This window comes from Cyclopterus lumpus, chromosome 9, assembly GCF_009769545.1.
Source record: "Cyclopterus lumpus isolate fCycLum1 chromosome 9, fCycLum1.pri, whole genome shotgun sequence".
NCBI lineage: Eukaryota > Metazoa > Chordata > Actinopteri > Perciformes > Cyclopteridae > Cyclopterus > Cyclopterus lumpus.
The window spans coordinates 10,712,499-10,856,677 of NC_046974.1; the positions used below are offsets into that span (position 1 = coordinate 10,712,499).

A 144,179-nucleotide genomic window follows, 5' to 3' on the forward strand; every position below is an offset into this window, starting at 1 on the left:
GGCAAGTCAATGGCTCACTGCCAACACTGAGAATGAACTCAGTCACCTCACTCTAGTTGGCTTTTCTTCTCCCCTTACTTTTGCACAGAATAGAGTGGGCCTCTAAGCCAATATTTCATCCTCTTACCCCCCCACCCTCCTTCTCCATTTTAGGAATGGCTGTGGAAATACTAGCACGAAGCACACAGACTGCTTCCAGCATGGCAACGAGAGCAGGAGGCTGAGTTCAAACAGTTTAATTCTGCTGACAAATCTCTACGTAGTCTGATTAGCAGATGACAGTCAAGCACTAAAAGTAGTAGTACAAGGAAGTAAACAGCTTCTAACACATTATTTGAGCCTTGAAAGCATGGCTTGGACCCTGACAACTGAGGGAGTGATCAGCCCTTCACCGTAACAGCAATAATATCATTTTAATCATATGCCCATGAAATATTATGCTGGTATTTTCAGGCAGAAAAAAAGAATTAGGGCATGTAGCCGTCAGCCAGGGCTTCTGCAATTATTATGACAGCCAGAAGATATGACGGCTTCAGTCAAAAGCATGGAAATGTTGTGAAAGGGGAGATGAGTGAACTGTAATAGGCACACAGCTTGGTCTGGGAACAACATCAGAAGTCTATAAAGCAGTGCCCTAGAGAGCCAAGCTTTGGGGAGGGGGGCTGCTAGGACTCTCAGCCTAGGAATGTGGCACCCTGTCAGGTCTCATAAGGATTTATCTCCCTGGAGCCTCATTACTAAAAGGTCCTGGACAAGGAGGCTCTCGCTCCATTTTACTCAGGGAATGATGGTCGGATCGTAGCCATAATCTGCTGCAAAATACCGCTAGTATTTAGCCTAGCTTAGAATGTAAACAAGACACACATGTTTTATGTCTGTTGTGTTCGGGGGCAGCGGTAAGGAACGGACATCCCGGGGTCACAAAATTGTTACAGGTGATCATAACGTTGAGAATTGAGTTTGAAATGTCACATTGTGTTTTCTGCATCGAGTCCCAATTGTTCAAGAGAGAATCGCGATGAATCTAAGAATCAATTTTCCCCTCCCCCTTTCCAGTTCACATTTAAAGGTGACACTAGGTATTGACCCCCAAACATAATTTGGGAAAAACATTTGATGAATGAAAAAAACTTTAACATCGTCTTTTCCAACCTTACCGTACCCATTTCATCCGTTATCAAAATGATCTATGTCGTTTTCTATAAGTGACCCAGTGTTTACCAGTGGGTACCATAAACTCAAAAATAGTTTTCCATATTGCTTTGTGTAATAAAAGCTTACATTTTAAACAGTTGTACCTTAAAGGCCTATTCCTCTTGTCCCATATGTTGCGGCGACAGAAAAACTAGGCTAATCAAAACCGAACGTAAAAGAGGAAGGAACAGTAGGACAATAAATGAGACGTGATTCCCAACACCTTCAAATTAACGGTTGGATAACAGCAAGAAGAGCATAGATGAATGCCCTTTACACTGCCAAGCCATAACATTCAAGACCATGCTGAAAAGGCAGAATCTCCATTGACAACACATGATCAATGTACTGCAGAGGCCATAACGCAAGATATTTTACCTTGGGAACATAAAGATTTTCAAAAATAAATCTCATAAATCCAAACTCCAAAGTGCTCCAAACATTAGTGGAAAAACAGGCAAGCTAATGAAGGTGTTAAACAGGAAAGTAAAATCAAATGTTAGGTGACAGAGAGGCTTTCAAAAGGCAGCCGGTTATGCAATTATTGCCTGTGTGGGCCAGCTTGATATTTAGTGCCGTTCCTTGCAGGCAGGTGGCTAAAGCAATGCTATTAGTAACACACAGAGAAAGAACACCTCAAGCTAATCTTGCCTTACCCCTGCTCAACTTTCAGACAGGATATCAGCAGTCACAACACACAGACAGCAACTGAAGACAATGGATGTGAACACCCGCAGACAACTTTGACACAGCTGTAATTTGTGTGACAGAAAGCGATACAATCATCTCCCTAAACCACAACCTGTCATACCTTTAATTTTGAATCTCACTGAACAGCACACTTCCCATCACGTTGGCGACAGTATAATGAGCTAAGAAACACCTACCACACTGAGCGAGGAGTGATAAACAATACAAGTGATTGTGAAACCAAAAATGGAAGTAGTATCAAGATATAAACAATGTTAAATTGCAGTGCATACACCCTTAATTTGGAATAGCTTTAACATCGTCAGACACACTACCACTGAATCAGAAGACTGAAAAAAAGAAAAAGAAATGCTGAGAATTCACAGGGCTGTCCGAAAGATACCGATAGCTTATCGCAATACGTTTTTCCAATGATAATATATCGATATGTTTCTTTAAAATCCTGTTTAAATGGATTATAAATGTCCTTAAAATTGCCTCAAATATGCTGTGTCAAACAACCTCCTCATCCACTCCCATAGCTCTAGATGCCGTTGCCTATTGCCCTCTAAGCTACATCTCCGACATCTCGCAAGCAAGCAGGTGCTTACTGTCGAGTCCTGCTCTGTGATCCAGACTCCCCAACACATGATGGATGTAGCAGTGTAGTACCCCAGATTTACAAAGGAGTTGAAGACGTTTCAAAACCTTGCTCGCTGCTGCAGAGAGTAGCCTCGACGTAGGGCTGCACAATTAATCGAATTTTAAATCGCGATCAAAATTTTGGCTGCCACAATTAAATGAGCATGATCGTCAGCGATATTGACGTTTAAAATACTGCTCTGCTACATATCAAATCAAGCGCAATGGGAGGTGTCATGCGCGCGCACCCTGCAGCGGCAGCCTAAAAAAAAAAAAAATGTATGTCTGCAATCGACTCCGGTATTAGTAGAAAAGGAGCGAGACAGACAACAGAACAGACGGTCACGGGTGTCGCGTGAATGGTAAATGAAATGTCAGGAGCAGAAGGCGAAGAGCTAGTCGGATGTAGGGCAAGTGATGTTAACCAAGAACAAATAATGTGCACAGAGTGCATTAGAGTTGTGTCTGCGCCGCATAGCACCACAACAAACTTGTTCAACCACCTGAAACATCACCACAAACCACAGTACGACGAATGCATGAAGGCTAAAGCTAACGGTACCTCACTGAACCACCGTCCATGTCCAACGTCAATCCAGAAAACCATAACAGCGACCCTGCATAGCGCGACAGCATATGTGCCACCTCCCAAAGATAAGCCCTTTATTTTGGGTAAACATTTGATTTATATTTTTGCTTCAGGTGAATAAGAACCGTATAAGTTTTATTTTGATGCAAAGATGTGTACATTAGCTGGAAAGTAGCACAACACGGAAGTGAAAGCAGTGCTCTGTTGATTTAATTTTGGGTAAAAAGTGTCGATACTATTTTATTTATATTTTCCTTCTACGAGATGCACTCTGATAAGGACCAGTCTGATGCAAATATTTGTATATTAGCCAGAATATAGCACAACAATGGAAGTGGAAGCAGAGTTATTGTTCATTTAAACGTGAAAGAGCAATAAAAAGATGTTTTAACTAAAATTAATGAATAATCGTGATCTCAATATTGATCAAAATAATTGTGATTATGATTTTGGCCATAATCGTGCAGCCCTACCTCGACGTGCGACGACTCAGTCGTATGTTATGATTGCGTCTCACCAAATCCGAGAAGTGGGAACAATGAATGTTACCGTGTTTTGCAGACATGGCCAATGCAAGAGCCGTACAGGCAGTATAATCGTGGAGTTACTGAAAACTGAACCTGGAGGAATGGGACATATCCATCCATTTTTATTACAAACGGGTGAGTTTACGAAGAATATAGGGAGCCTATTTTTTGCAGGTTCAGATGATTATCACAGACTATGGACAAAGTCTTAAAACTTAAGTTACATCATGAAACTGGAAATATAAGCCACTATAGTAGTTTTGTGAGGGCCGGCTGCTCTGCAGTTGCGCTGGACTGTAGTGTAACTGGATGGAGGAAGTGAATGCGATTTATCTAATTGTAAATCAGGTGAAAAAAGCAACAAACATGACAATTCTAAAAGGGAAGCATTAACCATGAATTTTGTCCAACATTATACCGCTAAAAACAACAAAAAGAAAATATTCCGGCCTTGAATCATCAACTAATACTTTATATATACGTTATATCTAAAAATAAATGTTGGTCAGGCAAAAATCACATGGGATATTTCTATTTTGCAACAGATCATATCTATCATTAGCATTTTCTCAACACTGTAAAAGTGCGTGTCTGACCGCGATGGGAGGAAACAGAGCAGAGATGAACAGGGCCAGTGATTGGCTGGCCTGTACCTCCAGATGTGATCGTCCAGCTGTATCCAGGCTGGACAGCAAAGCAGCTATTGGATTTCCTGCCTGTTCCCCTGCTGCCGGCCGTCTCAGCGACACTGTAAAATTACATAAGGCTCTCCCCTCCCCCACGCTGTTGGCCAACGTAGAACAGAGGCCTTCACTGACTGCACATCACACAGTACTTGTTCTTGATTCCCAGTACATATTTGATCAAAATAGGATGAAAGATTTCAACGGACTTAGTCTAAAGAGTTAGACAGTTTTCTTCCAAATCTTTTTTTTTTTTTTTAAATAGTCCATTGTTATTGCGGATTAAAATTTTCAAACAATTATTTGCAGCCCAACATATATAATCATGTGTGTGTGTTATAAAAAATAAGAAATGACAACCACCCAGATTGACATTTTTTTTAACTTAGAATCCTAAACTACCTAATAGGGCCCTTTAACGCCCCACAGACGTAGGCTAACAGCTCAAATGCACTGCGTGGCCCAATGTGTTAACTATTTGCAATTGAATGCACTACCAAGATTATAGCCAACGGCGAGGTGACAACTGAGATACATGCATGTTCTGTGCTTCCAAGAGGAAGAAGAAAAAAATGTGAAACTGCACTAAATTAGGGAGAATAATTAATAACTACGCTGAAAAGCAAGTCAGGGGGCTTTCTGTAACAAAACGCCACCGCCACTAACTAAATATGCTCTATTAAACCATTCACGAGTTTGCTGATGGTCTGGACTACATCTGACCAGGCTGAGTCAAACCTCAAGCAGATATTTTCCAAACTTAAATCACATCATAATCAGTTTGCAAGGATTAGCCTGGATATACAAAGCTAACATTCTTTAGTCAGGCCAAGAACATCACAAGCTGGACTACAATATTTAGATTGTGCTTTTGTATGTTGTTGAATGTGATTCACAAGGCAAGGAATTGTGTCTGTTGCAATTTACTTACGCAAAAGTTATTTTATGTCTGTTACTATTCAAACTATTAAATTGCATATTAAATTATGCTTAATTGATTAACCTACAAAGCAAAACTAATTACATGAATGTCAAACATTGTCACCGTGACTTATTTGTTCATTTGTAATCCCCAAAATTACTATCTACACAGTCTTGAATGGCACTACACCAGCACACAATGTGACAGCATCTCTCTGATGCATGGGGTCTCTACTCACAAATCCCTCTATTCTATGTTGGCTCCGTTCTTAAAGCCCACCTGACATTCAGCTCACCATGCTGAGGAGCAGGAAATAAAACTGAGTGCACTTGTCTGCTGGGCTGACCTACTTCATCCTCACTGCTACTTAATTATTCAAGAACTTTGAAATGTTCTTCTGTATGGCAGCATGCAACCCGAGTGCCTCTATTTGGCCCTCATGACAGCAGACTCAGAGCTTCTATTTATGCATGAAAAGGTTCAAGAGTATGTGTGTAGTTTGAGGGTGTCCATGTGTGTGCAATGCCGAACACTAATGGCTATAAATGCTGCGGTTATTTAGACAAACACATCCAAACTAGATTTGATACACACGGTTTTTAATTATGGACAGAGGAAGAATGTAATGTAAAATACCCATTTTACATTACAAACAGACTAGACGTCACACCAGCAACTTGATGTTATGATGCACTCGGGGGACTTATTTGCTCAAAACTGCACTGTCATGGATCCAGTGACATGTCAAGACAGGAGTCTAGACATGTCACATCAATTCCCCACAAGCACACCATATCCTGTAATTACACTCTACTGGGCATGCACCAATACTACTTTTCTGTATTACAAGTACTTACATTTTAGTATTTGTAGATCCAGAGTGAAAACATTTTATTTATTTTCATGAGATGTTCCTCACTTTCTGAATGTAACAAATACAACATGATGCTGTTACATGCATTTTTTATATAACATTTTTAATCTTCCCGATATAAACATATCATAGCTAGCATTAGCGATGTTAACCTTAAGGGCATCCAAATTAGCGTGGCTAACTTCCTCGCCAACCCCCTTCACTTTAAAATTGGCAGCTGGCTGTCAAGTAAGACATGGGAACTCAGCTTGTGTCTCCTTGAGGGTCTTGAGGAGCTGTTGGATTTAATAAACTCCCCACACACCTGTTGACCGGACAATAGTTCACTTTTCACCGGGCTTACACTACACTGGCAGAAACAGAGTATGCCTGGAAGACACGCAGCTGACACGATAATGTAGCCAACTGTTAGCGCATAATTATGCTTTTGAACCAGTTTGTGTTTGTTTAGCATTGCCACTGAGTCATTAGGGCTCAACTGACAAGAGGTTAACATCACGTTGCCGTAATAGTATCGGGTGCGGTTGTATCAGAGTAGTTTTACAAGTACATGAGCACAGTATCTGACCAATACCTACTTCATACCTGTCAGTCACATGACACTCATATTTCTACTGTAAGATCATCAACCCTGAAGTGTGTGCCCTTGGCTATCCTTACTTATGTGGTTTCCAGAAAACAAACTATGCTGTAACACATTGCTAGAAGAAAAAGTGCTAATCTAAGATAAATATAACGCTATCCACAGCTGTAGCCTACACAAAAACAAGAGTCATGTCCTGTAACGTGCTGTCGTCTGTGTTGCGTAACAGAGTCAAGTGAATCACTTACCACAGAGCCATTTCTAATCTCTGCTAATCCACTGCCTGCCTCTTTCTTTTTTAGTGTGTTTAAATACGGGTAACTGGTTTTAATAAGAACTCCATTTCATAGCAATGGAAATCAAAATATGAATGGCTTATGAATTATAAATAGATTTAACTTAATTTCTAATAACACACAAAACAACAACATGCAATAAAAAGAGATATTACATAAGGCTTTTTAATAATGGTCTTTTGGAGTGAACCCAATAAAGGATGCAAGTAAAAAAATATGTCACTTGTGTTACTTATGTGGTCCATTTGTTTAGTGAGGTTTACCTTTACTAATCAATTATTTTCTAGGTGTCAATGAAAAAGTAAATTAAGCAGCTTAAAAGTATGGATCATGCATTAAAAGATGCAGTTGAAAAAGATGATCTCCAAAACCTCAGACTAACTGAGAAACTCCATCACCTTAAAAGGGTCAACAGGAAGAAAGACTTTCGCAGTCGACCAGTATTTTATCATTATTTTTGATAGACAACTATAACATACAAATTTAAAGAGGGTAGTTAAGTAACTGACGGTAGTTAAAGCACATCAATACAAATTGAAAGGATGAAATACATCAGGCTTCAAGAACATGTTATAACACACATTCAAAAGGAGTAGAAACATCCAACGTTACCACAATATGCGAGCACAGAACAGTTTTTATATAAACTGTTTAGACAAAGAAAAGGCTTTAAAATGATCTGTTGTCTCTTAAGGCGGAAAGGTCACAGAATGTCACGGGTGCAACTGTTAACTTGTGCAGATTAAAATGTTCTATTGGAATCGTACTTGTCGTACTATAGTCTGACAGCTAACATTAACTAATGAATTTAGGTGGCATTCAAGCTCTGAGAAAAAAACAGTATTGGACAAAGCTAAATTATAACACTATCATGATGTGTTCAATCTTGTAAAATTTAATTTTTTGTGAGAAACGAATATTAACAGAGAGAGGGGATTATGACCCGTTTAACTTATACAAACAATGTAAAAATGGTGTATAATATACAAATAAAACTTCTAATTGCCAAGTTGTATTAGAGATATTTAAATAAAAATACAATACGTTATTTCCCAATCATTTGAAGTGTGTTTTGTGCAAATAACCAGATTCAAAGAAAGTAAGATTTTTTGACAATTTATACAAACTTTGGAAGTTGAAATTGTTTTTTTGAAGCAGTTCCAAAATGGTGGTGATACAAGTTAGTCTGAAGTCCTGCTGTAAATTATAGTTCTTAAAAATAAAATGGGCAAAAATCGTAATCGGCAGGTCAGACTTTGAATCTGAATGAAATGCCTGTTTCGGTTACTGCCTGACATAACCGAAAAATAAATAAAAATATATAAACTAAAAATGAAACTAACTTGACTCCTTTTCAGTTATCACGGCTTTGGCTAAAAACAAAACAAAACTGTGCAGGGAGCATGTTCAGACAGTTAATGCTATTGCAATTGATACAGCACCAGGTATCAATTTAGTCTCTCTCCCAAACACAAGTATACTGCAACTGCAGCTTGACAACAAGACTGGCAAGTATTTCACACAGGAGGCAAATACAAGGCCATAAGAAAAGACTGTTTAGAGAACAGAGACAATGATAATATAAAATACTTTTATGTGTGTTTAGGAGCAGCTAGTAATCTTCAGATAATCATAAAATACAACAAACTATGAGAAAAACAAATGAGGGATGCTCGTTTCATTTCTTTACTCAAAGAAAAAATGAAATGAGATTAAAAACATGTTCATGAATATCCATATGTGCTCTACTGTTTCAGTACCATCTCACCTTGCTTTTATGTTTTCCTACCACTGAGGCATGTGCAACTTTCCAATTTTCAATATTCAGTAGTATGTAAAGTAACAAATCAAACCAGCCTTAGTTAAACAGTGTAATTACAAGAGAGCTGTATTGATTTGGAGAGATCGAGTTGGTGGTACTTGTTTGGAGCGATTACCCACAATTTAGTGATTTTATGCAATCTATAAAACTAGGATAATTATGGTCATGCTGAAAATTTGCATCAACGATATTGCTAGCGCTTACAGATATTGCAGGGATACATTGCATTTGATTATCGTATGCATCAAACATTCCTGGGGGGACATAAATCATCTTGTGGCCCTTTTGAGCTCTGTAGAGTGACAGACGCTGAATCCGTCTGACCTATAGACCTCATTAACCCTTCGACTAGCAGCCCCAACTCCCTCTCTTTTGATGAATGCATCCTGAATATGAAAGTGGGAAAGTATAAAAAGTGAGGACAAAGTCATGAGGCTAATGGCCACTTGCAGGATCTGTATGGGGCCGTATGAGAAAGGCCCGTTCCTTGAAATAACATGCCACAACCCAGATTTTTTTTCCATTTGGCAATCCCAGGAAAAAAAAAAAAAAATGTACACCTTCTCAACCTCAGCCCCAGAGCAGCCACTGGAACCAAGGTGGTGCTAGTTCATTGGCACTTTGACTACGAGTAATTTAAGGCACTGCAACAGACCAACTGTGCCTGATCTTAATACCACAGAGAGTCAAGCATAACATTACCAACACAAAAAACCTACTAGATGCAGTCCACTAGTAAGCAAGAAGTGCTAGACAGCTGTTACTCATTCTGCAAGAAGGGAAAGGGTTAGGAAGAGGGAATGCGCCTGGCAGGCAGTTTCAAGGCGACTGCCTCATATTTCCCTCTTTGGTTTCCGCGTGTTAACTTAAGGGTATATAAAATCACCTGCAGCATTCCAAAGTTATTTACGTAAGATGTGCTGTGATTTCAGTAGGCTAAATATAAATTCCAGTTCAAAATGCAGTGAGAAATGCTCATTGGTGGAACAGTGTTTATTTGAATGGATTTGCCTAAATTAAAGAAAATCAACTTTGAACACTCATATGCAGAATATTAGTCTATGCCAATTACAAGACTAAAGAGGATGTTGATTTAATGTAAAGTCCTACCTAAAGATAAACATAAAAAAATGCAGGTTAAGATTTCAACAAAAGCTGTATCCGAAACAAAATAATGTCTACCGACTAAATGGAGACCCAAAGCCAACCAGAGTTGGATTAAAGGCGTTCAGCCGATTCGACTACAGGCATGGTGAAACTTTTTTTCAATTTCAATTTTTAACGTTGAACCATTTCTAATATCTGTAGTATCTAGTATCTGTCAGGAGTCATAACACACTTTTCTCTCCATGGTCTGTTCATTACTTGCAGACAATTGTAAGTAATTAATAATAAACATTATACGTTTTGTCCAATGAAAACAGTTCTCTCATTTACGATTGCGCTTTAAAAACACTTAAAATACTCGTCTGATTGTGGGATTAATAGTTAGAGGGAGAACTTGGTTAAGTTGCAGACCTACTTGTGTGAAAATTAATGACATTTTAGCCTTTTTGACAGACACGCATTGTGAATTGTAATGGATGTAATGCTTTTCTTGAGGATGCTTCTTACACAGACCATAAATGAGCAAGGACTCTCCCCTTTCCAGTTTTGTAACCGTGTTGTGTTTCATAATATGAGCAGAAATTGAACTAGCACTGACGCGGTCTCCCTAAGGCACCACACTGAGCACAGGATTATCTTTGCCCCCATTACCCCTTTGAATAAGGGAGAGATATCTCCTCACTCTCCTTTAACACTTTACAATCCAAACAGCTAAGTTGATATTGTACTATGAGTGCACAGAACCTATGTCAGCAAAGTCACACCATTATGAATTATTGGCAGACTTGGTTCTGTCCATTTGCCTTGTCAGACACACAAACCATCTCCAGGTACTATGATTGGTTAGAACACCAGAATACAGTAAATACAGATGCATTAAATCTACTTCAGTTTTAACACCACCCCAATGAGTGCACACACACTCTTAAATGTTGTTTCTGATGTAAACAGCTACCATTACCAGTTGAGTGGAGGCCCAACATGTCCCTATTCTTTCTCTGTGTGTTTATTTTAATATTTTCATAATAACTGTATGAAATCATGATCTTTAAAAAGTGGTCGCTCATCGTGATCAATCTAAAAGAGAAACATCACCGAAATCTGCAGATCCCCTCGGCTTTAAGGACCTTTATAGCAAGTATCTATTGGTTAATATATATTATAATATAGTCAGTTATGGTTCACTCTCACCGCTGTATTAAAGTTGTTTTGGACTGACGTTCACCAGGTGTCCTGGATCACGACTCCAAAGTAATGATAATGTTGCCACTTGATGGGTTTGATTGCTAACAAGTTTGCCATATCAACTTAAAAGGGTCTGCTGTCCCCAAGTGCCCAAAACATCAGTTATTGAAGGTTTGTTCCAAAAAAGCTCTTTACTCAACACAGGGCTATTGTCAATGTTAAATAAACACCTATATTATTTTGCGTAATGCCCAACCTTTATATTACAAAATACAACAAAGTAAGGGTACTTGTGCCATGGCCAACCATATTTTGAACCTGTAATGTGGGCACAATACAAGTGCACGTCGCTGTGGAAATTTCCTTCTCTGCCAATATAACAAAATGTCGATATTTATGCATGTCACACATGGGAGTGGCAATTGCTAATGTTGTTAACTATGGCTTCAGGAATGTGAAACCAATTCTCAATAAGAACCCTTATAGTAGTTGGAGGAAGACTTTATTTGTGTTGCAACAGCAAACATTATGGTTTCCCACAGTGTTTTATCCTGTAGCAGAAGCGGGCACCATCGCCTGTAACAAAAGACCACCTCCACTAACCTGATCAAATTGAATACACTTCTGTGAAATTAAACATTTGAAGGTTCTCTATTGACATTCAGAGCATAATCAAACAGCCATTTGCTATGTAAAGAAATAGTGGAGCAATGTCTACCTAAGCAGAGAATAAAGTTGCTCTCCCTGTCTGCGTGTTGTAATTTGAGTTGCTGTGGCTTGTTTACATAGGCTGCCATCCCATGCTTTTTGGAGCAAGCTTCCACAGACGTCGCACAAGGCCCAATTATGAACGGAGGTGTCTCCAAAACGCCGTACAAACAAAATTAACTGTGAAGAATCATAAAGACACCGAGTTTAACTCATAGATATGACCATAGATAATCGTAAGCGACCAAAAGCCATACATTCAGGAAAGTTATGAGTCAGCGCCAAGTTACACAAATTCAAAAAGGTGCACAGCATAGCACTGCGACGACTTGTAGCGCCGCCGTGATTACTTCATGTGCTGGTGCGCTTGCCTCTCATCGGAGTTACTATGGCAAGTATAAATTACACTATAGCGTGCCTCCTAGCTGGAGGAATGCAACATAAATGGGAAGGGCCCAGCCATAGTGACAGACAACTTTACTCAATGAGCTTTATTTCATATGATGTTTATGGCATCTAACACATTGTGTTGTGATACGCATCGTGACATTTAGCACCTGTAAACTTGAGGGGAAACGAGTATGGCTGTCAATTTAAATAGCATATGCTAGGCTATATTTTTATGAGCGTGGCTAGGTTTATATGTCATCAACTAAGTAAGATGAATTAAGATCATGTTTTCCCTTTTGGCTGAAGTATTTCAAACATTTTCGTCTTAAACGTGCCATCCCCCCTAACCCAAAATATGCGTCTTTTGTTTTGGGTTAACAAACTAATTGGTCAGTGGTTCAGTAGAAAGTGCCCTTGTTTTATTGTCAACAAAAGGTCAATGAATGCTTGGTCAAGATAAGAAAAAGTAGCTTAACCCCGATGCGGGTGTCACCTCAAGTGTCCCAGTCACATATTGATAATATCTTAACCTTGTAAAAATTCCAACACAAAAAAAAACGTTTAACACTGAAAAAAAAATATTGATCAAACACACCACCTAAAGATTATTCATACATAGTCTGAATATCTGTAACGTGTGTGTTTGATATCAATACTATATACAAATAAATCTCCACAGTGCTGTGCTTAACTATTATAAAACACACTATTCTTTCTCAATAGCAGATCAAATGCAGCAACACAACAATCAAATATGCGTATTACGGTACAATGCCAGATTTAGTCCCATGCAATACAAGTGTATATTCATTTATAGGCCCCGAAGACCACATTTGGTTGTCACAATTTAAATCGAGTCACCTAAATTTCCAACGGCAGTGATAATGATACTGTTAAGTGACAGCTAAAACGTAGAATGTATGTGAATACTAATCATGAAGGAGGTTGTGGAGATTGGGCAGCTAAAAAAAAAACAGACGTCAGCTTCTTTACACAACACATGGTTACTTTGTTTATCTCAACGATCACCTCACTTAGGGTAGTTCGGCATTTCACAAGGTTTGGTTGTATAACAATGTAACTGTAAAGCTGTTCACTAAAAGTTTGACAACAGTATGGTCGGTCAGCAAATGAGACTGAACCTCACAACAACGCATGCTTACCCGTAGATGACTATCATTAGCGAAAATATGTAACTCTAAACACAGTCCACCTTAAAAATAGTATTTGAAAATTAAACCTGAAAACCACGGTTTTCCAAAGGAGCATTACCGTTACCGTCACAAAAGCAATGCATCTCTGAGACACCATTTAACGTTACACTAACTCAGATTGCGTTTCTTTTAACCCGACATCAGTTTTATCTCCCACCTGACAACAAAGCAAGGCGTTACCAGCTAACGTGAGATTAGCCATCTACCGAAGTCAACTTTTTTAAAGCCAATATATACAAACATCTGTGTTAAAATATGTGTGTTAGCAGGCTAACTCGGTTAGCATGATACACCGATATATAATACGAGTATTGACACTTACTGGGCCATTGGCATTATGCATTAATTTGGGGTATTGTTAGCGTGGTGTGTGAACAGTGTGTTTAACTCAATATGTATAACACGATACATTAGGTTAAATAAAACTGACGTTGACTATTCTATAGTTCTGACAGCTAGCTTGCGAAGCTAGCGCCGTTAGCTACCAGCTAGCTTAGCCTAGCCATGTAGCACGTGTTCATGATTTATAAAATAATTAACCAACAGACGACAGCCAGCCGACTATGAATACAGATGGTGTGCGGGGAACGGGTTGGTCGAACGGTTCTTTGAATAACTATGTTTCCCAAATGTTCGACGAACAACGTATTGTTCGTTACCTTCAATGCAACGTATAGCCTCGAAAAAGGTCAATTATGCTATGTAGGTTCCTTCTCCAAAGAATAGCCGGACCCCGTCGTCCAACAACACAGACCCGTCGTCCAACCAACGGACAACCAGCAATTGAAGCTAACCAACCTTAGCGGCGGGGCAGGAGATACCATCCGGCGGTGTTATCGTACAGTAGCTGATGTTCCGATCCTCGTCAGTCGATCCAAATTCACTTAAAGAGCCTCTCGCTTCGATTGACTGGCTCGCCCTTGAATTAATCCACACGAAAGAGTACTTTTCGTTTTCATTTGTTCCGCTGGCGGTTTTCAGATATGTCGTGCCTGTTCCTGCACAACACACAGTGGTGTAGCACTATTCTCTCTAAGCCGCTGCTGCTGCTGAGACCACAACGGGGCTGAACCGCCTCTCTCTCTCAATAGGTCCGCATGCTCTCTCGCCCCTCCTCTTTACTCGAGGGCTATGCTTTTCCCATGCCCGCAACACATTCAGTGATATATATCTGTGGTGTTGAAATCAGTGATCGTCATAAGGAACCAAAACAAAATATATATAAACAACAAGTAGTTTTTGTTCCCATCGTTCTCGTTGGCTCTGCACCAGCCTACTTGCCCCACATACTAATGTAGCATGTCTGATATGTACTGTATATCTGCACACGACCTGTAAATATCATCCCATATGTCCACGTTTCTTTATGAATTTACGTAAGTGTATGTATGCCATATACATGATTTGATATCGTGAACATTTTACACTACTATTAATTGCTTATCTAAACACATTTATTTACAAATATAGCTACATATAGCATTCATCACCATCAAGGTGTAGGCCTGTTTATAGCGATCCACAAAACATGTAGATACATGTAACAAATAAAAGTTGCATCTATCTATATATCTATCTATCTATCTTTATTATAAATCACATCTGGCCAGATCCTAAATCCAATTTAATCAACCCTAACCCTAACCCCTAAACCTAGCACCGCTTTCACTGTATATACTTTATATACACTTTTCATTTTCTTTATTATTTTTTCTAAATTTAATGTCCTGCTCTGCTATTTTATTGTATTGTATATATTGAGCATAAAGTATCTATCTATCTATCTATCTATCTATCTTTCTATCTATATATCTATCTATCTATTTTTTTATCTCTCTATATGTCTGTATGTCTGTCTGTCTATTTCTCTCTCTCTATCTATTGTTATAGCGCTCTCTCTCTCTCTCTCTCTCTCTCTCTCTCTCTCTCTCTCTCTCTCTCTCTCTCTCTCTCTGTCTTGGTTTACCATCACCTGGATATATCACTACATCCTTGCTGTTCAAACATATTGTTGGCACATATTGTCATTTTATCAACAGCTTTTATTGTCCCTCTCACAGTACATCTTTGAGGACAAAACCCTCTGTATTTTCTCTCCCTTAAAGCTCCAGTCAGAACTCAGAGGTTTTAAGAGGGGTCAGTTCAAGCGTTGACACTCCAGGAAGTCTACATCTGTGCTGCTTGATGCCCGTGGAGAAGTACAAGCTGTGAATACAGCAACTTAACATTGAAGGATAGTATTTAGGAGTTCACAACATCCCATGCTGTGTACATAGTTGATGACTCCGCTGAAGCCAATGCCCTCTAAATGGTCTGTAACATCTTTTGTCTGCGTCACAGCTATACTGACGTCTAAAACCACCACCCACACTGCAGCTATTTCAGTCACACAAAAGATTTAGCTTTAAAGTATTTAATTCAATCATTTCAGAAAGAAACCTGCTGCTACGTAATCTTGGTTTTGGCAAGCTCAGGTAATTAGTTTCACTCAATTTTACATGATGTACTTTTTATTTTGTATCGTGTCATTCCATTTGGATAAGGTGTTGGCAATCTGGCACATTTCAGGCAGGCACCTAACTTTCAGCGGCAGCCTTCCCTATGATGTCAGATGGGATTGTTTTTCTTCCCTGTGTTTTTCTTTCTGCTCTGTGGTTTGGGAGACCCCCTCTAACCATCAGTATACAGATCATCTCTTCATTCAGCCACCACAGAGCAGGAAAGAGAGCTGTTTATTTCAGCTGGGCTTTCTGGACCAAGGCACATGCCGAAATAATCTATCCCCCATCTCCGCAATGCCAGATTTGTCAACTCACTGATAAAGCACAAATGTTTCTCACTTGCCAGTTTTGATGTCAACAGCTGTGTTTCATCTGCAGCCAGAACCCCTGTAGAGTTAAATGGAGCATCAGACAAAGCACAAATGGCCAAGTGAACTTTCTTGAGATCCTAAAATACATGATATCTGAACAAGGGACTTTTCATGATTACAAAAATAAATTTGGAGCCCACCTGAGGTACCTCCTCTACAAGTTATTCAACAATAACTGGAGAGGATTGTTTCAATAGATCCAGAGTCCACATGAAAGGCAACACTAAGAGTGACGGCACCAGCTAAGCAAACATCTGAGATTTCAAAGACTGTCAGTTGATAGATGTACTGCAGATAGTCATTAATCATAATGTGTAATAAAAGATGAACAACATAAGGAGGAGGCTGAAGGGGAAATCCTCATCAAAATAGCAATCTTAAAAGACGCAGTCTACCAGATTAATGGAACTACCCTTTGTGAATGATCTGCTTTGATTACAAATTAAAATACTCCTTTGCTGCCCAAACACATATTACACTCATTCTTAGTCCTATCTTCTTCAGGGTTAGTACTTAAGGTGTGTTCAGTTCAACTTAAACTAGTTGGATTCAAGTACAATTAAATCAAAAATATACAATCGTGAACATGAAATATCTCTAACTGAAATCATTTTTAATATGATTTTTAGATGAAGGTGATGGATACTATTTGGGAAAGGCTGCTATTTATAACGCTGGTATAATTACATGTCAAGTTCTTCCTTTGGCTGTGATGTACATTTTTAGCTGAGACATAATTCATCTTGCCACATTGCTGGCCTTCATTATTGTCAAGACTGGGCTTGAGTCAAACAGCCTGGGAAAATTATCTGTCTCTAGATATCAGAGAAAGGGAAAGACAGCAAGCAAGAGAGGATTTTTTTTAAATCTGTTCAACCTTGACAGTATTTTCCTTGTCTCATTCAAAAATCAGTCTAGGTATACAATGCAAAGTCATGGCTGAACTCTATTCACTGCCACAAGACTTCACTTAACTACCTCCTCCTCGCCACAACAAGGTCGGCACTGAGAGCAGAAATGGCAGCATCTCACAGAAGAGTCTAACTCCTGCCTGCATTGTTGGAATTCCAGCTTAACTTCCTGAGTCTGTCCACACCTGGCTGACTGCCAGCACATACGTTTCTCTCCCCCCCCCTCTCCTTCCCTTTATCAAGATCATATGTAGAGTGAATGTTACTGTTGAGACATAATGTCAGTCTTTTCCAACCTAATCTATCTATCTATCTATCTATCTATCTATCTATCTATCTATCTATCTATCTATCTATCTATCTATCTATCTATCTATCTATCTATATATCTATCTATCTATCTATCTCTATCTACATATATCTATCTAACTATATCTCTTTCTATCTATCCATCTATCTCTATATCTCTATCAATCTATCTTTATATACATCTATCTATCTATCATCTATCTATCTCTATATCTATATCTCTACATCTCTATCTATATATCTCTACATCTCTATCTATCTCTCTCTCTCTATATATATATATCTATCTCTCTATATATCTCTATCTCTATCTCTATATATATATCCATCATCTATCTATCATCTATCTCTATCTCTATCTCTATCTCTATCAATATCTCTATCTATCTATCTCTATTTCTATCTATCTATCTATCTATCTATCTATATATATAACTATATATCTCTATATCTCCATACATATATTTATCTACCTATCTATCTATCTATCTATCTATCTATCTATCTATCTATCTATCTATCTATCTATCTATCTATCTATCTATCTATCTATCTATCTATCTATCTATCTATCTATCTATCTATCTATCTATCTATCTATCTATCTATCTATCTATCTATCTATCTCTCTCTCTTTCTCTCTCTATCGAGCTATCTATCTATCGACTGTGCGACAATGGTAAGCAGGGTCGTCCTTCAATCAGAGGATTGGCGGTTCAATCCCCGGCTCTGCTAGCCCATGTCGATGTGTCCTTGAGCAAGACACTTAACCCTAAAATTGCTCCCATAGCTGTGCCTACTGTGTATGAATGTTAATAGTCCCTCCCATCAGGGTATGAATGGGTGTGAATGGATGAATGATGACATGTAGTGTTAAAGCGCTTTGAGTGGTCGGAAGACTAGAAAAGCGCTGTACAGGTCCATTTACCATATATCTCTCTCTATCAAGGTAACTATCTCCCTATCTCTCTCTACTTGCAGTTAACATGACGTAAAATAAGGCATCTTATGATGTAATGTATTCTCTGTTTTCGTGGGGCACATTGTGCCTGAAGTTCGTCGGTATCACTGGCTGCCGTGGGCGTGACAGACATATTCACACTTGTTCGCATGTCCAAGTGAACCCCTGTAATGAAACTGGCAGTAGCACAGCATCTGTGCTTAGCTCAGGCAACCATCTGTTAGGTTGCATGGATTCATGCAGAGTCAACTAGAGTGAACCTTGTATGGACATGTTCTTGCATGACTGTCATGGCATCAATGTTCATCATGAAATTAACAAAAAAAAACATTCCTGTCTCTTTCTAATGGAAAAAGCATGCAAGGAGAGTATGAATCACTGCCTTCCATGTCTAATCCAGGTTTCAGTACATCAAATAAATTAGATACAGAGACATCATACAGCATATATTATGCATAAACAATTGCCTTCACACATGAAACTCATTTTGGCATTGATAAAGTTATCAGTGATATGATATAGCACGTCTGACTTGATTTGGTCTCTGATAGCGTGTCACAGCATCTATAGACAGCACTACCAGTGATACTACTGATGCATTTTACGGATGAAATGACATAGTGAAGAAAGATCTAATAAGGTATCAAAGTGGTATTCTGTTGGCTTGGATGTGGGAGTGACGTGATAGATTGTTTACCTTTTTAAAGCAGGAGTCTGCTTCCTAATAATAGACACAATAGAACCCATGTTTAAGATAAGAGTTCAACTTCTTTCCAGCAAGGACACATAAGGCATTCTTTTCTCTTCCTTCAAGGACGAGGCCAGTTTCAGCTGCATTTTTCTGGTTAAGTGGCAGAACCATAAGCCCAGAGGTGAATTGCAGCTGCTCAGCCAACATAAATACCACTCTGCAGGAAGTGCTGAGCTGGATGGACTTTCACTGCTGCGTCTAATGTTAAAAGAGGACAACATTATCTATCCAACCCTTTGTCCATCGCATCATAACGGTTCCCAGACTGCTCACATCTTCCATTCCCCATAAACTGGGAATAAGATGTGTGGGAGAATCGTAGGTTTTCCAAGAAAACCGGAGGAAAGAAGGAAAGGGATGCATGTGGGTTGCCATAGCACTATATAAGGGAGGAAGGAGAAGAATAGTGGCATTTTTACTGGGAGGACTGAAAGGGGAGGGGTTCAGAAGAGTGCAGAACCCCCATAAATAAAGCTAATGAAATGGAAGTTGAGTCTGGAAAGAGGTGGAATGGCTGGTCGGGTCTTACCCAGTGTCTGATTTATCCTCAGTGTCCCTGTGAGCACAGCGGGGAGATCCATTACCTCACCTCATCAATAACATCCCATGGACAGGGAAAAAGGCCTGCTTTCCACACTGACACCCACCCCAGGGACCAGCTCAGAAGGCTTACTCAGTTGGGGAGAGGAAGCTGGCCTAATGTAGTCACACATAGAGAGCTAAAATGTCTCTGTTGGGGGATGGGTTGCTTTAGGCGGAGATATAGGGGGTAGCTCAACATACAGCACAGCACATACTCAACATATTGTCGCAACTCACAATCACACGCACACGCATCTTACAAGCAACTGAAATTGATGCCTTTGCCATTTCCGACATGGACACAATGTCTTCTTATTCTGTGAGTGGATGGTGAAAAGATAAACATGCATTCTCAGAGTCAGTTGATGCAGGGCCCTATCATAAATGAGAGTGTCAACACACAGAGATAAGTGTCACCTGATTCATGAGAAATGTTGCCAATAAACTATAGAACAGTCGAGGTGTACGCATGCCTGAGCTTATGATACACGATAAACAGAGCAATGATTTAAATGATCCCGGAGAGACTGCAATAATAAAGGTGCAGGAAATAGTTCTCTGATGTAACAGAGAGTAGTAGAATTAAAACGAGGCATGTGATGAAGATAATATGGCCTTGGTATTATACACCAGAAATGAGGTGAAATGGCAACAGAGCTTCTGGTGTACAGGGAGTTGATAACAGTACAGAGATAAGAACAGAGTGCAATAGCATATACTGTGATTGGAGTAATCTCTGTCACACACTCCCTTTTTTTGTATGTGTGTGTGTGTGTGTGTGTGTGTGTTTGAGAATTATCTTTCATGTGCTTTTTCTAGTGAGATCACAGGGTAGCAGTGTCTGTGTCAGGGTTAAGTAAGAGACACCCTGAGGGAAAGGCTTTTCAGCAGGAGGAAGCTCAACACTCAAACATGCATCAGAAAGACACAGAATACAACCCTTGTCAATCACTCCTCATTTCTGAGTCCCAGTTTCACCCCAAAAACTACTGTCAGATCCTCAAATGTTAAACTATGATCATGTAGTTGAGGATTTCACTGCTTCTATCAGGAATCCAGATATGCCCTTGGGGAAATGTTGGTGTTTGGACTGAGTCATGTCATTTTAGGTTTATAGAGAGTGATATTAAGTCAATTGAGTCTCTCTCTTCAAAGCTAAGCCTCTAAACTGTGCTCTGTCATATATACAGCTATCTTCTCTGTGTTATGAGGCAGCATAGTGAGCCTTAGCGGGGGCATTCAGAGTTTAGTTTCCTACTCAGTGCTCAGCTGTGCCTTTCAACAAACAGACAATCTGATTACATCTAATACATATAATAGTTCCACTCCCAGCTGTAGGTTAAGCACGTATAATGTATTTAGGTCACATAGCCCACGAGAGACAAAGAAGCAAAAATACGATAAATACATTTCTAGACATACACTCAGATGTTACTGGGCTGTTCAAAGACGTCAAATAACCCTATTGTCATATGGATCTAAAAGAAGAAGGTGGTTTTATAACTAACATTAATTTCACCTTAATTAATCAAAACAAAAGCTAGTCCAGAAAATCTCTATATAGGAATATATCTTGGTTATAAAGCCTACAATAACTGAGCTTTTGGTCACTTTGCGGCAGCAGAAACAAGCCGTAAACACAATAGTGATATGTTGTCACTTTGTTCTGTAAATGGATGGTGAACTTGTGAGTATTGTCGCTATTCAACAGATATGGAGCAACATAAACATTCATTTGGAGTCCTGTTTCTGGCCTCCAGGAGGATGTAAGTCCAGTATTCACTCTCATTTTAGCTCTATTCTTGGTCTCTAGTCTTTACTCTAAACACTCAAGGCAAAAATAAAGGAGCATGTTGCTGTATACGTCATTGAGGAAGAGGAATATATCCTATTCAGCAGCTTCTGTCTGGCTCTGCTGACACCAAGGTCAAAATGTACACAACCCTTCTCAGACGGGAAGGAGGGAAAATAGTCCATCAAACAAGCAGTGGACCAAGCGCCTGCATCCTGGAAAGCATTGACGCAGGGAAACAGGGTCCTCTGAGAATAGAGGCCGCACTGTAAGCATCGACAACGCTCCCTGAGCAATCACAGTGTATGCTACTTTCCCCCCCTGACCTGGCCTTCTGTCCTCTTGCACAGAACCAACAACACTTGAATTGTGTTTTCAGAAACGACTTCTGGCATGCTCTTGTGAATGCTCAGAAAATCCGAAGATGGTGTGCCACAGATTTGTGTGAAATAAACTACCACAGCTGTCAGATGGCATTCATGTGAGTTTGATCAAAAACTTATTTGGACAGTATCTAAATTCCTGTGAATCAGTGTGGTCTTCCATGACAACAACACACATCAGAAGAGTCTATTGTGTTTGACTACGAGAGAACAAATACATAAAGGCAGTGGAAAGAGCTGAGTGGTCATTGTGAGAGAGTAACATAAAAAGAATTTAGCCTTCGACTGCCAAAGCTAGTGAGTCACATCCGATCTGGGAGATTCTTGTCAGATGTGGGAGAGTGGGAGTTATGTGTGGGCTGCAGAAATATGATATATAATAGCTGCGATCCAGCCTGCAAGTGTTTTTTCTTGAACATCCAGAAATGAATCCATCCACCTTGGAAAGTCCTCAAGGCTTTTCGCACTAAGAATGTAATGTTAGTAACAGATTTGTAACGGGCCCTTGTCTTTGTTTATGTCCGTAAGAGACAGAGAGGAGACTTTAAAGAAGGGAAACAATACAGTGTATATGCTGAAAAGCGTGTGCTTGTTGACTTTTGTTTGAAATAGCTCAATGACAATGATATCCTCTGCTTGTGCTCCTGTCTCTCTACCGGTGTGTAACTTGGCAACAACTCCACGGGTAGCTTTGCACTCAGTGACCATTTTCAAGTGCCTTACATTAATTATCTTGATCTCTATCTGCTTTTTGACATTTCATCTTTTTCTTGCCATTATTTTTGCTAAAAACGTGCTCTCTATCCCACCCGCTCACTATCTGTGTTGGCTGGAAGGAACGGTCCTCATTTTGATCCCGGTAATGATTGGTGCCCAGCCAGGTGGCAATAATGTGCCCATTCTACTGTGTTTCCTTCCAGGGGTCAGGGGTGCTGGGTGATTAACACACAGGATGTGACCTTTAATCCACTAGCAGCTCCTCGCAGCATTAATCTCCCCCTGCCAGCATTCAGCTCTGATAATGGCATGTTAATTAATGACGCTCTTTTGAGGTGGCGTCAGCCGGCACTGGAAGCTCCAAGAGCTGGTTAAGGCCTCGCACATGTTCTCAAGCATGCAAGCCACCTCCAGAATTTCATATATAGACATGCATACTCAAAGCCTATGATGTGACAACTGAATATTTTTTCCCAGGAGCTTTTTGCAAATGTCTTTCACAATGGTAGTCTGTGGGCATATGATTAAATGTCTCATTGTTAAAATCTTTATTCTTTGTGTCAGTGCTGTGGAGCGAGATGTATACATTATCTTGTAAATACCAACATAGCCACGAATGCACGCTTTTGCAAATAAAATGTCAAACCATTCTCTCTTTCTGTCTCCTCGTATCTCTTTGATGAAGCACATGCATTCACAAACATACATGCATGATCCACTCAAAGGATTCTCGCGGTCTCAGCTTATACATATTTAATCATATATTTACATTTGCTTGTTCACTAATTCAAGGTTCATTCGTAGTCGTTCTAACAAAGTGCAAGTTGCGCTCCCCTTTATGCTATGCAACAAAAATAAAAATGAAAAAACTAAACTATTTTTTTACAGTGGAGGATGAGTTGAGGAGTCTCAAAGCCTGAGCTGCTCTAAAGTATTGTCGTATGGCAGCTGATGCTTTTTGCAAAATATGATTCACTCCTTGTTTAAAGCCTCTTCTTTTCACCTCCCCCCAATTGGCTCCACTTCTCCCCCGAGGCGTTCCACTCAGTGGTTTTGGAGGAGCCGGCCTATTGGGTGGTAGCTTAGTCGCCCCGACCTCCCTGTGTAACTTCATGGCCGGGTAGCTGCTTTCCTCTGATCCAGGCCTGGCCCCCAGCTGGTGTCTGGGTCTGTGGCCTCTTACTGCAGTGGACCAGAGACAGTCTGAAGAGGCTGTCTGGACACACAGGTACATGATAACTATTGCATTGTAAATGTTTGTGGACATGTCAAAGACTTTTGGAAGAAAGTGGTAACTTCATTGTTTTTCACTTCTTGTTTATTATAGGCTTACTTTGTGCCCTAGGTTATTGTGTTTTCTCATTTTTAATTAGCGACTGTCTGTTTGAATTTGAAATGTCAACTCTTGCTAACATATTTTATCGGATTTAGCTATAAATAATGCTAACGTTTGCTCTTCCAGGTACACAAAGTTAAACAAATAAATATTTATAATTACATATAATTACATTTATATATAAATAATTACATACATTTATTTTATTTAAAAACACAATTTCCCAGATGCACAAAGTGATGTCTTGAAATTCCTGATTTTGTACATCAACAGTTCAAAACCCAAACCCCTGTGAGAGGAAAGGGAGTACCAGCAATAAACCAACACAGACAGGGACAAAAAGCAAACCCCAAAAATAATAAAGATATAGAAGAGTTCAAAAGTGTGCATTGCTGAATGTAGGTACACTAAAGAGTCACCCCTCCCTTTTCTTTTCTGTTCCCCCAGACCTCCCTCTTCTTTGCTTTTAGCCCCTTGCAACCTTTAATGCGAGAGAAGAGGCCCCTGACCCTGACCCAGACACTAGACCCCATCGCTTCCTGACATAGCAGTACTTGTGTGTGTGTGTGTGTCCGTGCGTGCGTGTGTGCGTGTGTGATTTATGTGTCTTGTCCAGACTCAGTGGGAGCTGGGAGTACCGACCCCCTATTCCTCCTGACAAAGCTCTCTAAAAATGTGTGAGAGAGGTTTGGGGGAGGTTCCTCTGAGCGGCAAATAGAATTAGGGAGCCAACTTGAGTCACTGAAACTATGCTATAGCTCCTCAGGTGACAGCAGGAGCCCACACCCAAGACTTCCCTCTCACCGAAACCTGCATGCTTTTCTTCATAATTGTACACTGCAATTAAAATGAAGAAGAATCGATTTGGATCCTCATTTTGACCAATATTTTAGACTAACACAATGTATAATTTGCATACATGCCTCTAATCACACATTCTCGCATAAGCAATGAATAAAGCAAACACACAGTAACACCATCAGTGGGCTACTTCCGCAAGCATTATTCTCACACATTCATTCTGGTCAGTCTACTTGCAGGCAGGAATCGATCAGGAAAACTCATGTTGCATATCAACACTTGCATCTGTGCAGCATGAGGTTTAAGTAGGTTAGAGGCAGGCATGCACACTGCACCTTCGTCTCCAAGCCCCCCAGGCAGTAAACGATTCTGTCAGAGAGGCTGCTGCTCGTTATCGACATGCTCGCAGGCTGGAAGTTGTGGGCAACGCAGCAGCGCCTGCACAAAGCATTGCCACACAGCAGCCATGGGTGATCCAGCACATTATGGATCAGCTATAATACCATTCAAAGAGGCATAGTCCAACTCAAAAAGGCCTCTGCTGTGAAGTGAATGTGTATTGATTTGAATGTAGCACACATGAGTTTACAGTAGTAATTACATGAGTATGAGCTGCACATGATAGAATATAGTGGTCATCATTGCTTGCAATTTATATTAATTGCTATGCTGGCTACCGGCCTGTAGCAGCTCTGTGAGGCTGCAGTTTATAACAGCAGCACTTTAAGCAAAATCTCATGATATAATGTATAATGTTAGCAATGTATGGTAACATGTTAACATGCTAACATTTGATGATTAGCACATACACAAAGCAGGTATTTGGTCATAGATTAAAAGTATTGGACAAATTCAAAAGGAAGCTGAACATTTGAGTGATCACCAAAGTTATTACAATTTACCCTGAAGGCGATAAATGTGTGCACCAAAGTTCGTGATAATCCAATCAATATTTGTCAAGACATAACAAAAAAAGTCAACCTCACAGTGGTGCTAGGAAAATAAATCAGGGGTTCCCCAAAGTTATTTGGATTCATCATCTGGGGACCACAAATGTTTGGAAATAATTGATGGTTCTTAATCTGCTTCCTCAGGCCAGTAGCTGTAGCTGCAGAATAACAGGGAGAACAACACTGTTGTTAGCCCTGTTCTTCTGCATTGCTCAGACTCAGTGTTGGTATTTCATGAGTATTTGTGGCTGCAATGTGTGTATTTGGTCCATATATGTATATATACCTAATGTTGGGGTAGGTGTACTTTATTGACATAGCACACCCCCTGTTACATTTTCACAGACGAGCGCACACTGCGAGGGGTTTTAAGTGGATTATGGAGCAAAGTTAGCTGAATTGTCCATGTGTTGCACCTGAGATGGCTGCCTGGAGCCCCCCAAGGCATACATATATGTGACAGTGAGGTCCATTATCTCCCACCAACCAACCTTCTCATCTAACACACATGTTTCCCATCATGGTCGGGACATTCCAGGCGCTGCCCAGCATTCCACAAGAGTGATCTATCATGTACTAAGCACGTTCAGATAGAACAAAGATAAACCACACGGAGGAAACCTGCTTGGATTTCTATGTTTGTGTGCAGGATATAGTACAATAAAGGTATTGGCATTAAGTGCACTCTGTACTGAACACCTAATTCCCATGGAAGCCTTGTTCAATGTCACAATGGAGAGGGGAACGTTCCTGGTAAAGCTGTACAGCCCAGCTTCATCCTACTCTTTCCTAACAAGATGCACATGAAACAAAATGTCTGTACAATAAGTTGTGATTTCACTTGTTCATCTGTATATGTATTTAAAATTAAATGGAAATCGAGAACCGTGTAGGATGTGGAGAGGTGTAAAGCCCAACGTTCCCCTGGTTTGTTGGTTGTATTCAAACTATACCGTGAGTGCTCACCATGTAAGTCCAAACTGAAATGTCTCAACAATTGTTTTGCCATTCTACCAATAACCATTCATTGTTCCCAGAGGATGAATCCGATCAACTTTGGTGGTTCCCTGACTTTTGTCTTGCACGTATCCATCATTTGGCCTGTAAAATATCTCTACATACAATTACTGGATTGCTACAAACTCCACAAGGATATACATCCCGAGTTCTCTAATCAGCAAATGTTAGCATGCTAATATAATCTAAGGACGAAATCTAAATGGTGAACATCGTAAACATTACAGTAGAATGTAAGATGGCGATGTTAGGATGTAGCTCGATGCACCATTACATCGATCGGTGAAGACGCAAACAAATTGCTTGACACATTTTTCTCTGCTGTGGGAATATTATATTATTCCTCTTTTGTATGTCCCTTGCCTTCGAGATTATATTGGTGTGAAAAATGTGTTGTGTTGCACAAAGTCACATACATTGTTGGACAAAAGTGGTAGGTTGCTTATTTACATAATGTTTACAAAGAGATGCATGAGGTGCCCTGCTGGACTGTAAATGCTTTCCACTTTTCTGGCCACAATGTTAAATACCACTATTGCTGTTATGGTTATGCCTTCTGCATCCTACACTCACAATTGTACTTAACACACACTGTGTGTGCAGAGCAACTGCAGCTTATCCCATGGCAAAGCAGGATGCAATGCATGCTATGTAAATAATGACTTTACCTTTAATGACCCTAAACATACACATTTCTACGCCTGTAGTCAAATAATCTAAAGTGAGTGCGAAAGCACTTTCTCAGTTTCCTCTGGACATCACACCAGGAGCAGAAAGCTTTTTACACAATGTACATCATGAGAGGAAGAGAGGAGGAGGAGGAGGAGGAGGAGGAGGGGGAGAGTCTGCAGAGCCATCCAGGGGGGCGGATCAGGACAAGATCAATGGGAGTGACAGGGAGTGCAGGAGAGTCAAAGTAGGCCAATAAATAACATCCTAGTGAGACAGCAACTGCCTCCTCCTCAGCCGCCACTGCCTCGTTCCACCCCCCGGGCCCTGCCGACTGGGCCCCCTTGATTACTGGCCTCCAAGGGGGGGATGGAGGCTACGGCTGCACAATACACCTCTCACATGGGGCCCTCACTCGCCTCTTGCCTCCATTTGTTGGACATTCATCTTTCAGCATGTGTGTGAGTTTGTTTAGGGGGTGGGGGGCTTAGTGGAAAGATGGAAGTGTGTGTGTGTGTGTGTGTGGTGGAGTGGGGGGTCTTCCATGTTTTTTACATCTTCTCCCCTCTAACCCATCCCCCTAAACTTCATTCTATATTCTATTCTACTCGGATCTGTGATTTTACTTTGCAGTTTGGGGGTTTGAACCTTTGCCACTTTGTTCTTTTGCTCCTTAGCATCCAAGACGAAGAACAAGAGCTCGCCTGCTCTTCAGTCTGGCTTCCACGCAGCAGCAACCGTTCTGCCTGACACCTTTAAGCCAGTTTCGTCTCCACTACACATCCTGTACAAATAGCCCGATAATGTCTTTTACAACAAAGCTGGTCAGTTTGCCCACCACTTTCGTCTCAACTGAGATATGTTAAAAATCATCAGATGGATTGCTATGAAATGATGTGCCGACATTCAGGGTGAATCCTTCAGACTTTTGTTATCCCCAGATTTAACATCTAAAGGCACCAACAGGTAACATTGTTTTTTTTTGTGTGAAAGACTTGACTCAGCCGGACCTTATCTTGTGTTGATTAGCAAATATTAGCATGTTAACTGAGATGGTTAACGTGTTAAAAACACTGTACCTATAAAACATCAGCATGTCAGCATTCTCATTGTGAGCCTGTTAGCATGCTGATTTTTGCATTTAGCCCAAAGCTCCTCTGTGTGGCCTCACAGAGCCGATTGCAGGGCTGTTTACTCAGGCTGCAGTCTTATGCTCTTTCCAAACCACTTGAGGGAAATCATCATAGGTCAAGGAAAGGTGACACAAAGAATTCATAGAAATAATCCAAAGACAAGACAATCTGACTGTACATAATTATGCAACAGCAATGTTAATAACATGGGTCTGCAGCAAGGAATTGTGGGACGGCATTATCTAATTTCCCTTCATAAAGGATGGCCCTGTGTACCCTATGGTAATAGGAGATAAGAAAGGAAGCATTGAAGCACCTTTCCTTAGCCATTAGATAATGTGACCAGCTCTCATCATGGTTGCCACTTAAATACATTTGGGTCCTTTCACTCAACAAAAACTGGGGACTATGAGTATTAGTGGCCAAATGCAGGTCATTGTTCATAAAAATCTAAACATACATCATAATATATTACAAGAATTGACAGCCTAATAACCCGTCATGAGTGCTGAAGAGGAGATCATGATTTATGCTCCATCACAGGATAGTGGATACACTTAATTACAGTGGATTACTAAATTTGCCATGCACCTATAAAGGAGACTCTATAACTCAGGAGTGCAATTCAGGTTCGGAGACTATCTTCCCTCGCTTCAGTGAGGAGTATCTAAATATTTCACAAAGCACATACAGGACACATAAGGTTGTCGCCGAGACTCAGATTGAAGACAGAGATTCCCTTTGTGATTCACAGCCACTCGCTTAAATGACTGTCATACCACAAGATGTGTGCATGGAAGATGAGAGCAGCTGAGCGTAGTGAGCTGACAGGAGCAAACAGAGAGGAAGAGGCAAGCTGGGAAGAAAGTGAAGCCCAGGGAGAGAGAGAGAGAGAGAGAGAGAGAGAGAGACTCGTGGAAAAAGAGTGGGAGGTGGGAGCACAGCGTGGCAGACTTATACTGCAGATCTTGGTGGTATGTTTTCAAAGTGCCAAATGACACTTCCTATCACTATGTCGAGGGAAGTGGAGCGAGTCAGCTCCGGTGCTCTCTCACCCCATCTTGCACATAACTCCCCCCTCACCACCACCAACGCCCGCCCCCCCCCCCCCCTGCCTGCAATTCAGTGAAGTCCGCGGCAGACCCGTGACTCATCATTTAGAGTATTAGGCCTGTCCTGTATTGGCCTCGGGAGTCTCAACGCTTGCAGTCGGCTGAGGAGCACGGCGAGATGACTAAACTGAGCGAAAGCGTCTCAATAGGCCTACAGGGGGGAGGACATCATAGAAATCATCTCACCTGTTATCCTTATTTGTATGGATCAGAATATCAGCATATTAACATAATAGGAAAGCTGCTGTAGCCGTTTTATGAACTGGAAGATACCTATGCTCCATTGTCAAACACCTTCCGTGCGAGCCAAAATATGAAATCCACATTTTGATCCGAAAGCTAAACAACCGATTATTTAGTATGATTGATTTATTTAATTAAAGAGAAACGGAACTGAGACACGACCGAGAAACTGTATTGCCAGTGTGTGCTACATAATCCATTGTTCCTCCAGCTCTGGGATTTGCACTAAAGTGGTCGCAGTGGGTTACCATGGCAACCATTCAATATAGATGGCCTGTTTCTTTTTCCAATGGCGGTGATCATCAGCATCATTGGAGGAGCATCATTAGCAGAGAGCCCCCGGGGCTGTGTGATCAGTTCCTGTCCAGGACATTAGAGAGTGTGGAGAGAATGATAGACAGAGGATTTGGCCTTTATCATCGGCAGGGTGCAGCAGGGCTGAGCCCTGACAAGACAAACCTCCCTGGGCTCCTTTGTACCTGGATGCTTTTTTTCACCCGTGGCGTTCTGAGCTTGCCTCTGCATCTGTTGCCTCCAGCTCTGCTCTACAACAAAGCCCTCGCCATGTTGATCCCTTCACTGTTGTCGCGTCAACACACGTAATTATTGTATCATCCTGTCATTCACATGGTTACTCTACTTTCCATCATGCTTAGGGGGCTCTTGTTCACAGCTCAGTGCAAATGGAGAAAAACACACAGCAGTGAAACAGCAGCCCTCATCTCTAGCTCACACATTTGACATTGTTCAGAGGCTTTCAAGAGCCTCCTGAGGTAAACACTCTCATGGTGAGAAGGCTGGTGTCTGAGCAACAAGATTGACTCTGACAACCTCGGCAGCCGTTACCTCACTCTGCTTACCCTGCATCCCTCCTAATGCATGATGTTTTGAATGGAGATAAAAATATAAAAATACAAGCACTCCAAAGCGCAGCCATGAGGGTTCCCTACACACTAAACTTCACTCTCAGTTCCTGGATCACAGAGCTTGCGTTGTTCCTCTGGTTTGAAATCAAAGCAGGAACACTGTTTGCATGTTTACAGATGTGTGCACCTCCACTCATCCCGCTGTTAGAAATTGACATTTGACTAAAAGGTGGGTTGAAGGAGAAGTGGAGAATGGTTACACAAGTGTTTACTTTTCCTGTTTCTCTGCAGCTTGTTGCATCAAATGCACATTCACAGAGATGTGAAGCTTGTGAGATGAATAACTCAAGGTGTGATTCATCTACACTCCTTAAGCACACCATGACAGCTCCTCTGCTCTGAAGTCTGCTAGCTGTTTCTTCCTCCAGTTCTAATGCATTAATATCAGTATTGATCATGTTTCCAACCTTCACAGTATGCAATGAAAAAAAGACTCCCGTTTACATGTACAGTTCTTCTAAATAGACATGAGAGGTCGAGCACAAGGATGGAGTCATGCTCAGGCCAAAGGAACCAGCTTGGCCCATCTGTTCATCTCTTGGTCCTCTCTTCCACCTCACCTCCCTTGTCTCACTCATTTATTGGTGAATGTGGACCGGCCACCAAGTGCCAGTGGAGAAAGTAGATGCAGGGTAAGCACCAAGGAGCAGATGGGACATTTCAATGAGCTGGAAAACCCAGTGTAGTGGGCCTTCAAGCCTGCAAGGTGATACTGATACAAAAGTGCCCCCTTGTGGAACTTTACACATCTGCATCATTTTCTTAATGCAAGCATGTACAACTTCTTTGGTAGGTTTGTTTTTAAGAGGTGTTTTTTTTTTTAATTTACAAAGCTTTTGCAATGAGCAGACTAAAATTTGAATGGTCAGAATATGCTGGGTCAGCTCCTTCGCCCTTTGTCCGACTTACTCAGCTGACGTATCTGCAAGTCAGCATCCAGCCAGGCCAAGCAGACACTGCTGAGGGCCTTTTGGTCCCTACTGCCTACCTCACTGTGTAAAGGCAAGATGCTTAAGGGAAGATCAACTGCATGCCAAATCACAACGTTTACTTTACAACAGTGGCAGACGCTATAACAAACCAGAGAATGTGTTATAAGAATTCACAAGATTTCCAAGTAGTTACAACGGATTTAATGAAAAAAACAAAAAGGAAAAAAGATGAATCTGTGTATAAAAACAAAACACTTTATTACAATTAGGCTGAAAAAACCCAATGAAAACACGACTACTTTACAAGTACAAATGTTTTTCATTGATATTTACAGTTGTTTTTTTCCTTGACATCAATAAAAAAAAGACAATTTATGAGAAAACACAAAATACTAAAGTACATGTTTACAGTGTATTGGCTGCAATAAAAAACAAATGACTAAAGGAACGTGCATTACTCTCCATTCAGTATCTATAGACAACAAAGGAATTAGACATAAAAGGGACTATTTATGAATACACTTATTCTAGAGGAAAGCTCATTTCCCAATGCAGAATTACCCATAAGCCTCAGATATCTCAAGTTATAATATAATGATCATTTGAAGGCATGACTGTTGTGTCTGTCGTTTGATGTTTTGGGCAGTAGTCAAGGGGAAAGTTGTGGTAATGTCAAGAAATGTCCACATTTCATGACAGACAAAGAATAGAAGTAACAATGTTGACTCAGTACAGCAACATTATGGATCCCACAGGAATTATGGAAAGCAGTGCTGTGGTTGAAATGCCAGACTATTTTAGGTATGAGCACTGTAATAATTATGTTGAACGCAGGTTTAATCAGTTAGAGGTTGGGGTTAGAGATGTTTGGGGTAACGGTTTAATGCGATTAACAATGCGATGCAAAATCTGTCTCTGGCATTAGCTGCTGCGGGATCCATAAGAACGCCTCAGCACAACTTCAGTACTGTCACATCTGTGCTGCAGGAGAACACCTGGTCTTTTCACTTTCATTAGTGTGCTTCTCCTAGTTGCTTCCCCCGCTGGGCTTGGCAGGAGTTTTGGCCCTGATGCCACCCTGGCGAGCCTGACCCTTCGTGGGCTGTTGGGTCTGAGCGGCCTGCTGCACTGGGGACTCTGCAGAAGAGGGTGCAGCAGGCTGTTGGGCGGGGCTGTGGGGGGGAGGCGTCTGGATCTGGGGGGAGGTGGCTGCAGTCACCACCTGCTGCTGGATGATCTTCTGCTGGACTACCTGGGCCGTCGTCGTCCCAGCAGAAATCATCTGCATCTGAGAAGGAGCAGACGTGGCTGCCTGGGTCAGAGTCACAGTCTGAGCCTGGATCTGAAGAGAAACCACACAAACAAAACATGCATCTATCCTGTTTCCGAGGTTTGCTGTGATCCATTTTACAAAGAGCTGACAAAGCTCATATTGAATAAAAAAACGTACAAACGTATGTACAAAATAAACAATATACAAACAGTGTATCTGTCATAGTTTAAGCTTTTAGATCAAACTATAAAAACATAAAAGCATGTACAATTTGACAAAAAGGCAGCATATAGTACAAAAGGTTATTGAAATAAATATTCTGATGCCAATTCCATGAGGCCCTAGTTGAAGATGTGAAGCTTATGAAGAGGTAAAAAGTCTACGATGCAGTTTTGACCATGCTGTATAATGATCAGCCATACAGAGGTTACCTTTGGGACCAATGCTAAGCCAAAAGAAAAACATTTACCTGCTGAGGAGAAGACACAATTTGTGGAATATTGGCCACGGTGGTTTGCTGCTGCACTATTTGTGGGAGCTTAGCCACCTGATAAGAGAAGTCAACAAGAAAATCTCATATCAACCAACAAACAAACCCACTGTTAATCAGCAAATATTTATTTTGCGGTAGTGACTTCCACTGATAATGTACCTGAATTTGTTGGGCTCCAGTGGGTTTCTGAGCCTGGGAGATGGAAGTAGTAAAGAACTGGGTCTTGATTCCTGGTTGGAGTTGTGTGGTGGTAGCATAGGTCACCTTCTGCTGTTGCTGGGCTGGCTGGGCTGCCTGCACTGTAACCTGCTGGGTACCGATCTAAGGGAAATAACAGAACTTTTGTTCTTTATCTTTGCAATAGATTATTATTTACTAACTAATATACTTAACAACATGTTTACTACAGTAGTAAGCACACCCAGCTAAATATGTATGCACATGTATAGAACTCTGTTTATAAACTGTATTTGTTGCTTCGGAAAAAAAGACTCATTACAAATGCTAATTTGTTACCAATGTGAAAGTCCAGTCTATTGGTGTGGTGTCTTTACCTTCTGCTGCACAGTGGCCTGTCCTTGCTGCGTCTGCACTGCTTTCTGCTGAGCTGCGGCTGCCGCCGCCTGCTGCTGCTTCTTCATCTGAAGCAGCTGCTGGACCTGCATCTGTGGGAATGACTGCGTCAGTACAGGCCCACCTGACAGAGAGGAGAGAGAATAACGCATTGGAACGTTAGGATTTAGACATTTGTGATAATGATAACAACAGCATGGATGTCACAAAAAGGATGTCCAACACAATGTTCTCAATCACTTCATATGTTTTGATTTGGATTATAATCAGTGGTGTTTCATTGATTGAGCAAGAACAGGCATATTATTATAATAACAGCAAAACATAATACAAAAATGAAAGCCCACATGGATGTGGGGAGCAACAACAGAGTCAAAGTCATACTGTCAAAAGAGATTCAATAACACACCTGCTTTCTGGGGCTGACCAATAGCCACACTAATGCCTGCTACTGTGACTGGCAGAGTGGTGACCCCAGCTGATGAGACAACAGCAGGCACAGAGACCACAGGAGGCTTGGTGAGGGTCACCTGGGCTGTCTGTCCTGCCTGGGCCTGAATCTGACCCTGAGTTGGCACTCGAGTCTGTGAAAAGAAACCACAACTTCAACCACTGACATGAACAGAGGAACGAAAAGGACTTAAATGACTGAAATCACTTTCCCAGACATATTGTTGACAAATAGTTTTGATTGCATTCTTTCAGTATTATTAAATAAGGTTTATATATTTTTCAGTTCTGACATCTTTTTCAAGTCACTCCTAACAATATTCATAAATAACCCAATAATGGTAATTCTCCACAATTAAATTAGTGTTTGTGTTTGTAGATTGTGAGACAAACACTCCTCAATTACTTCCACAACTTATTCCGAGTGTTACAAATTATGAATTTATGTAAAATCAAATAATCTTTTTAACAATCTTACCAGTCTGGCCACCTGCAGGTTGGCAACCGTTGTGCCGGTCAGCACGGCTCCAGGTCTGGGTGCTGCCACAGCTGCTAGCTGGGGATTGGCTTGGGCAGCCTGTGCAGGCTGCACCTGGGTGGCCTGGGCCCCTGCAGCCTGTTGGCCCTGGGCTGCTGCCACTGCTGCAGCTACCTGCTGCTGCTGCTGCAGCTGCAACTTATGCTTGTGCATCTTCAACAACTCCTGAAAACACACATACTACCAGTTAAAAGGTAAGGTAAGGTAATTGTAATAACCCATACAATGTTTCATTGTATTGTTTTTTGGGTAAATCTGAAGTACTGCCATCACTGTGCTGATTCTATGAAAGTTCAGTCACAGCTGCTAGTATGTTTGATTTATCCAACAGAGATTCACATTTCTTAAAGTGACCCGTACAATTGCATTTTGTAAAGCTTTTGTGTTAATATGCTGGTTGTGTACCTGCGGTTTGCCTACAGTTTTGATCTGTGGGGAAGCAGCCTGCTGTTGCTGCTGTTGGTGCTGCTGCAGCTGTTGCTGTCGAAGCATCTGCAGGTGGGCTGGGGTGAGAGTCTTTCCTTGTGGCAACTGCATACCTGTGGCTGGATGGAGGACAGCAGATACGTCAGATCTGTCAAGCAGTAATGGGTACTCGAGGGATGTCTTGTTAGAGAAAAGCCGGTGTTCAGTTAAGTACCTGCTGGGACCTGAGTGACCAGTGGGCGAGTCTGCGACTGCACCGGGCTCAGAGTGGTAGAAACTACTGCAGACGCCGTCACTTGGGTAACGGCTCGAACGCCCTGACCCGTAGCTATGGTAACCACCTCGGCAGGGGCAGCTGCAGCCGTAACGGCCCTCTGTTGTGCATGGACCACCTGGGCTCCAGCTGCACCAGCAGGCTTGACCAACAACACAAAAGCAACACAATGAGTAATGCCTTTCACACTTGTAATGATCATTCTCTCTACAGGATGTAGTGGGTGTGCATTCTGCTTCATGACAATACAACGGCTATTTGTGTTTTTTATTGAGTTAAGCCAAAGCAGCAGTGATAAATGAACATGACTCACAGACAGGGTGCCTGGTATGCCTGGAGATGCCTGGCGTTTGTTGGCCTGGAAGGTACTTGGAGGAACTCCAGCTACTGTGTTCACAATCACATTCCCCCCTACAGTCGCTGGAAGAAACAAAAGAGAAATTAGTTAACTATTCGAACATCAACAGCTCTGTAATGTGACCGAACCATATGTGTGTCAGCCTACCAGCCTGGAGGGTTGTGCCCACAGTGGCATTTTTTATGGCTCCAGCCTGAAAAACACAAAGTGTAAGTGTATTAGCTTTCACTAGGTTAAGTTTAGGCTTTCTCTATAATATTGGTTAGATATTGAGTTTTTTTGTTTTTGTTTTAGACTTTGTATACTCACCAGAACGGCTGCATTAGGCACCACAGCGGCCCCGGCCACTGTGGCAGCCTGAGGGACCTGGGCCTGAGCCAGGCCAGCAGCAGGAGCCTGCGCCAGGCCAGGGGCAGCCTGGGCCTGGGGAGCTCCAGCCTGCTGCTGCTGGACCAACTGCTGAGCCTTCTGCTGCTCTGCTAGGGCCTGAAAACATACACAATGCACAAAATCAAACACATCAGTAAAAATGAAAACAAGCACTACTTAGATCTGACAGTGACGAAACACAATGCAGGCGCTCCTAATTGTCGACAGTCACCTTTTTCTCCTTGGCAATCCTTTCAGCACGTTGAGATGCCACCTGAATGGGAGGTAGGGGCTTGTCATAGCTTATCCCACTGAAGAAAAGAAAAACAATGTTATACTTTGTTCAATTGAGATTCAAGGTTTGGATGTCAAAAGTAGAAAAATTGTGATATTAAAACACACCTTTCTGCTAAAACCGAGGCATGTTTGGGATTCTTCTGGAATGGATTCATGCCGAGCCTGTAAGTAGTGTCAATTTAATTAATACAATTGAAAATGAAATATCTCATCTGAACTTGATTTCACTATTTTCATCAGATTGAAAATATATAATTCATTGCATGTCATGAACGTCTTTTGTTCAGTGTTGTAAATCTTCTGCTTTAGAGTCACTCCTTAATGAAACTTAAGCATTCAGTGTCGACAGAAAACCATCAGTACTTACAGTGGTTTGATTGGTGGGCTCCTCTTGCTTGCAATAATCTTCATGAGTTCAAAGCGGCTGTTGTAGAGCTGGATGTGAGTGGCATTGTCATCCTGTGTGTAGATCTGACAGGTCCTTAGAGGACGGCTGTTCTTAGACTGGGCATGTACACAAACACATGACACAAAGACATGAAAAAGAAAAGTTATGCCATGAATTCAAGAACAAAGAAACATTTGTCAAATACAAGGCCAGGATAGGGTACCTTGTATATGCTCTTGGTTTTCTTCTTGGGGTTTGCCTCATACACCAACTGAAGAAAAATTAAACAACGTGGTTTAAACCAACAGAAACGTAGGGTGACACAGCATTTACTGCTCACTCTCCATTACCTTGCCCTCTTCTCTGGGAATGATGACATTCTCGTAGCGATTGCGACACTGTTTGGGCGAGCGGTAGATGCGGCTGCAGGAGTTCACCACATCGCTCACCAGATCCCAATTAGGGGTGTGAGCAGGAGAGACGATTGTCAGGTTCAAAGGCAACTCGAGCAGCTGCTTTACAGCCTGTGAGACACACAACAATGATATTTGAACATTGAATGTACTAATAGTATAACTTGTTGTATTAAGTAAAGTGCAATTGAAGATATATTTATTTCCATCACAGTTGTGAAAAAGCTCCTCATGTAAACAATCAGTGGAGCCGTACCTGAAGCAGAGCCCAGTCCTCACTGATGAGCCACTCTGGGTTGTCCTGGCTAGCCTCCATGACCGGTTTAACCAGCGAGGGTAGGGGCTTGGCAAAGGGCGCCTGTTGCTTGAGGGAAAAGTTCTTTTTCTGGTCCTTTCCCTCTCGGCGAACTTTCAGCATGCTGGCCTTTTCGAAAAGGGAGCGTGGAGGAATGACTGTCTCCCCATGGCCCTTCTTCTTCTTTCTGGCTGCTGCTGGATAGACACTCGAGTAAGGACTAAAAAGGCTATATATATATATATATATATATATATATATATATATATATATAGCGCCTTATATATATATATATATATATATATATATATATATATCTACACACATACATACACACATACATACATACATACATACATACAGTGTTTCCCCTACCATTGTATCAGGGTGGCGGCCCTCCCCCCTGAAATCTCCCTCCGCCCCCCTGTAATTTTCTCTATAGCGCCAGATTACAACAGAAGTAATTTAAGGTTCCCTTTCCTAAAGAACAGGTCTTTGTTCTTTTATAAAACAAACTAAACGGACATGTTATTGATCGTATCTACACAACGGCATGTCATTTGTCTACATGGTCGCGTTAACACTTCTCCTCGGCTCTCGGTATCGCGCCGTGGAGTTCCGCCCCGATGCGCACAGACATGTGCGCGCACACACAGGTGAGCACACTCCCACCAGCCGGCAGAGAGCATCGAAAATGTTGCGTGGAAAGCAAACCGATATATCTGCCGATATCTCAATAAATGGGCCAGACGTTTCTGACTTCCCATATTGAGAGGCCCCAAAATATCAATATATAATATAATATAATATAATAACACTGCAGTGACAAACCGTGCACACTTTGTGGTTGTTATTATAGAAATGAACACCATGTTTCCTTTAAGTGTTTGTGGTTGGGTTGGGTTTGGTTGGTCGCCCCCCCCCCGAAGCTGTAAACCTAGGGGAAACACTGATATATGTCTATTCCTAAAAAGCAACACAAAACTATTTTCCTTAAAATACATTCAGGATTTGCTAAAGAAATACTGTTAAGAGCAAAACCAAAGAGCGTGCAGGACTGACATGTTGTTGTACAACAGAGATGATGAAAGCCTTGTTGACAAATCTCAGTTTACCTGAGGGATCCATCTTGAGTCTTTTGTGCTCCTTGCGGATGTAGATAGGAGGCAGCTTGGACTCTGGCATGGGTGTTGTGTCATACATCAGCATCATCACAGAGTCAATGTAAATGTCATTGTCATCCTGTGGTGGCGTCGGTGGAGTCCAAAGCTGTGTCAGAATATCACAAGTCAGAACAGTGCAGGACTTCATGATGTGCCTCAATACAAATGAATACAATATGAGTGAGAAAAGTGAAGATCCAAATCAACATAATACAAGGATTTGAATAAAAATGGGCACATGTGGTAACAAATGTAAGACTTTTTAGACACCATTTAAAATATTAGGCATCAGAATTTGTTTAAATTACATCACATTTGGTGTCTTACCGGCATGATTTCCGAATGGCCATCCTCTGCATCAAATACATACTCCTGTTGAAACGTAGAGAAAAGGTTAATGTCAACAACAGTGCAGCACAATCCACACACCACTTCATGTTTGATTAGCAGAGATTGCAATGGCCACCCACCATGTTGTAGGCATCCTCTCTGGTGTAGGTGAAAAGATCTTCATCTCCCTCCGTAATCTGTCGCTCCTCCTCCTCCTTCAGCTTCTGCAGCTGCTGCAGCTCCCATCCTCTCTTAGAGCACTTCAACCGCTCCTGAGGAATATAAACATGTATCAGTCACAGGAAGAATAGTACACTGAAATACCAACAGTAGAGCAGAAATCAGAGATGATTAATTGATTAATGGACTGATTTCTACATCTATACCACATTACATCTGTAAATATATACCTCAAATCTATATAATAATAATAAATAAATGATTTAGTTAAAGTTACCTTGATAGCAGTTTCATCGTCACTGATGTGGAGGTACTCCAAGTAATGCAGGGCATACCTTTCAATTGGTGTGAGCTGTTTAAGAGAAGGTAAGCAAATGAACATTTAAAGTCCTGAAATAAAAAATATGTATCATGATACATGTATTTGTATTTCTTGATTTACACTAGACTACAAACATTATATATAAAAAAGTAAAGCTACCTGTTCCATGACTGCGTTCAGCTCATCTTTCTGAGCAGGCTCTTCCTTAGCTTGGTTCTCTGACTCTTGGTTGTCCTCTGTCGAGTCCTTGCCTGCTAATTCCTCATCCTGCTGCTGCTCTTCCTCCTCAGGCAGGGCATCCAGGTTTATGCTGTGGAGAGCCTGGATGTAGGGTCTAGCCACTCTGGGAGAGATGGCCTCAGAGGCCGATGGCTCTTGGTGAAGAACTACAAACTCCTCCACCTTTTCTCCTGAGCCAGCCTCCACTTCAAACAGATCCTGTATTGTGCGCTGAGAACACAAAATATCAGGTCAGCATTTATATGTCCCCAGTTGAATTAAAGTAGTCATGGCTCTCGGTTCCACAGGTGAAGAACATGACAGCTTTACTGATTCACGCACAAAAGCCATTCATAGTTTGAATTAATGTAGCTTTATGTAATTAAAAATAAAACAAGTGTGTAGAGTTTCTGAAACTCCAGGACAAGAAGACCACAGTGAATTCATCTTACTTGTGTGAGGAAAGCCAAGGTGTAGTCAGTACCCTGGGCAGCCACCTCCCTGATCAGGTCCTTGGTGCCGTTCTTCAACAGCTTCTCTTCAATGGAGTTCCCACTCTCCAGCCTGGAAACAAAAAGTAACATTGAAGACCGTCAATATGAATGTGGGTAAGTTACATTTACAGTTTTACTAGTGTGTTGTTGCATTACAATTAACAAATACCTTGAACAGATTTCACAAAGTTGATAATATTACCTGTATATGTGTATATCCTTGGAACGTCCTATTTTGTCACACCACTCTTGGGTGCGGGCATCCATGCTGGGATTGAGGTCTGTGTCGTAGAAGATGATGGTGTCTGCATCAAACAAAGTCCCAACTGCAGAGCAGCAGCGGTTGGTCAGGATGCTGCAGAACACTTTCCTGTTCCTGTTAAACTTCTTCATATTCTCCTGCAGGGACAAAACACCAACCAAGTGAACAGACTGGTAAACAGTAATAAGACCTTTATTGTATCATGAGGAGGAAAGACATAGAACCTACATATACTCTTGCCCTTCATGGCACATGAAGCATGACCACATGATCACATGAAGCTTGCCCAATACTGGTCAACTGTTATACCTGGCCCCATCGCTCTCTATGACAATAGTTATTGCTCTAATTATACATTTCCTTCCCAGTGGCACATGATTTATGTAGGTTAACGCTGACATAATAAACACTAAGAAGGTTGTTATATGGATCGCTTGTCAGAACCAATGTTAGTGGTGGGGATTTTACCTGTCGTTCGTCAGGAGAGAAGCTTTCATCGACCCGCACATAAGTAAGCTGTCTGTAATCTAGGAAGGCCTCCAGGATGTCGAGCATCTTCACCATCTGAGTAAAGATGAGGACACGCCGGTTGTCTGACCTAAGCTTCTGCAGCAGAATGGCAAGAGCTTCCAGTTTACCTTTGGAAAAGAAAAATATTAATAAGTGTAATTCTTTGTAGTTGAAACACCAGAGAGAATATTTTTGTTATATAGTTACTGGAACTATAAAGAGCATTATGTGTGCAAATTAGCATGTGCATTTTTGTCTGTAATAGCAGCAGTTTAAACAATATCTACATTGATTGAAAATACTAGATGGGAGCATGGAAAAAAAGGCACATTTACTACACTTTGTCATTGTCTTTTACATTGTATTCTTCCTTTAAACTGTTCTATAGGGCAGACAGATGACAACAGCACCGTTTCTTTTTAATTATATTAAAATATTGTGTTTAATGTGTACAAGTAAATGGTTATGTATGAAGAGCCTATTCTTCTCTGTATACTAAGCAACACTTGAGATAAGATCACCCTGTGTAAACACAAGGATTACAGTGGTGTTTTCACAAAAACATTTGTTATTAGTTATATTGCGGTTATCCATACATCTTATTAAGTCATTATTTTTGCAGTCTGAGCTTGCTGCATGTAAGAAATTATCAAAAAATGTGCTATGTTTACCTGAGTCCATCTGCATTAGCTGCAGGTCAGAAAAACGAAGGAGTGGCCTGGATGCCAAGTGGTGGATTTCAGCACTGTGGGGAGTACAGGCCTCCTGTAGACGACGGTGAAGGGATTTCTGCTCAAGGCTGTAGGGCACCGGGGGATTGGCTGCATACAGGTGAGCAGGTGTGGCTTCAGCTGGAGGCACCACGCATACTAACCTATAAGATGACAACAGTCAATAGGATAGTCATTATTGGATTAATAAATAATACATATGGAATTGCATTTTGATAAAACCCTCTTAGTAAATTGTTAATTTTTTTTAGTGTTAATTTGTGATTATTTTTTTTATATTGCTATAAAACATCTTAGTTTTTAAATCAACAAATTCAATTCTAACAACAGGGGTAGTAAGCTACACATAACCACCACGCATGGATTTACAAGGTACTTTATGATGTTTCAATTATTATGTGCCGTACAGATGAAAAGTGACTTCAACACTAGGCTGAAGTACCTCTCAATAAGGCTGTTGGCAGCCTGTAGACGGTCCTCCACAGAGAGCAGAGTGGACTGCAGTGTAGAGGTGGTAGCCACGCAGTTTCTCTGGGCCCTGAGGCAGCTTTCTCTGCCCACCCACCTCCATCCTCCAGCAGTCATGGCAGAGTGAGCAGGTTCTGTGCTCAAAGTGCAAGCCTGCAGCAGGTCTGACCCATACAACACTCTGCGGCTACAACGTCGCTCGTTTGCTGCAAACAGGCGGCACAAACGCTCCTTCAGCTGCCGAGTCTTTTCTTCTGAAGACTCCTGAAAATGACAATGAGAGACGGTACACACAACCACAATTAGTAATGTTTATCCAAAAATGTCTGCAAAATGCTTTGTCTTTAGATTATAAAACAAGTTAAATCAGGGATCATAAACATTTGCTTGAAAGTGATGAACTGACCTGAGAACCAGCATGAGTTGCAGTCGTGAGCTTGGTGGGGGCTGATGTGGCATTTGTTGTTACACCCAATGCTTAAAAGGAAATACACAATGTTAACAATAAGAATACATTATATCAATATACAAAAGCAGAACTTTTGCGAATGCCAGTGTAAAACCTATTGTACAGGAACAGATGTGTAGTTGTGGAAGGAAGCAAAAATCTATTAACTCTCAGCATTAAAATAATATATTGGTACAGATGATGTGACTATATAAGTGATTGAGACTTGATTAATCGAAGATAACAATGCAATATCTTAACTGTGAATGAGTCACCTTGTTGGGCTGTTGACAGGGTAGGATGAGGTGTGCCAGGTGTAGCTGAGGTATTGGAGGCAGGGACAGCTTGTGGCATTGTTTGCATTACCATGGATCCCTGTGGTCTGATGATCTGCTGCCCTGGAGCCGACACAATTTGCAGGATGTTGCCTAAATCCATGACACAAATGAAGCAGCAAATATAAGACGTGCCTTCTAAAAAGTTAAGATCCAGCTGGCCATTAAATGAATGTGAAAAATAACAGTCATGCAATCAGCATTGAGGTTTGCATAACAAGGCAGAAACAATAGTACATCAAGGAAATATGGCAACAGCGGCGCATGTACATGTATATGTACATGCTGCGACCGGTAGCTCCGATTCATTTTGCTACATTTTTGTTTATCAATAATGACAGAATACATTAATCAACATCTGAAAAGGAAGTGTGGGGATTGAATTAAGTGCAGCCGACTTTGAGACGATCACCGCCCACGGTGGACCAATCGGCCAAACCAAAAGTCACCAAACTGTCCCAGGGAGGAGAGCCGAGATGGGAGAGAGGCTGCTGTCTGGCTGACCGCCAGCTCTGCCTATGATGGAACTTAGATTGATACCTAATGGTATTCTGTTGAATTAATGCAAAGATAGAAGGTGCCATGATGAAAATAAATTAAATACAAAATGTTCCCCATATCTTTTCCTCAATGGAGAATGCTGGACAGGTGATTTACAGTGTGGATATGCATGCTGTAGCAGACAAAAGATGTCTAGAAAAGGAAGACAATATGTTTATCTTTAACCATATTCAAGACAAGCTTATTATTATTATTATTATTATTATTATACGTTTGCATATAACTCTTATTGGCAGCTGATAAAAAACAGACTCTCTCATCATGACAAGAAACAAAAGATCCCCCAACAGAATCAAACTCGTGAAATTTAAATTATATGGTACCCATCTTAAGTGCTTCCAGTGCCTTGAGGACTTGCAGACAAATAAGTGGACACAAAGGAGAGCATTATTTTGAGATAAAAGTGTGACAATGGGATGTACATTACCGAGTGTACCTTGGAGCTGCAAGGGCTGTCCGGTGGTGAGTTGGCGCAGCTGGCTGGGGGACAAAGTGAACTTGTTACCCTGAAACTGCAGAGTGACAGGAGTCTCTGGCTGGGAGATACGATTCTGACTGCCTGCTATGTTGGCCAGCTGGGCAATCTTCACCACATCTCCACCTTCAATGGAAAAGGAAGAACAAACACTTTATCAAAGACAGTATTAAAAAGTCTAGGCTGAAATGTCTGACAACAAAATACTCTGCATCAGTTAGTTTAAGGGTGAAAAAGAGACAAGACATGCTAAACCAGGGTGGATTAATCAGAGGAACGAGCACAGCCGCCCTCCACAACCGAACTATAGCGGCTCACACTTTTATAAACCCTAAAAAGGGAAAAGAATATGGCTGTAAGGACAGTCCTCAGGTGAAACAGAGAACCTGGAACATACACATACATAAAGCACTGGAATTGTTGCACTTTCAAGGAAGTATATTTAAGGATTTTTGACAAACAATAATATCCATAATAACAATAACACCCCTATTCAGTCAGTCAGTCATTATTTTAACTTTAATTTTAAATTTGTAAACACTGCTTTTAACCCTTTTTAGGCATTTCTGGAGAAGCAAAGCACTCATTTGGATAGCCTGCTTAGATCAGCAATTATATGCGAGGTGTAAATGAGAATTTTTTAATTCATAAACATTATCCCTTTATTTGTTGGAAATAAGTAAAAGTAGTTTGGAAATGGCATGATTGATCAATTTCAAATTGAAGGTCACCTGCCTCCATTGTTTTCCTTATGAGAAATACATGTATGTTTAATCAATTACTAAGAGGATTACGGTTACACAATGATATATTTCCTTTTTCTACTGTCTGGTACCACTGACTCTGTGTATACAATTCTAAAGCATTCTCCAGAGATTCAATTTGAAAAGTGGCAGACAAAATGTTTTATTGTCCAGTAGAAAACAGGACAGGTGAGGAAACAACTTGACTTCACACCCTGAGTCTACTATGAGGGGTGTTTGGAAACCTCTGACCAGCACTGTACTTCTCAGTACCATGCCAATCAAGTAATCAATGATATTAGTAAATTTGAAAATGTTTACTAAGGATATAAATTGTGGCATAAAGAAAAATCCATGCACACACATTAATGATAAATTAATTAAATTAATACAATTTACAGAGCCCAGCAGCTATTAGAGAAAATGTATTTGACAATTTGTGTGCACAAATTAGTATTAGTGATGTCAACACTTTGTGCTGTCTAAATACAGAGACAATACACCAGGTAACCGTTTCCAGGCTGTGGACTTATACTTTAGATATTCTTTGGGTTTTGGTTGTAAACTAATTATTTGTGGTATCCCTTCATAGATTGTTTCTGTTAATTAAATTATTTCCTGCACACAAGTTATTAACTGCGTGGAGTATTTACAAGGAACACATTGCTAGTTAGTGGGCACAAGAAATTAGTGTGCATGAATCATTAAGTCAAGTTTACATAACACTAAAATATGCTTGCAAATGATCACATCATGTACCTAGTGAGCAAAAATGATATGTAAAAGATATGCAAGATAATATTTAAAAAATGTTTTCCCTATTCATATATTGAAATACTGTGTGATGTTACTGATAGGATTCTCTGTTCACATTTGAGGTGGAAAGGGATGACAATTTGTGGGACTTTTTCCACATGCTTTGCAGTGATGCTCAACATCAGGGTGAAATCATAACATTAGCAAAGAAAAATTAAACAACCAAAGCTTTGGGATTTTTTTCCTGCAGCTGGGCTGATGCAAGAGACAAAAGAATATTAGTAAACTGGGAGAAAAAAATATTTTAAAAAAGGAGGGGGAGGGGGGGGGGGGGCAACATCATAATTAAGTTAAATAGTATAGTGATGTGTGGTTTAACATACGTGGGTTGTTTATAGTGTACATGCAGGTATCAAGAAAGAAATTGGAGAATGCTGAGGCTGTAGAGATGCTGCTGATATGTCTATAGATCTAATCTGATGGGGATATCTTTTTTTTTAATCACTATCGGTTGTGTAACTATTGATATGTGGCATCTCTGCCATGATCAGAATTACTGCACCACCAGTGCTGCTACCATTGCATGTTTGAGTCTATGTACAAAGCCATTTATCTGCAGGAGTGAAAACAGAACACATATCAGCAGTGTCTCAAGTAAAGGCCTCAGTGTAGAGCAGCTCATATTGTTGTGCCAGAGGTGGAGGGGAAACACTGAGGAGGGAGGGGAGGCCACTTACTAGGCAACCGTGCCTGGGCCTGAGATGTAAGAACCAGCCTCTGGGACAGTAAGCTGGGTTGGATGGCATGGCTGGAGGCTAGAGCTGGCCTGGGGACCTGTGCTAATGCAGGCTGGCTGATGGGAGCTATAGTTCCCACAACTGTGCCAGCTAAGGTCTGGCCCAAGGCCACAGAGGGAGCCCCCAACACATGCTGCCCAATGCCACTGCTCCCAGAGACAGTGTTGCTGCTGCTGCTGACAGGAGGGGTAGTCTGGGCTCTCTGAGTGGCTGTTCCAACTGCTGTGAAATACAAGGCAATGGGGTATGGGACTACATGTTAAGGGTAACCCAATATTTAGTCAAATCATTGATACGATCAAACAATTTAATCCATAGAAATCCCTCAGCAGTAGTGGGCCAAAACAGCAAGCAGAATTAGAGATGTCATTGATTACTATTATTATCTATTATCACTGCTAACAATCTATTACCTGACAATGAACACAGTTGGTGTGACAGTAATAGCGTATCTATAGTACATCAGTTCCATCAGTGTAGATGAATTTAGTGCACCTAAAATGTAGTAAAAGCATTTTGCCTGCAGCTCTTAATCTGAAAAGTTTACGGACGGTTGCTTCTTTCGTTATATCCTGACTGTGCTGCCATTATGTCAAAACAATGAGGACAGCCCACCACTGCTGCATACAAATCTAAATCTAAACAAATGAAACCTCTGTGACTACTGAAGGGTGTCCCAATGTTGTAATTAAACCTCTCCATAAAGTGGAATCCTTTACCTACTGAAAATGTTCTGTCCTCTGCTGAGTATTACTCCTGAAATGTTCTTACCGTGAGAGGTGGCTGTAGTAGTTGCAGTAGTGACAGTGGACTTGCCCCTGGCCTGGGCTGACTGGTTGGTGGTGGAAGCAGAGGTGCTAGTAACGGGAGAGCTTGTTGGAGGACGCTGGCCGGCTATACTTGTGATGGCAGCCAGGCGACCTTCTGGCTTTGTTCCATACTGCACTGGCTGGAACAATCTACGAAGAAAAATGTGTATTATGATTTTATGCCAGATTATCAGTATTACAATATGAATTTTACATTTCAGAGCAAACTCAAAATGTCCATGATCTGTCAAGTAACTTGAAGCATTTATTGCTGACCTCAAGGGTTTTATTGGACATGGCTTGGGTCGTGGTGGTGGTTCTGGACCAGAGTGGATCTCCTCTATGAGCTGCTGAGTGATCTTTAGTTTGGGTACCGCCTCTTCAGTCTGATACCGAGTCAGTCTGTTCTCGTTATTGATCAGATCAAATATGGACATGTTTGCAATCTAGAAGGAGAATGAGATATAAGACAACAGTGGATCAGTGCAGATTTATTATGAAACATTGTTGAGTTTCAGTTAAACAGGGCTAGCAAACATCTTGGTGCATATTAGCAATGAAAAGAACATGTGTATACCTTGCTTTTGTCATTCTGAAGAGCTCCCAGCACCAGTGATGGGACGTTGTATTGCAGAGAGGAGCAGAAGTAGGAGCTACTGGTCTCCCTGGGTGCCACCAGCTCAGGGTGGTTACACACTCGCTGTAACTGCATCAAGACCTGAAGCACACTGACAAAATGACCTGTCTTCAGCGCCTCCTGAGCTCTAGGAGAACACACAGACAGAAGACATGATTATGAACCGTTCAAACCAAGAAAAAGCTGCAACCAATACTACAAGACACAATATTGACACATTAAAATGTATCTTCAATCTTTTTTTAAAATAAAACAGAAAATAAAGGTCCTTCCCAGTCCAAAACTAACGAGCTAAAGCTAATCTTGAATAATTATTGGTACTAGTTGCAAGAGCTACACCATTTGAAGAAAACAAATTGCTGTAAGGAAAATGTTATTCTAGAAAGAAAAATTGATTTAACATAATGCGATGAAAGTTCTATGACTATAAACATGTTGTAATTAAGCCGTTTACATGTTTAATGTTAGATGCGTTCAAGCCATGGATGTTCAAAGAGCATTGGAGCCCCGTCCATTCCTATGCAAGCTACTCTGTGGCACATGAAGCAAAAATATTTGACTTCATAGTATAAAATTGAGATGCTCTATTCCGTAAAAATGTGGATTATGCAAAAGTTAATCATAACGCTATCATAATGATTTCAAACGCATTCTTGCAATTTGGTTTTAGGCATGAAACTTGAATTAATACAGGTGTTGGAAGGAGATGTTTTCCCAGCAATCCAAAACAAATTAGGAGGTAATTATGACCCATTTAACTCCAGCACCTGTATCATGCCCAATTCATCCATGGCGAGAGTTTTCTCAGTGCCAGGAAAGCCTTACTTTGATATAACAATATAACTATCCATGTGGAGCAAAGATCTCACCCTGGTTGAGTGAGGATGTCTTCGTAAAGGCCTTTCTGTCTGGTCGAGAGACGGCACTTTAGAATATGCTCGTACTTCTTGGGCAGTTGTTTCTCCACGTCCCTTTTGGAGCGCCTCAGGATGAAAGGCTGGATCATCTACAGTTAGGAAAAAGAAGAGTCAATATGTAATGTGCAAGGATTTGAGGTGAGGCAAAATCAGTCACATTTTTTTATCTTAATGTGGTACAGTTTGACAGGCAGATGAATTTGCCGGCGCTATACCTACCCTGTGCAGGCGAATGACCAGTTTGTGGCAGTAGTCCTGATTCTGGTCGGTACCTGCCTTAACAGGAAAGTCAGAGTACGACCTGGTGATTCCTGGCAAAAGGAAGTGGATCATGGTCCACAACTCCTTCAGAGTATTCTGTAGAGGAGTGTTGATGAGGAGAATCCTCTGCTCACTGCAAAATACACAGAAAAGTTTGAATTAAAAAGCAACTGGCAGAATATCAAAGTGATTTAACAAAGAAAGACAATAATACAAGGAAAAGATCACATCAGTCTAATAATTTGCACAAAACTACTTGCACATATGCGCAAAAGCTCTTAGTGCTGTGATCATCAAGAAAATCCCAAAAACCTGTTAACCGTGATCCACAATACAGATGACAAATTACTTAACAAAACTGAATAAAAACAATCCTGGTTCTTGAGAAACTTGAATCACCCTGCTCACCTTCTAAGAGCAAAGATTGTTTCCCAGTGTTTCTCAGTCATGTTTTTGATGAGCTGCACCTCATCTAGGACAAGGTGCCTCCACCTTCTTCTCACAAAATGGCTCTGGTCTTTCATCAGCAGCTTGAAGGATGTTACACATACATGGAAGCTGTTGGCTTCCCCCCACCACTGTAGATATCAGAGATGATTTGTTATCACATTTACAGCTGTTTATTGAAAGGAAATGCCTGCTATATTGAATAATGTTTCCAATTTGTGTTGTTTAAATACAGCAGAACTACCATTCTCTTAGATCTGCGCTCCCTTCTGTTGCCAAGGTACAAGAGGATCTTCAGGCCAGGACACCAACGCTTGAACTCCACCTCCCAATTCAGCAACTTGCACGTCCTTACTACAATAAGGTGGGGTCCCCAGATGCCTATGGACAAAAACAGACAACATCTTATTTAAATTCACGTTTAATAAATAAGGATAGTGAAAATATTCACTATTTAAAAAATTGTGTATAGAATTGCAGAGAGGCATACCCTCTTGGCCAGCTAATTGCGCCATGTAAGCCACTGTCTGTACAGTCTTGCCGAGGCCGGTCTCATCAGCAAGAATGCCATTGAGGTGTTTCTTGTGAAGGTTTACCAGCCAGTCCACACCAATTTGTTGATACTCTCGCAGCGACCCGTGCAGTAGAAAAGGAGCTGGGGAGCGGGTCTAGTAAAATAAAAGATTATAAATTATTTTTTTTAAATTATAAAATAAATAATGTTCTTTTATCTGTGTGTGTGCGTGTGTCTTACAGAGGAAGTGGTCCTGAAGCTGCCCTTGGGCAGGATGAGCTCTGTGGCAGCAGCCACTTCAGCTATGTCTTTAGCAGGCTTCTTATCAGAGTCAGAGGAAGTGGCTTTATCTGCCCCACGGTACTGGTCCACACTAAGCAGGGAATCAATCAACACTGCCTCAGCTAGGCTGCCTGTAGGACACGCCACTTCTGAAAAATAAAGAATATCAACTATTTCACACATCACATAATTCACAACTGCTAAACCAATAAAACAGTTGTGAGGATGAACATGACAATTTAATTTTGAATTACAAAGGCACCTTCAGTCTCTTCCATGTCATCCTCATCACTAGGCTGAGGCCACTCAAAGCTGTCAAGGTAGGCACCAGCATACTGCTTCTTCAAAGTATCAAGAGGCATCTCCGCTAAAAGCCAAATACAAAAGCATTTGAGCAAGCACTAGACACATTCACAGATATTCTGGCACTTGAAATGAGTGAAACAGTGTGTAATAATTGTAATTGATTTTTAATTTGTTGAGAAACAAAAATGATATATTACCGAGAAATACTTTTACAGTATAAATACCAAATGTGTGTTTAAGACACGATTTTGGGCAACAGTAGCAGAGTTGTTAACAAATGTGTGCAACATAATGTAGACAAATGAATTACTTACAAACAATAATATAAACTAACTAAGCAATATGTTAGCAATCTGTAGAGAATAAATGAGCGGTTAAGTTGTCTTGTATAATTTAATGTACAATGTCACACAGACCTCACGGTATGTTTTGATTCAACCAAAATTCCCTAGTCATTTTAAAGCTTTGCGCCTTGATTGAAAAATGCATTTAATAAAAGCTCTTTGTCTCAATTTTATTAATTGATATTAGATCATTCAAATGAAGACCGATTTGAAACATAAAATAATTTAGACCAAACACTAATAACATACAAAAAGTAACAGAAACAATCTATATGCAGTTAAGAGAAGGTAACTCCAGGCAAAACTTTCAGCCGTACAGTGTCAGTATGTGCTGGGTACCCCAATCTAATGTCATGTTATTAAAATAATTAATACCACCTAAGCCTAGTTTGCTGATAACCTGAATATATAGTATGTTGTGCACAAATGGGGTTTGGGAATAAGCCATAATCCTGCCTCTACACATATGCATAAACAGGGAAGTGAAGTAAATATGTACCATCTTTGGCCAGGTCAACCAACTCTGCTTTGTGGTCTGCTTCCCCCTCCATGGCCTCCTGTTCCTCGATGGTGCTCTCTTCATCTGTGACAAAGAGAAAAGACATATAATGAGCAGCTGCAAATAATTACACAGAGTAGAGGCCACAGTACACATTATTATTATCATACCGTGTTCATCAACCAAGGAAGAACTTGATTTTCTTTTTTTAGCTGAAATCACAACCTCCTGGAAAAAACAAAGAAAACATTTAAAAAATATAAATAGGATGGAAAATGTGCATTTGTTTTGTCAGTGCAGAACCTACCTCTTTTTCAGCTTTCACTCCTGTTGACTGACCAGGTACTGAAACACAAGTCATTAAAATTAATTACAAAAATCTGGTTATCAAAAAAGTACTTACAAGTGAGATAGACTGGCACAGTTAAGCTTTGAACCAGAATCAATGGATGGGAAAGTAAAAGCTCATGATATGAAGCAAATATGTTTGTTATATTTGTGGGAGCTGCTCAGTGTGACGTACCTTTGGCTGAGGCTTTTTGTAAGCTAAGTGCTTTGAGCCTCTTCTCATAAATTTCAAACTGGAGTTTAATTTCCACAACCTGGTAGAAAAAATACTTAATTACAACTGGAAAAAATACTGTTTTTATTTGTAAATGATGACAGCGTTGTATAATTAAGGACATTAAATAACTAAACATACCTGTTCAATGTTTGACCAGAAGAATTCCACCTCACGGGCAATTGTGCTGGCAATGTGACGAAGATGAATTTCTCTTTCTTTCTTTGACCTCTCTTCACTTTTCTTTTGCTCTTGATGGTAACGGGCACATGTCCGAACAAGCTGTATTGAAGACACAAGACAGTTTGGCTTTCAACAGAACATCAGTATCTCCTGACTCCTTTTGTTGTGCTGATGTGTAATTTCACATTTCTCCTAGTGAATTATTCTATCTCTGCCATACCTTCTTGGCAGCAGCCTCTTTCCATCTCCTCTCCTGAGCAAAGTCAGCTGCCATCCACTGCATCTCTTCCAGGAGATAGTCCCAGTGAGACTTTGGACGTGAGGCTTCCACAAGCTTTGGGAGCCTACTGGCTGACCACTGGCCCTCCTTCCTTAGCTCAGAGATGCGCTGATGCACTTGACTCTCCTTGGAAACAGAAACAGCATTTTACTAAAATAGAAATCCAGAATATGTATCCTTGACCGTGTCCCAAATTTAAAACCCGAATGAGCAACAAATGCAACACAATGCACAAAAGCCAAACACAACACCAACAACAGATATCAATGGCCATTATCAATAACCATATGACAATTATTCATATTAATAAAATGTCATTAAAAGTAACTATGAGAAAGTAAAAAGTATACATCTTTGCTTTCATAAAAAACCTGCAGACATTATTAAAGATTCAAACAACACATAAGTGTATTGAAGACCTTTGAAGAAACATCATGTAATCAAGGCAATATCATTTTCAGACATCTGTTCACAAACTAAGTGTGCTTTAGTAACTCACCATTTTGGCCTGCTCAACTTGTTTATCTTGAGAACCCTCCTGTGAGGACTGCAGGGCCGCACTTTGACCAAAGCCACCAATTTTGACTGTAGATATACCGTTGGTTCCAGTCAGTTTGGACTGGGTGCTTGGGTTGATGTTAGAGCCAAGAGGGCGGAGCGGACTTGCAGTATGGGGGGTTGGAACAGAATTGGGAACAGAGAGGGGAGCAGGAGACATAGATGTCATGGATATCGAGTTGGTCATAATCCTCTGAACTGGCAGGTTTGATTCAGTACCAGGGCGAGCAAGTGCCACCGTCTATAATGAAGAGTGGAAAACAATATTCTCATTAGGTACATTTGCAGTATCACAAGTTCAAAACACATGAAAACTGTATTTGCATGGTTTCAGGTAGACTGACCGCTTGTCCTGACTGTAGTATGGCCTGGGATTGTTGCTGTTGGGGCTGCAACTGGAGATGAAGACCAGGCTGCATCTGCTGCTGCAGTTGGGCTTGGAGCTGTGTGTGGGGGTTTATTGTGGTCATGACAGGACCACCTGTTTGCACCTTTACTTGTGACTGGAGCTGACCACCAGGCTGAGCTGTGTTCTCCACTAACTGAGCCTGCTGAGCGAGTGTCATGGACAGGCCTGACATAGGAAGGGCACTTTGGGGCAACCGACTAGGCAGCTGGGGAGGAGGGGTGTGCAGGCTTGCTGCATTCTGCACTGGAGGTCCCTTGGATGGGTCGTATTGTTGCTGGTTCTGCTTCTGTCCTGCAATCTGGATCGCTTGAGGTATAGGCGGCATCCCGCCTGTACACATAATAACCAAATTATAGGACAAACAAGGGGGTGGTATAGAAAGCAACAAAAAGATAGTAAAAATCAGGTTGACAATCAAGTCACCTTAGGGAAGTGAAGCGGTTTGTAAATGTATTTGTTTCCTGATGCTTGAATAAAACGGTTTGAAATGCCATTAAATTGTAGCTTTCACTTAAAATACATTTAAGAGACCCAATTTCTAAAGCTATGAGTAGATAAAGTACTTTTAAATAGTTAAATGCCAGTTTGAGCTTCAGCTATTAGAGCTCCTCAGAACCTTGAACTAAATGTACTGTATGAATAAACAGTAGTGTACTACTTCCTGATGATCAGAGCGGAAACTAATGAAAGTCATACAGCAAAATGATTACAGAAGAAATTAAAATCAATGTGAGAAACTACACGTCTCTCAAATAAAATACTAATTTGATAAATGCAAAACAAAAATATTGCATTTCAAGTGTTGAGAGAATATGGTTAAAAACATCAAAACGTATACATGCAATAAGAGAGGTTTTAGAGAGGAAGAATAGAAATGTTACAAAGGAAAATGAAAAAATAACGTTTTATAATAAAGAGACAGGGAGAAGAAAGGGGAAATACAAATATAGAGCGGACACTTACAAAAACACCATGTTTGGCATGCATGAAGCAATATCATTCTACCGGTAACCAAGGCATCTGGTTGCCTCACATAGCAACAAAGCACAGAGGTGAGCAAAAGGACACACATGGGGTCTTGCAGACAGCAGGTCTGAGCGGAGCTGTGCACACTAAAGCAGCACCTGCCTTACCTCCCTGCATGTCACACCACCTTGCCCAGACGCCATCAACACCTGGCCCTGACACACCCACACAATCGCAAAAACCTGTGCCGTGAATGCAAATCTTCGACATGATTCCCTTCCTACTTAGACCGAGGGAAAGAAGCCAAGTCAGAACAAAATGCCATGACATAACATGGAAGGAAAACAACTAAATGTGAAAATGAGATAAAAAAAGACACTCTTGAAGATGTAACGTATGAATTTAAGATTGATGATTTTGAATCCCTGTTGATGATGCAAGGACGGACAATCGGAGAGTAAAGGACTAGTGAAGGAATGACAATGGGAAACCAAAAGGAAGCATGACAGGTGGTTTCATAAAATGGGAAAACAAGCAAAACCCATTGGAAAGTGAAGTTATTCTCATTGTGATCAACCTCCAAAAAAGATGAAAATCCATCAGCACGGGAAGGTCTGTCCAAATAAAGATGACTAACAGGAAAGAGGAGATGAATAACGACGGGTGATCAAGTTTAAAAAAAAAAGGAAAATCATAAGACATGGCATCTTCCCATTGAGTGGCTACTCTTCTTCAGAGTTCAATAGTCTTCTTCCCCATTTATCCTGTTAGAGAGAGATGGTGTTGGTACAGCTAAGCCTGACCTTCCTGAGGACTGCTAAGAAATCCAGCAGATGGATGAAGATCTGTTTGTTGATGCTGCTTGAAGTTTGTTTGTCGAAGAGGAATGTTGTGATTCCCTTTTTAAAATCTTCTTAGTTTGAGGAAGGGGATACGTCCAGCAGCATCGAACAGAACAAAGAACGGCCTGGTAGTAGCACTCCTACCTTGCGCAGTTGGCATAAGCTGCTGGAGTGGAACGCCAGGTGATCCTAGAGCTACACCAGGATGCTGGAAAATCAGCCCATGGCGACCAACGTCAATCCAGGACCTCTTAGCCTGATCTGGGATTTAAAGCACACAATACCCTCATAACGCAAAAAAAGCACTCGGCACAGAGCAATGACCTTCGGAAGACCTGACAGGTCACCTCTCCTTTCCTCGGGTTAAGACTTCAACACAGAGCGCTAGTAGAGGGTGCCACATATCTAAAAGCAGAAGCAATTAGAGGGAGAAAAGAAAACAAACAGAAAACAAAGCGAACGGGGAGGAAACAAGGCGACAAAGGAGAGACAGGTGTCTATGATCCTTGCCCTACCTGCGTGCATAGCCTGTTGCCTCTTAAAGACATCCATGTCACCAGGGTTTGTCATGGTGCCACCAGGAGTCCCTTGGTGTCCCTGAAAAAACAACCTCTCAAGGAATTAGCAATAGAGATTCTAAATATTTACAATAAAACTATTTATTGTTTCTAAGTGCTCAAACAAGTGTTGCCTCTATCACCTGAAACGGTTGTTGGACAGAGAAAGCTGCAGAAACATTGGCAGGAAGCTGTGTTGCTATGGCAACTGGTGTCACTGCTTGGCCATCCTTTCCAGTAACAACCTTAACCTGAAAAAGGGACAGATTTAAATAATGAACTATATTCCTTAGAAGACACAAACATAGTTATCTAATTCTATAATTCCTACTTGATCTCAGAATAGGAACTAGCCAATGTAATACCTCATCATTAATGACCTCCGATTGTTCTTCTTCTTCCTCTTCATCTTCAAGGTCCAAGTCATTTTGTCTCAAGTAAGTATACAGAGGAACACATGGCTTTTTCTTAAAAGCAACATAGTCCATCATGTTCCCTTGGAGGTGCTGCAGAAAGAAAAGCTCAATCAGGTATTCTTTGAACACTTCTTTCAGGCTCTCCATCTTCTTGGTGTGGTGCTCCATGCACAGTTTTCTCAGCTGGGCAATCTCTGGAGTAGAAGGAGCAATTTCCTCTAACCTCTTGGGAACCTGTTTCCTCACAGTGGCCACAGTCATGCTGTTAGATACAAGAGGATTGTTGGAGATCCCTTGGTGTGGATTGATGAGGGATGGGCTAGACGTTGTAATGGAGGAGGGTATACTGAATGATGCTGTGGCTGTGGTTCCTCCTCCAGCAACCACACCCTGCTGTGTCTTCTCAAATATCATAGGGCGTGCCAGCTGCCCTTGAATGATGCTGCTAATCTGTGGAGGTAGGTTGGAAGTGGTGATGTGACCAGGACTGCCCAGAGTGGGGAGAGCAGTACCGGTAGCCGCAGGACTTTGAGGTCCGTGGTGGTGGATGGTGCCTCCAGTTTGTGAGTGAGGCTGAGAGAGTCGGCGTTCCCTCACAGAGCCTGGTACTCCTGGAGAGGCCAGCTGTATCTGGCCAGGTGTAGCTGGGGCAATCTGGGCCAGTCCTGTCCCTTCCTGGTAAACGAAGTGGCCACTTCCCGAAGGACTGCTCAAACTGATTTGCCGTACTATCATACCAGCTTCAACAAATCGTGTTGGACTCTGTCCACACACACCCAATGCTGTTGCAGGTGCTCCTGGCCTTGTCACACCTTGCAGAGGGACTGGGCTGTGCTGGGTTGGACTTTGGGGCTGCATGGGCTGGGGCACAGGTGAGGTGACCTGGATGTACGAGGATGGAGCATGCTCAAACCTCCACTGCGGTGTAGAATGCTGGAATCCAGGGGATGCTGGATTCTGGATGGGAAGTGGGGTTAGGGTGATCTGCTGGTTACCAGTCACCATCTGTCCCACATTTTGTAATGTGATGTTCATGTTCTGGCCAGTGACTGGACTACGACTCATGATTATCTGATAATTGGGTGACTGCGGGGCTGAAGGGCTGGCCGCAGAAGAAAATGTGGTCACAGGAGATTGAGGATGGTTAACTGTAGCTTGCTGTGTAACTGCCATGGTGGGCTGCTGCTGTTGCTCCTCTGCTTCAGCCCCACTGACAGACTTGGACCTCTGAAGCTGCCGTTGCATATTCTGTGATCCACTTCCATGTTGCATTGCGTGACACTGTTACTATGTCTCAACGCAATAATCTGTGGAAAGGGCACAGCACAACAGTAAGTGTAACTATTGAATGTGACCCAAAGAATCAGTTGTCAGCAGGCTTTGTCACCCAAGCATGGCATGAATTAGGAACATAGTTACATAACTATAATAAATCCAAGCTTGTCTCTTAATGAATTGTAATTAAAATATGGTTCGCTTTACTTATTGTTATTTTATATACTATTCATATACTCAAATTATTCAACAAAAAAGGAACTAAATCATGACATATAACAATACATTGATATACATTGCATACGTCTTGTGAAATTATTTCTACATCATCCACTTCTAGTATTAAACTGGTAATCTTAAACATGCATATATAGAGCTCCACATGCATTTAGATTAATATAATGTTGAACAAGGTCAGAATGTGGTCAGTACACTTGACAGCTGGCATATCTTCACACATATTAAAATGTGATTATTGGGTACAGCTATGCTTTAATAAGAAAGTACAGAAAAAGGTTTATCTTTAACACCAGACCATACACCTTGCAAGCAGCCAATGTAAAATTACACATTTAAAGTATAACATAGCTACAACCATCTCTACACAATGGTATATACAACTACCGTAATGTGTACTTTGACGTGTATGCAGGACAACATATCTATATCGCCAGTTATCATGTGATAGAAGTGACGGGGTAGATCTTGTTTAACGTTGTGAATAATCAGCCAAAGCCAATCTGCATAGCAAACAAAAGGTGATAATATACTGATTTTGGTGATGTGTTACTGTGTGTCCATCACAGCTAAATGAACGTCAGAGCGTTGAGACATTATTGAGATTGTTGTAGACTAACGTTACTCGTTTTTACACCGCAATGACGTTATATTTACCTACATAAAGCATTAGTTCCATTGTGTTACGACGTTAACGTCCCTGTGCCAGTTTCGCAACGGGGTTTAACGTTAGCTTACGGTAGATTGTTGGTAGCATTTCAATAAGAGATGAACACCGGTAATTTTACAAACAATTAGGTTTTGACTAAGTGCTGGGTGATACATATTGTCAAATTAGTCTACAAATACTAAACTGTAACATCTACAATAATGCTGTCTATGTCATTTCAGCAAATACACTGACTCTTGCTACGGGACGCCTTCTAGCCAATGCTAACGATGGTAGCTTGTTATTGCTAGCAGGCCAGCTTCCAATGAATAAATAAATGGTATCACCTCAACGGTGTTACTTACAGGGAATGGGACTTCTGCGGTAGTTTCATAAATCCTAAGTCATGTTTACAATGAGTCACATGCTGTAACAAATGTTAGTCCGCGAGAAATTAAAATATCGATATTGCTAGCGGCTATTCAATGTTTTGGAGCTAATTTCATTCACCAACATGGCGACGGCGGCAACCTTTTGTGTGACCCGGATGTCGTTCTGTCTCCAGGAAGTGGTGGATCCATGAAACGAAAGTTTTGTGTATATTCCTTAAACACTGATTAACGGCCCTATTAAAAGAGTACTTGGAGATTTGGCAGACAGGAGAATGTATACATGTAACGAAAAAGTACAGATATTCTGGCAAACTAAGGTGCACCATTATTTAAGTAAAACAGACGAGAATCCATAGTTTTGAGAATAAATATTATTTATTTTCATCACACAGTGCGTAACAATTTATGTTGGCAAAATTGACTGGCAGTCATAAAAACAAGTAGAAAAGACAAAGATAAATTCTAACAAACTTTTGTTTTAACAATAACATTTTCAAAAAATATTGAATATTGAATTGTAATAAACTGATAAACTGTCACACAATTGTGTACAAATGTATTCACAAATTAACATTATTTTTCCAGTAATCCATTATCCAAACAGTTGGGGGAAATAAACTAATTTGCACACATACACACAAAGAAACAGCAGATAAACATAAGCAATGTGGCATGCAGTTAATGTCACTTAAAGTACATGATTGAGTACAACACCACAAACAGAGGGCATTGTTGAATCAGTTAAACACAAATTTCATTTAAAAATCTAAATATACTTATTGCAGTCTGTGATGTAAGTCTGACTGTAAGACAATCATTCTGTATGAGGTTAAGACATACTTTCATTACCTTTACATCCACTACTCTGGTGGGATGAACAATGTAATAAAAGAAATAGGCACAGTTTTAATATTACTGCTACACATTTGGTCATCTCATCCAAAATATTCGGACTCCTGTTGGCTGGTGTACTTTTACAGTACACATAACACCAACCCTTCAAATACAGAAAACAGCTCAATAACATTTGCTTCAAGTACAACACATTACAAATTAGTTATTATTTAATCTGATTATTCTATGTGCAAAACACAAAATAACACACTAACATATTAAATCTGGAACAAAACAAAACAAATACTGTGACAATAAACCGGATCAAAGTATTAAAACAATCATGACACGATCTGTCTTCTAGAATTTGTCCAAAACAGGACTTTCAGTCTTTTTGTGCATTTATGTAAAGATTACAGACTGGCTGGTGGGATAAGAGCAGATGCTCCAGTGGTCATTTCCCTTAAGACAGATCAAAGTGCTTGTGTGTATTGACAATCTAGGTGTGGACGCAGTTGTAGAGCCCATGGCTACTGCTAAGTCCGCAGAGCAGAAAGGCGTCGCTCGATACACTGCTTACCTGAGGACAGAGATATTGAAAAATTCAGATTAGAATAAAATGTAGTCAAGTCCTAGGCAAGATCACACGAGGAATCCATTCCTATGGGGCCTGATTCTATTGTTTTAAACTACTATCTGCTGGTTTGTGTGTCATAGTGCTGCCACATACATTTCTCTATGCTGTCGATGTCCTTCTGCTCTGTGATGATTCGGGACAGACCCTCCATCAGCAAAAGTGCTTTGTGGTAACGCTGGACTGATGCTGTGCCATAGTGGAACATCTCATCTAGGGCAGCACACTGTACCTGAATGTAGTAAGAACAGACACATTAAGGCTAAGATGAAGATGCATACTGGATATATGCTGGAAAGAATCTGAATAAAGTGAATTTCACCATCGCCTGCTGTCAGGTGAGCTCACCATGTGCACAGTGTGGCTGTAGATGAGCTTCTCTGCTGTGAGTCCATTGAAGCGGTCTATAAGCTTTTGTTTGTCAAGCAAGAATGTCTGCAGGCGATGGTTGAGAGTGCGACAGTATGTTACACAGCTCTTGTACAATTCATTCAGCTTCCTTATCACTGCACAAAAGAAATATAGTATGTCATTATCCTAAAAAATACAAACAGACTCTTGTTATCATGCTTCAACCAGGAATGCCAATTATCATTCAGTTAGACTACCTGGATGGAACAAACTGTGACATTTTAATGCTTTCATTTTTTAAAACAAAAATAACAGCCGAAAGCTTTTGTTCTTCCTAAAGGTCCACAAACTACAACCATTTAACCAACATATTTCAAGTCTACAAAAGGAGAGTGCTTGATACAAAAAAAATAGAGGTCAATGGTCTCACCCTGTTTGACTGTTGCAGAGGGAAGGAGTCGGCCTTGTTTGATAGTTTCTTTAGCAGAGTGCAGTGCTGATGACAGAAACTCTTCAGCCTTCATGTACAACACTAACTGCTCTGCATAGCTGGAATATGCACATAAGAAACAGCAGTCAATGTTAAGCAGATTTGTGAGAGAAGGGAGCTATTATACATGTTGAGAAAAAGTTAAAAGCCTCTCACCCCCATTCTCTACTCAGAAGGCTGATCTGATCCGTCACCAAGCTCTGCTCTAGAAAGGAAATATCAGGACTGCTGATGGCATCCAGCCCTGAGTCCTTAGACAAAGCCAATTCCATGACACAGTGGACAAAAGCCACAGTGAAACGCAGTTCATTCAGTTCATCTGTGTGAGCTTGCTGTGAAGACAACACATACTGTGAATTCTGAAACGGTTCATGTGGAATCTGAATTTGTCTATTTAATGTTCATCTGCAAATGTTGAGGGTTCAACTCAAGGTATCGTCATAGTATTTGTCTCTACCTCCATCAGGGTTTCTTCCGGGAGCTCTGGAGGGTGAAAGACCAGACTGCTGTGTGGAGTAGCGTCCATAGCTTCAGTCTCACTGTTTCTACGGCTTCCTCCCTGGAGAAGGCGACTGTTCAGCAGCCAGGCTGAGTTAATGTAGCTGGGGGAGCCTGCAAATGAAACAAAGAAAAATACAGCTGAACTCTGAACAGCAGAAGTAAGAGTAATGAAGTGAGCATAGGAGAAACGGATGACGTGTTTTAGATTTTTCAAAAGGCTGCTGGCTTTTAATATTTGTCGTTTGGCTAACATTAATATATCGACTCAAAAACATAAATGTAAAACTATTATAAATCACAGTTTGTTCTTATACCTACACAATGTTCAAAGGGTTTATCTCAAATGTTACTTGGTTACAAATTACTTACTGAGCAGAAAGCAGTACATAACAAAGATACAACCTCACTAGATATCACTCAAACCTCCATGCTAAAATAACAGTTTCAATGAATTCACTGTAGAAAGAACCTACCTGAGAACATTCTTGGCACCGTGGCATCCGGAGGAGTGTTCCCTCTGGATTGAGAACCCATTATGAAGACTGCAGGAGGTGGGCTGTCTGAGTACTGAAAGCCTCTATGACGACCAGTAGGTGGAGCTGTCGGAGCAAGAAGAGTTTCAAAGTTCAAAGATGTCCTTGTAAAGTGTAGCTCAGCTGAACTGCACCCCAGTAAATGACATGGCCATGGTGATAGTGGTAGATAACGCCAACGTTGTGCTTTGTAACTTCTGCATGTTACAAACAAAGTAATACTTTACCTTGCCTTCACAATGACGTGTGTTCTTATTTCATAATAGAGATTGATTTTATTTTTCCATTAAGCCTCCCCTTTTCATGACTATAAAGGGTTGTTTAACCATACATGGTATGAAATATATATCCTAAACTACAACAGCTACATACTTCTTAAATATTTGTGAACATAGACAAACAGTATCAGTAGAAAACATGAGACTGGTCCTATTTGTTCCAATGCTACCTGTTATATCCAGGCTTTTCTCAGAAGTGAGGCTCTCGTCGCTGTCCTCTTCAAAAAGGTGAGCTCCAAAGGCCGCCTTCAATAGCATGTCAGACAGCCTGCCTGTGCTCAGTGATCTGGACATCCGATACAGACACCATCGAGAGCATTACATTATTTATCAGATGACTTTTGTACTGCGTACCTTCTCTAGGTGCCGTATGTCAGGTTTAATATGAATGTCTCAATGTGATGACATAAACATCTGCAAATCATATCACTTTGATGGTCACATTATCATATAACTGTAATTGTGAGATTCATAAAATAATATCAATATTCTACTGTTCTGACCTTCTGAAAGGGACATTTTTATTGGCTGATTTTGGGCTGAGGTTGATCTGAGAAGCAGGAGATGGGTCAAGGGATTGCAGGTCTAGGACTGTCCTGATTCGCATTGGCGTTCTTGATTTAACCTGTTGTTGAAAAGCAAATGATAGTTCTGAAAATATTGCATGCTGTGTGCATTGTCTGCCTGGTAATATAGATGTTTGAAAACTGACCTTGGGACTGGAGGTGTCCTGCCTGTCTGGAGAGCCAGCCAGTAGTCCAGTTATTGTGCTGAGAGGGAGAGACTGCTCTGAGGTCTTTGAGGTCATTCCCACTAGAGTACGGAGTATTATAAAGATTGACCCATTAAATCTTGAGTCAGGCAGAGGAACACGGGTAGAGAAGAATCAAATGGCAACACATCACCACAAAAAAACTATGTGAATGTATAGAACATGACATATTTCAGATGGTGGCATTTTATTTAACACCCAAATAGCCCTGGTGGCCAACGACAAGTGACATTGCACTGGCAAATTCCCATGTAGTGTGTTAAGCTGTAGGAGTGTGACCTAGAAGGTTGCTGTAAAAGAGCTCTGCTTAAAAAAACACTCCCTAAATGGGTGAAACAAAAGCCGATTGAGATGCCTACCAAGCGGGGAGGACTGCTGTGGTCGGGCTCCTCCTGCTGTCAGCCGTGGGGAGTTGAGGATAAATCCTGGACTTGGAGCTCTACAGCCTCCACATTGTGGGGAACTGCTGCCAGGACAACAGAGTGTGACCAGAGACATGGTTTAGACAGAGGCAGAAGAGAATGGATAATACCAAGACACTGAGGCTGGAGCAGAGATAAGACAGCTGAACAGTACATGCCTGGTGGAGCCATGCAGGCCAACGGACTGCAGGTTCTGTTCCAAACGCTGGTAGTTGTGGATCTGAGTTGGGACAGGAATAGGCGCCGAGGGGCTGCACTTACGGACAACAATTGCAACAGGCTTGCTGCATCGATGAAAGAGTAAGCAAAGGACACAAAAGGAGTGTGATGTTATAAATCAATTAAAACAACAGTGGATACATGTCCCCATAATTTCTCATATTGGACATATCATGAATATAAATACTATTGGGTTTAAGCACTCGACTGACTCATCTTCAAGCCACCAAAATCTAAACCTGCCTGGCTTTCTCTTACCTAACAGGCTTGGAGGGAGAGTGTAGCAGGGTAGAGGGTGGAGCCGTCTTTCCTGCATTGGTGGGAACTCTCTCAGCCAGTGGTGAGCTTCTAAAAGAGAGATATGCGTTAGCTTAATCTGCACAATGAATATACTTTAATGAACTAATATTCATATGAAAAATTGTTTTGACAAAAATAGTCCATTGTGGATAAATTAATGTACACTTCAGTCATCCACATAGTAAATTAGTGTGATGTATAAGGCCAAATTTCATATTAGTCCATACAGTGAAATATATATTCTCAACAATAATTGCTGATTAACTGAAAAGTTAGTATGCACCCTTCAAAGTGACTACTCACCCACTGTATATCAGGCAACTGTCAATGGGTGACCCATCTTCCACCTCACCTGTGCACTCACCTACAAAGTAGTAAAACAAAAATAATCAGACTCCTTGTGCTGATCATGATGAATAAAATAATCCAAATGTCTATAGAGTGATGTCTCACTTGGAAACTGGGCATGCACCATGACATAGTCTTCTGAGTAAGATGAGGCGTTCCGACTGTCTTGATTGGCTATTTCTTTCAGAAAGAAGCTGTGTGTGTCCTGTGTAGGCGAATACTGTGCTTTGGGTTGAAGTCGGTGCATTTCTCCACCGGAATGCTAGGAGAGAGTAAAATAAAGAACTGTTTAATCAAATATAACTATGATAGATAACACATGAACTATGAGCTTGCGTTTGAAAATACATTTACATTACACATCTTTGACAATGTGATTTTGTTTCATAAACCCAATAAAGAGAGCTGTACGCACTTGAGGGGAGGTCAGTTGGGATGTTGGAGAGCTGCTAGAGGAACTGACTGAGCCTGAACTGGGGAAAGAGATCACGTGAACTGGAGAAGCTGTAAAAACAAAAAACACAGATATGCTTGTGTTAGGACCACGGCTACAGCACCTGTATTGATTCTGAAGCTGTAGAAAGACAAGTAAAATACAGTCCATACATTTCTTTGTGGATGAGCACTTCTCCAAGAAAGGATGGTGGAAAAACTCATCTGCAAATGTAATGATTAAGATGTAAGAGAGGCTTTAAAAAAAATGTAATTATGAAAGGAGTTTCAGAATTACAAAGAGAAGAAGCTTACCAAAGCCGATCCGTTCTTTGTGGTTTCTCTGCAGCAGCCCCAACATTAAGTGTCTTAGGTTAGAAGAAGTCTCCTTTGGGATGCTGGGAAAAGAGGTGAAAGGATTGTTTAGGTTAATTTCTGCAATCAGCTTTATACGCTGTGTTGTAGCCTTCATGTTGATATTATATTTATCGATTATTATAGTCATATTTTTGACTTGCCGATTTAGTGTATTCACTGTGTTTGCACGATATATGTGGTCTTAAATAAATAATATTTAGGTCTCTTGTGTTTCAAAAATTCAGAGTGAGCTGTAAAATGTGTGAATTTGTTATCTAATTTGCGGCTTCAGTTCCAAACCTCAGGGCATCATGAGACTGAGCCAGTACAGACAGTGTGTGTGTGTGTGTGTGTGCTTAAATCTGCATGGAGCTATGTGGGTCATGTGGAAAATGATAGCTGTACAGGTTAATAGCTGGCAACTTGGAGCAGGTTATATATAGAATGACAAGAAAACAACAAACCATGCCCCCGCATGCTGCATTTTATCACACGGTTTTATTACTGCAAAAGATAAGCATGGCCGCGAGCCAAACAGACTGGAAAAATAGACCATAAAACCACCCCTCTGCTTTCCAGGCATGTCGGCTTAAAATGTTCAAAATTACTTTAAATAGCCAAAAGAAATAACTCTAAAGGCATTTGTCAACTGAGATTAAGGGAGAGATATAGAGATTCACATTACACATGGAGAATATCCCATACAGAGAATATATTATTGGCAGGACGCTTGATTTAGCATCATACATTTGTTAGCTTTTCAAATATCAACTGTGTGAGAGTGGACAAAAGTTCCAGATGATTGGTCGTTAGGTGTCGGTTCCACATTAGGACTATATTTAGTGGCCGTATGGGATTTATTGAGTGCTAAACTCTCCGTGTGCATGCAATGATCCACATACACCCAGTTATTCATAAGCAAACTGAGTGCAGAGCAGACAGCTCTCACTGTAATGCCTGTTGACGCCCTCCTCTTATCTTCCTGTGTGTATTGTGTGTGTACTGTACAGATGTGTGTTGGCGTGTGTTCGTCCACTAACCTGGGTAAAACAGTCATGTTACTTTCATAAAACAGACGGAGCTCCTGCGGCGTGCTGGCCTACACAAAGACCACACACAGGAGTTACACTTGAAAATGACCATTTATATGCAAACACACAATATGATATGCATCCTTACAAGCACGTGAATAGATTACAGGGGAACGTTTGACTATTTATTTGACTACATGATTACAAATTTACAAAAAAGACAAGGGATGCCACATGAATAATATGTGGGTGTTTGATGAGCCCACCAAGGGCAAAGGGGACCGATTGGACATGCCAGCTAAGCCAGCTAAGTAAACACCATCAGCAACAGCAGCTAACCTCACACTGACCCTTGGACTCATCTCAACTCACGGACCTGCATGGCAGAAATAGAAGTCAATCTCGCCTCTCATTCTCAGGGAAAATGCTTTCAAGGAAACTGCAACATAAATAACCTCAAAATGTACAAAAGGTCAATGGTTTCTTCTTTAACTGCATACAGTATATACCGTATACTGTATATAAGGATAAAATGTACTTCAGACAAAGAAGGGACCAAAGAAGAGACACAACATTATATGTGTCTATACAGACATTTTAACTGAAGAAATATTCAACAAACAGTTCTACAGTGTCCCCTGAGCAGCCACGTGAACAGCAGAAAGCAAGACCCAGAGTTGTGAAACAATATTTGCTCCGGGTTGGGGGAAATGGCTCGCAGCCATTTCCGCATGCCTCTCATCTGTAAACAAGTGTCCTTTCCTAACAAGTTACCAAGCTGTTCCAGCATTTTCTAACTAATAACACTGGACATCAGGGAGAGTGTCACCCAGCAAGCAGCTGGTGTTTAATGGTTGTGTTGTGGATCATGTGTTTTTCTGTGTTGGGAAACAGATGTATCATGTTTTCTGTTGACAATAATGAGTCTGTGTTTCTAGGAAATAAAGCAAAACAATTTCCTGAGCATTTGTTATTTTGTAAGGGAGGGTTAGGCAGCGAACCTGCATGTATATGTGTACTCACGTGAAATGGAGCCTTTCCAGTCAGACACTGGTACACAATGGTACCTATGCTCCACAGATCAGCCTTGGCATCATAGTTCTGGGACATGATGACCTCAGGAGCCTGTGTCCAGACAAACACAGCTTAGAGATACTGTGACCTTATACTTGTTGGTGTAAAAAACTCATAACACTCACCATGTACATGGGTGAGCCACACAGCGTGGCTGCCATAGTGTTCGTCTGGAGATGACGTGCAAACCCAAAATCAGCTAGAGGATGAGTTAACAAGGTAAGGGACATACAGTATGTTCAGTAAGAATTTAACTAACCAACATATTTCCAAAGACATATTGTATATTCTCTTCTTCTAATACTCTGCAGAGTGAAGTGATTACCTATCTTAATAGAGGTATTGATGGGGCTGGACCTGCGCCCCTCTGGGTGGCAGAGCAAGATGTTCTGAGGTTTGAGGTCTCTGTGGAGGATGTCTTTGCTCTGCAAGACCTTCATGGCCTGACCGATCTGCTGCAGGAATACGCGGATGGTGTCCTCACTTAATGTGCCCTTAGCTGAGGTTCAGAGGGATGATATTAAAAAGATTAGCATGGCAGTTAATACAAGGGTCATCATATTACACGGTACCTAGATACAGGTAAAGAGGTGAGTGAATGTGTGGGAAAGATTCTGGGAAAAAACACACCTTGTTACACACACCTGTTATCATTTATTCCCAGCATGTCCCCGCTAAAGTGCTGTTCTGTTGGACGGTTGTGATGCAACTATTATATTAATACTTGATTAACAGTTATATATATACAATATAAAGAATAATAGTTACCAGAGCCTGATGTAATACAAATTGAACAACAGTAAAAAAATTAATTAACATTTGTTAAATGGGAAGATTAAATAACGTTGTGATGCTAACAAGCAGAAAGGCCAACTAGTAAACTTGGTTAAAAGGTTATTGTAGTGTATTAGCGTCCAGATGTTATTAGAGATTAATAGATTAGTCAGTCAAGAGAACATTAACCGGTACTATTTGGCAATTAATGAATCATTAAGTCCCTTTTTGAGCACAAAAGTCAAATATTTCCCAGCTATAGCTTTTGAATTGTGAATAAATATATCTCTTATTATGTTTTTCGTCTATGATATTAAACTACATAATTTGAGTATGTCAACTTAGGTTATGGTAAATTTGAATAGGAATGATTAATTAGGAAAATAATAAACAGGCTAATAATAATGAAAGTAATTGTAGCCCTTGAACTTATTCCAAAATATATTTTCTGTGTTTGTTCTAAGATTCTCACCAATATTATGTAAGGTGAATATGCAAAAACACTAATCATATCAGTGTCACTGCTGTCGAACTTTGTGGAAGAGAATTTTGTTTACGAGGGTGCTTCATTTGGATATTAATGTCAGGGCCGTCTGACACGCTCGCACCCCCCACTACCTTCCCAGGACATTCAGTATTTCTTGCTGCAGTGTTTTTCCATCGGAGCACAGGGGATAAGTGAGTGGCAGATGGGTGAGGTCATGTGGGTGCTCCGTGAACTTTGCCAAGTGTGACTGACTGTTGTGCTGCAAATAGCTGGATATGCCTCCTTGGCAGGGGCACAGAGTGGGCAAGTCTTCAAAATAAGAGACGATGGCGAGGTGACAGAATTAGACCGATGATCCACATTTAAATAGACAGCACAGAGGTAAATTCGGCCTGAGGAAAAACTCCAACTCCATGCACTCAGCTGCGTCATGATATTTTGGAGCAGGGTTTCAAACTTGAAGCAGGAACATTTTCAGCAAGATAGTCTCGTGAGAAAAGATGTTATATCATTCTGAGATTTCAAATGTGTTGACATCACAAGGTGTTCTTACAGTTAAATAACTCAAAAAGACAAGCTATTTTGGCAACTTAGAACTGGCTTCTACGTCATTTGTAGGGAATACAATTCACAATCACTAGCACATTCTAGGGGTTTAATTGTATCTGGGTTAAGCTCTTGGGAGTATTAGTATTAGTGACAATTTACCCATTGACCTGTTGGAACCTGAAATCTATGGTCGTTCTGCTATGTCTCCTCAAAATCCTATTATTCCACCAAAACACTGAAAAAGCTTAGCCAAGCCTCTTAAAAGCCAAACTGACCTGCCAGTACAACAGTAAGCTGCTCCAAACATGTTTACAGATAAAAAGTTTGACCCTCTGATGCAACAGTGAGGAGTGGTGTGAATGTCCCAATTTCTTGCTTTGACCGCAGGTGAAACAGAAAACTTTACAGTAGTGAGATGTGAGCTATAAGACTGGCAGGATGTAGCAAACTTACAGTGAAGGTACTCTGCCAGGTCGCCTCCATTGCAGTACTAAAAAGATGAGATAGGAAAGTCTTATTAGACACCTTTGCAATGATGCAATGTTTAGTTATTTACGTTTCCATTCTCACAGACCCGACATTGCCATTTCTAACAAAACTCACCTCCATGACGAGATACACACACCCTCCCATTTCCTGTTGATATAAAACAGATGAAATCATTTTATTTTCAGAAACTATGGTTACTCGAATACAGTGTAAATATATATATTTAAGTCTATAAATCTAATCGATTTATTGTAGAGATATGGGGAATTAGAATGTACTCCAACAATCAATCAGTCTTGGCAGCTGTGCCCCAAATTACACAAGTGACTTTAGTGACATTTCTTAGACTGAGTTGACTCTTTTTGGCCTGTCACCAGCAGCAAAACTCTGGGTCCCCTAACAACACCCAACCCAGGGGCCTGAAACTGTACCCCATTGTGGGCCCTCTCCAGTCCCCAGCCCCCCCTAAATCATCAAGTTACATTTTAAAAAGTCACAGAGTGGTGATGTGACATTTAAAGTTGTCAATCTACCTGATTGAAGTAATAAGTGTGGGAGAAAATGGCCTCTTTTTGTCTTTTACAACAAGTTTAAAAAGGTATAAGATTCTGTGTATGAGTGAAATAACACTCTGGTTACACGATGCAGTACATATCCCTAGAACAGAAAACAGAGAGAGCAGGTTTGCTGTCAACAAAAGGCTCCTGCAGCCTGACCTAGAATGTATCATTTCAAGTCTTTGGCCTTGCCTGCTGGTGTGTGTCAGCTGTGAGACGCTACTTACTAGCACTCTGTGTTTAATAAGCCATTGTTTAACCGGCTGCACCCTGCCATCTGTCAGGAGTAGTGAGAGATCAGCTCACCCCTGTCTGGTGTCAGTAGGTGAGAAGAGGGAAGCGCGCACACACTCACGCAAACTCCCATCAGTTATTTGCTTGGATATTCATTTAGTCTAAGGCATACGTTGAGCAGTGAGAAATCAATATTGTGCTAATAAACCCGCCATACAACTAGTTTTTAATCTTTTAGAATGTTTGAAGAAAGATATATAAACTACAAATCCACTTCAAGTCATTGAGGTCGCTAGCCCCATAAAAAACTACAACAGCCAACAACCAAATGTGCATCACATGTTCACGTGATGTTCAATGTTATGGCAACATGTGGTAGACAAGTCAAAACTATTGCAGGTGTGGTTACAGAGCATGGGTCTGTGCTGATGTGTGTGAGAGGAGAGAGGAGGAAAGAGAAGACAAGTGGTCTTTACCTGAAAGTCAAGAAGTCTGACAATGTTTTCATGTTTGAGTTCCTAGAGGAGGTGGGAGAAACATTTTAGTGCAAAGTTACACAGAGAGACTGGAACCAAATGTGTGGCAACATTAGAAGTCATCTTAGGTACCTTCAATATTTTGATTTCTTTACCAAGCAAAGACTGCGATTTGGCCAAGTTTTTCTTGTTGATACATTTTACAGCAACTACCCAGTCACGTTTCTTTAAAGGTAAAACAGAAGAAGGATATAAATACACCAGTCTTCCATGTATCAAACAAGGACAAAGACGTAGATATAAAAGTTACCTCTTTATGTCTGCCTTTGAACACAACTGCAAAGGCACCGTGACCAATCAGGTCTTTCCTGTTGAACTCAAACTTCCCAACAGTCTCCATGAATAATACAAATAAACGCGTTCAAGTATCCGAGCGGCTTCACGGGGTTGATTTCCCAGCTGACACAGACGTACAGTCCCACGACACTTCCCTCGTACCGGTAAATCCCATTTCATTGATGGAAAATGATGTCTTCACACGTGACACGCTTCATACTCGAAGAAAATATCGATGACAACATACCGAAGTTTCTGTCAACACAAAAAGTAAAAAACTACGTGGAATAAACAACTGTACGTAGACAAAGTATTTGCGACCCACTGTGCTTAAAGATTAAAACGACTCCCTGTTACTTTTCTAGATCCAGTACAAGTTAAAAGCTCACGTCAGTACTGTTTGTTTTGAAAAACTGAGGTCAGACTTTATCGCCTTACTCACCTTTCTAGCCATACGCTGGAGTTATTCATATCTCTCCGCGAGCATGCGCAAACAGAAAGGCAGCAATTTGATGATGGCGCGTTCAGGGACACCTCGGAAACTTGGAATTCAATGTCTGAATTTGGCGATCTTAAAAGACCAGCTAAGACTTATTTATAAATGCTGTTTCAAGAAGGAGCCATTTTCCAAAAATAGAGTAATGGTGTTAGCAGTAAGATATACTTTATACACAATGTGTATGTGTGTGTGTGTGTGTGTGTGTGGACATAATGGTGAAGGGTGTGTAATGAAAATGACGCAAAAGTCTTGTCATAAACATTTTTTAATAAAGATAATTGGAAGTACAAACCATAGTACCATAAAACAACAATCATTAAAGACCATACAAGCATAGAAATATTGAAATATTGAACATTACATTTGACGTGAAAAGTGAGCGCAGAGTGACTGTAAATGACAGTAAATCCTGTTTTAGGAAACTTAATGTTGGTACAGTGTAAGATCAAGGACATTTTTTTAAGTTGCCATCTCCCTCCATTCTCACAGTATTTAAGAAAAGAGCAACAACCTTATCAAGTCCCTCTGTTGTAGCACACATTTCATTGTACACAAAAAAAGATGAAAATGTAAAAGAAATTAGCAACAGAAATGGCTAATGACACTATAAAACTTCACAGAATTGTGTCCAAAACACACAACCAGTATTGACTATTCCCCAAAAAGCATAACATACTGCAGCTTACTAAGATGTGAGGTACTGCAAACATACCAATTAATTTCAAGAGAGAAAACACACACATAAACACAGATGAGAACATATCGATTGTTAAGCTGTGACACTTAAATTGAATTGATACAGAATCACAAAATAAATAAATACATTATATCAGAATTACAATTGCTGCTTCATCCATTGATATCATGCAGTTGTTGTATTTCGCTGTGCCCAACATTGGATTAAGGCTGCATGAACCAGGTGAATCTTGGAGAAGTTCTTCCACGTAAAACAAGCAATTTGATGTTTATGATAATGAATACTCTTAACAGCTAGTAAAATCATTATGTCTGTGTTTTTAAGGCACAAATCTAACACAATGTAAGGAAAATGTACTGCTTTCTTTGTTTTTTTTCTATCCAAGTTTATATAGTCTATTTGTAACCTATCAGACCCTGACATTATTTATTCTCTCTTATGTTACATTTTCTGCAAGTAAATTAAAGCAGATCGAATTGCTTTATTGAAGCTTATCTGCTTTCTTGCAGAGGGTTTGACCAAAAGATTGCTACTACTCTCATGTCTGTACGTTAAATATGCCGCCAGCCGCAGATTCCCTTAGCTTAGTTTGGCACAAATTCTGGAAACAGATAGTTAGTCCGGCACATCCATAATGTGTCATTTTTACATGTCTGTATTGTTATATGATGTGTTGATTATTACAGGCAGGTTAGCAGTTTCCATTCTTTGTGCTAAGCTAAGCCAAGCTAATTAGCTGCTGACAGTGGCTTAATATTCACTGAACAGACATAAAGGTGGTATCAATCTTTTCATCTCTCCGTATGAAATGAAATTAGAGTTTTTTCCAAAATGTCAAACTATTTTGTTAGCTAAAAATCTTGCCAATTAGTAAATCAACTGCAATATACAGAAGGGCCATGCAACAGACAATTCCAGACACTCCACTACACAGAGCGTTTTTACCAGACCCTGCACTGCACTCCTGGATGCTAAGACTCTCACTGACCTCCTCAGAAATCCCTGCTCTGGTTTTTGGGAACACAATATGTTTTTATGAGCCAAAAAAAAGCACAGTCCTGACAGTCTGTTTGTCTTTAAAGGTGACGGTATAATTCAGCTCGACAACATCTCCTTTGGTATCACTTTCACGGATGAGTGTTCAATTCATTGCATAACATAGTGGGAGAATACTCTGGCCAGTGTTTGTCATTCTACACTCGTGAGCTGCAGATTGCTCTCCTGCCACAGACAGAAATGACTACACGGCGGAGAGGTCGATACGATTGGCCGAGTTGGTGCTTTTGTCCCACGTGTTCATCTTGGTGGGCGTCACGCCCTCCTTGTTTCCATTCATCTAAGATGGGAAGGACCATTTTAGACTTAAGCAGAACAGCTCATTTATATTTGAGAAAAATCTTGAACACCAGCACTCACAATGTCTGAGTTGAATGGCTTCACATTGATGTTTCGGATGGAGCTGCTAGTAAGAGACCACACCTTGGTTTTGTGTTTGAAAGCAGCTCTGACCTACAGAAAGAAGCAGAGCCATAACTGTTGGTGGTGACAAATGTCAGGCAGAATAAATCTCGTCATCCTTAATCAGAAATTGGGGTTTCAGCAGAGAACATCGTCACCTCCCCGCTAATTAGAATAAATATCTAGACTAATTGGTGGTTTAAGCTATGTACAATTTTCTCAGATAAGACGTGACACATCAAAACATTTAAATATAGAATATATTTAGCATCATACCTCAGAGTTAAGAAGACAGTGAAACAAGAAGACAAAGAACCCCTTAGGAAAAGAGGAAAAAAAGGTTAACTTTTGCATACTTTTCAGAAATAGCTGCAAACATTTTGGAAAAGAAAAGATCCCATAGTGAAGAACTTACTTGTAACGAGTTGAATACAGCAAAAATATACAGGAACAGCAAAGAGTGTCTGTTGACAGCGAGAACACCAAAGATCCAGGAAATGCCGAGTATGGGCAGGAGCACAGCCACTGCCTTTACAGTCAACCTTGAGACAAAGCAAGAAGCAACCATGTTCATATTGTTTACCTTTGATAAAAGAACAATATCAAAACAGCACTGGTCTGATCGTGAAAACAAATTAACTTACTTGACTGCATTGGCATCGCCATGAATCTTGTAACTCTCTCCGCTGATTCGAGATATGATCCTTGTCACAGATATCAGAATGCCAATGTTCACCTGGAGATCAGAAAGAAGGTTTTATATACATTTAACACAGTGACACAGGAGGTAAGATCTTGTTTTATTCCTCCTCAAATACTACAAATGCTAATTGATGCAAATTTCTCACCACAATGACAAACAGAGCCGGTGCCACAAACGCCCAGATGGCTCCATTTGTCAGTGACAGCCAACAGCTGAGAAAGCAAGGACAGAGGCAGGGGTGAAAAAGAAGATCACACCGTGTTCCTCTCCAAGTAAAAATGCTCCCATGTCAATATGTAACGTGTACTTTCTTTTAACCTAAACATTTTTGAGTAACATTGAACACAGTTCTCTATAATTCGCAGGATTTTTTCAAAGTGCAGGTCCTACTTACTTGTCAACCTCGCCATAACTGTTCAGAGCTGATGTCATGGACACCACACATATCAACAATGGAGAGCCTGATCATATACAAAGAAACAAATACACATGTTACTTTCACCTGTGATGAGTGGATTAACATGCTGTGGGGCCTCTTATTTCTCCCACTGTCTTTGCACTGTGCATGTATCCTGCTGCGTTCAAGTACCAACAAAGAACACATTTATTTATGAATATGCATCAAGTACAGTTGGTTCCCTCCTCAAAAAACAGTTTTTAAAAAATATTCTAAATCAATCCTGCATTGTTCATATATATATATATATATATATATATATATATATATATATATATATATATATATATATATAAGATAAGATAAGATAAGATAAGATAATCCTTTATTAGTCCCTCAGTGCAGAAATTACAGGATTACAGCAGCATTGCTCACAGTAATAAGTAAAACAAGTAACAATAACAGAAATAAAAAATATATATATGTTTGCATGCCAGCAGTCTTCCCTTTAGTATGTTTATTAAGGTATTGACGAGCACTTAAATGTCTCTTACTGATAGCACTTTGTAGTTTAACTTTATTGAGGAAATTGTACTTGCTTGATTCTTGTTGTTCTGAGTTTGGACTCATGGTTTAATGTACTTATTGTAAGTCGTTTTGGATAAAAGCATCAGCTAAATGACATGTAATGTAAAAATTGAGTACCTTTAATTTAAATACTACAAACATACATTGATACACACTAAAGCAGAGGCTTTTGTTGCCTTGTTAATCACAGCATCAAAACAAGTTCCAGGCACTCAAAACAACAACAAGTTCCAGGCACTCAAAGCAACAAAGTAAAGCTAAAAGGCTTTGACCAAGGCCATAGACATACATTTCTGATACATCTAGGCCAAATAGTGATTACAACACAATTCATACAGTATTTTAACCTTCACAGTGTCATTTAAAAGTATGCCTCAGTTAATTTGAGCAAACCGCCTCGTGGCCCTTTTAAACATTTCATTATAGTGTCCAACATGGTAAACTCCACCCATGCTCGCACCTGTCTTTGGATAGAATGTAACACCCTGTGCTGGCTTAATTTATCTACTGTGCTGATGATTGCTAATTTCCCTGAAAATAACTTTTGGCTTTGGCCTAGCCCAACGGTTTCCAGCATGCTCGACTACAGTACAACGAAACGTTTACTGTGAAGAAGGAAATGAAAGATAAAGTCGTCAAAATCAAAGCTAATAGCAGCGACAATTAATTATAAAACAAGTATTTACTTTACTTTTTATGTATAACAGCTGTACTTCTAACTGTCAGACAAGTCTCCAGTTGGCCACACAAAATGAAAAATCACTCTGGCCTGAAAAAGAAGTAATAAAAAAAGGGATAATTTTTCCACTAATGGGTTCAGCATGTGAAGGAGAGACTATGTATTCTCCAGCAGCCAAAGACATACATATGTCCCAGATTCTTTTTTATCTGTCCATCAAACACCAGCTCACTCAGATCAGGAGAGGCAATTGTTATGTTGCAATGTAACTCAAATCAGATTTATCCAACATAGTTACTTACTTTTTGTAAACAATACTTGACCAATAAAGTCGCATACAAAATGGTCAAATTCTATTTACAGTATTGGCCTGGTGTGAGGTAGAGGTAGGACATTGGGGGAAATTAGGGTCAATAAAATAAGATGACATTATGTATTATGGAACACACATATGAGAAAATTACACCCAAGGACTAAGACAGGCATGTTTGTTATAGTCTGAAGCAAATATGGCAGCTATATCATCATCTGTGTTTTTCATCAGTGTGGTAATTAAATACTGAGGAGCAGACCCACCCCAGCCAATGCCGTAGTAGTAGAAGTGTTTGCTGCCCTCAGAGCCAAAAACCTTGACCACCATACTGTAGAGGTGGAGGCCCTCCACCAGCATCCAGGCGAAGGCGCTCAGAAAGAAGAAGTGAAGCAGGACAGCCATTACCTTACAAGGCAACTGACACAGGGGACAAAATCAGGAATTTTAGTCATCAAAACCTATTTTCACCATTATTTATTAATGCATTATTATCAAAAAGCATTTTGCTAATCGCTATTTGCCTTTTTATCTTTTTTTCCTCCGTTCTACTTTTTTGTTGCTACAGTTGACTGCATTTTTTTTCTTTTAGATTTACTATGCTTTCTTCTGTGAATTTAACCACGTAGTGGTTGTTTAAATTAACCACATTTTACATTGTAGTTCACTCCATACTTCATCTAAATATACACAAAATCTCGTAGTTAAATAAAAAGCAAGACACTTATCCCATCATTATCATTATAATTGTCACAATAAATGTGATCACTTATTGTCAATCATTATAATCATCTTCAACAAAACAATTTGTACTCTGGACGTACGGTGCCCGGGTCGAAGCGAGAGCTGATGAGCAGTAAGATCTCAGCCACCAGGATGGCAAAGGACAGGTTGGCGTGGATGTGGTAGCGTTGGTTACGGATGGTACTCACTGACCTGCAGATGGACAGCGTCACATTAACATGCTGTAGTGCGCAGGTAATAACAACACCTTGTAATCATAAAAAGTGAATGTTTTGAATACAAATGTACAGCACAGGTTGTTAAAGTGATGATACTCACGACAGAACTGCAAAAGTGACCAGAGTGATGGCGAGACAGAAGATGGAAATTGAGCAGCCGACATAACCAATGGTTGATAGTGCCACCCTGTGGCCAGTAGTGAGCTGTGTACAAAAACATTTCACCATCAACAACGACCTAGACAACATGCAATAACATTATTTTTCCCACATGGTGGGTCGGTGCCACAAATGCACACGAAAATCTACTTTAGCCTATTTCATTCATTTTATATAATTAGCCAGGAAATTCAAAGGGTTCCTGTGAAGTTTATGATGAATAACACAATACTGAGTCTCATTTGTATTTATCAGGCAGGCTACTCTCCAATATTGGGCATACCGCCATAAAGCTTTAGCATAATGGTTTGATTCCTCATGTCTGAATTAGATAAAACACAGACTCTGGAAATGTTTCTAGATGACATCAGATTATGTGTTTTTTTTTATGATACTGTAAATGTTTTAGAAGTTTTGGAGCTATGGTCTTTAACTGTAATTGTGCAGCCAAATACCTTTTTGTTATGATTATTGATTATGCAAAAAGCCTGTGAAGCTGATACATTGCGTTTCTCCATATGCATTTATCACATATGGCCCGGTGCATTGACGTTGTTTTGAAGTTCAGGCTATTTTGAGAGTTTGGATATGATTCTCCATTAACTGTCTTCACATGTGCCTTGTCATTAACAAGGGCAGAGGAGTCTCAGCCTTCCAGAAATGGGATATGTGGGATGTTCTCTTGCAGCTGAGGGATGAGGCAGCCCACTAATTAGAGACTGTGAAAGTAGAGCATCAAACAGACTTCTGCACTGGCCCTCTGCAATAAGAAGTCCTCTTTTCTATTTAAAGAAGCCATCGCGGATGCTGACCGCACTCCCATTGCACATATTCTGGGAGAACAACAAGTTATGTGTGACTGTGGTGACAATGTACACAGGGTTGGCATTCCAAAAGGATGCAGATAATATTAATATTAGTGTGCAGGACTGTGTTCAGAGAAGAGAAAGAGTGTTATACCAGATGTTTTAAGGAGACAGTTTTTGGAAGACGGTTGAAAGGGATAGTTTCTAGTTTCTTAAAAGAGTGTGGTCTTTGAGGAATGGACCACTGACCTGTATAGCGACCCAAAATTACCACATTTAATCATGGTTGTCTGAAGTACTTCTGTATAAAACCACCAGTAAATCCGTCATTGTACAGGTTTGCTCACTATTGACCTACAGGGAGGAACGATACACTGTCCAAAGGCTGAAGTGGGGACTTCTGGTTGGTGGTTTACTGTCTGGTTAACCACTGCTTCCTATTCAATTATGCTCCTACAGATGTACTTATTTTGTGACAAAGACATAGAGGGATGAAGAGACTTTTGAATATGGCTGGGGTAGATGGATAAACGTTCCTCTAAATAGTTGTGGGAGGTTCACTGTTTCTAAAAATGTCCTTACAACAGATGAAATGAAAAGCACTGTGGTGAAAATCATCAATAGGTCTTATTCACAGCAAGCATATTGACATAGTGGGAAAAGCACAGGTGTTACTATTTATGTTTAAAGCACGACAGTTTGACAATGAGCTGGCATGAAAACATATCAGGACCACAGATGTATTATAAGAACTAACAGACACAAATATGGGGCCCATGAAAATTGCTTGCCAAGCACAAAAGCAAAAAGTTTTTTCTGGATTCCGGGTTTGCCTCTTTGGTGTAGGCCACTGGACGTAAGTGTTTCCCTGACTGGCCCCACCTGTGTGTTTTTTATTGTCTGATATTATTTTTCAAGGGTGTGGAAACGTTTTACAAATATTAAAAGTCATAAACAAAGCAATAATTGACATTATTTGCAATTCTACAGCTTTTACAGAAGTCTCCTTTATAATGTTGGTCTGTGGGGGAAATGCTTCTCTTGCAGTATCCTGGGTGTCAACTGGGCACAGCAAGGCTGAGGTGGCACCAATATCCAGCTCCCTTAATACATTCATCACCAGGGCCCTGAAACTAAAGCAGCTAAATGGAATTCAGCAGTCATTTTGTTATTTACACCCGTACTTTTCCCACTGATGAATTGAGCAACTTTAAAGAGTAGCAAAAATGTCATACCTTTAATGGCACCACTTGCATAAGTATGGCAAAGTTGGTGAGGTGGTTGCACAAACACACAGAGTATGTCATGTTTCCATCGGAGCGTACGCAACCTTCATTGGACCATACTACCTCATTTGAACTGAAAAGGATGACAATTGTTTATTATTTAAAGAGACTCCTGGCAAGGATCCCTCAACATGAGCCATTGTGGGAGGCACACAGAGAATTGTTTTTCTGAATTTACTAGGGCAATATGACAGGGCAATCCAATAATTCACTTTTTTTTCTCTTGAGCTTCAGGGCAAAGGAGAGTAAGGAGAGGACGCCTTTGAATCCAACTAAAACATACTCCCTTTTAAAATGATTTATGCTTTCTTAATAGTGCTGTTGCTCCATTTATGTTATTTATTTTACAGAGGGCTGTTGCTCAAGATCCACCAAACTGAAGCAGGAACACATGTAACACTGTGTGATTTGAATGACAAAAGGGAAATGCACCTTTTCCAAATTATTGGTAATTACTTATGATTTAGAGACTTAATATAAGAAAATATACAAAGAGTCGATAACCAAGATATCAAATGTGTTTGGCTCTACATCTGAATGAATAATTGAGACATGCTGCATCTAAATCAGGAACACAGACCCACCTATAGTCCAAGAAGGCACAGTAGAGGAAGACTTTATTGCTCAGATTTAGGACTTGTTCTTGCTGTTCTTTAGTCTGAAAAAGAAGAAAAATAAATAACAGTAAAGTAAATGTAAAATTAGATCTGGAATTACCTGAGAAAAGTATGCGATACAGGAAAAACATTTGCTTTTGGATCATTGAATTACATGCAAAAAAACTCTGAGCAACCTGTTTGGAAAATGTACTTTGATCAAGACTACTATGTGGATGATTTATATATCTTTCCTTTGTGCTCATTGGCTTTTTTTTCTATCCATATGCTGACTGATCAGATGATCATATGATAAGTAAAATCTTAAAATACTGCATATTTTTCTTTTGTATCTAAAGAAAAGCAAACCACTTAAAAATGTTGCGTCTGATACAAAATAAAAACCCTTAATCGGTGCTTAAATGCCAATTAAAAAGGCTAAAGAGATCTGAGATCATACTAAATGACAGAGAAGATGCAGATCGACACCCAGCAAAGGTGATAATTACACTGATTGAAAATCCCTGCTGTCTTCAAAAATCTTATTTGATTATAACTCACTTTTTCCGTGTCATTCCTTAATATGAGATTTGGAGTCTCCGGAGACAGTGAGCTAATGGCTCCAGTACAAGAATGCAGTAATTGGTGCTTGGCCCTGATTTCAGGTCAAACCACTACCCTCCTCAATCTGTCATCTGAGGAAAACAACACTTTCATTGGCAGGTTGGGTGTATACTGAGAGACTGCACACCTCTTCTCATTCCCCAAGCCTTGACTCTCAGACTGAATAAGAGTATGATTAGATGGACTGTGTCTGCACTATTTCCTTCTGGAAAAAATGAGTGAGAGAGAGTGAAACTGATACTCAGGCTGTCTGTTCCCTGGCACATGTGCACAGTGATTCATATTACAAAGCATAGCACAAACTAGAAAAAAAATAAATATATACGACTTCATTGACTTCATTGCGTAACCAAATCGTTGCTCTCATTCTGTCTGTTTTGCACATGCAGCTCTTTAGTCATCATGTATTGAGACCCTCGAGATGAATGCAATGGATGGATATGCATATGGCCATTACAGCAGGCAACACAATGAGTCCAAGACCCTTAAGAGTGTCATAAATGCAACCTGTCATCACAAGCTGGCGGCCAGCTTTGAGGAGCTGCAAACAACCCCAGGGTTGAATTTACTGCTCCCCTGTGGGTTTTATAACATTGCTTGCTGGGTGTACATGAAAGCAGATGGAAGACAAACAAACTGTACTTGGCACACTGTAAGACTTGCTTTACTGTATCATGTTTGCTCTTTAACAATCGCTGAACCTTTAATGTTCCTGTGCAATGAAGGAAGACTAATTATCCACATTAAGCACAAATACAAACATTGGCTGGGAAATAATCAAATAATAATAATAATCAAACTATGATATGTACCAGACACAAGCTAAAGTATGCATTGACTAACAGACCATCACACATAAAAGGAGTGCTCTTTGGCCATGCTTCCTCTAGCAACTGTCTGTTTGTGGTACATCCCGCGTGTTTCTAGTGTTTGATATCTGAGGAGACGTGCAAGAACCTAAAAGTCATTGGTGAGTGTTAAAATGCACTTGGAGATCTGGCCGAGCTTTGCGCGTACACCATTGTTCCCTCGGTGCCCTGAGGCCTCAGCCACCAGCCAAGACTAGAGCTGGCGCTCCAACTCTTTATTAACAACAGAAGGCCAGCAAACACCGCCTTGGAAATCACTTTGAGCCTCATAAGGAGAATAGATGTAGAGAGCAAGAAGAGAGTGAAAGCTAGTTACAGCAGAGTGATACAGAGTTACAGCAGAGTGATAGAGAGTGACAGCTGATAGGTGAGAAGGGTTAGAGAGAGCAGAGCGGCTAATACATCCTAGATTGTCAAGGTTCTCTGGTGCTTCTGTATCACTATGTCTTCAATTAGAGCACCTGTGCTTACTTTAACCACAACCATGGTAGTGAAATACACAATTGTAAAAAAATATTTAAGAATTCAGTAATTAAGTAAAAGTATAGTATAAATATAAAGTATTATTATACATGCCATTATTAGATTGCTATTATCATTCCAGATGGTGACCTAACTATTTTATATACAGTATGGTAGGTCGTTTATTTCAGTGCTTCCGAGCCTCAGGGTCAGGCCTACTCCAAAGGGCCACAAGACAGGCGTCCCTGATAATTAATGTGGTAATGTGGTAAGTAAGAAAAGAGATAATTAAGTTCTGATATTAATTTTTTTCACACTTTTCTCTAATCTTTGCTTTTTGAGAAATATTTGGTAGTTTTACCTCTTTGCTATTAAAATTGTTTTTTTAATGTAATAATACATTTAAAGGGTGGACATAACCCTTTGGAACTGCTAACAACTCATATAAATCTGAAACTTACAAGAGGTGTAAGGTGTACACAGGCCAAAAAAGGTTGGGAACCTTTATTTATTTATTGTTTAAAGATGTATTGAAAAGAAATTTGTAAAATATATGGTTCAGATTAAAAAGCACTATATGTCCTTCTTAAATGTAGTGGAGTAAAAGTATTTAAAGTAGCATAAAATGGAAACTCAAGTAACGTACAAGTATTTCCTAATTGTACCGCACTTAAGTATGATACTGGAATAAATGCACTTACTCTCCGCCACTGGCAGCTATAATACACAGAGTGAGAATTGGGTGTTGTCTTGGATTTCAGTTAGCAGCTCCATGGGGGTATGAGAACTGTAACTTATGATGCAACTGTTTTGGCTGCCTTTTAGCTGCCTTGTGATCGTCAATACACGTATTGTATGACAGTGTTTTGCGTAATAGATATTTAATGGTGCAACCTGATGACTTGCTAAAAGCAACACACCCCTACCAGCCAATTACACAGCCACACCAATCAGCTGTGATTGGGAACAAAGGACCTTCAACATCAGCATGAGAGTGAATGGCTGATGGCCTCGTCCTTTCTCTGTTTAATGAACATGTTGAGCCTGTTGGATAAAACGATGAGGGATGAAAAAAGATACTCATGCATCACAAAAGCATTTGAGTCCCAGATGTCACGCAGCAACCAGCAATTTGTATAAGTGCAAGCTTCTCTGTCTTCTGTGGTGTCTTTCAGACCTACCATGACTAGCGGTGCTGGAAGCCAGAGTCCCGCTGTGGTTGAGCTAACTTCAGGAAATAGCAACAACATATGCCTCTGCAAATCCCAAGACATTTGACAACTCTGGGCTAATTTAAATCTGAGCTTTTGACAGCTGGTTCTCAAGCAAGGCGCAAATAAAGAAAAGATGGAGAAATCTACACACCACTCATCATTCTTGTTTCAAAAGTCAATTCCAGACAGGCTGGGGCTGGAAGAAATATAACCAAGAGCACACACACACACACACATATACAAACACACACACACACACACACACACACACACACACACACACACACACACACACACACACACACACGTGTAAGTAGTAAGAATGATTATCCTGCAGTTTTGTATTTAAAGTATGCTGCAGTGCAGTGGACAATAGAATTTCTCAAATTGAATGCAAGCCCTAATTGACAGATTATTGACCATGAAGGTTCATTCTTAACTGTAATTTGAAAACAGTAATTTTACAAACCAAAGTCTTTCGTTTTCAGTCCATTTACAAACTTTTTCCAGAGCTTGATATTAGCTTGAGAACAAGAGATGCAGTTGGACACTACATAAATGGTTAGTAATTGGACCTTGAATAAATATGAAATATCACTTGCAAAAGAAATCCTGCTCACACCCACTCATTCCATCCAGCATTGGTACAAGAATATGCAGCCACAAGAGCAAAAGAGCAAAGGAATCTAAATACAGGCTTTGGTTGTGCTAAATTTAAAAAAGCAGGGAAAAAAAGACACGACTGAATAAGTAAGTGATCTTCTCCTTTTCCTTCAAACGTTCCAAATATTTGAGAGCACAGAAAGCCACGGTGTAATTTGGATGGCACTTTCTGCATTTGGTATAGATATCAATTTAACAGTGAAGTTGTCAGCAGAGCCCATAACAGCCTTAAAACCCATCAGTCACACTTTACATAATGACAAAACATTAATTAAAGCAACCAGCATCTTCTGTTTTTGTGGAAGTGTACAGTCGGAGAAAGTGTCAACAGGGGGGCTATGATGTAGCCAGGTTTTGACAATGGCAAAATTGTTCTGCATAACAACGGAGATGCTATGCATTCCCCAAAAGCTACATTGACTGCTCTTAAATTTAGTAAGGGAAGGAAACACTTTAATACAGTATGTCTGGGAAAGGCACACCAAGGTATAGTGTAACATTGCTCAGTCCAGCAGGCTCAAAAAAGACTAACCACAGCTCAAAAACTTCACCCGGCGTTTGAGAAAGACTTGTCCGTTTAACCACCTTTAGGTCAGCATATAAAAGGATCACACTGACACAACCTGTGGCTCTGATGGGGTACAGATCTCTGCGTTGTTGTCACAGGGTTTTTCAGTCAGAGGTCAGACTTAAGCTGATCCACATACAGCATGTGGAGTAACAATCTGAGTCCATGCAGTAAAACACAACTGGCCTTGAGTGAGATCATGCCTTCAGGGGAAATGTAATAAGACATGCAGCTGTGGTCTCAGCTCAGTCTCTGAGGTAGACACTTAAAACAACGAGATGTGTTGATAGGTAGGTATGCAGGGTGTGAGGAAACTGGGGTCAATTAAAACCCTGAAATGACAGTTGTTTTTGATAAGGTGAGCGTGATGAAATACTGCGGCTATTTTTATTCAAAACAACAAATATGACTTTTTGAAGTAAACTCACATTACAACGAAAAATGTTCCCCATGCATGAATGCACATGTTCCCACAGGCTTTCATATGAGACCGGTTTCTGGCTTGTTTCTAAAGGAGCATGTTTGCATTCATAAGTTGAGGGCTGCATATTGAGCCTTGGTAAATACATGTAAGGAATAAGAATAAATACGATTTTTTGTTGATATAGTTAGGTGATATATTTCCAATCCTGGGGTTAAATAGCACTCTATGTAAAACTGTCAACAAACAAAATAAAATATAAGCACAAATGATATCATGTTACGCAAAGAAAAATCTGAATACAGACTCAAAGCAGATAACAATGATACTTAAAGTTCCCACACTGTGAGAACATGAACATGCTTATGAGTATGCCATGTATTACTGATTGTTTAGTCGAAAACAAGGTAAAAGTTTGCATTTCATTTTAGTTTTAGTTCTTTTAAATTCCTTTTATTATCAGATAATTACACAAATAAAAAATAATTAATTTAAATTCAATAAAGTTATAATCCACACTTGCCCCTTATGAGACAATAAGCTTCCTAGTTACTGTATGCTATAGATCTGATGGTGCTGACTGCACACACAATTCATGATCCCAACAACCACAATTTTAGTTTATAAAGGTTTAACGTCTCCCAACATCTTGCAACCAGATACAAAATAATTTGCTAATTAACATTACTGCTCATGGCTAAGAATTTGTAATACCTTCTATGCCATTTTTATAATGGGAACACAATTTAGTTTTTTTAAAGACTTTTAAAGATTCGCAAGTTGTTTTGCCTTTGTATATCCTTGTTATTTATATAATTTTCAATAGTTTTATCTAGACATTCTCAAACCTTTCTACATCTACAAATCTTTTCGACACAAACAAAAACAAAGGATAACATTTTCTGAGGACAAAGAGAGAATCATATAAACAGAATCAGGACCCTTTCTACTTTATTCTGAGCCCAAGCTCTGCTCTGTTCAGCACTACCAAGAGGTGGTGGTTGTGAGGTTTGAGTGGTGATGGAAAGGGGGTGCTGAATAGGAGGGTCCGTATAGAGAGACTCTAAATCTTTTGGCAAGGGAGAAATAGCTATAGCCAGACCTCCATCTGTGATTGATCAGCATGTTGGCTCACACAGCTTGGTTTGTATGCGTGTTGGTGTATGGATGGGTGTGGGTCCCTAGAAGAGAGAGAGAGAGAGAGAGAGAGAAAGAGGAGAGTTTGTGACCACAACGTTTAAGCTGGGTGTGTTCTCGGAGTTATAAAAAGACTGGCAATAAAGAGCACTTATTATTGTTTAAGAAAGGACTGATACCAGCATTGGCATACACAATTAACAGCATTGGTAACAGAAAGTGTAAAATAAACTTTGCATGTTTATTTTCAAAGTTTCTGAACAATTGATCCACCAGCTCCAGCAAGTCTAGACCTCTTTGTAAACACAAGCCACCCCGTTTCCCCTTCTGCCGCTGACCTCTTTACTCTCTTTCCTGTTCTTTAAATCATGGGAGGCAGCCTATGGATACAGTTTAATGGACGACAGTCACGAACAGTTACTTGTCCAGTCGCTTGGTGAATATTTGAGTAATGGGTAAAGAGTAATGTTCTTCATTGTGAGTAGAAAATAAGTTGTTATTTGAGCATAGTTTTGGGAAACAAAAGACTTGAACAGAGGAAAACAGTTAACGAAGAAATTGACTTGCACATTGGAATTGATATTCAGGTATTAATTAGTGAGCCTTAAAGGTGCTTATGGGTGGATTTTGTTTTGGTTTGCTTTGGACAGAGCCATGCAAACTGTTTCCCCTGTCTTTAAGCAAAGCTATGCTAAACAGCTGCTAGCTGTAGCATTATATGTATCATACATAACTCTCCAGCAGAAGGCAAATATTAAATGTCAAACAATTCTTCTCACGTTGAAATTATATAAAGGTGAATTGAGGGACAGATAAAGGCCACCTGTGCTGCCGCCCGGTTCCACCGTTTTGTCTTGGCCCTTCTTAAGAAGCCACCAACCTAACACATTGCTTTATAAGCCCGTAAAGTCAGGCCCATTTGTCAAAATCTGTTTTTTAAATCCTCTGAGTTTTTAGCCTGGAAATCCACTTTGCTCATGAAATCAATCTTTCCGTTCATTCACTTCATACCATCAGAGTGATGCTTTGTCGGAAGACGAGGACAGCAAGAAGGTGTCGGCCTTTTGTATTAATGTTTAACTACGCACCCTGATGCCCCCCACCCTCCCTTTTCTCTCCCTAGGCTCTCTCAAACTGAACCTGAGTCAGACAGCAGTAATAAATCACTGATGGAGCCAGGGTCCAATCAACACCATCGTCGAATGCCGTGTGAAAGTATGTGGGCCTCCTGCAGCCTTGATAACATCTTGTCTGGGTATCAAACCTGCTCTGTGACGTGTGATGGCTGCACCTCGGCTTGGACTGAGTCAGCTGGGAATGGCATGGCCTCAGCAGGATGTTTCAGTGTACTCAGAGGGCATCAATCAAGACTGCAAGGTCACTTAGACACAAACCACATGGCTTTGACCTTCAGTGAGTGGTACCTGCCACGACACAAGGTTCTTCACAAGTCTGTGACCTCATCAATCCACGATACAATGCATTTTATCATGGCAGGTGTCAGATAGAGAACATGAATGACATTTGGTTCTGAGCCATGAAAGTAGGTGCCTGTTTGTACAGAACAAGAGATGGCACCTAGGACTTGTTACCATGACAGCACGAGAAGACAGATGAGGATGACACATTTCAGGATGACACATTTCAGCTTCAGACACACTCAGTCCCCCCGCTAAGTTTTAATGAAGTCACTGGGTGTTTGTCTACTTTCTGGGGATAAACAGAGAGGTCAGTTGCAAATCACTTCCTCTCGGACACTAAACTGGTGCTATGAGAGGACAGCTAGGAGGTTTAACTTCAACACAAGAGCGACATAAACAATGATGGGAAAGGTCGGCCTCATACTGTGTGAGCCACCCTCCCTGCCTCCAAGCTAGGGAGGTGATAAGTATCCACCTGCTGCCAAAGACATTAAAACTCCAAAAATAGTTGTATTTTGATGAAATCCAACAACAGGTCTGTGCAGCAACGCAGCTACAGAAAAACAAACCTTTTTCTGAACGCGATCACAGCCAGAAGTGCTGTGTGCCAAATTACGATGTAGCTCCTACATATAAATCTTTGCCTGAGCTATGCTGGCTAAATTAAGTTGAAATATGCTGGCATGTTGCATTCCAATCGGTATGTGTCGTGTTAGTAATAAGTATAACAGCATATTTCGAAATGGGATTTGAGGGGAAAGAATGTAAGAAACCTGATTTATCCTTACATCAGAGGAAAAGGCAATCCAACTAAAATAGAAACACCTTGACTCAACAGACAGCAGAGCTGGTGAGCATCTCCAGCACTACCATAACAAAGGAGATTATAAGCCTTCTCCCTTGGTGTCTGCTAAAACAAACACAGTAATCATTGTCACAGGAACCGCGCCAGATGATTGCAGCATAAACATTTATTTCATGAGGGAAAATGAAGGCAAACAAAGCAATATTACCATGGTTTCATGAAGCTGCATGGCTTTCATTTGTGCTCTTACGAGTAAGGGGAGAAAAACAAGGTATTGGTAATTTACTTCAATAGAAAGTGAATAATTATTGTAGGACTTAAACATAACCACATTGGTGTGGGGTTAAGTCAACTGCCTCATTAATGCTATTGTAGGAAAGTATAATATCCTATTAACACACATCATTGAGAAGAAAACGATGGCTTCAGAAATCCTGTGGATCTGCAAAAAATAAAAAATATACTGCCACGTTTTTGACTTTACAGGGAAGCAAGCTAATTCAATACACATTTTTAATTTTCAACTGCATTTCCCATGGAAAAATGGCAGCTCCTGCCATATAGCCAAAAATAAAAAATATGCTGTTCATAAAAGAAAGTTATTGTTCCATTCAAAGCGCCCTAAGTCTGCAGTTCAAATGTACATAATCAGCTTGCTTTCTGGAGGCCACATGCTTCGTAAGGCAGGCTAATGAAAACCAAAATAGGCTTCATTATTTGTGCTTGTGGTTGCCCAGCTGCACAAGCATTGGTCAGTGATAGATACTCATTTTCTTACATAAGAGAACGCCAAAAATAGAGCTGATAGATTTGATATGGGGGGGATCCCGCTACTGTAGCCACAAGCAAACCAGGGCCGTCTTTCCTCTGATAAGGTGGGTGTCCCACACCCAACAACCGCGCCAGCCAACTGGAAAAGCACTCAATGTTCCCAGTATGACTGACTCACATAGAAAGTAAATAAAGACATGAGTTAACTAAGAAGAAACTGGGGCATCATCTGGGTGGATTCTTACCAGGATGTGGGTGAGGACAATCTTGATTAGTGGCGCTCCAGAGAGGTTCACTGACAGGGCCGGGGAAGGCTCCACTTTCAGAGAGATCAGACAGCTTGCTACCTGGATCTTGTGATCCTTAAAATCAGCTGCTGCGTTAATCCTAAGTGACAAAAAATGAAAAGAGATTCGGAGAATGTAAGATAGAAAGGCAGTGTTACAGATACAAATACAAGAGAAAGAGACCAAACAAAGGAAGGTCAAGAGAGACATAATCAAATACAGTCAGATATGTCAGCAAAACACTAATCTGGTACTCACATTAACACATAAGTGTTACACACCAGCCCAGAGCACTAGCATTTAAGTGGGACTTTGATCATCTGACTATATAATTAATCACACTGACAGGCGGTGGCATTGAATCAATAGTTCAGGCAATCTGATAAGTGACATTGGGATTATACAAGCATCACCTCTCTATCGTGATACAGAGGCGACATTCTCACCCTTAGTGGGAGAGCCATATCAAAAATGATCTGTTGCAAACACCTCCAAATGTATTGTCACAAATTTAACATTTTGTACTTGAACTTCTATGAAATATAAAGTGGGAAAAAACGGTTGCTTGAATGCTGTTATTTCAGGTTTGGTAAAAAAAATAAACACTGCAGCACGAGTGGAAGATGCTGGGCCAGTGATGAGACAGTAACTGAGGAGGATAAGTAGAGCTAATAGCAGGGTGTATCAGTCAGTAGGTGGAGTGGTGAGATGAGAGATAGGCAAGAGGGCAGATAAGGCCCTGGCCCCAGGCATCAGCCGTTCTGTGAAGGGGCGCCTTAGTGCCAGTGGACCTGATTCACCACACAGGAAGTACAAAGAGAGAAGCCAAATCTTTTTTGTTGTTGAATGGCTTCAACAATTTAGTTTAGAATATATTTCTCAGCAACAAAAAAAACCTGGCCGAATCCAAAGTGGTATGATTGACTTTTCGCATTGGGTGTTTTCCTCTTCTCTTACCGGTTCTTGACAGGGCTGATCTCTTTATAGTAGTTGTGCATGTTGTGGTAAAAGAGGCCAACAATGGTGGTTTGAGCTGAAGAAAAGAAGACAACATACAGTAGTTGAACACTTTGGGCGACGGTCTGGGAATGTAATGCAGTGCCGCTAAAATGCTCACAAAGAAGGGAAGTTAATTAGTGCTGCCTTGTCGCCGCACGCTGGCACCGAGAGGCTAATAGGACAACCGAATGCTCGCACAAGGGTGAAAAGTAGAGGGCCGCAAACCACGTGGATGCTGGGAAATCTTATGAAACCTCTTCATGACTTTACCAGGAGAGCAGGGGGTCTTCCCCTCCTCTAATCTGACCTATCATCCAGCTCGGTCCCACATCAGTACTGCAAGATAAACAATGAAATTGGAGGAAATCCTTAATGGTTTTGTTCCAAATTTCAAAGGCCCTCTACCCAGGCCCCGCTGACTGGCACAACAAAAGCTCGCTGATGTCAAACAAATGTGTAAATGCTGCAGGGGAGTTTTAAACCTTCCACAAACTTATTTCGACAGAAAGCCCCTCAGCAAGTTCCCAAGAGATCTCAAGGTGGCCAGTTTGCTTGTAGAACTCTCTTAAGAAAGGAGAGCGCATAAGGTAAAAATATAATAATGTATTGCTTGCTTTCCACTTAATTGGGTTATAAAACCTCCCCTCAAGTATAGCCAGGTATTCAGAGGTATTTTGTTCTGGCTCTGTGTCAAGCAATAATACATATTTAATGTCTGATAACAGTCCTTTAATGAGTTATTAAAACAGTTTATTCTAGTGATTGTATGGCAACACAGTGCATGCAGTGATCAAGGGGAATCAAGGGAATCTGACCTGAACACAAACTCAAACAAGCAGGGTTTAATGCCCACCGTAATTACTGCTCTCCCTCACTCCACTATGTAAGTCCATTCTTTTTAATGACAGAGGAAAGTGGAGAGAAAGTGCTCTCTCTCTCTCTCATTCTTCCTGTTTTGAATAAAAGGGTAACTGCCAACATTAAAGTCATAGCTGGATTTCTACGGCGCACCATAAAGTCACACAAAAGCTCTCATGGCCTGTCCTACACTGTATGCTATTTTAGCAGTCTTAAATCTTAGCATAATAAATCACTGGCAAATAACAAGAGCCTCCAAGCTGGACCATTTTCTCTTGGCAGAATCAGACCATGATTAATGTGCTGTGCTGTAGTTGTAGTATAAGCTACTACTTTTTAGACAGAGAATCCTCAGACTATGACATGTCCACCTTGTACATCACTCAAGACATCTGAACATCTTTATTACTGTAATAGTTGCACTTACACTGTAAGGTGAAAGCCTCTCCAGGCACTGAGATGTAATTCTTGCCTTGAGTGGGGAAGCGATAATGTGGCAGGTTGTAGTTCTGTGGGAATTTCATCAGAGAGTAGTCTGTGGGGGGTCAGAGATTAGAGAAAGCAAAAACTGTTGCGATAAACAGACATAGAGGAAAGCATCAAGACCAATCTGTTTCATCAGGGGTGGATAAAAGATGTGAAGCCACCGTTGGGAGGAAGACACAAGCAAGCTTAGTGGCAAACTAAATATTATGCACAAAATAAAGAAGACCCACGCCCGTGATAGGGAGGGTGGAGGGGTTTGTCCTCTGCTTTTCTGACCCGCATGTGTCCTCTGATTAAGAAAACTAATGATGTCAGCTTGGCGCTTCATGTCCTTCTACCCTAACACACAAACTACAAACAGTGAGTCACCTTGGAGCTGACAGCATACTGACCTGCAATAAAAGATGTTCCACCAAGGGAGATGAGGGAGTTTGGGCTGGGCTCCAGGTTAGTCACCATATGTTCCATCACTCTGTCCACGGTCTCGATCAGACCGCTGACCACAGGGATGGACTGCTGCTCAACAATGACCACACGGAAACATTTTCACAGTCAACTCATAGTCGCTGCATTCAGTGTCCAGCGCTGTTTCATGGTAATCTGGTTTCACATCTTCAGATAATCGTTTGTAAAATTAAATTCTCTTCACAGGTTCCATTTACAAATTTGCTTTTCATGGTGAGTGTGTCTTCTGTGGCTATGGAGGGAGCTTTCCAAGGTCTAAGAAAAATAATCGTGATCATGAAATCTGCATAAACTCAGCCCGAAAGCCAGTGCTACAAATCAGGGAGAAATATGTCAGCATTACCAGATAGAAAGGAACAACGACCTGATGGTTTGGTTTGCGTTATGGCAAAAGCAGAATCCAGTGTTTTAAAGAAGTGCCGTAAACTTCTATTCTCCCTTATGACCAGCAGGGGACGACTCCTCTGGTTGCAAACAAAGGTCTGATTCCATAGAGGTCTATCAGAAAATGACTCTACTTATCACTTGATTTATTACCTCAGTAAACATTGTAAAATTAATTTATGGTCTCATCCTCTAGTTTCAAGTCTGTGTGTGTCTATGTTCATTTAGTAAATCTTAGTCCCATTTAGCGGCCACCGTGGCTACAAATGACAATTAGGTGATACTGCTTAATGCTAAGATACTTTTTAGCAGTTAGCTATAATACTAAGCCAAGAAAAAGTAGCACATATGGACTAACTTAGATCTAGTACAACAAAAATGAGCACAGCATACAAAGCCATATGATGTAGATTTAAAATCTTGATAAAAAGAGAAATTTTTCTTACACTCAGCATGAATCTGATCAGAGACGGTAATCACAAGGAGTTTGACTGTAGATAATGTCCCAAGTTGTTGCGTTCTCAAACGTGAACATCTGTTTCAGATTGCTCCTACTAAAACAAGCACGCTTGCTCTGTGAACTCAATGTGCTGGAACCCCACATTTGCTCAAAATGCCGTTCTTCCGTTTGTATATAAGAGCCTGGAGATTATGCCGGGTGAGTGTACAGTTAAGGAGGCTCCAACTTTACATTCAAAGCATTGTGTTGTCGCGCATTTTATAGTCAGCAGTGCTGTCTTCACCACTGTTGACTGCATACTAAAATCCTGTGTGGGTAAACTGCCAGGTACTGTTATTGCTGCGGGCCCCTATTGTGCCAAAATATGCAGTGTTAAAATTTCAAACTCAAGGACTTGGATTAAAGCATTCACCAAATTGCATGTTTCATTATGCCATGTTTGAACATTGCACAACAACTGTGTGAACTCATTTACCTCTGGCAACCCTGGAGAGGAGAGCACTTCTTCCACACTTTTGAGAAAAGCCTGGAAGGAAGAAAATGGACATCACGGAACTGTTGCATCATATGTGTCTATGTGTGAACTGGTTTTGAAAGTGTAACAGTGTGTGTGTGTGTGTGTGTGTGTGTGTGTTGGAATGTGCTCTAGACCTGTGTGAGGTTGTTGGCAGTGTTGTGAGGAATGGTCCTATTGGGCAGCGCCTTAAGGAAGCCCAACACCGGTAAGGACTCTGCACCCTGGAAGCTTTGGCCCTCCTCTTGCTGGCCTCTGACGACAGGAGGACTCACTTCAGGGGTGCTCTGGGGAGACAACACATCAGGCATCAAATTAAGTATACAATCAGGAGGTGGTTTCCGACGGAGCAATCATTTCCAAAATACACAGGATGCTAAGTGACTGAGTTTGAGAAATTCTCTTTGGACAAATGATTCAGTGTTTTTCAGCAGAGTGCCCTACAGGGAGCCATTTTGTGCGTACTGTTTAGCAGCTGTCTCCACTTTCTTTATTTCTGTATCCGTTTTCTACCTCCAAAGCCCTTTAATAAACAGGATGGATCTGTTCACATGTGCTCTCAATATCCTTTTTGTTCAGCTCCTCTAACTTCAAAAGTAAAGAACAGCTCAATAAGCAATACACTGTTGTCAATGTCCCCAAAACAGTTTGCAAATTGTTCTATGCACATCATTTCTATGTTGATACTATATTTGTGAACAAATTATTCAAACATGTAGTTTATGCAATTAGATGTAGGTATCACATCTGTTTTTCTTTACCAAAGGAACTTGCAAAGTCAGAGTTGACAAACTTACAGCTGTTGGTGCAGTTGAAGTGGCTTCTTTGGAGACTCTGGGTGTTGTGGCAGACACCATGGCCTGGCCTAGAAAAGACGTAACAAAGGGGACTATTACGATGTGTAAGGGTGTAAGGAACCACCCTGGTGACATCTATATTTTGTGTTAAATATTATAGTTTAGATCCCCTTTTTTTAAGCATTTTTGGTATCAGATCTTTGTTTGAACCTAAATGTGCGAAGCTGCTGTAATGCAGCTGGGTTTTATCAGCTTACAGTTTATGAGGCTGAACTATGCCCAGTAATGAAAGGAGATATATTACAACCTCCACAAAACGGGGATCATCAACAGCCACTAGCTTCTGTACAGATACATTTGATGTTTTTGTTGTTGTTTAAGAAAAAACGCACTAACTAGCTCACATAAAATGACCATATATGGACCTACATTAGAGGTATAAGTCTGAACCATTCCTGCTCTTCTTTGGTTCAATGCAACATTTTATAGGAGTGCGCTGCAGAAGTAAAAATATTTTTCTGTAACCATAACAGTTGGGCTCTTTGCGTCTGGTAATGGTCTCTGGAATATACTGCTTTTGGTAACTACTTCAGAGAAATAATTAAGGCAGCGTTATCTTTATGCTTCATACATTGTGAGCAGTTGAATCTCTAATAGTGCACAGTGTTAGTTTTCATACTTAAACCATCTTTAATTATCACTAATCAGTATGCTTCACATGCAACAAAAGAAGATTCTGCCTAAAGGTTCTGACCATATGTCAGACTACAGTGAAATGTATTAATATGTATTATCACACGGCATAATTATTTTATTTATAAGTTCTCATAAATGTCAACATGGTTTGGCACTCTACTGACCAAACAAGGTTAACAGTGAAGAGTCAGAGTTTGTTGTCCTCCTACCTGTCAAATTAAATCAGAATGATCCCTGCGACCCAACACGCCTCTGCACTCTTCTAAACACTTATAAGGCAGAACTATGTGAGCCAAGTTATAGCAGAAGGTCATGATAATGTTTTCGGCAAGAATGTAGTGAGGACAAGGAAGAAAATTGCTTTATAACCCATTTCCTCTGAGCAGCGTCGAGAAGGAGGACGCATCATAATAGATATACCACATCGTAGAATTAAGTAAAACACTTTCTAGTAGAGCGAGGTGTCCTACCTATGGCTGCACTGTAGTAGAGCAAGATCTCGTTAGGAGGAAGGGCCCTTTCCCAGATGACAAACTCGTCGAAGGCGCCGGTTACATAGTGACCATATGCTCTGTCGTTGCCAGTTCCAATGACAAGGTCAGGATAGAGGTTACCATAGGTCTCTGAGACACTGCCAGCTGTGTCACCAGCAGTGAAGGTCCCGTTGATGTAGACCTCCAGACCATCCTTTTTTGTCCATGTGAAGAGAATGTGCGTCCAGTAAGGCCCTGAAAAAGGAAGCAGACTACTTAAACAGTATTGTAGTGATTTATGTAAAATTGCACTGCAAATGTTCAGTCAATGGAAGAGAGGGTGATTAGAGCAAAAGAAAGAGAATGATCAAAAACTGTACAGGATACATTAATTCAGCTATCAATATGGCTTTTTATATGAAATTGTTTTTGTTGTTCATGCTGATAGTGACGTAATGGACCGTTACCACTCTAACTCTTTTAGGGTGCTTACTTGTGATCATTTTCATCACATAGGCTATTAATCTGCAGATTATTTTCTTGATTAGCGTCAATAATTTATTTTTTATAAAATGTCCAAAAGTCATGAAAAATGTTTATTGTAGTTTCCTATATGGTTACACATTACAATTGCTTGTTTAGTACAAACAACAATCTAAAGACCAGACGAAGCATTAACAGTCCACAGTTTGCAATGTTCCCCATTGTAGTATGGAATGTTAGCATGCTCACATAATAACACATAACACAAAGTACCACTGAGTCTGTCATTCGTTCTGCAGATTCATCTAAGTTATTACAATTCATCGAGAAGGAAGCTAACGTTAACTGAAAACGTTGCTAATTGCTAATCAAAATAGTTGGCGGTCAGGTTAATTCACTTCCTGATGAGCTCATGAAATGGTGGGCTCTTAGTTTCAGCTCAAAACATTGTATTTCCTTGTTGTGTTATGACAGAGAGTAAATACTGTGTAGCAACACAAACTTGAGGTCATGTCTGTTCTGTTCCTGCAAGCTCTCTCCACTCAGTTTTACAATACAAAGAACCTACTTCCCCCTTGCAGCTCTGAAGTAAATTGACAAAGAGGGGAGTCCCATTAGGCAACACATCTGAAAACACTTCCACCAGCAGAGCAAAACACATCTGAGTTGCAGTTAGAATATAAACCATGTGTGCCAAAGACCCATTTACATGTTTTAACCCTCTAGATTTTTTTATGCAGAGAGATGTATAATGTTACATTCTCAGCTTTCAGTTATAACTATATTTGGTCCCAGTGCATCTACAGGTTGAATCTATCACCAAAGCTTTTCCTGACACTTTTCTAGGAACTGACAGATGTCCTGACACTTTGACATGACACACATATGAGACCCAGATGACGTTTGATTCTCTGTAACTGAACATTAAAATCTAAATTGAGTTATGACACCCAAGCACACAACCGTGAGTAACTGCAGCAAAAACAAAGATGACAGAGGACATTTGAGAACAAAATAATGTCCGTAAACGTTTCACGTGACATTAACCCTCGTGTTTATTTCTCTCCATTTTGTCAAAACAGTTTCATCTCATTTAAATCCAATTTTTATTTTCAGAATTCAATTCAAAGTATTGGTCACACTCTGACTGTTATGTTTCAAATTTCATCTAACTTAATCACCAAATAATCTTGTAGCCTATTTAGGAAGAAAATAACCGCATTTCATTAACGGTCCATAATAATTGGATGTTTTGTGATACAGCAAAAGATTTATGAAATGTATCCTCGACTTGCCAAATCAACTGTCTGCGGCTATGTCTGGTTTCAGTTAACCAAACGATGAACGCAATTACATAACAATTTATGGTTGAAGACAAAAACATATATATTTCCGAGACCAAAATACATTCCTCATGTGTGCCGATGGGGAATAATGTGACTAAAAGAACACTGGCAAAGGCAAATTCATCCGCAGTACCTGGGACTTTAATGTTGGCCTTCCATCGATGGTTGTTGCCTCTAGTGTAAAACTCAACATATCCTCCAATGGGATTGGTATAGACAGAGAAGCCATTGGAGATAACTTTCCCTCCAGAGGCTACAGCAAAACGGGACTCTGCCTCGTGGTTTTTCCAAAAAAAGGAGAAGGTAATCCCTGGAGAATGATAGAGAGATGAAAACTCACCTGCAGCCATCAATACAAGAGACTCAAATGGTCATTTTTTGTTTTGCCAAATTATCATATGCATAAACTACAGTACACTCACCCTCTGGACCACACCATGTAGGATCACTAATACAAGAGTTCTGGTAGTTTCCAAAGTGGAGAAATGTACCGCCGTTATCTCCATTTAGAAAGATGCCTTTGTTCACCATTCCCTCAACAATATCTGCAGCCAAGCACAAATCAGTGGCATCATTTCGCTTGAAGATTATGAGCAGTGTCTGTTAGCCAGGGGGTCTATAGGGTTTCCACTCAAGTGCCAAAATATTCCAAATGTTTAGTTCTCTGTTCAACAAATCCAAGTACCCAAATGTTCTTAGCAGTTCATTTCTTTGCTTATGCAACTGATGAACATGAAAGTTTTACAGCCTTCTATGTATCTCATAAAATAATATACAAAGGTATTAAACAAGTGGCTTGCATGCTAATAAAAGCTAATGAACAATACAAAATATTTAAAAGGCTCATAATTCTTTATTTGTGCCGAATGGACAAAAAACTCAACGAACAAACTGAACAACTGAAACGTATGTAGACACAGAGAGGACAACAGAGAGCGACAGGTGATGCATAAATGAATTTCAGTGAGCGGAAAGTGATTGATCCTCACCTACTGTTGCAGAAATGTTAGTGTAGGCAGAGTCATTGGTATACACATAGGAAGAGTTATGGGAGGAAGGGAGCACAGTGTGGTTGTGGATTCTGAGAGCTGGACAAAGACAACGGAGAGAAACAGTGATTCACACCTATATAGACACATAACAGGACACAAGAGAACAGTGAGAGGAAGACAACAGGAGGGACGTGGTGTGCAGGTATGAGACAGAGTGATGCTGAGCTGATTGCACAGTGGCAGCACTCAAAGAGTTTCAGCTCTTCTCCTCTTCACTTGAGGATTTTCTTGAACTCAAGAGTGACTCCACATCATACTCAAGTCTATACCTGATCCCTCTTCAACTTTAACATTTTCATAAAACCTTGCACCGACTTATGGAGGGACTACAAGGCTGCAAAATCTATGCTCTAAGAGCAGAATAATGATCTATTGCCTACATTTCTTTACTTATTTTTCAAACATTTACCACCTCCATATTATTGGGATAATGCATATAAAGCATTGCAGAATTTAACATCATAAGTTACGTCACACACCAGATATTCTGTTCTACAATTTCAGTAATAAATCTGACTTTATGATATGAACACTCTGAAAACAGCAGCACATTTAAAAAGCACAATGGCTGTGACTGGAAGGTGGGTGGTGAAAAAAAAAGAAGCTTAAGCCCATGCAAAGAGCAAGACATTTAAGTGGTGCATTCCCATGAGTATGTACACGTCTCTTTGCATGTATGCACATACTTATGTTACTTCCGTTAACATAACCTGGTCTGTTTCCAATCTGGTCCCACAGTTCATGAATTCCATCCACAGCGTCGAGAGGCCAATAATGTGAGGCCGTGGCCAACACCTGCAGGCCTGGACGGAGAGTTTACGGGTAAACAAGCATCCACAAAGGGCTCCCCCCCCCCAATCAAGCTGGGTCCCATTACTCAAAATGTATTTTCCTGGCACTCCGTTTTGGATTTTAGGGGGATTAAAAGATTGATAATAACGAATTCAACAGCTGTTAAAGTTATACAAACTATTGTGGTTAATGAGTAGGTAAGTGAACTAATAATAATAAATAACATTATCTGGTTTGGCAGTGAGCAGACGGTAAAACACTTTTTCACTTCACATTGTATTTCAGATCGCACAGATGTTTAATGTAATCTTATTTAAATTTGGAAATTTAAAACAGCATAGAAAACTGAAAGCAATCGCACCACCACTCATACAAAATGCATTACTACCTGGATGCTTTGCAGGTTGTACCACTTGAGCATAAACCTGTAAAGAAATAAAATGTATAACGATGCCATACAAGAGATGAACAGGCATGTGAATAATATGAAAGGATGAAGTGAAAATGTGTTGCATGTGTGTATGAGCTTACCTTAATACAGGAGACAAAAGCTGTAAAAAGGTGAATTTGAAAAGAAAATTCCATATTTTTTGTCAAAATGTACCATAAACAGTCTTTTCTAAAACAGCAGTTAAATCCCCAAATAAAGATGAATCCAGGTGGAGTCACTCATTATTCCAAGAGATGAAAACTTTTGATCAGTCCAGTTTCCAAACTTAAAATTACTGATAAATAATAAACAGTACTAGAACAAAATAAAAGAATCAATTTAGTCTTCTGAAGTTTCTCTTCTCATAATAAAAATCTGAACACCAACTTCCATGCAGAAAACTGTAATCCGTCGTGAGTCCTACAGTGAACTATTACTTGTTTCTTTGACTTTCTGTAGCTGCATCTGGAAATGGCAAGAAGCAGAGAAGCTCTGTGCTGGCTTGTTGGACCGAACGTGGGAATTGCAAAGCGTGATGTCATTTTTGGATATTCCGAGGAGGGGCGTTGGAACTGGTCGTAAATGGCATTTCACTTGTGCGTAATTGGAGATTGCGCACGGAATTAATGAGATCAGGATCTGCAGTATGCGACCCACAATGCTGTTTAGATAAAAGATGCGCATTAACATGCGGACTTGTGGTTTCGATATTGGGTTAAATTACAGGACAACACCCCGGACTCATGCGAACAACAGGGACGCTCTTTCCGGAGGGCTGGCAGACCCAGAGATCACTGGAGTCGCACAGATATATCGTATCTGCAACACACATTATTACAACATAGCAATATAATGTTTATGAGTGACCTGGGGGGTTTAGTTTGCCTTCTTTTAAACCACTTATTTTACTAAATAATCTTAAGAAAGTCGCTCACATTTGGTGTTTTCTTGTGTTACTTTTTGCAAGTGAGATACTGATGGTTAGGAGGAAACCAACAGGTGGAGGAGTCATCAGAACCCCTTCTAGTCCCGTTACAAGCTGCCAAGGCCAATTTACATACCAAGGTAGATAGCGCCACCGTGTGGTTAGATTGCCAAGAGATTCATGTTTATCTATTCATTCTTATTATTTATACCATATCATATAACTGTCTAGTGGTACTGTAACAGACTGTACTTAGGTGGAGTTTGTAATAGAGGAAATATGTTTCCTCGTGATGGATCACTTCTCCGATCAAATGTAAGCGAGGGTGGAACTAGATTCTCCCCCGAGACACAGAGTGAGAGAGAGAGAGAGGGGAAGAGAGAGAGAGAGAGAGAGAGAGAGAGAGAGAGAGAGAGAGAGAGAGAGAGAGAGAGAGAGAGAGAGAGAGAGACAGAGAGAGGCGGGTCCCTGAGAGATATTGTGGATCTGTTACGCTTGTGAGGTGAGAAATATTGAGTAGAACAGAAACACCGTCAGTTTAGACTTTTAGCGCCTTTATTATTTTATAACTGTTTTGTAGACATTTTTTTTTTGTGCTAGTTTTGCTAGAATTACAACTTTTTGTTGACTCTTCCTCTATTTCTGCCGCCTTGATCACGCTGCTGACGTTGGCCTCCTGTGTTTCTCCTTTCAGTTATTCGACAGTCTGAAGCCGAGTGCACAGTAAGCTGGAACCATGTTGCTCTACACACGGAGGCTGAGAGGATGACCCAGCGGGTGTTTTACTAGAATTATCTGGGCAGAAGGACGAATGATGAAGGACCGACTGGTGGAACTGACTGCGGTGAGTCTGCTTTCTTGCTTTAATGCGTTCAACTGGACAGGTTCAACATGCTGGCATCACTACAAGTCACTCACATCTTTTCTTTGTACACCCGTTCAGGGTACATCACGAGCAGAGGAGGATGTCACAGTCGCAGTGGACAGAGATGGCTTCATGGAGAGCTTTTTCAGAAGGGTGGGTTTCACTGCAACTCCAAGGATGCGCACAGGTTTGGGAGCCGCCATGATTCAAGACACTAATGTGTTATTGATTGATTTAGGTGGAAGAAGTCAGAGGACTTATCGATAAGATCTCCTACCAAGTGGAAGAGGTGAGGAAGATGCACAGCATGCTCCTGTCTGCACCCCACCCAGATGAAAGTAAGTGTGTGTGTCTTTATAAATAATTTGGATAAAGGCAGAGAGCAAATTTCAATTGTGACATGTTTGTTGTTTTCACGGATTCATGTGTGCATTCATTTGTACTCACAACTGCTCTGCTGCAGGTTGACTTTCACAGAGTGAAAATGTCTCACTTCCTTTGTTACATTCTCCTCCTCATTGTAAATAAATGGCTGCCCAGCCGGAAACCTGTGAAGGAAACAACTAATTTTCCCCCCCAAAATGCACAAACCATTGTAGTTCAGGCTCTGCTTTGTTCTATCAGGAACCTTTAAACCGCCATGGGTTCAAACATGCTGCCATTTGCAGATGTTTACAGACACCGGTGTATTATGTACATTATTTCTTAGTAATCTTACATTTCTAAAGTATTTCCAATGATTCAAAGCTCTATAAGAGTCAGAGCAGTGTTACTACTGGGTTTACTCAGTTCCTGGCTTTGTTCAGTGTGTGAGCCTCAAGACCCTGACAAAGAGCCAGTTTACAAAACCATGGCATCATCCGTGATTATGTTTAATGTAACACAGCACAGTGCTTTAAGATCCATGACGCTGAAATGGTCACTGGGTAAAAGAAACAAAGAGCGTTGTGCTCTGTGACCTCTGCAATATTGCCACCGGGTTGTTGCCAAGTAACAATACTAAATCACAGTAAATCCAATATTTACATGTGAGAGAGGCGCAGTGATTATTTTTCCTCATCAACAAACCAAGTAACCAACGAGTTTCCTATTTGTGTTGGTGTGAAGGCACAAAGGACCAACTGGATGCACTGACCAACAATATCAAAGGCAATGCCAACGTGGTGCGAACTAAACTGAAATGTGAGTTGAACTATGATGTGATTTGTCATCACACTTATTCATTGACTTCACCTTACAAACGCTGATGCTGTCTGCTGCCGTGTAACATGTCATAACGCTCTCTCCCTGAAGCCATGCAGCACAGTATGCCCAAAGACGATGGAGCTAACAGATCCTCTGTTGACATCAGGATCCAGAAAACGCAGGTGAGGAAACAGATTGATATCCCGCTCACACATGATCAGTGTGACATCATCAGCCATCGGTCAGTTGTACACAAACATCAGGAGGAAAATGTTTTTGTATAGGTGTATCCACGATGTAGACAAATACGGAACATTATTCACTGTGAAATTCCCAAATTGTCATATTTGGCATTGTATTTCTTTAGTTTGAAAGTACTTTTGAACTGCGCAGAGAATTACCCTTTACAACACACTTTTAATTCCACATCTTGTACAGAACTGCTTTCAGGGCTGTTTAGTCATAATAGTCTGAATGCACTCTGTGTTTTCACTTGTCCTCAGTACACAGTGCTGTCCAGGAAGTTTGTGGAGGTCATGACCCAGTACAATGAGACTCAAGTGTCCTTTCGGGAAAGAAGCAAAGGAAGGATCCAGAGACAGCTGGAGATAAGTAAGTGAAAAAATCATGGACCCCCTAAACCCAGGAATTATGGACTATATTTATAGAGTAGTCTTTGAAGCTTTGAAGTAATCATAATGGATGTAAATTGCCACTACAAACAGGAAGTACTCCTGTTTTTGTTAACACATCTTGTTGACACAATTTGTAAATCTAGAGATAAAAGAGTGACAAATAAAACCTTGAAGCTGTGTAAGGACAGGATTCACCGGCTTCCTCTCTGCTTTGCTGGACTAACAGACACCAGCAGGATCTTCTTAGATTTCTTCTACAGAAAACAGTCATAATTGATCTCATCCAAACACTGGATTTTCATTGTTTTATGAGTTTTAATGGAACTTAAATGAGCATAAAATACATAAATGGCAAGAGTTAGTTACTGACAAACCAGAATGAATGAAAATGTCATTATTAATAGGATGGGTAAAATAGAAGCATCCAAGAATCTCCTCTGTAAGTAAGTATAAAAGTGTATTAGCATTCATACAAGCTAATTAATTTTAACTTGGTATTTTCCACCATGTTCAGTCATCTCTGTTCACAATTACAGTGACAAACAAATGTATATAGTGCACTGTATTGTGCACATGAAAAACACGAGACAATATAACAAGAACAAAATGGGACTGTCTCTCACGGTCCCTGCGGCCAGCATTAATGAGCGGCTCTAGTTCGCCACACTGCAAATGGAAGAGCCTGATACTGGAGACGCCTTGTTGTGTTTGTGTTGCCTGGGAAACGGGCAGAGTGCTCAGCGGCCAGTGTAACAGTAGTTCACCTGTCTTCGACACGGCCACATGAACCTGTCTGTGCTGTCGTGGACTTACACTATTTATTTACGTCATTCAGAAGTGATACTTTTTTGCTCGATGTGTATTGATGTGTTGTAATGGCGAGGTGTTTTTCTGTGTTTGGCTCTGGCGCTCTGGTGAATATTACAACAGGTGTGTGACATACAGTAAGCACAGAGATCGGCCTCTCCAGGGAGTTGCACAACAGGAGAAAAAGAGATCCAGAAAAAGAGCTATGCTCAAGCTTTCGGTTTATAGAGTCTCAACAGCTGTTTGTCTGTGAGGGCTGCTGGTTTCCTTGTTCCTCAGACACTTCTAATCAGAGTCACATTTACAACCCCCGCTGATGAGTGCTTTGTTAAATGTTCCACTGAGATTTGTTGGTCAGTATTATAAAAACATGTTCACAAGAGTCATCTTAACTTCAATAGCAACCCTAAGTGTTATTTCACATTAGTCTTAACTTACTGTTACATTAAATAATACATACATCACTACTTGGGGAAAAGCTAGCATTGTGTTTGTAGCTGTGTCTCCAGGCTGGATAACAGAGACACCATTTGTCTTCTCCTCACACAGCTTGCTTTATACAGAGATGTATTACCCTGGAATTAAGCACACAACAGTATATATTGTACAGACCCTTTGTTGTTTACATTCTCGACATTATTGCATGAGAGAGCTTTGTCTAGTAAATGTCAGAGTTGAGTTTTTATGTTTTTAAAAGCATGCCACGAGAATGATGAACTCAAGTCCCTTATTAAAACAGGATGCGTCAGATAGTCTTTTAGTCAAAGACAGCTGTTTAAACCATAACCAAAAGTTATAGGCAACTAGTTATCTGATAAGTAATAGATCACGAGAGATCAGTCCACTGGCGTTCTAGATCTACGTAATCTTTATTACATGTGTTATATACATACAGGTACATACATGACATTTGACCTCTGCATTTAACCCATCCATCAGTGTCTCGCTCAAGAACACTTCGACATGCGGACAGTAGGAGCCGGGGGTTGATCCTTGTGGTCAAAGGACAGCCCGCTCTACTCACTGAGCACAGCTGCCCCTAAAAATGTTATTGATAGATACTGAATCTAAGGTCCAGAGCAAGAATAAAATGGCATGAGGGTGGTGTCATATTAAACCTCAAAACTCAATTTTCTCCAAACAAGCTGTCAGAAGCCGTTTCAGGACACAATTCACAGAACTGTAAATTATATATTATTTTTTCAAATTCCACATCATGCTTCTATTCCAGTTTCTGTGTGTTTTGGAACGACGGTCTTAAAGATGGCCTGATCAGGGCCCTCTTTAGATCTAGCATCTAGTCTTATTTGAAGGTCATTACAAAACATTTGGACGTATATAAACAGGAGGTAGGTTCTGTTCATTGCTGGATAATCATTGTCTGTTATTTATTATTTTAGCTGGAAGATTGACCACCAATGAAGAACTAGAGGGCATGTTAGAAAGTGGAAATCCATCTATCTTCACATCTGATGTAAGTTTTCTCTTAAGCTTCACTGTGCAGCACTGTGACCCTACCTCTCTTTTGAGGATGCTAATACGTTGGCAGGGCTGGAAGGGAAAACATATTACACCAGTGCATTACACGGGCAACCTGTCACGTTGAGGATTGATTTGAAAATGATTGTACTTTTTAAAAATCTTTGATTTCTTATCTGAGGATATTCGAAACCATTCCCTTTTCTTGTCTAGCGCTAGCTGGCTCAATGTGCCAAAAAGGACCAAAAAGTGCCAAAGGTTGCCCGCTTCAAGATTTTTTTTCACCAAAGGTTTAGAAAAAAACTCCCATCACAATTAAAACAAGCAACTTCTCTTCAGAAAAAACTCTAAACTTATTTTTACAATGTTGCTTTAATGTAATTCCACTGTTCTATAAGACATTGTTATTATTTTATGTTTATTTTATATTTATTATACTTGTTTTTTATAGTAATATTATCATATTAAGTATCTCTTTAGGATATTATTTTGCTCTTTGTTTCCCCTATTTTTAATACCTGTGTTATTGATTTATTTATTATGTAAAGCCTTTTGAGCTGCATGGTATGTTATGATAGGTGTGTATTATAGGATACTATTGTTGCAGGGTTAAAAGCTATTACGGCCATCTAGTGGTGGAGGAAGAGTAAATCATTTCATTTGGGGTGGGGGAGTGTGCTGCCAGGCACGGACACACACACACACACACACACACACACACACACACACAAACAGCAGGCAGCATTTGTTTGGTGTATTTGGATTAATTATTTTACCTTCTCTCCCTCAGATCATTTCTGATTCCCAGATCACACGTCAGGCCCTGAGTGAGATAGAGTCCCGACATCAGGACATCATGCGTCTGGAGTCGAGCATCAAAGAGCTCCATGCGATGTTCATGGACATGGCAATGTTGGTAGAAACTCAGGTAACAGTTAGATCTAAGTGGAGAGGTTCATGTAAATTATACTCTTTAGTTAGTCAACGTCTAATAGGTTATGCTTTGTGATACTTCCTCACACCTCACAGGTGTACCAGTTTCTTTACTTATACCACCAAGACAATATTCAGATTCTGTCATTTACAGGGCGATATGGTGAACAACATCGAGAAGAACGTCTCCAATGCAGCCGAATACATATGTAGTGCAAAGGAAGAGACCAAAAAAGCAGTGAGATACCAGAAAAAATCCCGGAGGGTATGTGTTCCTTTCTGATTCTGTGTTGCTAAATCGTAAACTAGTAAATGTCAATTGTACAGAATATCACATGTGACCACTTAAGACTACTGCATTAATCTGTTTATAGCCTTTTTATTGATACCCTACTTTTAATTGACGTTCAAATAACACCCTCTTCTTCACTCGACAGAAATACATTATCCTTGCCTTTGCTCTGTTGATCCTGCTTGCTGTCATTGCACTAATTGTTGGCCTGTCTGTTGGACTAACCAAACCTCCTGTTTGAAAACTACTGTGATCACTGCGTGAGGTAACACACCATCCACAACTTCCATTCCTTAAACACCACATCCAACCATCTAGATATCCAGGAAGTCATTCACTCATTTAGCCGTTTATTGGTTCAGAGGATATGAAATGAATTTGTCTCTTTCCTTCTCTTTTTGACAGAAACTACTCGGCCTTATCATGTGTGTGGCCGCAGGTTCACTCCTTTTACTCATCATAATAGTTGGAGTCTTTGAGTCATGAGTCACATCATCACAGCAGTCAGCTGTATGCGGCTCCAGTAGTGATGAAACAAAGAACGACTTCATAATTAGACAACAATAAGTCATTCACTATCCAGGAGCATTACAGAGGGGATCTCTTGACCGCACTGAAGTAAGTATAATGTGTGTGATCCACTTTGCACCAGTAACATCAGACCTCATGATATACTGTACTGGAGCAATTCTGTACTGTACAGCTAGAACAAAGCATCCTGTCAGCACACGTCCTTTTCCCCTCGCAGTCCTATAATGAACACTGACAGCACTTCAGATTTTGAAACTGGTGTGCATTCTGTATTGCTGACCTTTTTTCATGTAAAAGGTAGGGTTGGTAATCTTCTTTAAAAAACATTTTTGATATTTCTGTTGAATTTGTCATTACATGACAACAATCAATTAATCTGACCAAAAAAAAGAAATCCAGTATGTAATGACGGGCTACCTGCCTTTCTACCTGTCTGCATGCTGGCTCTCTGCCTGTCTACCTGTCTACCTGCTGGCTGTCTGCCTGTCTACCTGCTGCCTGTAGTCTCCCACAAGCTGTTTGCTTGACAGCTGTGAGTACGAACACTAGCCATGTTCATTGTTTACGTCCATAATGATAACTTTGGGGAAGTGGCTTTGGAGGAAGGGCGCTCAGTGATGCCGACTCTTTTAAAACTAATGCTGCTTCCTACTTTCATTGGAAAAGAGTTGGCGACACGGCTGGATGTTTTCGGTTGGGTAATTTTTTTGAATTTAGCCAACTTTTGCTAGTTTTTTAAGATTACCAGCTCTACCTTTAAATATAATTTGTGGATATTTCTTTTGCGAATGATTTCAAAGGATATGTTGGGAAATTAACTTGTCTTCTTGCCGAAAGTTATATATTAAGATTGCTTTCCTCTCATGTTTGTACCAGCAGCAGCTGTGATAGCTTAGCTTAGCATAAAACTTAGCATAACAAACATTTAGCCTGGCTCTGCCAAAAGGGTTTACAAGGGTTATATGCCAAACTGGCCAGGAGCAGTGACTTCCCAAAGTCTTGATGTCATTATGAGGTTGCCAGGCAACTAGCAGAGGCCACTTCTTCTGGCACATCGGCTTCCGTAAATCCACAATGTGTCGTTTTTACACTTCTGTTTGTGTACAGATTAAACAAACAAGATATAACGTGGTCGTCTGAGAGCTTTAGAGATGGTGGTAGGCTGATTTTGTTCCCTTTGGCAGAGCCAGGCTACCTGTTTCCTTTTGTTCCCTGTCTTTGTGCTGAGCTAAGCGACTGCAGCTTCAGACATTAGCGTGATATCCATATTCTCATTTTACTCTTAACAAGAAAATAAATTAGCATTGAACTATATAGATATCGTGACAGTTGTCTTTATAAATGAATTGCATAATTTGTGTGTACATGTGCAAGTGTATCCTCCTTATTTTCTCTTTCTCTTATTTATGCATTGTCCATAATTCACGTGAATTGAATGTAAAACTACTACAACTCAGGAAGGAGTCCTTTAGAAATAGAACATTTATTGTCTCTGTATTTTTTTGTTAAATGTATCTCAATCAGACTAAATATTTTTATATCAATCAAATTAAATGTATCACCTTATTCAATAAAAACTCAAAATCACCAACCTTATAAAAGTTCCTTGTTGACATTTACCTTAACTTATTGAATATATTATATGTATCCCGATCAAGGTGTGTCATGACTGAAATATTTTTTGTGAAAAGAGTTACGCTACATTGTAGGACTCTTGGATTATGTTATTTCAAGAGCACACTTTTTTATTTTGATACATTTCTTGTAAGATATATCTTGTATTTTATATTGAAACAGAATTAAGTCATGTAATTAAACAATAAAGAGTAAAAAGACGTTGCAGAGTGTATTGTTTGTTTATGTCCTCTCACATCCATGGTGCTGAAGTTGAATACAGGACCACTTTTAAACTGCACGTTTGAATTTGTCAGACGAAATAACTGGTTATTTTTTCCGTGTTCTTTTAGTCCTCCAAACATTTGGAGGCTCAGTTTGTTTAGAGGAAAACAGAAAGTAGCAGAGGGTGCTGTTTACTTGAGGACTAATGAGCACTTTGCACAAAATGCTTGACTTCCGTGTAATCAACCAAACGAGATTAGTGAAGAAAGTGGAAGTAAGTCCCCCGAGGGCAAGTTCTTTTCTCTCTTTGAATTAGATCAAAGGAAACTTCAGAGGTGCACTTCGAGTGAAATAGTGAATGTCCTTAAAATCTGTACATGAGGGTGTTTTCAGGTCACTGAGCAAGACATCCGAGATGTCAAAAGTGATATTGTGAACTGTGATTTAACTTGGACACAGCAGTTTATTTGGATGAGTAATCTCTGTTGGAAGATTTGGTGAGAGCAAATGTGTAGAAATAATATTTTGAGATATATGGAGGGTTGTTTATTCTAATTAGTGTATTTATTGGGGGAAAAACACTATTATGACATAATTCACAAGTGTACACAGTGCTCCATGCTGTAGTCTGTGCGAGTCCTCTCACTGTGGCAGCCAGCAGGATTGTGAATTCACAAAGTTTGTTCCTAAATACTGTCTATGGAGCAGATTTACTATAATAATCAACAGAAATATTGTGTTGAAAATGTTCTTTTGCAGTTTGCATTCTTAACATTGCATTACCGCCTCCTTCTGTATAAAGTCTTCCTCGATGTCCAGTTCTTATAAAGCCAAATAGTCATTGTCTTCACTCCGCACTGTCTCCACACTTTTATATACTTTTTAGACCGGCCTCTGCTTGCCTTGTTTTCTGCTCTTCTGTATATTTCGACCAAAAAATGCTGCACTGTTTTTGTTATGGTTGCCAATTCTCAGTCTGATTATTTTAGTTAGTTTTTCCATATGCTTTTTTTTTTTTAAATTAGGTGTAGTTTTTCTCCACACTGCTTTTTCCTCTCTGATTTTAAAAGTATAATAATAATTCAGCAAATTTCTTTTTTAGTTGCTTCTTTTGCCAATTTGTTGGCTTTTTGATATACCTGAAAGTATGTGATCTCCCCCCTAACTATCCTTAAATCAGTGAACAAGAGTTTGTAAAGCAGATACTGATGATGAGGTTTCTTGCTGGAGGCTACCAGTCTTAATGCCTGTTCAGCGGTGCTGACTGAGCCACAGTGGGCTAGTAGGCCTGGCTGATATCACGCTTCAACTGCTACTACTGCATTCTGCCGTGATGTAATTATTCAAACTAAGCTAACTGTGTCTTTGTGGCACCACAGGAGAGTAAGGCAAAAACATAAATAACAAATAGATTTCAACATGACACTTCCCCAGTAAATTACTTGAAGACATTTTTTGTATTGCAAGTTTAAATGTGGAATTTGAGGCATTATCTTATCAAATTGGGGATAATTTGCATACATACATTGGATACATTTACACATTATAGTCAAATGTTTTTACAGAGGGGATTTTGGATATCTCTTTTTATTACATCACTTCATTAATCAGAAAATCCTGTTGGCAGTTGTAAAATAACTTTCACCATGATTTTAGGAATAAAATGTTCCATAAATCAGCCTATATATCAACAAACCTGTTATGTGAACTTCAGAAGATAGATAGGAATAAAACTGGAAAGTTTGGAGAAGTCAAGTGGAGAAGTGGAGATTTCTGGCTTTGTATTGTAAAATTGTACATATGCAAGACACCTGTGGGGTAAAACAATAAAAATCACGTCATAGATATCACCATGAAACGTCCCCAGTTGAATACTTATATAAACACTTCCTGAGCAAACTAAATGATATGCACCAGCGGTTAACCTAGGTAGTTTTCAGAAGTAGAGGAATGAAAACACCAGAAAACCTGCTTAGATTACTAAGAACCAGCTCTGTCTAGAACACAAAGCTAGCCTGCAATTAGTTACAGTAACACAGCACAGTTCTCTGTTCTTTTTCCCCTTATGCTGTGCTTTAATTTGGGAAACTGTGTCTTTTCCTTGCCCCTTCAACTAATCAAGCTAAGGAGAAAAATATACAATTTAGTTACCATCCAAATAAATAAAACCAATATCCATCTACACTGGTAGTGTGTTTTCTCCTGTGGTGTGCAGTCACAATTTAGTTAAATGACATGAATTCTTCTCTCTCGGTAACAGAATACACTGATTTAAATGTAGCTATGTGAGGGAGCACCAGAATGGAAAACTTCTTGTAATCGATTTTGTACATATACACTTATCCTTATTACAGGATATTTTTGGTGGGTTACACTTACATTAAGGCAATATTGTATCACAAGTCTTCTGAAATGATTTGTTTGCACATGGAAATGAGGCATTATCTAATGCTAACTTTTGGCGAATCTAGGAGAAATCTACGGACGCAAATTAGAGAAAGAAAAAAAAGTAACTATAAAGATTAATTTTATTTGAATGGTGACCATTTCTTCTACCAATTGCAGGTATTGAATCATACAAGAAATGAGGTAATGTTTTCTTTGTTTTAAAGATATATTTTAAAATATAACATCTAGCACCATCAATCCATCCATCAATCTTTACTGCTATCATTAACAACAACTAACTAACTTCCCCTCTCTCATTTTGTTACATATGTAGCTCCAATAATAATAATAAAAACTAATATCTTTAATACTAGCCGACTTCTACTAAGATGTCATACTTGAACTTCTTGAGTCTAATAGGGTGTGTATAAAGTTCACAATGTACTATAATTGAAGTTGTGCATATTTTTCATTAGAATGTATACTGAAAGCTGCATTGATGATTTCAGCCACAAAAGAAAGAACTACAAGATGCCTGTGCAGCTCTCGGTGTCACTACTGAGGGTTCAATCACTGACCTCGCCAACCGACTGGAGGAGGTGCTGAATTTCAAAGAGATTTACCCAAAGCTCTTTGTGAAAATACAGAAAACAGGAGGTGAGAAAAAGATGGAAATGTGTTTTGTGAGTAAATTCATTAAAACATTTTTATTGAAGTGTTGCTGCCTTTTCCAGGTGTTGTGTTGCTGTCTATTCATTTACACATTAAATATTGTCACATCTCGTAAGAAAAGAAAACTGCAACACATCCATTACCCTCGTCATAAAAATAAATTTGAAATTCAGTTTCTACTAACTAATGCTGAAGTCTCGTCCACTACTTTGTTTGTTTGATGGTTATTCGTCTCTGTCTGTGGCCCGGGAGTCGTACTGGGATTCACGTCTGGTTTGACAGCAGAATCTGCAGCAGGGCATGGAGGAAACTGAAAGACCTTGAGTAGTGCCATTATTATATAAAGAATATACTTCAAACACATGTGTTTATGTTGGAAAGGGTTAATACTTCCTAGGATTTAACCTAGGCAGGGGAAGCAACATGACATACTTCAAACACACATCAAACACATGCAATCAGGTGTAAGTAACACAGTAGTTTTACATGTATATTTTTTCTTTTCATCCATATAAGAAAACAAAGACTGATCCCTTATTGTGACTGGGATCAATTCAAAGTCACTGGGACAATAACCCCAAAAGACAAACATGACCAGAACATGGTCAACATGAGACGGGATGATACAAGTCGTGCTTCATGTGGGATAAGAATTCATGGTCCCAGTTGTGTCGGTTGATGGCAAAAAAATGTGGGTTAAAAATCTCTGTTTCCAAAGCCTGTCTGGCAGATGATGAAGATGATGCAAAAACTGCTGTTAAACACTAACAAAACAATATCATATATGCTGAATAGAATACACGATTAATAACAAATTATGTTGCTATTAAAATTATTTTGAATCTTCAACTAGTAGAAACAAAGAAATAAAAGACACCAAATGTTTACTCACAGCTCTGTACATGTTGCTTGGAAGGAGAGATACTCAGCATCTCTCTCTCCAGCTCTTCATCTTCATCCATCACTGGCATTGTTTTCATACCATATGTTAATAGGTAGTCTCTATGGAAAGCAGGACGTAGCAGCCTAACATCTGATATCATTTGTGTACCTTAAGTGCCTGTCTTTCTAGAGGAGGGGAGATGGGGTGGAGGACAGAGGTGAGGATGGGAGGAGAGGAGGGGGAGGACAGAGGAGGAGAGGAGGTTTTTGTTTTCAACGTACCTTTATTATTCATTGAGCCATTGCAGGATGACACCAGATCACAGTTCTATCAGTTTAACCTAGAAATTAAATAAAACAATTCTTCCAGGCTCAGCTTAATATAAACTTAGCATAAATTAACAATCAGCTCTCCCTCCTCCCCCACAGAGCATAGAACCCCCCCAACAGCCCAAAGGCGTCACATTGTCCATCATCTGATAATAATTGTGCTCCACCCTCAGTCAGGCCTTCAGCAGTCCCTCCAGGACCGGTACGAGCTCCACACTGCAGGCCCTCTGAGTCCGGTTCCTGCGTGTCAGCCAAATGGCCGACTTTGCAGTGCCAGACAAAAAGTTTACCAAAGTGTGTTAAGTTTTCCTCTTTGCAGAGTATTTTGGACCAAAGGTGAACAAAACAAACAAGCACCTCCCCGAGACCCTGGAACCACCCTTTTAAAAGTGCAAACAGTGCGGAAAGACAAGGACACTGAACAGTCTAGTGAGTGCAGAATAAACACCCTTTCCCGAGCTCCGGATCATCTGTACCTGTTTGTAGCTATTGCTCCGTGTACAACCCTCCACTGGAGGTCTGCTGTTGGCTTTTCAACCTTCAGCTTGTACAGAGACCGCCAGCTGCCTTTCGGGGAAACATCTGGATAAAAGAACTCATTCCACCTCGACTCATTCATCCCTGCCAAAGACCGCAAGTTCACCACTTTGACACAGGTGTGGAAAATGGCTTTTTTTACCCACATCCTGAAACATGTCCAGGTGTGGGGTTGTCAACGTGAGCAGCTGACTTTCTCCTTCCTGCCACTCCCCCAGAGAGGGGGTGATAGACTGAGAGGGGAAACAGTACTCAAAGCCCTCGGACCACTGGTCACACAGAGTTCTTGGCAAACTCTCTCTGGGTAATCCACAGGGCGGCACAGACTTCATCCACCACTCTGTCGTTCAGCCTGACTGTGATGTTGCTGCTTTCTCTCAGTGCATCCACCGAGGTCGCCGTCATCTTCATCAAATGGCCCAGTTTGGTGCAGCCATCCTCTTTGAGACCCGCTGGCAGATTGCAGAGTTTGAGTGTGTAAAATATTGATCAAGAACTAAGGTTCCTCAAACAGCCACATTACAGGAACCTCAATCGTGGTGCGTGTGGTCTTGAAAATCTGCCATACCTGCAAAAAGATGTAAGTCCAGTTGGGTCAAAGTTCTGTGGTTGCAGGATGAACAGCTGCTTGTCGTAACCCAACCACCCAGCTCTCCTCAGCAGCAGTGGAGCTGTGTCCAGCCAGCATGGGTCACAGTTGTAAAGCAGCCTTTGAGCTGTCCAGAGTCTAAAGGAGGCAATTTTGGACTGGATGTCAATCAGTCCGTGCCCCCATTCATCAACCAGCAGGTACAGAGCTGCTGCCTGGACCCAGTGCCTGCCAGACCAGAATAGGTCAACGATGGCTCTCTGGATGTCCTTGATCAGGCCTCTCGGTGGCGTCACAGCAGTGAGTTTGTGCCAAAGAGTTGACGCGACTAAGGATTTGGAAACAAGAACTCTTTCCCTATAAAACAACTGGGGTAGCAACCATTTCCATTTAGATAACCGAGCGCACACTTTCTCCTTCATTACAAGAACATTCATTACAACATTTAAAACGGTCAAAAAGCAAGAAATAGAATACAAGTTGCAATGCAGTTAAATAAATAAAATGCAGTAGTGAGATGGAGAAATTGATTGATATCCTTGAATCAATCCAATAAGGCTTCACTCTTGGCCCAGTTCACCCGTGCAGATGAGGCCTGGCACCATCTTGAACATGTTATTGTAAGAGAGGCCGGCCAGTCAATCTGGAGGACATTTAAATAATATTTCATTCATATGTCACTGCCAAAATCTTTTTGAAAATATTGTAATAACTAGAGATTGGATTCTGTTTGATATCATATTGTGTGGTAACGTTTTCACATCATTCATGCTCGACTCAAACTAGATAAATAATCTAAAATATGGTTTTCCACTCTAAGACCAGCTGTGAATATTAATGTGTTTCTGTGTTGAACTGTGCTTTGATGCTATTTTGACTGAGTTTTGATGAGTTCAGTCATGTCATCCTGACTACATGACTAACGTTTTCCTTTTCTTGACTTTCCTTTCAGCTGCTCTGCCTCGGCCAGATTGCATCCTTCAGCTGGTATTTACAAACCTGAGGAACCGTCCTCTGAGCAGAGACAGCATCGACTCCATGAGGGACTCAATTATGAGCTTGTGCCACAAATTCATTAAATGCTGCAAAGATTATCCCGTAATTCCTTTCAAAGGGCACTTCCGCTCACGGCTAATGTTGAAGGCCTTCGTGAAGCAGGAGCAGAGGGATTGTGCCCCCTGCAGGCTCCAGCTCTCCTCCTACAGCACTAACGACTCCAGCTCTTCCCGAGCAGACGGAGCTGGGAGCCCTGAAGGCGGACCGCACAAACTTTATCTGACGCACGGAGGTTGACGGGAGGACTGTGACCCGAGTCATCTCTCCGGTGTACCGCTCTGACAGCACTGAACTGACAAAAAACGCTGGAGAGTGAGCGACTACCGGGAAGATGGGACGAGTTCTCATGTCGGCCCTCTGTCGATTTACTAAAGAGTCTGCGCAGTGCGCGCCGACTCAGAGACACGGCCTCCGAGTCTGGCTTGAAGGGGTTCCTTGTCAAGGATCCTCCTGCATAAGACCATGTGTGTGTCCTGAGAGACCCTCCCCATGTAGCGTCTTGCACCGGGGCCCTGGTGGACAGACTGCACCACTACGGTTGTCTTAGGAGTAAATATTTATATATAGTTTGGGCATCATGGATTTAGGACGGTGGGTCCACTTGATGACACTAAAGGGAGCTACGGGGAACTCAATTCCTGAAACCACTCTAAATTGATTTATTGTCTCGGACTCATCACCCGTTGAGATACAGCTCCAAATGTCAGTGAAGAAAGAGAATGACACAAGGGGACAGCACCGCTGCAGACAGTGACCCACCAATGACAGGCAGGACGAGCAGGAAGACCAGACTGATCGAAGACGAGAGAGAGGACAGAGACGGCTTGATAGAAAGCAGCGGTGACATTAACTACCTGCACGTCTCTCCAGGTAACTGGACCAACCAGCTGAGGAACACTGAGCGCTTTGTGAAGGATAGAAACCTTTTGACTTCTAAATGAAGATAAGCTCTGAAACTACACCAAGAGTGGGCTGATTGGTAGGTAGTCCTCGATCGAAAAGTGAAATATCTGGTGTTCATGGGGAAGTGAGATGTCCCGAATATTAGAAACACTTGAAAATATTATCTGGTCCTCCTTTTCATCTGCTTGTCTTTAGACAAAACTAGACGAGAACAGACGGCATGAACTGTGAACTCTCTGGTCTAAGAAGATCAATACAGGTTCATTTATTCATATTATGATGAGAAACACAATTTGTATCAATATTTCTTCTGTATCCCTCATTGCTGAAGTTATGAACAGATTTTCCCTGATCTGCCATTTGTCTTTCAGAGACTGAAGAGAAGACGAGACTGTCAACCACCTCATGGACAAACAGGTTGTTGTTGATTGTTGATGTTGTTTATTCACTGTCACCTCTTGTGTCCTTTCTTGTCTTTTAGAGAGTGGAGAGGAAACAACATGAGGAGGAAACAAGAAAAAGACGACACAAGAGAAGACGATGGAGATGCACTGTGAACCCTCTCATTTAAAAAGATAAATATTTATTTAATTTTTGTTATCAAAATGTTTAAATCATTTTGCATGAACTATTGTCTCTTCTTGTCTTTTGTATTTTAGATAGAGTTGAGGACACAAGGAATACTTCAAAAGATAAGTACACATTTACTTAATGTTTTATCAGAATATTTATACTAATCAATAGTTCTCAAGTTAATTACTGTAATTAAAAAGAGAAACGACGTGAGGAGGGAAGAAGAAGAACATGAGACAAGGGAAGAAGAAAGCAGACAGGATGCACTGTGAACCCTCTTATTTAAAAAGATGAATATACATTTATTTTCTTAAGTTAAATAACTCTGCCGGCGTTGTTTATTAACTACCGTCTCTTCTTATGTCCTATTTTGTCTTTTAGAGAGAGGAGAGGAAACGAGAAAAAAATGAGAGCAGACCAGAAGAGAGTAGAGGAAAGGAGACAGGATGCACTGTGAACCCTCTCCTTTCAAAAGATAAATATACATTTATTCTCTGATGTTATACTTCTGATGAAGTAATTAACTGCTATTACCGCTTATCTGACATATTTTGACTCTGTTTTCAGGGAGGACGTGTAGCTCCAGAAGAGTCCTCATCTGCAGCAGCATCGCAGACAGTTTGTAGTCCTGAACTTCATCCCGTCTGTCATCACATCCAGACTCCAGCTGGACTCCAGGTCTCCACCAAGTCTGCAAAGTGTCACAGCTCCATGAGTCCAGTTTGACGTGGTAGCTGCTCCGTCCTCCTCCTCAAGGAGGTCATTGAATCCACCTCAAACCTAAACGACAATGAAGGAATCCTTCCCATACTTTTTATCTGTGTACTCACAGACTGAACACCCTTTATATTTGTGTTAAAGCCTTCGTCTTTAATAAACTAGTTTTCACATGAAGTTACAGTCTGTATTTGTGTTCATACACAGCACATATGGAGAAAACGGATGACTCCCTGTCCATTTGAACCACAGTTTATGTATTGTGATCTGTTGTGTCCAACCAATAAAAACCAGGATTAAGTCTAAAGGTCAATGCTACGACTCAGTGACTCATCTAAAGTTACATCACAGTGTTCAGCTTAGTAGAATTGTGTTTTTTAAAGGTTTCAGTGGGGAAGTTTAGAGTCACATGAATGATAATCTCTGTTTCCACCACTGCAGTACATCTGAAGTGGGTTTCAACAGGAAAAGTCAACAAGCGTCATGTGTTCTTTGTCTGACATTACTTTGAAGCATACATCGTTAGAGCGCTCTTATTAATACAAACTACATTGTGACATTTTCTCAGTTTGAGGCACAACAAAAGGAAAGACGATGGATTAGAGCTGCCATTGAAATGTAGATTTAGGTCACGTTCATGTTATTGTCATCATACCTGTTTTCACTCTTTTGGCAAGATGTTATTTACAGTTAACCCTTGTGTGGTGTTCATATTTTTGTTATTCAGCAAATGTTCGTGGGTCTGGTGGGGTTTTTAATCCAACACAATCATACAATTTTATCCTAAAATACTTCATCCCAGTTACAAGCAATATAAATGGCATATCTGGTTAATATTTGCCCTTTACCTTTTGTTAGATCATATTTATAAATTAAAGTGCCTCTAAATGTAATAAAAAAAGAGGAAATAAATTCTACAAATTAAAAAATGAAGCAATGTTTTTCATATGTATTACTGTCTGCTGACGGGCTGGTCCTGGGGCTCATCTTGGTTTAGGAACTAGCTGATGCTCAATCTCATCCTCTTCTTCAAAGTCAGAATTTTCAGAAATGTGATCCTCAGATTCTGAAACCTCTTCCTCTACATCATCATCAAAAGCTTCTCTCTCTTCCTAAATGAATTGCAAGGCCCTCTGACCAGAGCATCTTTTGGCCATCTTGATCAGTTGTGATAAGGAACCACACGGGTAAAGCTATATTTATTGATGACATGTTTGAACTCATCAAAGCACAGTTCCCCACAGAAAAACATCAATATTCACAGCCGGCCTTAGATTGGATAAGATTATGTTAGATTATTGATTTAGTTTGAGTCGAGCATGAATGATGTGAAATCCTTACTACACAAATGAAATATTATTTAAATGTTCTCATATTGACTGGCCGGCCTCTCTTATAATAATAACATGCTCAAGATGGTGCCAGTTCTATACTTTTATTTATGTGACGTTTATAATCAGATCAAAAGATGAAGATGCAGTTTGTGAGGCTGGTTGTCAAGGGCCCCGGTGCAAGACGCTACCTGGGGCCTCCCCGGCCCTGCAAGACACACAGGCCGGCCCTGAGGACTAAACCTAAAAGTCTACAAGTATAAAAAGGTGGACCGGCCCGGTGCAAGACACTACCTGCGGGGTCGCTCAGCACACAAACATTGTCAGTCTTCTGCAGGAGGATCCTTGGCAAGGAATCCCTTCAAGCCGTCCTGTTTCTTCGGAGGAGACGGACGGCTGCTGCTGTCCTTTCTCTTCCTGCTCCGTCTCTGAGTCGGGGCACTGATGGGAGAAAAGTGAAATAAAGCAAAGCCGTTGTTGAAGCTCCTGCCACCACTCCAGTCCAGGAAGATTTAAACTTACTGAGAAGCCGCTAACACCCAGTCCAGAGACACACTCTGCGGGGGTGGCACCTCCACCAGTTTCTCCAACACCTCCTGCTAGATACTCTTATGTAATAAAATACAGAGGACATTTTGGCATGACTTAACAGGAAACAAACATTTATCTGACCAATGAGAATAAAACAGTATACCTCATATTACAGTCTCTCTAAGTGATGCAGGAGGCACCACCTTACTTAAGCCTGTATAGAAGCCACTTGCATTGCATTTGAAGGCTGTAGAAAGATTATTCTGTTATGTGGACTGTATGAAATATGACCCTGCGAGTGAATTGCATTGTCCAATAAAGTGCTTGGTCTTACTGAAATTGGAGCTGACAGGGAGGGAGAATAGTCTCTTCTGCAGTGTTTCTTTGGAGAAGGTTAGCCTGGATGACCCAGTGGAAACTGGACTGTAAGTGATGACCGAACCACTGGGCATTTTAATTGTGGCCTCATTTCTGCTGGACCCCGGCTTATCCTGCAACAGAGGTGAATCGTAAAATATTAAACAAATCTACTTGATTTTGTAGAGTGTTATTAGTCTGGAGTGGAATTATATCCCACAGCTACTGTCAATCACAATAGTATGTACAATTACAAGTTTAAATGTAAACTCAAGTCTGATTATAATCTAAGTGTCTTCTTTCCTTTTAAATATGATTTTTTTAAACTAGATATGCATTTTAGAAAAATGTGTAGATTCAGCAAAGGTAAATAAAACCTACACTCGTCATTTCTACACTGTTTATATCTTCATGTGAGTGAATAATCTTTTTAATGTCATCAACAAAAACGGACAAAACGAGGATTCTTTCAGAGTAAATACACGTATCCTCTAATTAAATACACAGTACATTTATTGTCTTTTTTTTGTTGATCAACTAAATGTAATTTGAGATGGTTTTGTCGTTTTATGAATTTCCTGTGGCAGCTGTGACATCTTTTCTGTCTGGGTGTACTGACAATAATCCAACATCCATTATTATGTAACTCTGCTGAATACAGATATTTATAATCTGAACATGCTGGAGTTATGACATCATCCGGCATTGCTGACCATGACAAGCGTTTGGGGAAGCATGCAAGCCGTTCTGTCACGGTAGGTTATGGCTTGTAACAAACAGGGAATGTATTATTGAGATGTTATGTGATTGATGCATGGCTTAACTTGACATCTGTTTATATGTGCCAGGGGACTATGGGTTGTCAGAAGACTTGCAAGGTGGAGAAACTCCTGAAACAGTCACAGTGGGAAGTAACGTGGCGCCAGAGACAGAGGTTAGCCACAACAAAGAGGAACAGCCAGACGAGAGGCACCGATAAGGTGAGCGCTGTGTGTTGTTTGCTTGTGTGCCGGGTTGTAAAGCTCTCGATGAATAAGCTTTGATTTGTCCGTGACTGTACACAGGCGGGATCAGCACTTGTTGATGCCTGCAGCCATAATCTGACCTCAGCCTGCACTCCTCAGCCAAGACTCTTTACTGTCACCAAGGCTCAACATTAACAAACAAAACCATATGTGGCGCTCAGTGATTGTATTTTCATCCATTTAGCTACCAAACAAACAATATGCTGTAATGCTGTAAGTGCACTGTACTGTACTGTAAGTGGCATTTGCTTGTTCACAAACAGATGACCCAACATGTCATTATGTAATATGCATTTTACTAAATACAAGATAATATTTTGCAATTTATTATAAATTAATTCCATTTGAGCATTTCTTTAAATTTTTTTATTATTTATAACATAACATACCCACAGTAACCTTGTTTATAAACATAATATGACATAGGTGCGGGCTAAATATAATTTGAATGTCGGGCAGAGGGTAAACATTACACATCACAGTGGAGCTAGACGATTGTAGTGACATTTTTCTTTACATTAATTGTTGTGGCATTGAACTTCTGGCATGGAATTCCTGTGTACAATAGACACGCCATTAAGAGTCAGTTTTAAGTTGCTGTTCAAGCATCGACAGTAAAATACGTTGATACAAAATTATAAAGTATGCAGTTATTATCCAGATGTGCAGAACTCTTGATATTAAGTTCAATCAACAACTGACAACAAATTACATAAAGAGGGTCTCTAGAGAATTTTAACTCTCAAACAATACATGCTGGGCAGTGTGCTAATATCCTGCACAACAATTTCCCTGGGAATAATAAAAACATTTGATCTCATCTCATGGCAATCTGATGTGTATTTACATATATTTTAAAAGCTAACTCTCAGCCCTTCATTGATTCAACACATTGAACAATTGAATAAATTAAACGTATACGTTATTGAGAAAATTGAAGTTTATTTCACACAATTCCTGTATGATGTTTCATAGTGTCGGTTGAGGACACATGCAGTCGGGAGGAAACTGCTGTGCTGTTGTGGCCGGGGATGCACTGGAACCATCTTCCAGAGGGTAGTTTCTGCGTCTCCACCCTCTGGTTTAGGGAAGCTATTTGATGGAAAGTTACTGATTATCCTCGAGGATTCAATGTATGATTGTATAAGTTGACTAGTATTATGTTGTGACACTGACAGATTCTCCAAAATGTCCTCCGTTTGGTGTTGACAAAATCCCCTGTTGTGTACGTACATTTAGTTCCATGAGGAAAGTTCTAATTTGTACTTGTGAAAGTCAGTACTTGTCTCTTCTGCCATCAAATGTTAGATCAAGGTTATCATTATCCATCTCATTATCCCAATGAGACTAGATATTATTTGAGATGTTGGTAATCAGACTGTAACAATGACTGTAACAACAAAGGTCTTTGGCTGTTTGGCCAACATATACCTATTATTTACTCACTTTAATCACTATTTATCCGCACAACATCAGAGTCGCTGTTCTTTATTCCTCTTTATTCGCTGCCTCTCGACGTGTGAGTTACCTACGCTCCTGTTGTTGTTGCTGCTGCACCTCACAGAGGGTTTTGGTAATCTGCAGAAGCCTTCACAAAAGGGGAATGTCAAGACAGTTGTTCACACCTCCAAACGCGTCTCAGCCAGCTGGGTTAAGGCAGGCCTGGAGCTTCTGGTCAGCCTTCTGACATCCTCTGACAGCTGTCTGAACAGGTTTGGTTCCCTTTAACATTCTAAGGTAGGCAGACATCCTGTGAATCATTTTTTTTTTTTTATAAATAAAATGAACACAAGACCATCAGTGCCAGCTAGTTGATGCACGTAACATAGCTCTGCTCTCCCTATTGAAGCGTCAGAAATGCCATGATTCCACTTGGCTCGGACATTATTTGATGTTAATGATTTTATTAAAATGTTCCGGCAGTCATTTTTTTTTCCACTTGACCCAAACTTTGAAAGCACACAGCTAGAGTATTTGATACAAATGCAATAGACCTAGAAATGAAGGACTACATTATTCTCCTTTATGGGCACACATTGAATCAGTCATTTGAAGGTCATTCATGACTCCATTCACAAATAATGGAATAAAAAGAGATTCATAAACACAGTTCCCCTGTCAAAAAGTATCAAGGAAGTGTTATGTTTGAAGTTCAACTTTTAATCCTGCAGGGTTATGTTTTTAGTTAATCTACTAATGGCCCTCGAGGTTATCTAATCTTCAGTGCAGTTGCCGACAGCAGCTGATGTTACAGTGAACACATCAGTTGTATTTCCTGCTCATTGTCAGCGCTCAGCACCTCCTCCTTCAGTGTTCACACGCCAGGTAGAGGACAGGAGCGGAAACATTTGACATCAATCGTGTGTGATGTCATTTTTAATTTTAAAATTGAGTGTTGAACCGCCACTGTGCAATATAGGCTCTCAACTGGGATTGCAGAGAGGGTCCCGCTGGTCTGGAGCGGGAGCGGGAGGGAAGGCTCTAAACAGAGGTAAGTAGCTGCTGGGGTTGCTAGGCATCCACACTGAGTGAAACGTATCTGTTTTGGGCCCTGCTGCTCCTCTCTCCTTCTCCCACAACAGAGTGCAGAACCGCTGTCAGCCACAGAGGGCAGCCACACTGCACACGCTGTGGAGCTGCTCCTCTTCATCTCCCTGAAGTGAAAAAAAACCAGGATGTCCCGAATAATCCCCTTTAATACCCTTCTGCACTTGATTCCCTGATCTGTGATTGGATGGTAATGGTGTAGCTGCTGTTTGTGATAGATGATTGGTCTGGACCACCCTTTAGTGAGTGATGGTTTGTCAAGCTGAGCCTCCATGTGGCCTCTGTGGCATAATGACCCATGACAAGGCAAGGCTGGGTCCCTGTATCAGCTTGCAAAAAAATAAAAAAAGATAACCGAGAAACACTGCAATAAAACTGTGAGCAAAGACCAAAGGGGATGCCAGAGAACCTCACATGACCTTGCCAGCTTCAATCATGGCTGCTCATCATTGGTAGTTAGGTGGGCAGGCGGTACGATGGAGCACGTGGCTGGAAGGCTTTATTGACAGGATTGTCTGCGACTGCTCAGAGTAGGATAGAGAATCACCAATTCTGATTAAGGAAGACAAAAGACATCCTGGAGAGGGAGCCCTGCTCAGTACTGCTGCACACTGCCCTGCCTCTGCACCCCTGCGTGCCTGTGTCTGTGTGACTAAGTGTGTGTGTGTGTGTGTGTGTGTGTGTGTGTGAGAGAGAGAAAGTGAAAGAGAGAGAGAGAGAAAGGGGGCGTGTTGGTGTGTGTGCGCTCTGCTGCACAGCCACGGTAGTGTGAGCTGAGTGATGCTCGCTGGCTGTCTCTCTCTCTCTCTGTCTCGCTCTCTCTCTCTGCTGCCTGGCTGTGCCTCTTTCTGCCGAGCATTGATGAACCATTTTATGCTACAGAGCTGCCATAGCCATCGCCCTTGTTCTGCTGTTTTTCTGTCCACAAAGTAGGAAACACCTGCCTCTGCATCGGTCCTTTAACTGCTGCTGCTAAGGTACTGTACCATGTACTGTCTGCTGTCAAGCCGTGTGTGTGTTATTCTGAGCGAAGGATTGTTGTGCTGCCTCTGCTGCAGGATCCCTGTGCTGCTGCTGCTGCTGGAGGGATAAGCATCATCATGTCTTAGTGTTTTAGACTCTTAGCGGCTACAATGATTGAAATAGTCTTAGGTTATCGCACACATGTAGCCCCTATCCTTTTATGCATTTCTTAAGAGATGGATGCACCTGTTTTCAGCTGTTCTGCACAGGAGTGCAGAATATCCAGCTTTGACAGCACTGAGAGGAGCCAGAGGACATTGCACATCATTTGCATGCAGTGAGGATTCACTGTCATATTGTTGTAATGAGTTTCTCATCCTAACTGAAAACATCCTGCAGTGTGATTAAATAACTGTATAGCAGAAGCAGTGTGATTATTGTCTGTGGGGGATATAACATGATATTTAGGGTTGACGTTGGTTCCGGTTGTCACTGCCATCCATGTCTGTCAGATGATGCTTTCTGCAGAGTCTTCAGGCAGAGGAGATGTGTTAGTTTTAAGTTGAGAAAGATCATGAGGGTAAATGAAGTTGTGTTAATGAATTGGAGATATGATGGATACCAATCCTCTGGTGCTTGCTCATTGCTTGCATGGATTTGGTCAAACATTTGTGCAGATTATTCATCAGTGTTGTTAACCAGTGTTGAGTGTTATCAATGCTGTTAAAACATATTTGGTGTTTTTCCCCCACATACCAAAACCTATCCTTGATTATTTTTGTGTGAATGTGCATGTGTGTATTATAAAGGCACACTGTGGATTGTAGAGGGTAATATGTAAAGCATACGTGTATGTTGTGTCATCAGCTAAAGAGCTCAGATGTAGTGAGACAAGATCCTATAGGTGGCAGTCACGAGAGCAGAGGGTAGCAGGGTGAATAAACAGTGGAAGCTGAACTGTGATTTTTACTGTGTGTATGTGTGTGTGTGTGTGTGTGTACAGGTATGCATGTTTCTGCTGCCTCCCAAGGTCACTCATTTCAAGAGCTTCCATAATTAGGGCTGTCAGTCTCGACCCACATCTCGAATATGAGAGTACTTACAAACTCCCATTCATACTATAGCTCCCCCTTTCTGCCTTGACAAGCACGCATGGCCATTCATCATTTTGCTGGTTATCCCTGAACTGCCAACAAGTGACTTTTATCTTCACTTTTCACAGTAGACAGGGATTCATATTTCTAACTAAAATTAGTTTTCTCTGCATTGAGTTGGAGAGAGGAGGCAAGGGTGTTGGTGGTGAGGGAGTTCAAGGAGGGAGAAAGAATGCTGTTTGAGCTTCTTTTTGTTTTATCCAGCCTTGGGTCAAATCATTTTTGCATCAAATTCCTCGGATAGATTTCCTCCCTGTGGCAGCACCAAATGGGTGGTGTTTCCCGCATTGGGAGCTCAGACATTTTGTTTTGAGTCACAGAAAACTAAACAGAATTTAATTTAAAAACCGTCTCCTCATTGATTTTACACCATATTGAAGCCATTTGGTATATTTTCCCATATTAGTTTATGAAGAAGTGCATTTAGTGTGTTATTACAGAGTTTTAAAAGATCTGATATTGATATTTTTCTTTTCATATATTTAGAATGAAAGAATGTCACCATTATTACTGAACGGGACATTTCATTTTGCATTACTGTTTTTTCTTGCAGTGGAAACAAGATGTGAACACAACGCTGACATTATCTCCTTTTAAATGAATACTGCAAGCTTGCTAGTAAACAATGTGTTATTCACACCCCCAGTAGACACAAAGCAACATAAGCATTCTTTGGAGTTGTGTTTATGTCTACCTGGCAAATGTAGGTTCAATATTCTACTTTTAGATCTATTTTTGGTTTCCAGCAACTCCTGGCAAATATCTGGCTCTTCAAAGTGTTCATCAGAAAGTAACTAACTTTGAGTGGCTGCTGTTTGCCAGTATAGAGTGGATTTATCAGAGGTTGTTTTTTGTTGTCACTGAAAACAGCCGCCTGCTGTGTCTGGAAATGAGGCTTATAAGAGCCGAGAGAGTGAACCAAAACAGTAAAGTCGTGTTCCGTACAGCTGAAAGACACTAAAATGCTCAGTAGAAGTGAAAGTCGGGTGAATCTCTGCCTGTCTGACCGACATCTCTCAGTGGATGTCCGCACACCACCTGAAAATTAACCCGGACAAGACTGAACTTCTCCTCCTTCCAGGAAAAGGCTCTCCCACCCACGACCTAACTATTAACTTCAACAACTCAGTGCGGGTTCCGACTCCGACTGCCAGGAACCTCGGAGTGACGCTCGACAGTCAACTATCCCTGACTGCCAACATTGCCGCAATAACACGCTCCTGTAGGTACATGCTGTACAACATCAGGAGAATCCGACCCCTTCTCACTCAGAAGGCGGCACAGGTTCTGGTCCAGGCTCTGGTCATCTCACGGCTGGACTATTGCAACTCCCTCTTGGCAGGTCTACCTGCTAATGCCATTCAAACTCTACAGCTCATCCAGAATGCAGCTGCTCGACTGGTCTTCAACCGACCGAAATTTACCCACACTACTCCGCTCCTCCACGACCTTCACTGGTTACCGGTGGCCGCCCGCATCCGCTTCAAAACATTGGTACTTGCGTACCGTGCTGCGAACAGATCGGGTCCAGTCTACATCCAGGACATGGTCAAACCGTACACCCCAGCCCGTTCACTTCGCTCGGCTTCTGCCAATCTGCTTGTAGCTCCTTCACTTCGAGCTAAATCACGACTGTTTGCTGTGCTGGCTCCTCATTGGTGGAACGAGCTCCCCATTGACATCAGGACAGCAGAAAGTCTCTACATCTTCCGGCGCAAACTAAAAACACATCTCTTTCGACTATACCTTGAATAGGTAGCACTTAAATGCCGTAGTAGCACTTAAATGTCCCTTACCGATAGCACTTCAGTAGCACTTAAATGGCACTTACGGATAGTACTTTGTAGTTTAACTTTATTGAAGAAATTGTACTTGCTTGATTCTTGTTGTTCTGAGTTTGGACTCACGGTTTAATGCACTTATTGTAAGTCGCTTTGGATAAAAGCGTCAGCTAAATGACATGTAATGTAATAATGTAATGTAATGATACTTCCCTGTGAATTTGTCACTACAAGTCATCCCTTTCACATACAAGGAAACATTTAAACTGTTTTTAATATGGAATTATTAATTGGAGGATCTTTAAAAAAAAAAAAATACACTTTGTAAAGGACAAGTTTCTTAATATATATTTGACATTTCCGTACTGCTATCTCACGCACAGTGTACACTGATATTGAGTTACATGCTAATGCAGAAACACCTGTGAAAAGTTCAAATCATAATATTGTCATGCAGGGTTATCAGTTTGGCTCTGAAGACATGAAACAGGTTCAAACTAATGTGTTCAGAAGAAATAATACAGATGCAAATAGTGGTAAAGTAATTTGCAATTTCCCTTTAAAGCTGGTCTGTTTAGGTCTTTAAGATGGTTAACACTTTAAGCGCATGTTGCAGCTTGTGTTGTTAACGTTTGCAACTTTGGATAATGACACAATTAGCAACGTTTTGGGCAATGTAGATGTGTACAGAGGTAGCAGCTGGAATACGGGACACACATGTGTTTGAAGTTTTCTTTAAGATACCATTCACCTTCAGTATGTGATAAGGTTGCTCAGTTGAAATCCCATAAGAGCGCATCAGCGTCTCCTAGAATTTGTAATGTGCACATGGCTTAGTGATTAAGCAGTATGAAGCGGTGTCTCCAGTGCTGGGGTTACAGAGACAAAAGTAAAAGGAGGAGTGCTGCTGAACATGGCTGCTCAGTGGAGGATGTGTTAGTATGTGTGTGTTTGTGTGAGAGGAGCATGGCTCAGCATGCTTCTGAGTGGCTGAGGCGCTGTTGTAGTAACAGCTGGAACACTGCTGCTACTGGCGCCTGGATGTGGCCTGGATAAAGCACGTGACCTCACCACGGTGTGAGGCATTAGTGATATGAACAGCAGGGTCCACGGCCGCTGTTACATAACACCATCTTCACTGGGAAATCTCTGTAAAGATGGCTCCTGGAGACACAGAGTGAAAGTGCATTATCATTGTCAGCAACTGCATCACTTGCTCTGATTGTTAGACTGTCCCGTGCATGACAAAGCAAGCATCTGTCTCTCGTGTGTCCAGAGGGAATCTCCATGCAAGGACAGATTTATGTAGATGTTTTGTGCTATATAAACCCTTGGATTAGATCCGCTATACACACATGTTCATTGTATGTGCGTGGACATGTTCTTGTCTATCTGCTTGCATGTGTATTTACACCGGCATGTGATTTTTGCAGTTTGTACCTTTGCATATGTGCATGTGTATGTTTACAGCACATGTTTGTGTTACGCCATAGCTCCTGCAGCTAAAATGTAATGTAAGTAGATATGTTGTGTCGACTGTCGTCATGTCGGCAGTATGACGGACCTTAATGGACTGGCTGCTGACTTCTCTTGAGGTCAGAGGAGAGTAGCTGGTAATCACCTCAGGGATCTGACTGCATTCATAATTGATTGTTCCTGGAGTTGATCAGCGCTGTCCACTCAGTCAGATGGACAACACTGATCTCTGGTGTAAACAGCATGCAAGTAGATGAGACCCCAGAAGTTAGTTGTAGTAGTACATAGTTTTTTTTTTCACTCCAGTTTTTTTCTAGATGTGACGGACAGCTGTGACATTTTCACAGCAGCAAATGTTTGCATTAAAAGCTCCTTTAGTGTTACATTGTTATGGACACATCATTGGTTGTCATTATAGGAATCAGTGCAGGACCGCTTGGATCCATTCTGAAAGATGGACAATGATGCCTTAGGGTGGGGGCCGGGGATGATTATGTGGATCTTGCCAAAATCCACAAGCAGTGATGATTATTCGTCAGGATTTGCTTTGTAATAAAAAAGCTTATCTCCACAGGTTCAATCTCGGTCTCTCTCTCTCTCTCTCCCTCCATCTCTCTCTCTCTTTCTGCTTACAGATTCTGCTTACTGCATCTGCTTTGTCCACACTTTACTTTTATTTTCTTTAAAAAGCGTAATCCTGTTCAGTTTCATATTGCATAAGTTCAATTAACCTAAACTTAAACTCCAAAAAGGCGATAGATACACAGTGATGTGGAACATGGTTCATTTGATATATTCAGCTTACAGTTGACAACAGCAGGCAACCAGAGCAGGGTCCTCTGATGTCTGTGGTGGTTATTGAACACCATGTCCAATGTTCATGTCCTTTCTACGAACATGCTGTACTCTGTGTTGTCCACCATGTTGGAAATTAATTGCACTCTCTTTGATAACATGTTATTTGGCAGTCAGTGCTACAAACACACTTTGCTTGTCAGTTCAAGGCACACTTTCAGTTTCTTCAACACTTTTCATTTTGTGGATGATTAACGGGATACTATTGTGCTCCAGAGTTAATGCTTTGTGTTATGTGAGGATGTAATTAATTCTAATGTCCTGATCAAGTGGAATTTCACAGCAGATTACTAGAAAAAAAAAAAGCTCAGCTGTGCAGTGAACAATAATGTTTTGGTTGCAGTGATTTATCTTTGTTAACTGTATGATAGGCAATGCTACATTGTTCTATGTTACAGGTCTCTGTAGGCTTGGTAAGTCTGTTGGCCAATCCACTGCCTCCTTGCTGTTCCATCTGAGAACCGGGGCACAGGATAATTGCATGAAGAAGCTGTAATAAGGTGGATTGAATTAGCTTTGCCCTGACTAAAATGAATTAAAGTGGCAGTCATGACATACAGACTCCCAAACTAACTCATTATACCCGCTCAGCCAGATATATTATAATATTCTGTATTATCTTAGAGTAGCTGACGGTCAAGGACCTCAGCCCAACATGGGTTTGAGGAATTACCTGCATGCTGGAAGAAAAAAAAAAGTTTTCTAATTATGCTTAATTAGAAATGCCAGCAAGGAATATTCATCCTAGTAAAAAGATTACCTTTGGCATTATCATTACGCGTTATCACAAAGGATGAGCCCATACTGTTCTGAAATGTGATACAATCAGATCATGTACAGAGTGATGAAATGTTTCTGAATGCTACTTTTTGTAGTCATCATAAATAGCTACAAGTGAAATGATTAATCAAATAATTATTTAATTATCTAAGTTAAAAGTAAATAACAATATTGATCACCCATATATATCACCTAGCTGTGGCTGTTTATGCAATAATTTGCAGATTAACTGAAGATGAAAATAATCGTAAATTGCAGTGCCATGGATAACTCCAAGGATGTGGAGAGTTAGAGTTGATGGCCCCAAACAAGGAGTTGCTTGGACTTATCAAGGCATATATTTGACTTTACTATTGAAACACAGGCACGTGATTATTTTCAGCCGAGGCCATGCATTATTGCACAAGTAGGTGAATAAGTCACCTAGTTTCCTGCGTGAATGGCGGCTGATGAGCTTCTCAGCACCTATGGAGGTTTAGCTCGATGGATGGACTATGTGGCTTCAGGAGTCTGGCCTGCCTTTCAGCAGGGGTACGGGGCAGGACAAAGACAGTCTGTGTCCTGATGTCTGTTTGCGTTAGGGAGGTTACGGCACTGCCCCCTGCCATTAGAAACAAACACTAATTGCTCATTGGCCCCGGGTTGGACATGTGCAGCTGGGGACATGGGGCTAAAAATAGCACTACTTGTTCCCATGAGCGGTGGGCGCACAGCAACATAGCATTAGCATTCAGCACTAAAGCATGGAGAAAAAAAGGTAATCTTCTGGCCATGCCCACTAATGTTATGCTGGTGTGCAGCAACACCAACACAGGGTTGGGTGCAGCAACACCAACACAGGGTGGGTGGGTAAACTGCGAGCAGCACTTCAGGCTCCGCCCCCATTTGGTCAAACCTGCTAAATCTTCGTCCTCTGTTTGAACACTTGCGGGAAAATGTCACATGGAAACAGTCATGTGACAAGTGAGTGTCACGACATCCTGTGTTTTGTTTGTAGCCTAGCAGCATGTACCCTTGTTCCATGAAGTCTTCACCTCCATGAAGCGGTGGCCTGGTCGAGTTACCGCTCTCCCTCTATGACACAAAAGCAGCATCTGGTTCCACCTGACTGGGGCTATGAATAATTTAATAGGGTATTATTATTTCCAGCCAGCTCCACTAGCTTGGCAATAACAAGCAGTTTAGGTAGTGCTATCAGCATTGCCGGCTAAGTGGTTGAACATGGAGAGAGAATGTTATTTTACCTTGTTGGCATCTTATACTTGCGTGGGTTTGTAAGTATCTGGTTGAATGAGTGCTTAAGTGTTATTTTTCATTGATACACTAAGTCAACATGTTGCTGGGGTGTTTGCAGATTTTGGTATGTGAGTAAACAGAGCCGTGCGAAGCATCTGGGTGAATGGGCTGATACAATTAAGTCACCATGAAACCAATCATGTCTTGTGACGTGCACAGATTATCAAGCACAGCCCTTCAGGACCTGATTTTACAGCTGATCCATTATAAAAACTTTATTTTTCCATTTTCATCACATTAGTTTTTTTTGTAACTAGTTTGGTGACTTTATTTTCCATGGAAGTGAAGTTTAGTGGTGTGCTGTGTATAGCATGGTTAAAGCAGTAGGTACAGTAGATGCTTCATTCCTTCCATTGTCAGACTGAACCTGTGACGATCAATGAGGGGAGAACCCACTGTTTGCACTGCATGAGTGTTGTTGTTTCATTCAGAACCCCTAATGGCTCTGAGCTGCCACTCTCATCCACTTAGTGATAGACTGTTGGCATATTTCATCACCAGTGGGACTGGCAGTGGTCAAGAGTTATTTTTTAATAACAACATGCACATTAATATTTGTATTATATTGATTTGAATGAAATTACTTCAGTTTTTGAGTTCTTTTCTGTTTTCCCCACAGCTGAGAAATGAAGTTGTTCCCCTCCAGCTCCCAGGTGTGCAGCCTTTGGACAACTTCCGTCTTCTAGAGGACAACAGCGGAGCTCTAGGACTCAACCCGTACACCCTGAGTCACCAAAGGCTGAAGCAGACATTACTGGTGAGTTCTGTGTGTGAAAGGGAGATAAAGGCTTGTTGATGCTGGACTGCATGGTTCATTAGGGGCAGTTTAAGACCATGGAGGCATTTGCTTCCAGCAATTGTCTGGCTTTTATGTTCCTCTCTTTGCTTTGGATGGTGAACTTATGAACCATGAGTTATTTTTCCTCCAGTTGTTGGTTTAATTTTAAAATGAGCTGTGCTCACTTTGCCTGTGTTCATTTAGAGTCTTCATTGGGATTAATTGGGGTCAAAGTGGCAGTTTCCTCTGCATTATATGTGTATTGACCATGTCAGGAGACGATGTCTCTTAATTTAAAGGCTTGTGTGTTCACTTCATGTAGAGAAAACCGAGCTAGCAGGATGACCAATTGGCCTACATTTAAATACGCCTCCATTTCAAAGTAACCCCATAGGCCAGGGTTCACTGGTTCACAATTTCGATAATTTCATTCATCATAAATGTTTCTGTTAATGCACCACTAGCATAAAACATAAACGGAAATGATAAGGGTGCTGAAATTGGCTTGGCACCCTGTCAATGAAAAGGTAGTTTTTAATAACATTTGTGTCCTCCTAATGAATGAATCTGTCCCTGGTTTCAAGTTTTCAAGAAAAAGATTGTCCTTCTTATTTTTGATGGTACTAGTTTCCTGCTATCTGTCAACACAGTGTACGTTGATGCTACTACAGACCACCGGAGAAACATATCTGGGGTCAAACGGTACATTTAAGATAATATTTTAAATATATAACAATGTGTTTTTAGTCTTTCCTGTTCAGTGTCATTTCCTGTGGAGCGAAGAGGCCCAGTAGCCATGTTGTTGAAAATGCCGTGGACAGTAAACGGCAGGTTACCAGAGCGAAGCTGGCTCCGTCTTCCTCAGGCTGCGATATCACAGCGGAGGCTGCTTGTAATTCCCCCGGCTTCCCCTGACGTCTGTGTGTGTGTGTGTGTGTGTGTGTGTCTGTGTGTGTATGTCTGTGTGTGTGTGTGTTTGTGTGTGTGTGTGTGTGTCCTCAGCACTTACCAGACTGTTGTCTTCACAGTGGGCGATGTCATGGGTGGCATGTTTGGGCTGAACCTTAAACTGAAGCTTTGTTATTAGCAGCTTTTTGTCTTGTGGGTTAATGAACAGTTAACATAAGTGATCTTTTCAAGTGTTCTGAAGGGAGATGCATTGTATTAGCGGTAATAGTTACATAAGAAACTAACAAAGGTGTTGTCTGTATCATCTTTCTCTTTTTAAGTTTCCTAGCTTTGGGTTGGATACATTGCGCAAACTTACAGGGGCACACAATCTTCTCACACGCCTTTCACAACCTTCAAACCTTCTTGTCTCAGGAGACTGTGGTCTTCTTGTAAAGGTCCGCCAGCTGTAGTCTCTAGGGGTGTGAGGTTAGCACTACTGACTGTGACTTTATTTGTACACTTGCTTGATTCTTGTTGTTCTGAGTTTGGACTCATGGTTTAATGCACTTATTGTAAGTCGCTTTGGATAAAAGCGTCAGCTAAATGACATGTAATGTAATGTAATGTACACTATCGGCCTGCTTGTGAGAGGGCTACTTGATAATTAGCTTGTCAATATTTCTTGAGGGATGTCAAAGCAACCAAATGTAAATAATTTATTTAAAAAAGTGGAAAGTAAAAACATATGTGTATCTTTCAAACTCTTTCGATCCTCCAACAATTATGTGTAAAGGAAATGTAATTGTACATTTGCCTGCATACACCTTTGATACCTAAAAGTGAATTGTGGGAGTTTATGGTATTACTTTGCAGCTGTTGCCTTTTGTTCAGTTCTACATATACATACATATACATATAATTATAACATCCTTGAATGAGGTCTGGTCACACAAAAGCTCTTTCTTTGTACATGTGAGGGTTTCTGGGAAACGAGTGTTATCGGAGTCAACGTGCATCCAATCGTGTCATTAAGCTGGTGTTTTGCCCCGCTCACTCTACAGAGAAATGGACTAGGAGGAACAGAGGTATTGGTGAGGGGGTGGGTGGTGGTGTTAGTTCCCCAAAGGGGAAAAAAAGATTGTCATATAACATCAGTAATTATCAATACTGAATGGTTCTACCTAAGACTGAGTGAAGAGGTAATGAAAAACTGACTGAGCATGGGGCACTTCTTCAGCAAGCGCCATTAGCTGCAGCTCTGTTATCTTATGATGGAGAAGCAATCAACAAACCGCAGATGTACTCTGGTAAAGATATTTTCCTTGTGTACACCGCCGTATGCCCGTCTATTGCAGCGTGTTTTCAACGAAGCAATATTCATATAAGTGACGTTTAAAAAAATGTAATTAATTGTGTTTAAAAGATTTTAAAAGATTTAACTTTTGGCGTGTTTTAGGGATAGATATTTGCACTGAAGAGGGAATTTCACATATACTTAGTTATAGTTTTCATTCTGCAAAAGTTGTCAAAAACAATGTTTCTCACATAGGAGTTTGTAAGTGTGTGTGACTGCAGTTCTCTGACTAGCAATACATTATGCACCTGCAGAACAGTATTGGAAAAGGCACAGGTATATTATTAAAGCCTTAGGTTTCAGTCACATTCAGATTTAATGTTATAGTTACAGTGTTCCATATTGTATTGCTGTTGTGCTGACATTAGAAGGATAGTGTGCTTCTAAATCAACAAAACTGAAATGTTTAATCAATAGACGAGCGACTTGTACATACTTGTACTTGTACAGAGAAGATGAGAGATGTTGTTGCTGTTCTGCAGAAGACAAGAGCAAAACGCAACACAAATATAAACTGCCCAGGTTCACCTTCAGTTATTTCCCCTCAAACCTTTTTTTCTTTCTAAACATTACTTTGACTGAACAGCAGACACTGTGGCCAGAAGTTACCAGTCACCTAATAATAGTTAACTTTGTGGAGAAGAAGAGAAAGACCAGAAAACACAGAGAAGAGTTAATGTGTGAGTGAAATAGCCCAGTATCATCGGTTATCTATCAGCAACATCCAGTAGTGTGATGATTTGAGCAAAGGTGTGTTAGAGCTCATGAATTACACTTTTTATTTACAATATGAAAATGTGTTATTTATTGTTTCAAAAGTTGCATTTTATAAGAACAGGATTTGCATTGGAAGTGTCTTGTTCTTCCTCATCCATGTTTTCCTCCTGAAAGGGGTAAACTCGTGAGGTAAATTGGCAGGCTCTGCAGGTTGTCAACAAATAGAACAGGCGCATCTGTCAAAGGTTTAAGCAATTTATTTACATTGAGCGTTTGATAGATGAGAGGTGAACATATATGCTGTTTAAAGTAGAGAATATTCACTGATTTACTGCCCAATGAAGGAGTGGGATGTGTGATGTTTTGGCAAAGAGTTAGGCAATGCATTTTTCTTACTACCTTTGCAAAATACTATTTTTCTCTCTCCATATCCATCATTTTTCTTTCTGTGCTCTGCTTTTCCCACTTGCATGTTGAAAAGCTGAGGATATGACCTATTACCCATCTGTCTCTGGGAGGGTCTCATTGAGATGGAAAGAGGAAAGACTTATTAGGGAAGTGAACAGTTTTTCCCTGGTTAACTTGTGCCCTCATAACTATTCATCAACGGAAGAGGGCCTACAGTCAAGCCTACGGGTTTACTTGGCTGTACTCGGTTTGATGGTCAATTGAATCATCAGGCCGAGGCACATCCGAGTGCTTATCATAAATCTGCATCACAACGATTGAAGAAAATCACTTCGCAGGATGGATAGCGCAGATTTTCATGTTCTTCTAAACAACAGCACTAAAATAGTTCCCTGATGTCAACTTAATGTGTCATGTACTCTCGCCTACACAAACATCAATGCCAGATTTATAGATCATTCATTTTCAGAAAACATAAACACCACACAGAAGAGCAGAGAATCAATCTCCTTCCTGCAATGAGACAACAGTGCCAACAACTGAGCCCCCGCGCTGCACACACTTTATTGACACTTTGACTACTTGAATACCTGATGCTGTGTTCCTGCTCTTCTTGTCCCACATAATGCTGATTTCCCCCCCGATTCACCTTTTATTACGTAATTAGTGTAGCCTCTCAAACTATTACGCTGAGGCTGAAATCTTTGCCTGGTGGGCCACAATGTTACATGAGACAAGCAGGTGTAGCTTTGTGGTTTTGTAATTTATTTGTATATATGAGCATTTTATTATTGTGTGTGTGTGTGCGTGTGTTCGTGCATGTATTGACGTGGGAGGCCCCCGCACTAGGGGCCAACATCATGTTTACATCACTTGTAATGAAATTAGAGCGGTGTGGCGCCCATACTACAGGCCTCCACTGATCCTCTAATTCAATTACCCCTCTTATTAACACTCAGATGCTGCTGGCTGACCCAGGACCGCACACTGCTTTTGCTACACAACATTCACTCAGTAGCCCCCTCCTGCTTCCCCATTGGACTGACTAGTTATCAGGGATTATCTTGCTGATGCACAGGGGTCACCCAGGGTTCTCGTTGATAGCAATGTGTTTGTTTCTGACTGTAGGAGCAGCTCTAAGTCAAATACTGCTAAAGAGGGAACAGTACTATATATCTACAGTAAGACTAGAGAATGAGTTTTTAATCCACTTTGTTATGTTTCTGTCTCATCTATTCATGCTAGAGCTGCAGTGGTTATTATACACTGAGGTGTAGATAGTTTTATGTTCAATATTTAGATGTATTATAAAATAATAAATTATTATTATTATTCTAAATACTGGTAATACCAAAGATACCATAGTTACTAATCCTCATCAGATGTGTTGGGAAGTAGAGGATAAAACTTGACTGATGTTTTGCCATCATTTGTTTTCCTAGTCACTTCCTATTAACTTTATTTCCATCTGGACCTTGCACGGTCTTCTTTTCTTTTTAAATTACGCAATACAACCAGCAAGCTATTATGGCTTTCTCATTTATTTGTTTTTTAATTATGTCACTTTAGACCAATTTACCATTAAATCAGGCCTCCTCCTCCATTAAACAAACAAACTTCAGTTAATGTATGCTACTCAATATGGTCCTATGCAATTCTGAATTGTAATTCTCCACTTTCAACTCATTTCACCAAATGTACACAGCTTCTATTACATTTAGACATACATTTTTTTCAGGAAGGTTTCAAATATATTACGTTTTACTTTTTGATTAGTTTACGTGCATCAATGGTCGAATACTTTGTAGATTTTTTTTTTGGCATGCTAAATTTACAGGATACATATGAGAAGTATAAATGGCAGTATTCAACAATTAAACACCAACATTTAGCAATCTAGATGATTTCTTACATTTGGCGTAGGCCCTGTCTAAATATATATATGAATATAAATATTGTGAAATAAACAGATATCAATAATAGCTTTTCATTCAACCCCTCTAAGGAACCAATAGTTATCCAAATGTATTTTTAATGATTTAACAGAAAAAGCAAGTACAAATGTAGTATTTTTTTACTTAAGAAATCAACAATCTAATAATTGTCTATCAGTGCACCGAGAACAGGTGTTATCATTCACAAACATGGCAAACATGGTTCTCAGCCCTGTCTTATTTCCTGACTGAGAAACGAGCCTTGAATGTAAACTGTAAGACTGTGTTGCTATTGGAACAAGGCCCACTGCCTCTCTGCCGTAACAGGTCGGCAAGGAGCTGGAAGAATGTATTGTATGGCCTGATTTAACACACAGGGTGCCAGCATGCACACATGGGACACGGGCAAACACACACACAAACATACATACGCAGCGCTGTATGTAGTCAATGCCTTTGCCTTACCGGATAACGGTCCACTGAGTGCTGAGATACCGTTTATCCGAGCCTTGTTAGAGATAGCAGAGAGAGGGAGTCCTCTCCTCCAGGGTCGGTGTTTCCGAGCCTGCTGACACCAGCCACCTTCATCTCGAGTGTGGTATGTCACGATGGCCATGGGCTTCCGCATCACCTTGCTCTCTCTGAATTCATTCATTCAGCAGTGGTGTGCTGCTACCACATAGGGAAAACAAACCCACCATTGCTGTAAAACATGCCGTTAAAGTAATGTTAAATATATACGGTTAGTCCTGATAGTATCTTATTACACTGAGCTAAAGGCGACTATATTACAAATAGAAACATTGCTTCATAGAACATAGATTAAATTGGGTAAGTGTCTGAATTTAAGATGGTTAATGGGTTTATCACAGGTTTGCAGAATCGCCGGTCTTTTGACCCGCTTGAGTGCATGCATGATACAATGAGGCTAAATCATCTCATGCCCACATTCAGGATTTCAAAGCTAAATCTCTGCCAAGTTTCTCAATCTCCAGCCACTGCATTGAGCTTATTAAAATTTCAATCTGCTACAGGCTCTCCTTCTCGCCTCGCAGGATGAATGTGCCCTTTTAATAATGTAACCGGTTTTAACAAGATCGTAAAATGTTCATCTAACTTTCATAAGCCCTGTTAGCAAAGTGACACATTCATGTGATGGCAGGAATCACTTTGGCAGTCCCTCAGTTTTAGAAATGAGAACAGTGTTTTTTTCTTCTTTTGCTTCAGCTCCTTGGAGGCTGGAGAGTTGTGCCTTAGTTTACAGCCGCCTGCAGGGAAGGCTGAGCTAGTTTCTGTGTCACCCCTGTGGCTCTGAAATAGAGTCTAGTCATGATGGGGGAGATTTAAATTGGCCTTCTTGTAACTGATAGGGGTCCACCGAACACTCCCCTTCTCCTCCGCCTCATCTATAATGTAGATGAGTTACACAGGGCTAAACCTTGAAAACACAGCCATCTCAGACGCAGCTAGAGTATCTGCCATGTGATGGTATTTATAATCCATTCATGGCTGATGAGCTCTCTCTGTTTTTACACACTTTAATACAGTGTGTATTTCATAGACATTAGTTGAACTTGGGCAGGATCAGGGCGGCGTGAATGCAAAAGCTGCTGGCTGATCTAGTTGAGTGTGTATGTGAGCGTCGCCCTCTCACGCTTTGTTGGAGTAATGTGACCTTCATGGGCAGATTCAAATATGTAGCAGGCGTGCATTGATTTTTAGACTGGCCACTGGTCTTTATGGAGCCAGTGCATGAATATTGATACACGCTCACCGAAAGAAAGATCTGACCTTGTGCATCTATGTGTGCTTGTGCACTCATGTGCCAATTGAGATGAAGAAGTGTATGATAGTACCTGGTGTAAATAAAAACAGCTAACATGTGTTAGCAACCTAATTCTGCTTGTGACACAGCAGCTGCACTGTCAACTAAAAGAAAAGTTTAAAGGGACAGTTCACAACTAAACCTTTAACCCGGAGAGCAGTTTATCACTTAATTTAGATTTAGGCCCCTATGTTAAGTGCACATTGCCGGATGTTAGCTAGCTGAACATGTGAACATGGTCAACATTATGCTTTACTAAACACCAGCATGTTAGCATTGTCATGGGAAAAATATAAATACAAGTCTTATTTTGTTCAACCTGAAATACAGCAGCAATTTATCTCTTCAAGAGTAGTGATCTCACAGGTGTTTATTTTGAGAACATCATTGCCCAGGGTGGTCCCAATGTTGTACATCCAGACTTGAATGTGCCCAGAATGTGGTTACATTGTGTTATTGGTGTCATATAGAGTGCTGCAGGAATGTCATATTTTTATAGGCCAACCAGGAAGTTGGCATTGAACTCATCCCCTCAACCAAAAAGCCATTAAGCCAATACATCTGTGGAAAACACAAGTTTATGATACTTACACATTTTGTTTAACAAGATAATTGTCACAACTATACTTTTATGATATTATGAAGCGTAAGTGATCTTGGCCGAAGCAAAAAAAGTGAACATTAGGCTACATCTACTGACACATTGTATGTCTTAGGACAAAACATTAGAATCTCTTGATTGTGTGTTTACCACAGACCTCATTTCAAGCATCGAACCAATCGTTAAAAAAATATTGCTCTTAATACTGTATATTTTTATGTATATTATGTATTATGTAAATATGCACATTTGTAGAATATGCTTTATTTTTACATTTTATATTTGTGTAATTGTGAATCATCGGGAGGTGAGTGATTATGCTTATTCAAGTGCCCCTTAATTAGATTGGTGCCTGGCTGGAATTAAAGGCCAACGATGGCTACCAGCGTTTCTCGTACAGACAGACAGAGGAGCTGAGGGATAAGCCTGCCACTCGCAGTGTCAGAAGAGTTGTCATGAGCTGTGCCTGTGTCTGGAGTGTTGTTATTGCATCCCTCTATCACCCTCTTTGCTTCCTTGAATTGCTCCTTTTGTCTCAGTTGGGACCTCTTGTTGTTCAGAGCGTTTTGTTCAGTGGTGAAACGTTCTTTCTAAGAACTTGTTGTTGACTGTAAATTTCAGACTCCTGCCTCTTGCTGTATTTGAGATGCTGTCATCTCTGAGGTTTTGTTCCGAGTAGGTGCTTTGGGATGAGAGTGAGGGTCAAGTAGTCCTGACAGGCCAATTTGAGATGACTCGCAAGCTGACACAACTTTTTGTTCAATGAAAAAGATTATTTTCTGGGTCATTTGCTTGAACTCCATTGCCCTCCCTCTCCTTTTAGCTCTCTTTCTGTTTTTTTCCCTGTTTTTTCTCAGTTGATGTCTTTGGTATCACACAGCTTTCAAGTGAAATGAAAGCCAGCTCGGGAAAGTCCTGTAAATATGCAAAATCGGAGTGAATAAACATCCAATATATTTTGTATATTTTTGGGCATCCATAAAAATGCCACAGAGTTACTCTCCCACTTCCAGAGCTGTATCTAAATGTACAAGCTTGAAGTGGAGTCTAACAGTAGTGTTGCACAGCAAAATATCGCACCAGGCCACTTACCGGGGAATGAATATTTAACTTGCACTTCTTTAAAGAGTAAGAGAAGAACCAGAAAATGTGCAGGAGTCAAAAAAATACATGTCAAAAGAAGCAGTTTTTTTTTTTTTTTTTACCAAAGAGGCTTCTCTTTACTACATGTAGTTGTTATGATGGCCTTGAGTTCATATTAATTTACTGTGTCAAACACGCAGTTTGTCTGTGATGACATATTATTAGGTGGCTGGAGCTATTGCAGTATGCAGTAATTTAATCAGCAGGCTTGTATTGCACTTGCAGCTTGGACTTCAGCTGAACTTCAGGATCAGGTTGCAGACTAAAGCTGCAGTTTCAGAACTCTGTGGAGAGAGGTCCGTCTATTTCACCACCTCTGCTACGGTCCGGAGAGACTTGTGGAGACCTGCGGAGACAGAAACTTACCATTTGTCACCTGCTGCTTGTGTGAACATGAGGGAACTAGTCTTTAAGGCTTGCACCGTCTCTGTGTGGGAGAAGGTAAGGTCAGGCCAGCGAGAGCGAGAGCGCTGTAGAAAATGTTACCTTTGTACAGTGTGGGTGAGAAAATACTATAGAAATAGGAAAGTTCAGGCAAGGGGATTGAATTGTGTGCCGTTGATGTTTTCGCAAGGGGACAAATATCGGAGATGTCTCTGACCTGGGTTTTGAGCAATTGCTCTTTCATACTGGAATCATACTGCTGTTATGGTTGAAAAGACTCCCTTTTCCTTTTAGACTATTATTTCATTGATTACAAGTTATTATTTATATATTTTCTCTTTTCCAAATCAGTTAATTAGGTCATTTTTATATAAAGTGTTACTGTGAACCGTCATTTAGCCTTGTATCTAGCCTAATACAGCCAGAGATAGCGCCACATCCTTCCAGTGGAGTCCTTCAGGAATTTCCTTAATGCCCCTTGAAATTCCTAGAAACAAGCAACACTACTTCAACAAAGCACTAAGGGGCAGATTCCTCCTGTAGACACTGGATGTTGTCTTAATCTTCAGATTTAAAAAAAGATAATTTTGTTGGCTATGATGGCTGCCACTAGCGATTATTTTAATTTTTTATTTAGCGGATACTTCTTTTTATTAATCATTTATTCTTTTTATCTATAATAATCAAAATGTCCATCAAAAGATGGATCAAACATAAAACATATTTTTATGGCAGTCCCCAATATCCAAAACAGAGAAAAGCAGCACATTTTCTTATTGGAGATGTTAAACTTTCTGGAGTTTTTTTACTATTTTATTTTCTTATTTTCTGTCAATCAGCTAATCACTGAATATTAAATAGTTTCAGCTCTGAAAATGTGTATTTAAAAAATGTAATTTACAAAATTTGTTCTGGAGAACATTTCATATTGACCCTACTCTCAAACCTTACGTCATACCTTCTCCAGTGGTGTGTGCAGGACCGTCTTCATTACAGTAACTTGAGCACGATGGAAAGTCACCCATAAAAAATTAAGCTTCGGCTTTGGCCCAACATTGTCTGGTGCTCTCACCATTCAATAGGCTACATTGGAGCTGCTGTTGTTGTTGCATAACAACAGGATAGCATATACATGTACCTGCTAGGAATCATTTATCTGCTCTTGTTTGATATTTGCTTTGGATTTAAACCCTATTGAAGAGCAGGGAGGGTTTTATTTCCTTGCTGCATTGCTGCCATAAGAACTGCCTTCGACTTAAAGAATGCCTCTCCCCTCTTTCTCTCTGCACTGATGATGACTCACACTCCAACACACCCTGCAGAAGTCTCCTCTCATGCACCAGAGTGAGAGAGAGAGAGAGAGAGAGAGAGATATTTCATGTGGCTCTAACACACAATACATGTTCATGTGTCCTGATACCTGCTCTGTGTTTCTGTTTATAGAAATACCTGTACTCATCATTATTTCCTCTGGTTACCTGGCACAGTGGAAATGAGGCTGATGTTTTTGGACGGCTAAAGCCTTAAGTCTCTTTTGCATTTATTTGGGCAGGAGGTTTTGCTTATCTGCAACCAAGGTGCTTCATCTCCCAAAAAGGAGAAATTACCAAAAGGCTAATCATTTTATCAGAGGGAGGTGAGCGTCAGATCAAAGCATTAGCAAACATTATATCCATTAAGAGTTGGATGCAAAGGTGCCATTTATAGAT

At 40.5% G+C, this 144,179-nt stretch overlaps 5 protein-coding genes across 12 annotated transcripts in view; 1 reads left to right on the forward strand and 4 right to left on the reverse strand.

Annotated features, from left to right (window-relative positions):
• The window catches only part of ncor2 (nuclear receptor corepressor 2), a 76,480-nt gene extending 61,968 nt beyond the window's left edge, over window positions 1–14,512 (reverse strand). The window contains 1 exon segment of the mRNA XM_034542696.1: window positions 14,225–14,512. The gene's annotated coding sequence lies outside the window, so the exon portion shown is untranslated.
• Window positions 14,513–32,056: 17,544 nt separating this feature from the next.
• Window positions 32,057–59,264, reverse strand: ep400 (E1A binding protein p400). Of its 4 annotated transcripts, none has more exons than XM_034540798.1 (53): window positions 59,080–59,264; window positions 56,503–57,860; window positions 56,281–56,388; window positions 56,096–56,177; window positions 53,708–54,102; window positions 53,305–53,604; window positions 52,746–52,931; window positions 52,484–52,624; window positions 52,304–52,382; window positions 52,088–52,125; window positions 51,951–52,008; window positions 51,781–51,864; window positions 50,894–50,998; window positions 50,590–50,780; window positions 50,326–50,503; window positions 50,080–50,216; window positions 49,797–49,966; window positions 49,347–49,521; window positions 49,080–49,216; window positions 48,151–48,337; window positions 47,850–48,019; window positions 47,536–47,723; window positions 46,705–46,986; window positions 44,430–44,594; window positions 43,373–43,525; window positions 43,056–43,126; window positions 42,624–42,913; window positions 42,122–42,324; window positions 41,409–41,578; window positions 40,881–41,077; window positions 40,637–40,748; window positions 40,125–40,415; window positions 39,921–39,995; window positions 39,604–39,735; window positions 39,461–39,505; window positions 39,086–39,239; window positions 37,932–38,167; window positions 37,613–37,786; window positions 37,486–37,533; window positions 37,242–37,378; window positions 36,980–37,036; window positions 36,810–36,888; window positions 36,518–36,694; window positions 36,356–36,401; window positions 36,164–36,270; window positions 35,791–35,992; window positions 35,556–35,695; window positions 35,091–35,315; window positions 34,572–34,746; window positions 34,144–34,286; window positions 33,749–33,910; window positions 33,566–33,643; window positions 32,057–33,165 (listed from the first exon to the last, which is right to left on the reverse strand). In XM_034540798.1, the coding sequence occupies exons 2-53, from the start codon at window positions 57,823–57,825 to the stop codon at window positions 32,851–32,853; spliced, it is 9,273 nt and encodes a 3,090-aa protein (XP_034396689.1). In that variant the 5' UTR covers window positions 57,826–57,860; window positions 59,080–59,264; the 3' UTR covers window positions 32,057–32,850. The 4 variants fall into 4 exon arrangements, with proteins under 4 accessions (XP_034396689.1, XP_034396688.1, XP_034396687.1 ...); XM_034540797.1 differs by having other exon boundaries at window positions 37,932–38,164; window positions 44,421–44,594; XM_034540796.1 differs by having other exon boundaries at window positions 44,421–44,594.
• Window positions 59,265–59,464: 200 nt separating this feature from the next.
• Window positions 59,465–72,053, reverse strand: ulk1a (unc-51 like autophagy activating kinase 1a). 5 transcript variants are annotated; one of them, XM_034542357.1, is made up of 28 exons: window positions 72,027–72,053; window positions 71,559–71,839; window positions 71,381–71,473; window positions 71,249–71,290; window positions 70,096–70,128; window positions 69,946–69,982; window positions 68,008–68,181; window positions 67,808–67,881; window positions 67,632–67,733; window positions 66,618–66,676; window positions 65,536–65,618; window positions 65,395–65,445; window positions 65,204–65,292; window positions 64,894–65,050; window positions 64,744–64,804; window positions 64,399–64,488; window positions 64,080–64,205; window positions 63,859–63,965; window positions 63,440–63,540; window positions 63,231–63,352; window positions 62,898–63,013; window positions 62,390–62,515; window positions 61,873–62,027; window positions 61,572–61,747; window positions 61,356–61,474; window positions 60,923–61,080; window positions 60,671–60,806; window positions 59,507–60,520 (listed from the first exon to the last, which is right to left on the reverse strand). In XM_034542357.1, exons 2-28 carry the CDS (start codon window positions 71,646–71,648, stop codon window positions 60,477–60,479), a joined length of 2,721 nt encoding a protein of 906 aa, XP_034398248.1. In that variant the 5' UTR covers window positions 71,649–71,839; window positions 72,027–72,053; the 3' UTR covers window positions 59,507–60,476. The 5 variants fall into 5 exon arrangements, with proteins under 5 accessions (XP_034398251.1, XP_034398248.1, XP_034398249.1 ...); XM_034542358.1 differs by having other exon boundaries at window positions 71,559–71,862; XM_034542359.1 differs by lacking the exon at window positions 72,027–72,053 and adding an exon at window positions 71,942–72,001.
• Window positions 72,054–72,349: 296 nt separating this feature from the next.
• On the reverse strand, window positions 72,350–100,677 carry adgrd1 (adhesion G protein-coupled receptor D1). Its single transcript, XM_034540545.1, has 25 exons — window positions 100,303–100,677; window positions 100,160–100,196; window positions 99,666–99,782; window positions 98,350–98,472; window positions 98,061–98,237; window positions 96,096–96,353; window positions 94,930–94,997; window positions 94,270–94,419; window positions 94,094–94,144; window positions 92,702–92,825; window positions 92,251–92,358; window positions 90,924–90,999; window positions 89,925–90,066; window positions 80,713–80,786; window positions 80,078–80,201; window positions 77,978–78,081; window positions 77,740–77,851; window positions 77,182–77,335; window positions 75,336–75,402; window positions 75,087–75,153; window positions 74,883–74,974; window positions 74,654–74,780; window positions 74,515–74,556; window positions 74,197–74,289; window positions 72,350–74,116 (listed from the first exon to the last, which is right to left on the reverse strand). The coding sequence occupies exons 1-25, from the start codon at window positions 100,354–100,356 to the stop codon at window positions 74,021–74,023; spliced, it is 2,637 nt and encodes an 878-aa protein (XP_034396436.1). The 5' UTR covers window positions 100,357–100,677; the 3' UTR covers window positions 72,350–74,020.
• A 900-nt stretch (window positions 100,678–101,577) lies between these two features.
• On the forward strand, window positions 101,578–107,785 carry stx2b (syntaxin 2b). Its single transcript, XM_034541650.1, has 12 exons — window positions 101,578–101,628; window positions 101,821–101,970; window positions 102,070–102,144; window positions 102,230–102,329; window positions 103,099–103,173; window positions 103,285–103,358; window positions 103,680–103,788; window positions 106,019–106,092; window positions 106,888–107,025; window positions 107,185–107,295; window positions 107,468–107,587; window positions 107,728–107,785. The coding sequence occupies exons 2-11, from the start codon at window positions 101,938–101,940 to the stop codon at window positions 107,561–107,563; spliced, it is 885 nt and encodes a 294-aa protein (XP_034397541.1). The 5' UTR covers window positions 101,578–101,628; window positions 101,821–101,937; the 3' UTR covers window positions 107,564–107,587; window positions 107,728–107,785.
• The last annotated feature ends 36,394 nt before the right edge of the window (window positions 107,786–144,179 follow it).

Excerpts from the sequence above, each read along its gene's own strand:
- ep400 (XM_034540796.1), bottom strand. The coding sequence starts at position 57,825 with ATGCAACATGGAAGTGGATCACAGAATATGCAACGGCAGCTTCAGAGG. Across the intron at positions 49,967-50,079 it reads AGCGCAGATCTAAGAGAATG|TGGTGGGGGGAAGCCAACAG; the intron begins GTAGTTCTGCTG and ends TGATATCTACAG. Across the intron at positions 43,127-43,372 it reads CCTGTCAACAGCCCAACAAG|CATTGGGTGTAACAACAAAT; the intron begins GTGACTCATTCA and ends TTTCCTTTTAAG.
- ulk1a (XM_034542357.1), bottom strand. The coding sequence starts at position 71,648 with ATGGAGACTGTTGGGAAGTTTGAGTTCAACAGGAAAGACCTGATTGGT. Across the intron at positions 70,129-71,248 it reads TCAGACTTCTTGACTTTCAG|GAAATGGGAGGGTGTGTGTA; the intron begins GTAAAGACCACT and ends TTATATCAACAG. Across the intron at positions 64,489-64,743 it reads AGTTGCCTGATATACAGTGG|AAGCTCACCACTGGCTGAGA; the intron begins GTGAGTAGTCAC and ends TCTCTCTTTTAG.
- adgrd1 (XM_034540545.1), bottom strand. The coding sequence starts at position 100,356 with ATGGAATTTTCTTTTCAAATTCACCTTTTTACAGCTTTTGTCTCCTGT. Across the intron at positions 98,473-99,665 it reads TGTTAACGGAAGTAACATAA|ATATTGTTGAGGGAATGGTG; the intron begins GTATGTGCATAC and ends GCTTGGCTGCAG. Across the intron at positions 75,154-75,335 it reads AGTTATGGCGAGGTTGACAA|CTGTTGGCTGTCACTGACAA; the intron begins GTAAGTAGGACC and ends TTGCTTTCTCAG.
- stx2b (XM_034541650.1), top strand. The coding sequence starts at position 101,938 with ATGATGAAGGACCGACTGGTGGAACTGACTGCG. Across the intron at positions 102,330-103,098 it reads TGCACCCCACCCAGATGAAA|GCACAAAGGACCAACTGGAT; the intron begins GTAAGTGTGTGT and ends GTTGGTGTGAAG. Across the intron at positions 103,359-103,679 it reads TCAGGATCCAGAAAACGCAG|TACACAGTGCTGTCCAGGAA; the intron begins GTGAGGAAACAG and ends ACTTGTCCTCAG.